This window comes from Rhipicephalus microplus, chromosome 1 (assembly GCF_043290135.1).
Source record: "Rhipicephalus microplus isolate Deutch F79 chromosome 1, USDA_Rmic, whole genome shotgun sequence".
Lineage (NCBI taxonomy): Eukaryota > Metazoa > Arthropoda > Arachnida > Ixodida > Ixodidae > Rhipicephalus > Rhipicephalus microplus.
Window position 1 is genome coordinate 148,282,330 of NC_134700.1, and position 144,179 is coordinate 148,426,508.

The window sequence follows — 144,179 nt, forward strand, 5'->3', positions numbered from 1 at the left end:
ACGGCTGAAGAAAAATAATCGCGTAAGGTGTGTTGAATAAATTATTTTATGTATAAAGAACATACCAAATTTGGGCGTATAATTATTATTTTGTAAAAACAATTTTGTTGCATTGATTATAACTGTTTTTTTTGCGCTTACGCTCTCTGACGTTTGGTGAGAGCACTAGTTTGTTACGTAGTCGTGACGCACTTCCTGAGGCCAGGTTTCGCGGAGTGTCCGCTCTTGTCTTCTTCTTTCTCTATGATAAGGCTGTACATGATCCAAATAAAGCAAGAATTTGATTGCGCATCGCCCCCTGTCACCTTCGCTTTTCATGCCTTGAACACACTACAAGCGTGAATGCTAACACATATAGCGATATTTTCAGATACGGCGGTTTGAGCTATTTTCCTTATGGGGGAGTAATTGCGCTCGACAAACGCTGGTCATGTGACAGAAGGAAGAGACCGCAAGTGGCCTAATTGGCAAACAAATAGCAATAGAGCTCATCCTTTGAGGAGCTATGTTGCTCGCGAAGACGATTGTTGAGATATTGCTCAGTTTGCATCTCATATAGCTGACTGCATGACATCGTAACAGAACAGACAACATTGCTTTTGCAAGAGACAAACTGCGTGTGGTGCTTGAGTCTCTACAATATTTTAAAACGACATACTCGCGACCCGAGCAAATTCTTTGATCTATGGCACGGAGCTTATCTTTAGCGGGAACGTAAACGTAGCAATTAGCGTCTCAGACGTCGCTGAAGACCTTGTAGAATTAAAAAATGTTCATTCCTAACCCACGTTTCCGTGCCTGCGTGACGATCTTTTCGTTGGGAAGTTATATTGGCTGAAGAATACTGGAAAGAGCATGAAGAGCCCCTAGCCAACATGGCCCAAAATAAAGTTCCGGGGACACCTGCTACCTGTAATAAAATATAAAAAAATTGTAGCAACAGGAGATTGTTTCAGGCTACTCGGCTGAATAAATGAAAAAAAGCCAGGATCAAAAATATGCCAATATTTACCGTAACGTGTGAATCAAACAGCTTCTTAGCAGTGATGAATGTGGTACTTGAGGAAATTGTTATTCAACGTGTTTTTCTGTTGATCGCTACAGAAGTGGTGCAGCGTGGGTGAGTAGCGGCAGGTGTTGCGGGAGACAGGACGAGGCGATAGCTGCGGGTGCTGCGGCAAGCGCATGGCAGGCGAGGTGCATAGCAGAGGCGTGAGTCACTTGGCACTGTGCTAACACCTTCGTCAAGGGAAACTGGCTGTGGTGCGTTCGTACGGATGCACGTACGTACGGCATTACACACGTGAGTCAAAGAGCTGCTTCACATCTACGATAAATGAATAGTTGTTGTGCAAACTGTGGCGAGGTTTCTACTTTGCTTCACATGCTCTAGGAGAGTAAGTCGTGTGGCCCTATACGTTCAGCATGAAACAGTGGGACACGATCCTGTTAAGTCCCTTCTCCAAAGACCTAATTCTGCTGGTCGAGAACGATCGTTATCGGACAGCAGTCTAGAGAAGTCGGTACAGTTGTTGGATTATCCGAGTGCACGTTTTATCACGTTACGCTGTACCTAAGAAAAGATTATTCGCTCACTCATGTGATCAGTACATGTGGATGGTTTCCCCGACGCGGTGTTCTTGGAGGCACTTTTCAGCTGCAATGCCAATTGTCACGTGAACATGGAGGAAGGTAATCAGCTCTGGGTTACTTGCTGCGTAGTCGCTACTACGATTAGTATGTGACAGTGCATGCCGTAATTTAAAAATATTGAATAGGGCTTTAACTGTGAATGACTAAAATTATTTGCTCACAGCCTTTTATTGTCCGTCATTTCATCCTTCCGTCTTTCTTTTAATCTTGGGATGTATTGCTTGCACATATTCTGTGTGATTTTGCACTTTCGCTTCTTCAGTCCTTTTTAAATGCGAAGCATTTCTTGGCGAACTTCGGCGACATTGGGCGTATCTATCTATCTATCTATCTATCTATCTATCTATCTATCTATCTATCTATCTATCTATCTATCTATCTATCTATCTATCTATCTATCTATCCATCTATCTATCTATGTATCTAGCCGCTTACGACTTGTCGCTCTCCTGGCCATTTGGGTAATGGTATCAATACCAAACTTGGTATGGCACAACATGACTGTATGACGAGCATATTCGCCTAGTCATAACATGAAATTCATGACATGTATGTCACGAATGTCGAGATTTGCATTTCATGGTCTTGCTCTTGTGGTGGTCTTGTTCACATGACAAGTTGCGAAACTGGTATGGTATGACATAACTTCTTGGCCAACACAAGCTGCAGACTCTAACAAGAAATCAAGATTAACGTGTCATGTAACAACATGACTACTTGCCACGCTCAAGATGCTCTCACGGCGATTTTGCTGGCGTCACTTATACAAAATTTGGTATTACGGTAAGTGAATGGATGACGAAGGTATGTGACTGCTGTAAACATAATAATCATGAGATGCGTGTTATGTAACCAAACGACTAAACGCCACGTTCCCTATGCTCTGGCGGCCGTTTCGCTAGCTTCACTTATACCAAACTTGGTATTACGGGAGGTGAATGGATGACGAAGGTATAAGACTGGTGCAAACATGATAAACATGATATGCGTGTCATGTAACAACATGACTACATGCTACGCAGGTAATGCATGCGCAGCCGTTTCCCTAGCTTCACATGTACCAAATCGGTATTACGTGACGCGAACGGACGACATAGGTCAACGACGCATCGAAACATGATAATCCCGACATGCGTATTACGTAATGACATGACTGCATGCCACACTCATGATTCGCTCGCGGCCGTTTCGCTAGCTTCACATAAGCCAAATTTGGTATTGAGTGACGTCAATGGATGACGAAGGTGTGTGACTGGTGCAAACTTGATATTTATGAGATGCGTATCATGTGAAAACTACACTACAAGCGACAGACAAGATGTCAATATACTTCGACGTGACACGGTGCGCGTGCGGGCCGGCGTTCGTTTTGTCACATCACGTTGGCGTTGCCAGGCCAGGCGCCGGTCTTGCCTTATACTCGCAGGGCGCCGCGCTGCGTTGCTTTGACGCATGCGCGTTTCAGCGCGTCCGGCTTTCCTCCGTCCCGAAAAGAGGCAGACGCAGTGCTGTCTGGGTAACGCATCAGTGCGAAATGCAGCATGTCGCATTTCGCGGCGGTTGCAATCGGGCCGCGCCGATGGATGCTGGTCCTGCCGGTCACGCCTGGCGTGAGACTATAGAGTTTTCGCCTTTTGCTAACGTATAGTAACTCTGTCTCCAGGGAGCGTGCGCGTCAACGTCACGTTGAAGTTTATTGAGCCCTTCATGATGCACTCGCGGCCGTTTCGCTAGCTCCACATATACCGAATTTGGTGTTACGTGACGTCAATGAATGACAAAGGTATATCAGTGCAAAACATGATAATCATGACACGCGTGTCATGCAAGAACGACAACATACCACGATCATTGCGTGCTCGTGGCTGTTTCGCTAGCTTCACATATACCGAATTTGACAATACGTGACGTGAATAGATGACGAAGATAAACGACACATCCAAACATCATAATTGTGACACGGAAGTAGTGTATGGCATAATTTACCTTCACCTCGTAACGTTGTGCTGATTTTAAAGTGACATATCAACTTTCCTCATTTGTGCTTCGCATATCATCGATTCCCACTGTACGTGGAATCCGCCCATTTTTTTATTTTTGTATGTAGCATTGGTAGAACTCATTGCAAGTATTCATCATTTCCACGCTAGTCGTTTATAGAACACAAGTCAAAGTGGTGTGAAGCAAGTGTGTTACTGAACTCGTTTGTCCAGTTAGAATTACCGAAGTTCACATCAGTCATAATGCAACGCAGTCTTAGAGCTTCCATTAAAGACGGCGACAAAATGATAACATGTCATTAAGTCACTATTTTCATGGCAGCATAATACCACAGAACACATTTGCATTCTTACGTTATCCTCGTTGTGCCCTTTAAAAATCAGTTGGTAAATATCATTTTACGGGGAGCTAACAACCCTTTTGCCTTTTTTTGAACTGCTAAACTATGTTAAGAAGTTGCGAAGCGAACTAAGCAAACAAAGAAAATAAATGCCGGTATGGCCGCAAGGTTTGCGAAACTGCTTCATCCGTCATATTTAAATTATCTGCGAAATTGTTCCAGTTTACCGTAAATAAATATGCATACAGTAAGACTGCTTGAGCATTTTTGTAGTTTTTCACCCGGTATAAGGAGATGCAGTGCTCCTACTTATTGGCAAGAGCGATGATATACATCTTGCTGCTCAAGATCAGTATTCTACTGAGTGATGTTTTTATGCTGCACGATGGGAGGTAATGACTGTAGTAATGTCGCAAGGCTAGCTAGTTGGTATGAGTACATCGTAACTTGTTTTAGCCCACGCTTTTTAGCACTGGGCTTGTTTCCTCTCTTTGTCCGTTTGTCACTGTGCGCTAAATATATGTTACGAAGGAGGTAAAGGCTGACGCGGTCAATAATAAAGTTAAAGCAATAGATCTCACTACAAGTAAAATTTTCTAATAGCGAAACAAAATAATGCATTGGTGTGGAGGTTATACTCAAACCCATACGGCGTCATACGTTGTCATCCGTGAAGTTATGTCATGTTTTTTATTCTTAACTAAGTAGCCACACAAACTGCAATTCTGATCGCGATTCTCTTAAATTTTCACTAAAACGCTATATACGGCTAGGAAAAAGAATGTTGGCAACGAGAAATGCTGAGTTTATACATTGGCTGCTCCGTCGGGTATGTCGTTCTCTACGTCGCACCCAAGCTCACGCGTCATTGGGTGTGCCGCCACAACCATTGTCGATCTATTCTCGGTCACGCATCCGAACACGCGCGCACTGAAGTTTCAAAGAAATAGCTTTGAAAGAGAAAAATGAAAAAAAAAGAGATCGCAGCATATACACGGAGTTAATGATGATGAGTGGGGATAAGTGTCCGTATGTCCATCCGCACGTTCATCCGTCCATTTGTCCTTGCATCCATTCGTCTTTTCATGCGTCCGTCCGTCCATCTGTCTGTCTCTGTGCGTCTGTCTGTCTGCCTGTGTGTGTGTGTGCGTCCTTCCAGGCATCCACATGTCTGTCTGTCTGTCCGTCCGTCCATCCATCCATCCATCCATCCATCCATCCATCCATCCATCCGTCCGTCCATCCATCCATCCATCCATCCATCCATCCATCCATCCATCCATCCATCCATCCATCCATCCATCTATCCATTCATGCATGCGTTCATGCGTCCGATCGCGTTTCAGAATGCAGACGTTGCGTGGGTAACACCGATGAGACGCGAGCCAAGGAAGCCGAGCGCTAGCGTCTTCAACGCGCCCGCCACTCTGCTTTTTTGATGCCTCATCAATGATCTACCACGTACAGCGACCATCCAGATACTGAGAGAGGTACTCGTTCCCTTTGCACTCAGGCAAAATGGGCGCAGCTACCAATAGGAGAGTAGCGGCAGAGTTATGCCATCTGCCGGTCACGTGTGACTGGATATACTGCCGGTTACGTGCGACGAGGGACAAAGTTAGACAAGAGGAACTTCACCCCTACAATGTGCGGTGGCGTCTCGCAGTGGGTGTCACCTCAAGAGCGTTGCAGAAAGATGGGCAGCTGGAGAGAAAGGAATGTAAGCGAGAAGAGAAATAGAGTATACGGAAAAGGAGGTAATTCGTACCCACTCTCTCGGCACGTGCGCGGGTCACGGCGTCGCCTCTTAGCTAGAGCGTACTAGAAAATATTTTAATTCATCATATCTGAGCCAAGGAAAGACGTCAAACAGGTCGACAGGCAAAGAATGGATGCGAACATCACGTCACGGGTTCAGGGGTGCGTAAATAGCTTGGCGGCGCATAACCGTTCATCTTAAAAATTCCACATGAAGAGAGCACGGATCATGCGAATGCCCCAACAACCCACAACTTTCTAAGAACATTGCCGACAGCCAATGCGCGAGGGAATTCATCTTCGAGGCGAAAACAACTCGTACGGATGAACACAGAACAAGGGAACACAGACACAGGTGCTGTCTCCAGCACTGGCTCTCTTCACTCAGATGAAACACGCAAAAGCTATGCTGTGTTAGGAAAAAATTGCCAAAGCGTGAGTCGGTTTACCTGCCTGGCATCTGGCTCACTCGCAGATGAAATGCGCTTACGATACGCTAGCATATGCATTATAACAGCCTTTTTGCATGAACGTGTTCGCTTAGTGAATGCATTGCTTCTCGTAGGTTCCTAAAGCATTAAGTTCGATACGTTTTTTAACGTTTTTTTAGAGATAGCTGATGTATAGGCTTCTCACGTGAACTCGCACACAGCGCACTCTCTTGTTAAAGAAAACCCGCTGAGCTAGACAGCCGCTAAAAGAATGGATACTAAGTTACTACGACCAATCATTAAGCAAGCGCGATTCTATTTTAGAGAAAGTACGTGAGGATCTTGTATTCATTAAATAGCGGGGCGTAGCTGCACAAGGAGCAATGGGCTGACATGGTGCTGCTTGTTGAAGTCTTGAGAATATTTGGATTCTCTCTCAGGCAGTCGTTCAAACAGCGACCAGTGTGTTTAGTGTGTTTATTCTTTTTCCGTCCCTTTTTTTTTGCGCTGTTCCCCTCAGTGTCATTTACCAACTGGCACTCCTAAAGCGACACGTCCGGGATTCAGAACCCTCACCGAAACGCATTGTTTGGACTCCGAGTGACCAGACCCTTAGAGGGAACGAGGCTGCGAATGTGGCCGCCCACGCGCTTAACCACCGAGCACGTCACCCAGGCTTTTCCGGCTGAGATACTAGCCAACCGCTTCTACGATTTAGAGAAATTCCGGTGTACGATTGCGAACAACACAGGCTTTTTTCAGTGCCTGCTAAAGGCCTGAGAAAAGCCATGAATGAACCTTACAGCGCCTGTAGACCAACACCTTGTTGTGTTCTGCCGTATAGTAAAGCAATTTGATCTGAAAGTCGATGGGTGGTGCCAACACTGTGGGTAACTCTCCAATAACTTTCACATGGTGAGTGTATGTCAGATAAGCCCTTCCCTTTACCCTATTTCTGCCCCTGCTAGAGAGACCTAGGAGGCAGCCCTATATTCCATTGCTCAGGGATGGAGACCCAAAGAACTGTAGTCCAATGAGCACGGGTAGCGGCGTTGTTTAGCAGGGTCCTGGAATAAGGACTCTTCCTTTATAAAGGGCCCTCAGGGGCCTGCAAACTCTCTATGAATAAGTGTTCTCACACACACGCTCACAACTGGCACTTCACGAAACCCTTCTGTAAAGTTACTGTTGGTGACTCTTTTAGGCTAGCTATGATTCGAACACCGCACAACACAGGAGACGCAGAAGGTTGACACCATCGGATGAATGTTCAACAAGGAGGCGCTGGCATAACAGAGCATCACTTGCAGAACGGCTATCAAGTACGAAGAACTAACAACTGTGACAGTTCTTGAGTTGGTCCTGTGTAGACCTCTCCAATCTTCCAGAGCATCCTCCTTTCTCTTTGAGCAGCGCGCTGCGAGAGCGTGCTGCGAGAGCGTGCTGCGAGAGCGTGCTGCGGGATTCGACTGCTGTTAGTCGTCCTTTGTGTGTTCTTTTTGTGCGTCTTTCACACTTTGGCGACGCTCCGCGAGTATTATGTTACTTCCCGCTCATCGCGTTACATTCTATTTTTTTTTGCTATTGCATTCATTGCTTCGCACTTGCTTTGAAACTGTGGCTAATATTTTATCCAATAGACCACGGTAACGCCAGCATCAAATTTTCTGTGACTAACTGTCCGTAATGCTCTGTAGGTCGCACTTGCTCTCAATGATTTGATACACACTCTGGTACATGTGGCAGATAGTTCATGTGTGGAAATAATTTAATCAATTATGCACCACGCAAGTCACGTTATTGGTGTTATTTTTAGGGGACCTCGTTGGCCATACGCCCACGTTCTAAAACAGTATTGGTTTATAGTAAGCAGAAGGCACAAGAACAGCAGCGGCCACAAAGTTCCCAATCAGAGATTTTCATGCTGCCTAAATGACTAAAGGACCCCCAAATTCACATGCGCAATTCATAAAAGCGAATACTTCGTAATTTATCTCTTCTTTTTTTCGAAACTTTTATATTAATTGACCAACGCCACTAAAGTGTCATTGCGGTTTATCTAACTAGTTGGTCTGAAGAATTGTCGCTAAAAACTATAGCTTTGAGAATGGTAGTTACAGTGGTTGCGAAAACACTGGAGAGTCTCTAGTTGTCAGAATATTGCCATCAATGTTTCCTCCTTTTCGCCAGAAGTGTCCAAGCTTGGTAGAGTACAACTGTCGTAAACGTTTCTCTTTCTCTGTGACCATCATCTTTCATTTTTTTCTATTTGTTGTTGTAGTGTTCTAGTCAAGAAAATAGACGCAACTGCTTCTGTCAAAATGCGGAAGAAATAGAGCAAGAAACCATTATGTTGTGGGGTTCCTGACTCGAAAACTTATAACTGACCGTACAGTTATAAAAATCAATTATCACAGCCACCGCTACGACTTTGCTTTAAAGAAGCAGGACTAAGGGTGCTAACTAAAGTATTGCACTTGCCGTAACGAGCGGCTGGTAATTTCATGTATGAATCTTTAAAACGTTCTCACTCGTCTCATGGCCTCATGGCGTACGCGATGCGCTGTTGCGCAGGCCTAACTAATTCATGTACGAATACGCGAGTTATACTTCTTCTGTGTGGCAAAAAGCAGCGGTCTTGAACGACTCGCAGGAGGATTCAACTTTCTTGTTTTCTTCTTCCTCTTCCTTTTTTTTTTTGTTCGTGCCTAACCCACACTTTTTTTTTACTCTTCACTAACTCACTCCCCTCCTCCTTTGTATGCGCACTACTGCTGCCATTTAAAGGACGCTTTAGAGCAGTGGGCCACACTTTTTTCTGGTTTTCGCGAAGCTCTGCGTTTCATTAACGCGAGTCTTGGTCATAGAGCGTTGGAAACTTGAGTTTTGGGTTAAATATGGGATGGTTGCCGAGGCACGTTTATTGTTGCATTGAATTGATGCGCTGGCCAAGCCTTTTTGTTAGTTATATACAAGCATGCTGGTTTCTTCTATGTTAGACAGTCCACGTTTAACTCAGTGCAGAGCGTCAAAAACAACAGAATTAGCATGTCGTGCCCTTTGATATCACGCTTGGCCAGAGTTTATATTGGCTAAAAAGTTGGCTGTTGAGATTGAGGACACAGGTTCATTCCCTGATGATTAAATCACATATACATGATTGACAGATGCTAAACCTTGCCCTTATTTACATATAAGTTTATTTTAGTGAACCAATTGCAGTAAAAAACTAGAAGATCCGCAGAAGATGCCCAAGTAAACGTAGCCATCAGCGGGAAGTCCATTCACTTACTCACTCACTAGCTCCCTCAATGAATGAATGAATTCATCAATTATTTTATCAATCAATCTATCTATATATCTATCTATCTATCTATCTATCTATCTATCTATCTATCTATCTATCTATCTATCTATCTATCGTTGTTTCATTTTAGCTTGAATGACAGTACCACCCAGAAACATAGGGGGGGGGGGGGGGGAGGGCTTCGAGTGGGCTTGTGGGCGACAAAATACATGTCGGGGTTTGCAGCGTGACTCCGCCTTCGGATGCACGACCCAGCATCTGAACTTGATACAACAGTGGGAAAGGTGCGATAAAGAGAAATCACACCTGATCAGTGAGTTGGACTGAATAATGACACAGAAAGGAAAAGTGTGCTGTTCTCGGTACAAGTGTTCTTGTATAACTGTAGTGAGAGATCTCTCAGCATTTTATACAGCTCAATGAGACTGTTTTAATGTGCGAAGTGATATTCCGATTATCCTTTTTTTATTACAGCAAAAGCTGTTATTAGATCAGTAAGCAGGTAACCTGCAGCGCTGTAGTTGTGCGCCGCTGCCGGTGTTTGCAACCAATACTGCAAGGAATAGGAAAGGAAGCTCAGCATATATATATAAAACACTAAGGCCACAATGAGATTCAAACCCGTATCCGCTGCGTGCCAGCCCAGCATTCTACAACAGGAGAACAATGTTGGCGCAACAAACTCACGTCAAAACTGGCTTGAGCATCGAAGGACCAACGATGCATCACACAATGCGAATTGCGTAACATGTGGGTCATCTAGTGATTAAAGCCATCACAAAAGCTCGTTCTTGTTCACCCATTAACTCCGGCGCATACCTGCTTCAGGCATAATTCCTCATCGTCGTCAGTACCGGCATAAAAAAATTGCACAATGATCGTAGAAAGTGTCTAGTGGACACCACACTTCTCTGAAGAATAATGGAGAGCATGAACGCCAGTCTACTACACAAAAATTATGATAAATAAAGCGATAGCCTTAAAGAGCTCATTTTGCGAAAATTCCGGCGTCAGTGGTTGTGAGCAAAAAATTATCTTTTTCATGACCGAAAAAGTAAAACAATGCAAACAAATGAAGTAAAAAAACCCTGAAGCAGAGTGGGGGCCGAACCAGGGCTGTTTGGGTCCAAGTGGGGATCGAAACCGCGCCTTTGCGTGGCGAGCAGATGTTCTACCACACGGCCACGCCTCTGCTTGTGACATAAGTTGAAAGAACCTCTTTTGCTTGGAAATGCAATGAAAGTAGCTTTCATGCTTCACAAACACATGTGTCCTATATACGTGCTTCACAAAGCAACATGAAATATGGCAGTAACAAGGCGTGGTACAAGCATTCATTGCCGAAGGGCGTCAGAATATGTTATTACCATAATTGCTCCGTGGTTGAATGCCGGTACCCCACTACAAAAGGCAAACACGCAACTACCACTATTCCTCTAAGGTTACGTAATAAGGGCGTAGGAAATTCGAGAAGGTTTCATGCATGAACTGCTCAAGGCGAATGTCGAGGGTCCCTTATTTTTTATGGCGTAGTGGGCACCTAGCAAGTGTGCTTGTACCAGTTACTCAAACAGAGTTAGGAAAAGGCTCTGAAAGGCCACTATTTGAGATTTCGCTGTGACAGTGCTGTGCGCTGGCCTGGCATTTTTCGCGATTCGTAATAGGTTTAACTGTTTTTGAAATTCATAATAAATTTTCCACGTGAACGAAAAGTCAGCGAATGCCTGCCAACTTTTGGGCATGTTGGAACTCTGAAAGTTTATGAACCATTTCCGTGGAGTAATTGTCATTGGTTGCTGTACTGCCTATGACACACGTATTTGATGAGGGCGTTTCCTATTGTAAACGACACTGCAGTTTTACGACTTATTTTTATATCTTTCGCAGTTGACTGTTAAGCTCATTAGACCTATGGGGCGAAACAGCCAATGAGGAGGTGGCGGACGATAACGGCTGGCAGTCGCTTGAAGACATTGAAGTAAAGAGTAAAACTATCTTTTCAAGAAAGGCTCAGAAATATGAAGGCACAATGGGACCATTATTTTATGTATCCTAAATCATGCTCCTAAGACACTTCCAACCACAGTTTCATTGTCTTCAATGGTGGAATTGCAAGCGGCGGTATAGTTCATGAGCTATCATGACGCATAACAAGACATTCACTGTACCATGCAAAATTATTTCTGCTCAAATCTCAGCTTGTATCTAAATTCAAAACCATGTGACGTTTTATGTTCACGGAGGTGCTTTCCCTCATGTGCTGGTGATGTCTGTATTAGGTGGAGTATACTTTGAGACCACTAACCTGCGTGTGTACTTTCAGCACTGTCCCTGTGGGACCACAGATTTCAATTAGGCTCCTGACTTGCAGCCTTACTATGAATAAATAACGAGGCACTTTAAATGAATAATGTCAATATAACAAAAAGCGGTAGGTTGGCAAGCCTCCTTAGTCACTAATGGAAAGACCCGTTAGGACGCAGACATGCCGCATTTCCGCTGTTAGTGGGACGGCAAAACTCTGGCTTGACTTACGCGCATTTGTTTGACTCTGGCTACTGCCCCGCTGTCACACCGCGTTCTATGGAGCCAATGCTGAAATATGATCTAGAAGACAATATACAGATCACTCTTTAGGCCGTTATAAAGTAATATTAAAGCAAGGTAATCTTGATTGCAAACATAAAGGACGGGTGGCTTCCACAACTAGCTTCACATCACACTTAACTCTATGGTGACTGCACGAAATGATGAGAACAGAGCATCTCAGAAACCTTGCCATTTCTTAAGCCTGAATAGTTGAAAAAAAACACGGTAAGAGAAACGTCAATTTAAAACAAGTGCTTTTACTCATCAGACGTTAGGCTTTTAGTTGTTGATAAGAGGCGACTGCTTGTAAAGTTGCCGTGACATGTAAATATATGTACATGTCACGGCCACACAAATTGTAGCTAGCCTCTAGCGCGTTGCCCGTAGTCGAATACTTTCATTTCGAAAGACCTAAGCTACCCTGGTGAGCTGCAATAGAAAAGTTAGGGCAGGATATTTTTTCTGCTTCCCGACTACCTTGTTATCTCGCAGGATCATAGTGGGGCAGCCATGCGTGTAATGTTAGCGTTCACGGGGCTCTGCTCTAAAAGGTTATCGTCCTACATCACCTGCTTCCTGCTGACAAGAAATTCTCGGAAGGGATAACTAACAACGCCATTCACCTTTATTAAGGAATGCCGAAGGGATTGCCTTGTGCTGGAACTACTGCTTCAGAATGGTTTTAAAATGTAAACTTGCTACAGATTCAGGAAATAAGCCCTAAATGTACAAGGTGTGTAGGTCAAAAGTAAAATGCTTTCTCAGTGAAACAAATCAAAATGTAATTTTGGATTCAAACAAACTGAAGAAGTTTTATTGATTTTAACTAAACTGAAGCAACGAATGTGGCTTGTCTCCTCAATCAGAAGTTTGAGGCTTGAATAGATTCGAAGATGAAAATGCATCAAACAGCTGTTGTGCAGGCACCACAGACCCAGATGAGTCTGAACTACATTGCCACGAAATAAAGTGACGCCTCCTATCTGCTCCTCAGTTCAACTTGCAACCTTTTATTCCTTCTGTAAGCAAGATAACCTAATTGCGTTTAGTTCGAGTAATGTCATCAACATTAGATGTACTGTGAACGACCGAACACGCCGTGAAACATGTACTTCAGGAAACTGAACGTTGAGCGATTTCGTTGATGTCAGAAATGTAATCGAAAAGCCCTTGCACTAAATGTGTGGAACCAAGAAATTAAATTCGGGTGGATGACATCGCGAACTTACCTTATTTGTCATCTAACCTTGTACATGTAGTAGAACATGCCTTATTCAGGAGAGTCTGATTTGTTTCTTTAATTTTTCAAACTGCCGGGATATATCCAAGCTTGGAGCGGTAGTTCCGGGAGTGTTTCTGTTGAATAATGATAATAGTCACATAGATATGAGCCTTTGTTCAATTTTCTGCAAGAATTATCAAGTCGAAGGTGATTATAGCTTACAAACTCTAGATGGGCAAGCGTTCCTAAGCCCTCCATGGCACGTTGCTATTCTTCGCTTTACAAACATGCCACACTACAACAATGACGTACAAAAACTGTACGTGACATGCCCGCTCGCTTACCTGCAGTGATAACAGTGCTTCCTGTAGCGTTTCCCATACAAACTATGTGAATCCCTCGTGGTGGTTCATGACACGAAGAAGCATGTTATTGTTTTGTCGCGGCATACAACAGGTGCAGCATTGACAGCACAGCGGCATTTTCGCGCACCTGTTGCCTTTTAAGCGGCCGGTGGCGGGACCGAATGCTATTTGCTTGTTGGCGGAACGTCAGAATGCAATACGATTATGGCACGTATGTGGGCATGTTGAATGGTGCGTGTTTCTTTTTTTATTTCGCAGGCATTTGCAGCAAAGCCCCAACAGATAAAAGAGCCCTCTAATATATATTTTTGAAGAATCTGTCAGATAGAAGGAGAGTTACATGAATCCGTCACACTCTGCGATTGCTCGCTTTTTTTTTTCTCGTCCCAACAAACGAGCAGGACGCTAAGCAGGGTGGCATGACCCGGGAGAAAGAGTTTGCGGGTAATTTGTGTTTTTTCGAACGCATGGCATACTTTCAGTGTGATTGCGAGCGTGCTCATGCATGTGGCGACCTCCCGCGGCTGCCATGGTGGCCATGATACTCACGAGGCTCTAATCAGCCAATGGCTTTGAATTGTGATATGTCGCCCAGTCACCAATTTATACAGCATCACCTGCAAAATTAAGATAGAACCAACCATTTCTCGATTACTTCGAGAGTTATTCCTAGTCTTCAGGCCGTGGAATGTGCTGTTATCCGGATAGCGTCTACTCGGATGCTATCTATTGTCATTATTTTCTGCCCATGTTAAAAAAAATATTGTTGGGGCCGTTTATTAGAATGTCATGAACGGTCTAATCAGGCACATTTCTCATACCAACGTAAAACGTCCCTAGTAGTTATTTGTCGCCAACCATCGTGGCTTTAATGTTAGTCCGCTATTCAGGTCATATTAGGCAATATTACAAACACCCAAAATTGTGGTTTGCTCTATTCAAAAGTCAGCGGCATCTATTTCGTAGCGACACCATAAGACGCATCAGCGTATTTTGAAACGCCGTTTTATTTCGCCTAGACATGAGCTTTCTTACTGATGATAGGTCTGTGACAAAGTGATGTAAGTCAATTCTTGATAGACCCCGGCAATGACCACTTTAGTTCACAAAGTGTTTTCAATAGAATTATAGTATCGCACCAAACACGTTTTGTATCACAGTATTTTGTATATTTGTTTCTAAGGACACCAGTGCCACTTCTCTAAAGTTGTTATGTTGCTGTCAGTTGAGGCAAGGGCATGAGTATAGATTTGCCGTGGGTAAATATTTCACATGGTATGTCACGCTTAATAAAATTCGAACCGAATACCTTAAAATTCGTGGTCTTGTAGGATGCTTCATCGCGTATCCTTCAACATGGCTGCTTCAACGTGCGCGATTACGATAAATAATGATATATCGAGTTGTAGCCTTCAGTTTCTGCAAAGAATTTCAAATTGAGGCCCTGATGAGGCTGTCCATCTCTCTCGCAGTACACAGGGTACTTTGCAATGAGGTAAGCAAACTACAATATTCTTAAGGAGCGTGCTCAGCAAGTGAAAATGCCTCGTGCTAATATGCTCTAAATGAATCACGGCGCCAATTATCTCTCGGGGCGTACCCATATTTAACATTCCTGAGGTCATGCCCTAATGGAATCTGTAATGGACTAAAAGTTTTGACGACTTGGCATCGTGCAGCTATCTTTTTTTTTTCGCACGCGTGTTTTCGTACATGGGCAGCTCATTAAAAACCTCCCTCTATCCCGTGCCTCTGTTCTCAATCTTCTCTTTGATGTTTTTATAACGATATTCTAAACGAGATTTCGGTCGTGTCAATGGTGACGGAACTCATTCCCTGCACATATATTTGTAAATGGTGCAAAAAGTGCATCCGTGGACGTTGATAATGAGAGGGATATATAAAGACGTCATTTTTTGGTGGCTGTGCTCGTACAAGCACATCATTAGCCGCACTACACACAACCCAGGCTTCTACATCTGTCAAACCAAGACGTGACCTTTCATTTACTGCGGTCATTTTTCATCGTTCCTCGAGCTTTTCTCCTCTCCCGTTCCTAATGTAAAGCATGAGATTTCATTTTGATATGCAAACTCTCAGCATATCGCCACGCTAGGACACAGCGAGTGGGAGGACGTACATAGGCCGAGACTCTCGGAGCCAGCATCGGTAATGGTGTCCACACGATGTCAATTACATGTAAAAGCGATGCACGTAGACACTAAGAAATGAAGCGATGAAGAAAGTTATAGGTAGATAGGCTTAAACTTTAACGCATAATCACGATGATGATGATGATGATGGTGATGATGATGATGAAGATGATGACGACTCGAGAGCATTTAGTTAAAAGGAAATTTTGCAGCGTTATTTGTGGGGACGTTTGTACATTGACTGACGCGACGGGCACGCGCCGACGTTTCTCAGTCTTTTACATCCGACGAAAGAATTCGAGGTTTTTCCCCCCTACAGGACACTGGGCTATAGAAGTCTAGAAGTCTTGCATGTTGAAATTTTCCCCGATAACGACAACGCATCGCACCGTTGTTTGTATTCCTCTTCATTGATTGTTCTTAGCCAGGGAGCTAACCAATACTGCTGACGATGAACTTTGTGATAATGACGCACAAGTGTACAATGAATGGCAGCTAATAATTGCGCTCAGTATGGTGGCAATGCACTCACAAAAACATAATACATTTTGTCACATTTTTCTTATAAAATAGCTGAGAGTGTTGCGCACAGATGCGATGATAAGCAGTCTAATGGACAAAGATGGCAAAATACCGACAAATGTAGGAATGCACTAGAAGATTATTTCACCCTGTTGCCATGCTTAAGGGAAACTTGAGTCATCTGAAATATAGGTAGGTACTCCCCGTCTGAGTTTCCTTTTGTCTGACTCTTGTTTATGTGATATATAATTTTTATTAGTCGAACAATATGCAGAAACTATTTGTTTCCGAAGAAAACTGATGGCTGAATGCGATTTACAGCCTTATAACCGCTTTTATTTGTTGCCCTCTCGCGCTACGTTTATGGGCGACGTCAGTTATGAACCTGGTGTGTAAAGATCTCACCTATTCTAATTTGAAGTTTGTGCAGCTGTTTAGAAACGTAACCGCTATATGGGGGGGGGGGGATGCATGCCATTCGTTCTGCGAGCTGGACATTTAATTCCACCTTTCTTCAAAGTCTTACTTCATTATTGTCCACCCAGTCAAAACAAGAAGTTCAACTCGTACGTGCTAGATGCACCCTATGCGATGCAATGCGTGTGTCACTTATAAAAAACATCAATTTGCAATTCCCGGTTAACTTTTCTCCAAGTTACAGTATCTGAACTCATACGTGGCTTGTCGGAAGCGTATTTATTTAGGCTGACTCTTACAATGCACAGATAACACAAACTCCGTCATTAGGCAAAATAAATCTTCCTAACACAATTTCTTGACCTTTTTTTTTCATTGGGAAAAGTTCAAGGTTGAGCTTAGGTGCAATGATTTCGGTAAACTGGTCAGTCTTATTTTCGATGCTGAGTGAAAAATGTTACTTCAATGCATGCAACGAAGAAGAAGAGTGAAGCAATTATTCATATCTAGTCTAAAAGAGTTCGCGTGAGTCACAGCTGCGTTTTAAGCGCCGAAGAACTAAATTCACCATATAAAAATAAAAAGGCTCGATTATCTGCATTCTGGACCACCAAACCGAATGACAGCGTTCACCAAACGGAAGGGTAGCGTTAGACTTATGAGTAATACAAGGACTCAACGCTACTCAAAATATACTTAACTGGCAACATTTTTGACATCGTGTAGTGGGTGCAATAGGCAAAAAATCATACTTAAAAACTTTTGCAACCACACTGAGCGATTCTTACTACAATAGCACCAAGCAAGTCATAGTGCCAAATGAGTATACTGCAGTTGACGGGGAACACGAACACTTAAGAACAATCAGAAGACGAGCAGAATGGTCTTACTGTCGCTGCGGGAAACTCAAGGCCTACAAGATTGCACAAAAAAACTCACGCGAAATGACACCGTCGTTACAAAAATCAGGTAGCAGGTGATGGCGACAATACTGCTCGTCGTTCAGTTATTTCTCTCTTGTGCCTAGAATATGGGCGACCGTCCGATCCTTCAATGGTCCTGTCACCCAGAGCCACCAATTTCGAACTCTTGCCATAGCCCTTGCCTCTCCATCAACAAGTGTTTCTGACGAATTCTGTTGGCTAATAACCTCACCAAGAATCACAATTACATGCCCACAATTTGCAAGTTTCACAGAACTTGCCACTCAAAAGGTGCGAGCGTGTTTTATGTGCGGAAATCCTCTACTTGGTTGCGAGTTTAGCCTAGTTGAACTTAAGTGTGCCCTTGAGTTTTGTCGTACAAAACAGCTGCGGGACCACATGGCGTTACGTACATGATGCTGAAGAACCTTACACCAGCAGGTAGAATGAAACTGATAGGGCTATTTAATGATATCTGGATATCAGGGACGTTTCCTGAATCATGGAAATTAGGTGAAATAGTTCCAGTCCTATAACCAGGAAATACAGTTGTCGATCGAAATAATAATATCTAAAAAGGACATGTTCGTGACAGTTGCGCAGAAGCTGGCACTATTTCAGATTTATTCCCCATATCCGCAGTATGTTCACGCGTATACAGACGATTCTTGCAATGCAAACTTCTCCTTTTCAGCTTTTGTCATTCCATACTTGGCAACAGAGCAGACATTTAAATTATGCCGGGTTACATCTTCTATAGTTTCAGATAAGTTTGCAATTTTATCTGCGCTACGCTTCATAACACCCAAAAAATAGGCACAAAAATGGGTCATTTTTAGCGATTCGCAGGCCGCTCTAGCGTCGCTGCACAGTGACAAAGAATTCCTTCAGGACGCTTATCTGTTATTTGAGACCTTAAAATAACACACAAAAGCAGAAAAAAATTAACGACGTAATTGAGTTTTAATGAATTTTGGGTCACTGCAGCATTGTAAGAAACACTGCAGCAGACGCCGTGGCAATTAGGGCCAACAATAACGAAGGCAGATGTGCTAATTACACACAGAGAAATGCGTCTACTCCTCAGGCAGATAACCTGTAGCGTCATCAAAGACAAATGGTTCAACGAAAAATCAAAAAGTTCAGACTTTATTAGACCCTTCAATAAAACTAAGCATCACATCACAGTTAAAAGAAAACAGAAGATTTGAAATATTGGTCCACCGCTTACGGCTTGGTACAACATTTACGTGACACTTCCTACACAGAATAAAGCGTGCGCTTTGTAGAGAGTGCTCCTGTGACCTCCCTGACGAAGTTGTACGTCCCCTGCTTCCAGACTGCTTGAAATATAAAACACAAACCCAATTATTACGAGGACGTTTGCAACATTTAAAAAGGAGGCCTTTCACAGTGACGAAATACTAGGTCCATGGCCAACTGCAGGTCTTCAGAAAAGAGCACTTGTTGCCTTCGAGAAGTTTCTTAAGGAATCAAATGTTTCATGGAAGTATTGACCTACCATCTGCGATGTCGTCTTCATGCAAAAAGAAATATGTAGTATTTAAATAGCGTGTTTAATATGCGTAAACATCTATTTCAGTGTGAACTGATATTGTTTTTGAAAATTGTGTACTTATGTATCTATTGTGAACTAGCCTTGTATGTGGAAATTTTGTTCCTATGTATCTATTAGGCGAATATAAACTGTCATGTGAGGTGAACTGACCTTGTGTGTGGAACATATGAACTTATTAGCTATATGTGAGCTGACTTGTGAAGTTTGGTTAATGTGTACGTTCACGTCGTATGTTGTACAGTCTCCCATTTTGTGCCGTTATTGTTGATCTTACGGCATATCTTGCCAGCTAAAAAAAAAAGAGTAGCCAGTGCCACCATAATGGTACCAACATCTCCTATTTCATCATTTCAATAAAAAAGGGGTGTTTGTGAACTGGCCTCCTGCTATCGCTATGTGCACCACTTGCATAATCCAACGGCAAGTTTTCTTGTTGGAACAATCAGAAAAAGTTCGAGCTTCAGGCACACTTGGAAAAGCTTCTAGTAAGTGTTTGGTTATCAGGATAACCGCTGGTCGTTAAAGGTAACTAACTGGATTCCCAGAGAAGGCAAGCGGGTCAGGGGGAGACAGAAGGTTAGGTGGGCAGATGAGATTAGAAAGTTTGCGGGTATAAATTGGCAGCAGCAAGCACAGGATCGGGTTAACTGGCGGAACATGGGAGAGGCCTTTGTCCTACAGTGGGCGTAGTCAGGCTGATCATGATGATGAAGTGTTTGGTTAAGCTTGGTCTGATCGCTGCTGTGCCTCTAGGCGGTTCTTCACGCTGCCACGCCGCTGATAACTGTAAGTTACTTGAACAACCAATAAACCTCTTCACTGTTGCAGATACACCACGCTTACACGGCGCTTTGCATAAACTAAAAAAATCAGCTGACAAACGGGAGTGTCACTGGCGTTTTTCGCAACAAATAAGCTCTCTCAGTTATGTGTACCAATCATACCCATTTTAGCCCCGCGAGCCATTTTGAAATTAACCACCGTAAGAGGTTTGCTGACTGTGCAATTAGATTTCCTTACAATATGCATTTTTTGTGTGGACAAAAGCTGGGCAGATGGCCAGGAGGTGCCTTAACGTAAGGTTACGGTTTCACTCGGGGGGTAAAAAAAATTGTACCATCTCCCGCAAAGGGAACCATGGTCGGATGTGAAGCAGTGGGGAGAGTGTTTGCTTGAGTGCTCGATGATGTTATTTATTCTGAGGACGAATTAGAATGTATTGAGAATGTGTAGAAGAATAGCGATACATTTTGTACATGGCGGTGCCGCACATGTATGAAGCCTTCCTCACGAGTCTTTGTTTGGTGCACACGTCGATGGCGGCATCGTCGGAAGCGTTTCTTAGGAAGCATTGCGTGAGTTCTTGCACTTGTATGCACGACTTGGTTCTTCATCCCATATGGCCCGTTGCTGTGCCTGAAGCGTCAAATACTCGTGAACAGCATATGCGGTGCGATGAGCTGTTCTTTGACTGCATTTAGCTCGGGCAGATGCTCCTGTTTCGCCAAGTGGCGGTAGCCGGTGGCCATGCTTATCACGATCACTCTCCCCGAGGTTAACGTCTCCTTGCAAGTCGAGCACGTTGCCGTCGTTGTTACTCTCCGGTCTGAACTCATGTCGCAGCACGCCGACGAACGCCTTGCGGTGTCGTTAGTTCTGAATGCTTTCATGTTTCTTTCGAATCAAAGCCGGTCGCACAGACTGCAGTTGTGGCCGAAGCTCTGGTCGAGGAATTCTCTCTTCATGAAACCCCGCGTTCGTGTCATCGGTCCTGTGTCGCAACCGTTGCTTCAAGCGTTTCGTTGCCTTCGCCGGCGACTAGCGTTGTCTCCACGCTTCGGGATCCGCCGCTCGACATTTGCGTTTCGTCTCGGGTTCACGTCGGCGCGCCGCCTTCAGATCATAGAAAAGAGAGGGGGAGCTTACGAGAGAAGAGAGAGATAGGGAGGTACGAAACGCTAATGCGCTGTGCTGGTTTGGACGCCACGAAGGGATGGAAAAAGCCCCCTCCTTAACCTGCTTTGCGTCTGAAAAACAAATGGGGGACATTTTTAATTTAAACATAGAGGAAGGAATGAACGGAGGAGCATGCTGAGGAGAGGCCTTTACGTCACATTTTATGAAGCCGGAAGTAGGAAAGAGTAGACGACTTCTCCTCACAATTGTGGGCGTGCTACCATAGCTAGCGCATGCGCAACGGGCGCCACTGAGAGGGAGATAAGCCGCACGAGCGCGGTATATCGGAGGCGCTACGCGGCACCCCCACCGCCATTTGATGGACGAGCTGGAAAAGCAAAACTTTTGTGCTCATTACAAACAAACGCGCTGCGATACTCTCCTGTATAGCACCTGTGCGCCATTCGCAGCCTCATTACCGTTCATATTCTGAATCTACAATACACATGAATCTTTGCACTTCGTGTTCATTCCGTTGAATCGAAGAGAGCAACGGCGCGGATAATCGCAACGACAGGTTGTTTTCTTCTATAGATACGGTATATTCAGGGTACAGAACATAGCGTAAATGTGAAATGTTATTTAATTTGTTTTGCTATTTGTTTTGCGCAATTCGTGACTCAGTAAGTTCCCATGAGAACATTAGGCCACGTACTGCTTTCCCATAGCTTTGACCGTCGTACACGAAAACGGCTCACCACTACCTCTCGCAGTAAGAAGCGAAGACGCGGCCGTTTTTGTCTAAGAAGTCTAGGCTGTCTTGGCTGAGGCAGCACAGGGCAGAAGGAAAACAACGAAGCTGTGGAGCCAACCATATTTAGAGAAGTAGTCGTGAGCTTTGTAAACGACAGCTTTCGACCTCAAGCGATATGAACCGAACTCACAACCATAAAGACCAACGGGCACTGTAGCCTTATAGCACATTCCATCGTCTTTGAAGGACAACAGCTGCATAAAAATGCAGATTGAGAACTCCAGCCGGCTATCAACAACGTGGTCATACGAGTGGTGATGCAGACGACACGAGACGCCGGCGTGCCAATCTTGTCCCACAACCCCCCTGCAAAAGCATTGACGCCCGCCACACTTTTTGCTCTGCAGCTTGCATTGCGAGAGCCTCTCCGTAGTTTTCCTTCCTACATAGATGCAAAGCACGGAGGAAGGAAAGATAAGAAAGGGCATGCTCAGCCGATGCGCTACGTGAAAAGTGTGGAGGAAATGACATCATTGCGGCCATATTCACTGGGCACTATGGCGTTGTTGCTATGGTTACTTTTTGCGCAGTGTAGCTGGTCTAGCAGTGAGTGTGCCTCTGCAGGTCTCTTGCTGAGCCGTGGTGGACAATATCCGTGTTCTGCGCCACGGTATTGGTTACGCATTATTCTTCTGGCACTTACTGTCCTCTTAGCAACGTTTACAAAACCTTTCGTTTACCACGGGGCCTTAACAGTGCGTAGAACGAGCGCATATGCATGTGTTTTGTGCGGGATGATGTGGATGAAGCATTTGAAGTGTTCAGCAAATTTGCATTGGGCACCCTTACGAAGCGTAACAACGACGAACGCCTTGCAGGTCAGTGACGGTTGGGCAGGGCTCCTGTTTGTGGCAACGGACGAAACTGTTGTGCCCAGCGAGACGCAATAACGACCATGTGCACATATGTAGCTTCGTGTTCAGTATGCGTACAGTAACGACTTGTATGTGCGTGATAAACACCTTTTTTGTCCCGCTTGTTATACTCGCCCCCAGCATTGTAATCTCAACGTTAGAGCAACCACGTTCAAGTTTCACTTGAACCGTGCTCAAAGTCACCATGGTCGCCAATTCATGACGCCGGTGAGTTTCACGTGGAACACGGGCGCGGTGGCTGGGCGCTCCGCCAGCCTCGTGTCGGATTGCAACTGTAGAAGCACGACCTATCATGATGTCTGTAGAGTGCGTGAATTAATGACGTGAAAAAACTCGCCGTTGTCATTGAATCTAGAGCGCGTTCTCTTCTACTTGCTTTGTTGTCGGCGAGCTGTTACTCGCTGTTATTACTCGGACGAAACCATTTCGCCGAAGATGTTGCGCTGGCCCAGACTGTTTAGCGCCATTCTATTAGTTACGGGTCATCACGACACGTGCGCTGTGCAGCCCACGTGCTTTCCGAGCCGGAAAGAAAGTCGTGCTTTCTGTTTTACATTCGGATGTAAACAATAGAGAAGAATTTTCCAAGTCAATATGGCCAACTTCCGGCTCCACCATGGCTTCACAACGAGTGACGTCAGGACCTCTCCTTGTTTTTCCTTCTTTCATGATGCAAAGCGTCTTATGAGGTAAGTAGATGTGATGGCACCCCGATCCACTGCGCATGCGCGTCCTTTCCCCTCCTTCTTTGTTTACGCTCCCCTTCTCTCACCTCGCAACAGCGACACAGGCAGCGTATGCTGGTGGGTTTCTTTCACGACCTCCTCCTATTGAATAAATTGAGTGCTGGCACTGCGCAACCGTTCACCGACCACCCAGTATGTGTAGACCCTTTCAGTCATTACAAACACCGACCTCTGATGACATCCGGTTTCATCCGCCAATGTGTTTTAATCATAGAAAAACACAGTAAACATAAAGAGTGGTCAATGGCTGCCTGTCGCGGCCCAAGGCCGTAGGGTTCCTGCCGTCTGTTAGGTGGCACACACAAAAAACTGAACGTGTACCAATCGATCATTACGTTGCTAGTAAATAACATACGCTATAAAAGTAATACGAAATAATTAAGGGGTACAATAGTTGTTCGGAAATTAAAAAAGATGGTTGCCTTTGGTACGGCGAATTCGCATGCATCGCTGCTAGGCCTGACCATACCTGGACGTCCTGTTGCCCCTGCATCACCACAGCGCCGTTCTCTCCCGACGGCTACAGCGATACACAGGTTTTACGCAATGAACAAAAAATGTAAGCAAATGTAAATAATTTACATTCTATTATTCTACTGCAGTTGGTCCCAAGGTCACAAATGCGTGATGAAAAGAGTTTTTTTCAAGCGCTTTCCTGTATCCTCGAGTAAGTCTTCCAGCGCGTATGACAGCGTTGCTGCTACATGTCTAACAATCCAAAAAATCGACAACTTTGGAACCAAGGAATCAGATTTTATTGTGCAATAACGCATAAAACATACCAACAACTACTGTTTCGAATAGAAACTGGTCAAAACTACCACCTATATACTAACTAGAAATAATCAAGCTACAACTGAAACGCGTTTCCCCTGACTAGCTCTAATAGTGACTAGCCATAACATGATATGGTAAATCAGCCAGTGCTTTTTAATCCAGGAAAAAAGCTCCCCTTCAATTCATCAATGTCTCCTTGCTTTCTTCCGTGAGCATTTTGTGCTTACTTGCAATGCATATTTACCCAGGTGAGCGTGTGAAGTGAAAACATGATCCGCGTACTACTTACAGCTAACTCAGTCACCCTTGCTAGCACGCTTCCTTTCGGATTGTGTAATCCACCGGGAATCTGAATAACTTTCAATTTCCAAATCGTAACGTAATCATTATAGAAGTTGTTAAAGTGTACTTTTATTTATGCTTAACATGAATCCCGCATTCGGAACTAGAACTCATTAAAAATTATTATTCCACAATAGAAGTGCAGTTAGAGCTAATTCATTGCAAGACAGGTAAAGTTGAGAACAGAATCAATAAGCAGTTTTAAGATATTGTATTAAGAAGGGTAGAGCTAACATACCGTGGTACACCGGTATGACCTCTGTTTTTTCCAACGTGAACAAACTAACTGAAAGACACCCTTTGCATCTTTTTCAATCTTGCATGGATGCACGTGAGGTTGGTGAGCGTGGCACAAGTTTTTCTTTACACCACGGCGACTCCACCCCCACAAGGACAGATGGTATTAAAACGCCGCAGTACCAAGTCTACTTTTCCCAAGACAAGCATTACATACTGCTGGGAGAACGGGACATAGTAAAGTTGGAAAACTGTGATAGCTAAAATAACCGGACTTTTTCTTTGTCCCTCTTTCAGAGCAAATGCTACTTTCCGCGAGAACACCCCATTCCGATCCCTTCCTTAAGAATGGGAAAAATACACTTGTAGCACGGGAGTGGGGAAATACGATCTGCCCGGACTATTTTTCGCCATAACACCCGCATAAGTGAAACCAAAAAAAAACACGCATCGTGATAAAAAAAGTTGGTAGAATTTTGCAAAATTGAATGTTTGCCACAGATCGCCTATCTGAATCAGCCCCTGTAGTAGCCATCAAGCTGGAATACTCACAAATTGGCCTCCACGCTTGTATAATCAACGGCACAGAACATGCATTCTTATCACACAAGGCACCTAATATCCCGAGTACTGCGTTCCTCTTTCTTGATTCATAGAGCCAATATAAATTCCAAGTAGGTCCATAATATTCACTGCAGGTGGCATCACCACTCCTTCAGTGGCCGAAAAGAAACGCCCGAACACAGGCACGGAACTTTCAACACGAATGACACTGCAGCAGCTGTACGATAGCGCGCATTCAGTTCCAAATACACCATGCACACACTATAAACGGACGCGGGCAGCAGCGCAACAATGCATGCCACCCGGTACTCTTGCGGAAGCAAGATTGTGAAAATGGCGACACACGGCTTGAAGTAGCCACCATGTTAGCCGTTTTCTTCTCGTAACTTTGCGACCACTGGAGACACAAAAACATCTCATGCCTCAAGCCGGGTGCCTGGTTTGCCGGCTCAGACGAGTTCCCAACGAGCTCCCAACGGTCTCGGCTTATGTTGTCATTGGCTGCAGGTGAGGGCGATTTCGTGGCGTGATTCGTAATAGCCATTAGAGTGACATGGTGACCTCCTCCTCCTATTGGCTGCTGAGGTCAGTCGAGCCTTGGTCTAGGGGTGCCATCCACCTGCTTCTAACCTTTATTTCATTTTACTAGTAATATAGTGCCTGCAATATTCGAGGCACTACACAAGTATATGGCCATGAACTAGAGGCTGTTAAAGCTGGAAAGTAGACACTATGCGCACACCGTAAAAAAGTGCGCGAGTGCCACCTCTTCTTTAGTCCTTGGGAATGTCCGCTGTTTGGCGGTACTTCCATATGCTGAATATATGACGAAATGATGCAAGATGACGTGGTATTTGGAGTGTTCAAAAGATGTACGGATGGACGCACGGATGGACGGATGCATGGACGGATGCACGGATGGGTGGAAGAAAACAAACGAACGGACACTTCGCCGCACTCATCACCATGTGCTCCGCGGGTGTGCTGTGAATATTTTCTCTGTAATGCACGTTTTTCTTCGTTTCATTCCACTACCACTAAGCATCGATTGGCATGTTTAAGTAGGAAACACCGTTGCATGACCGCGTGCTTTGCGCCTCTCCAGGTTTCTCTCCTTCGCAACGCTGCTATGAGGGCCAGCGTCAATGCCGTCGTCAGTGTAAGCGTTAGCGGTCGCTGCTTCGCACCTAAAAATGTTTTTTTAGCGGGAAATGATGTATTGTTTCGACCTCTGATTGTTCAAAATTTACATGCCGGTTATTGTCTCAGAAACGTAAGTTCTTTTGGCTCATCGTAATGAGGGCATTAAGATCATAATTGAGACCATGACAACAGCTCAAGGAAGTTGCAAGAGTAAACCTTTCTTATTCTTATCGCAAGGAAATGGGGCAGATTTCACGTAACTTGGCAATCGATGTTAAGTGTAGCTTTTTCCTGAGTGGTGACGCATTTTATTTCGCTCTTCCTTCTTCTGTTTGAATTTTAAAGAAGATAGTCTATTTTGGGGACCTTCGACGCAAAAACTTTGGTATGTCTGTCTGTACGTTTGTCTGTTTGTCCACCGTTATTGCGAATTTTTCATTTTTAACAGCACCAGCCAATACCCCGAACGGCCAACCCTAGCCGCAGCGCCCACCAATGTTGCTCAAGCATCAGTGTTCATACGTGAGCGATTGTCAATCAAAAAGCAATTATTTCACATATCTGAGGCACCATAACAACACGTATATATTCTGCATGTTCATCTTTTACTAGAAAAGGCATACATAAGTAATTCTAAGGACCGTAGAGCTTATCGCGCTGTGCTGACCATGCAACGTTTGCACGAAGAGGCAAGTGTTTCCTACGCTTTGCTAAGACTACACGGTGGTGGCACCTACCCATCGCCTTGCGTTCTACACCTTATCACCTCTGAGACGGACGCGCACGCCTGTCTCAGGGCCAGGCGCTTTGTTTTCCAAATAAAACTGCCTGATGGCGCTCATGTCTCACGTGTGACATGACATGATGCGCTCGTTCGCCTCCACTGCACGCTCGAGGCACTGTAACGAGCGCCTCCAGAATACTATTCACCGATTTTCTTGCGCAGAACATCAAATAAATGTTTTGTTCACTCTCTCCCCACGCAAGACAATTGTCTTTCGACGACATTTTCAGAACATGCAGATACGGGGTGAATTTTTTTGTTTTTTTGTGTTTTGTTGTTTGAAAAACCACGTGGCCTAATCTTTCTCTCTCTCTCTCTCTCTCTCTCTCTCTCTCTCTATATATATATATATATATATATATATATATATATATATATATATATATATATATATATATATATATATATATGTCTGTTTTGTTATAAAACTTCGTTAGAACTCTGCGCTGTCCTTGTGAATTCGATGAGTACGGTGTCTACTTTTTCTTCGCTGGGAAATTTAATATTAGAATGAACACCAGCCCAATCCAAAATGTTACTGCGGTGTTTAGGCAATTCAAGTCGCCTTAAAACACGCTGTTTGGATTTTGCTGTTGTTTCCTCGGTCGATTTGACGCGCCTTTACGTCATTGGTCAGAAGGTACTCAAATAGTTCAACCGGAATATTGTGCAATCAAATAATTCTTGTGCTGCGTAGTCAGAGTGCCCGTCAGTGGGTGCCACGACACCGTCACACCGATATATATATATATATATATATATATATATATATATTGCAACGAAGTCCTTTACACGCCTTTATTAGGCCTGAAGATGTGGCCAAAACAGTCACCTCCGAGGCACAGAACTGACTCAAGGGTCATCCCCACTAACGATGAAAATGAAGGACACCAGATGATGATGGTTTTCTACAGGTGATGAAGAAGCGTGCTTTAAATGCCCACACTGATTCCCCGCGCATTAGAGCGGCCATCCTGGCCGCAACTTATAGATGCGGAGAACGCCTTGCGAAATGCTTCATACGCGAGACATGCACTATCTCGGTACCGCGACAGCGCCGGTCACTTGCAGCATTCACAGGTTCAACACGATAGTTAACGGGTGAGGTCTGCTCTAAGACTGTGTATGGGCTGAGGAACCGAAACTGAAATTTGTCGCACAATCCAGGAGTGCGAAGTGGTGTCCAAAGTAGCACCTGTCGCCGGGGTGGAAGTTCACAGTGGCGTGAGATGCGTCATGCAGATTTTTACGGGCTTGTTGTGTCTTCTCAGTGTTGAGTCTGGCGAGCTGGTGACAGTGATGGAGGCGGGACACATATTGTTCTCAGGATGATGCAGGTGGTGTAACCGGGACTGTCAACAATGAGACGTTCAGGAAGGAAGATGGCGATCGGCCATAGACAAGGAAGAATGGCGAGTAGTCAGTTGTGCGTTGTACGGCGGTAATATAGGCGAACGTTACGAACAGCACAATCGCATCCCAGTTGGTGTGGTATGGCTCAATGTACATATCTATCATGTCGGACAGAGTTCGATGAAAACGCTCAGTGAGCCCGTTGGTTTGGGGCCGATAGCTGGAGGTTGTTTTGTGACTGGTGCCGGAGGCTTTTAGCAAGTCTTCCACAATTTGCGAAAGGAAAGCTTTCCACGGTCACTCAGGATGACACGAGGAGCACCGTGACGCAAGATCAAGGTTTCCAGCATAAATGTAGCCACGTTAGAAGCGGAGGCCGAATTCACGTATGTAGTTTCAGCGTAACGTATCAAGTGGTCGACAGCTGTCACTATCCATCGATGGCCACTTGGAGTCGTGAGAAGAGGACCATATAGATCGATGCCAACGACTTCAAATGGTGCCGACGGACATGGAAGTGGCTGTAGCTCTCCGCATTGAGGGGATGTCGGAAGCTTTCGGCGCTGACAAAGGTTGCAAGAGGCGACGTACTTTGCTACGCTGGCGGACATCCCTGGCCAGTAGAAATGACCTTTAATGCGATCGTACGTTTTCTGGAAACCGAAGTGACCAGCAGTCAGGTCATCGTGATAGGCTTTAAGAATATCGGCTCGAAGAGAACGAGGCAGAACGGGCCCCCTGCGTTGACCATTCGGGTGATAGATTTGATGGTAAAGAACGCGGTTATCGAGCTTGAAATGCCTGAGTTGTCACAGAAGGCGGGAATTAGGTGGTCGCGATTTCCCCTAAAGGCGATCTATGATGCGTCTACAGTAAGCGTCAGCGAGTTGATGCGTTATGATGGAGTCGTGGTCGTCAGGTGGGATCTTGTCAATGACGGCTACAGACGAAACAGATGTGGAAGGACTATCCAAGCGTTCATCGCTGAAGTAAGTAGCGGAAGCAGTGGACGGCGCCGTAGGAAGTGGGCAGTGAGAAAGCGCATCTGCGTCCCGGCGTTTTTTACCGCACTTTTAGGTAATTGTGAAGTCGTATTCTCGACGTATAATCCATCGACCAAGGCGTCCTGACAAATTCTTGAGTGTGGAAAGCCAACATAGGGCATGATGGTCTGTAACTATGGTAAAATGATGGCCATGTAGATAAGGTCAAAATTTCTGCACTGACCATACGACAGCTAAACCCTCCTGTTCAGTATTGGTGTAATTCTTCTCGGCGTTTGTCTGGACGCGGCTTGCATACACAACGACCCTTTCACGTGACGATTCATCGCGCTGCATTAGAATACCTCCGATTCCGTGACCGCTAGCGTCAGTAAGCAGGAGTGTGGGTGCTGTTTCATCGAAATGGCGAAGTACTGGTTCAGATGTGAGGGCATTTTTTAGATGGCTAAACGCTGATTCGCAGGCAGGATACCACTTAACATGAACACCAGAACCGAGTATTATGTGCAAAGGTGCTGTTATCGAGACAAAGTCTCGTATGAATCGGCGGAAGTATGAAGCCAGGCCGAGAGAACTGCGCAAGTCCTTGGTCCTTTCAGGATGAGGAAAATGAAGAACGGCCGATATTTTATCGGGATTGGGACGAATGCTATCCTTACTCACAATGTGGCCTAATCGTTAATTGTCTTGCTGGCAAAACGGCACTTTTTTGTGTTCAGCTGAAGACCAGCCGAACCCAGGCACATGAGGACTTTATCTGAACGGTGTAAGTGTTGAGAGAAAGTTGACGAGAAAACAATGATGTCGTCCAAATAGCAAAGGCAAGTTTTCCACTTCAGGCCACGCAAAATGGTGTCAATCATGCGTTAGAATGTTGCGGCTGCGTTGCAGAGGCCGAAGGGCATTACATTGAACTCGTAAAGTTCGTCTGGCGTCGAAAATGGTCTTTTCTTTATCGTCTTTATGCATCGGTATCTGCCAGTACCCCGAACGTAGATCGAGAATCAAAAAGTATTGAGCTTCCTGTAGGGAATCCAAGGCGTCATCTATACGTAGCATATGGTATACATGCTTGCGCGTGATCTCGTTTAACGCCCGGTAATCTACGCAGAAGCGCACAGAACCGTCTTTTTTTCGAACTAAGACGACAGCTGATGACCAAGGGCTAGCAGAGGGGCGTATTATGTTCTGTCTCCACATGTCGTCAACGTTTTCTTCAATAACCTTCCACTCAGCTACTGATACGCGATATGGCCAACGACGAACAATTGACGTACCCTCAGTCTCGATGCGATGCGTGGTGACGCACGTCTTAGCCAGTACGGGTGAATTGACGTCCAACAAAGCTTCGTGTTTAGTCAGTAAGGCAAACAGATGTTGAGTCTGCGAAGGGGTCAGGTCAGAGCTGATGGTAGTTTTGAGGGAGGAGGTGGATGGGGAACGTGTAACAGGGAGATCTTCAGAAGACGCGTCTTGAAAAGTTACCACAGAGAAAGGCTCCGGTATAGTGACGCAAGCCAACGTTAAGCCCTTCAGAACCAGAATATTTTCGGGCGTCGGGTTTGTTGCGCAAACGAGTGCGAAGCCATCGCCGAAACGTAACAGACCTGATGCGAAGGCTTTTCCTCTGGTGACACAGCGTACGGAGGGTTGTACGAGCACATCGCCGCAGTCAATGACGTCAGACAGAAATGTAACAATTCGCTGACTGTGCGGAGGCAGCTCAGCGTCTTCTGCAGCATAAAAAAAAATGGCAGCATATTCACGGAGTGAATGATGGGGAGTGGGGCGAAGCATTCGTCCGTCCATTCATTCTTGCTTCCGTCCGTTCCTGCGTACGTCTGTGTAACCGTCCATGCGTCCATCCACTCGTCCGTGCGTGCGTCTGTTCGTGCGTCCGTCCCTGCATTCGTCCATACATCCGCGCCTGCGTCTGTTCATGCGTCCATCCATGCATGTCTGTGTGTCCGTCCGTCCATCTATTCAGCACTCCAAGTACCACCATCTCGCATCTTTTCATCATATATCATTCATATAGAAGCACCGCCATCCAGCGGACATTTCAAGGACTAAACGGGAGGTGGCACATGCACACTTTTTTACGGCTTGCGCTTCGGGTTTACTTCCCACCTTTAACAACCTCGAGTTCATGGTATACACTAGTTCACTGTATTCATGGCTATGCGGCCCAACGCTCGCTAAACCTTCCTAAAACCAAGGAGGTTACACCCAGCGAGTATAACGTAGCAACCCTTTCTTGTTAGATCGTGCTCAATGTACATGCTAATAGCTGCTAATGGGGATCGCAGCATGCGCGTTACCTAAAGGCCGAATGCTCCTGTCTCTCATTCCCCATTAGCAGCCATTAACATGTGCATTGAGCACTATCTTTTATTGTTCAACAACGTACAGAAGAAATCTCTCACCGGAACCACCTTGGAGGTCAAAATCGTAAGGACCGCTATTTCGGGTATGTGCCACTGGTGGTTACGTACTACGAGGGATGCACAAGCCACGCCATGGATAAGGAGCTTCTTCCCTAAAAAGAAGTGATGCGTCATCTGCGTGAAGCGAATAGGCGGTATCGCACATGTATAGGACGCGTTGCCGGCAGCAGATGGACGCGGACGCCGTTGAAAGAATGGCCCGTCCTAATATTAGCTGTTAAGTTCACGAACTAAGCACTTCAAATTGCACATAATGGTTAAGTCCATCAATGTAGACACGAACAGTGCACATGGCGGAAAGTCGGATAACGTGCCCTTGACCAGCGAGCAACGTAGGTCCATCTTAGGGCGTAGTAACTTTGCGGAGACGCGCCCACAAATCTCTGTGAATGACTGAGAAACTAGCACCAGTGTCTATTAATGCTTCCACTTTTATGCCTTTCACCGAAACAGACATCATATTGTCACGTTACACCGTAACTGTAACCTGTAGATAATGGCACACAAGGACATCAAACTGATTCGAACAACGGCAGTACGACTATTGTTTTTCTCTGCACGCGCATCTTTGTCCTCTTCTGAACAGCGGCACATACAAGCATGCCAGCATCTGTGGAAATAATACTTTCAGAACTTGTACTAGTGGCATTACCCCCCTTCCCAAAGAACATCGTCCCGATGTCATAACATAATTACCAGATGAAAAGAAAGCACGTACGATAAGCAGTACACAAGGGGGTGTCCGCGATCACTGTAAGTCTACTCAAGGGAGTGTGATGAATACTCAGCGTTGGTAAAATGGTTTCATCCTCGAAACATGGACGACGTGTGGCTGTTGTGAACGGCGGGATTGACGAGTCATGTCTTCGTCAAGAACCTCGTAGTTTACTTCGCTGAGACGACGTAGAACTCTATAGGGACCAAAATAGCGGCGTAACAACTTTTCCGACCGGCCCCGTTGTCGAATGGGAGTCCACAACCATACTCCTTCTCCAGGTTGGTGAGAGACATCGCGACGACGAGCATTGTACCGCAGTGAGTCGATGCATTGTTGCTTATGGATTCGTTCGACTGCAAGCTTACGAGCCGCGTCTGCCAGTCTGATAAATTCGTTCATCTAGACACTAATCTGTTGTCTGTCTGGAAGAAGCATGGCATCCAGCATTGTAGTGACCTCCCTGCCGTGAAGCAACCGGAATGGTGTGAATCGAGTTGTTTCTTGCACAGCGGTGTTGTAAGCGAACGTGACGTAAGGGAGGATGTCATACCAGTTTTTGTGGTCTTCGTCAACGTACATGGATAGCATGTCGGCGATAGTCTTGTTTAGTCGCTCTGTAAGGCCGTTGCTTTGTGAGTGGTATGCAGTAGTTTTTCGATGTACTGTGCCGCTAAGCTGCATGACGTCTTGTATCATACGGGCGGTAAAAGCTTTGCCACGATCAGTTATGACAACTGCTGGTGCTCCATGTCAGAGGACGATGTTTTTCATGAAAAAGTGGGCAGTCTCAATGGCGATGCCACGTTGTAATGCCTTCGTTTCGCAGTAGCGCGTCATGTAATCAGTAGCGACTACAATCCAGCGGTTGCCGTCACGAGACTTGGGAAAAGGTCCGAGTATATCCATGCCAATTTGTTGGAATGGTTGTGTCGGAGGAGCGACGGGCTTCAAAAAGCCGGCTGGGCGCTAATGTGGTGCTTTACGGCACTGGAACTCGTGACACGCCTTCACGTAATGCTTCACGTCTCGACTGAGCTTCGGCCAGTAGTAGTGTTGGCGAGGCCGGGCCAAGATACGTGTGAATACCAAGTGGCCTGAGGAAGGCTCATCGTGACAGGCGGACAAGACATCGGCTCGTAACGCTGGCGGGACAACGAGCAGGTACTCAGTCGCGTAAGGTTCGAAGTTTCTTTTATAAGGATATTGCTGGGGACGCAGAACGATGATGACGAGCGGGCGAATGCTGGTGGTGGATGCGGCGTACGGCCTTCGAGATATTCGATGAATTGTTGAAGCTCAGAATCGTTCTTCTGCTGATCAGCCAAGTCGGATACACTAACGGCGCAGAGAAAATGGCCGTCGGGATCTTGATCACCTGACGCTGTCTTAAGAGGAGCTCGGGAAAGGCAGTCCGCGTCAGTATGCTTCCGGACAGACTTGTACACGACTGTCAAATCGAACTCCTGAAGGCGTAAGCTCCACCTGGCCAGACGTCTGGAAGGGTCTTTAAGGTTCGCCAACCAGCAGAGCGCATGATGATCGGTAAAAACCCTGAACGGGCGACTATACAGGTACGGTCTGAATTTAGCTATTGCCCAGGCAACAGCTAGGCACTCCTTTTCAGTTGTTCTGTAATTCGCCTCCGCAGATGATAAAATCCGGCTCACATAAGCAATAGGGCGTTCGACGCCGCCTTGCCACTGGACGAGGACTGCACCAAGGCCGATGTTACTGGCGTCTGTGTGTAGTTCAGTGTCGGCATATTCGTCGTAGTGTCCGAGTAAGGGCTCAGACTGGAGACGCTCCTGGAGCTCGGAGAAAGCGCGCGTTTGCTCAAGGCCCCACACGAAGGGAACGTCGTCTTTTGTCAGACGAGTGAGGGGTTCGGCAATGTGTGCGAAATTTTCCACAAAGCATCTGTAGTATGCGCAGAGGCCTAAAAATTGACGCACATCACGTTTGTTGGTAGGTGGTAAAAAATCTGCGACAGCCAATGTTTTGTCTGGGTCCGGCCGAATACAATCAGGGCTAACAAGGTGACCGAGGAACTTTAATTCGTTGTAACCAAAACAACATTTTTCTGGTTTCAGTGATAGGCCTGCCGTGCGAATTGCAGCAAACACAGATCTAAGTCGCTGCAAATGCTGCTCAAACGTTTGGGAGAAGACAACGACGTCGTCTAAGTAAACAAGGCATGCTTCTCACTTGAGACCGGAGAGCACTGTATCCATCATCCTCTGGAATGTCGCAGGGGCAGAACACAGACCGAAGGGCAGCACCTTGAATTCGTACAGACCATCAGGCGTTATGAATGCTGTTTTCTCTCGGTCGCGTTCATCAACTTCGATCTGCTAGTAGCCAGTGCGTAAATTGATAGAGGAGAAGTATCGGGTGCGTCGGAAACGGTCTAGTGCGTCGTCGATGCGTGGAAGCGGATAAACGTCTTTCTTTGTTACTTTGTTGAGTTTGTGGTAATCGACGCAAAATCAGAGAGTGCCGTCCTTCTTTTTTACTTGTACGACAGGGGACGACCATGGACTGTTCGAGGGTTGGATTACGCCATCTTCGAGCATCTGCTTCACTTGAGAACGTATAGCCTCCTGTTCCTTTTCTGATACTCGGTAGGTGTGCTGGCGTATGGGTCGCTCAGCATGATCAGTGACAATGCGGTGCTTTACGGTTGGCTTTTGTTTTATCTTGGATGTAGACGGGAAACAGTCGCTAAACATGCGGAGGATACAGCGGATTCGCTCTTTCTGCGCACATGACAGCTTCGGATTGACATCGACTGCATCGGCTACCGCGGTGTCACTTTCAATGGCTGCAGAAATTGGGGCTATGGTCGTACACGCTTCATCGTCAATGGATTCGAAATGAGCGATAGTTGTTCGCTTGGCCAAATGTTGGTATGCTCCACTAAAATTGGTGACCAACAACTCAGTCATCCCACGTTTAAATTGAATTATGCCGCGGGCAACGCAGATTTGCTGAGACTAGAGCACTGAAAGGTTGGCTTCAGCGATACCACTACTGTCATGGTCTATGTCGCCCTGTACAGTAACGAACATACTGGTGCGTGGCGGAAGTGTGACGGTGTCGTCGACAATGCGAAGCGCAGTCTTCTGCGGATTGGTATCTCTAGGCTTCGAGCCATAGTCGTCAGCAAACGTTACGAGGCAGTCTGGAAGATTTATAACAGCGCCGTGCTCACGAAGGAAATCCATGCCAAGGATAACTTTCCGGGAGCATTCGGGGAGCACAACGAAAGAAGCAATGAACGTCGACTCACAGATTTGCAGCCTTGCGGTGCATCTCCCGATTGGTGTCAAGAGATGACCACCGGCTGTCCGAAGGTTTGGTCCATGCCCCCAAGGAGTCGTGACTTTCCTGAGTTTAGCCACAAGTTCAGCTCTGATAACTGAGTAGTCGGCGCCGGTGTCGACCAGAGCAGTCACTGGATGGTTGTCGACACGAACGGCAATGTCAGCAGAAACGGGTTCGTCAGTGATGTAAGGTGTCGGCTGAAAGGAATCGTCGAAGGTCAGCGGATGGGTCGGAGGAGGCTATTTTGACGATAGCTTAACAGCGGTCCCACCCCCGGAGGCCGCTGATTCTAGTTTCCCCGGCGTTGACTTGCGGACCTAGTGGATCGTCCCGCAACATTGGCGAAAGCGGAGTATTGATTCGCGGACGTAGAGCGTCGAGGAGACGGAGAGCGTGATTGTCGTCGCTGAAGATTCGGAGACGGTAGACTTGCCAAGTATTCTGCGATGGCGCGGGGTCGTTCGCCGTCCCTGGGCCGATGAGCGTCTGGCCGAAATCCAGGTAGGCCCATCTGTCTGTACGAGCACTCCCGGTACAAGTGACCTGGCTCACCACAGTGGTAGCATAGAGGCCGATTGTCGGAAGCGCGCCACACGCTAGATTTCCGCAAATTATGTCGCGGATTATCATAGTGTGGTGGGCCCGAGAAGTACTGCGGCATCTGCAGGCAAGTCGGTCGTTGGTTTTCGTAGTGCGGCAGGCCCGAGAAGTGCTGCGGCGTCGGCAGGCTGGTCGGTCGTTGGTTTTCATAGCGTGGCCCGCCCGAGAAGTGCTGTGGCGTCTGCAGGCTAGTCGGTCGGGGGAAATAGCTGGCTGCAGTGCAGGAGTACGTACAGCTTCCGCATACGTTAGCAGAGGAGCCTCGGTATGAGGTGGCGCTAATGGTCGTACCAGCTGCCGCACCTCTTCACGGACGACGTCTGTCAGAGCAGCCACTTGAGGCTGTGAAGGCACTGCGTGAAGCTTTTGCAGCTCGTCGCGTACGAACTAGCTCAGCAAGGTCTCTCACGCTCGTGACATTGGGTGTTACCAAGGGTGCCGACAGACATGCAAGGTTGTCGGACCGCTCATACTGCGAAGACCACTGTCTCAGCATTCGCTCCATGGTCGTCGCTTCACGGAGGAATTCCGCTACGGTAGCTGGTGGGTTTCGTACAAGTCCTGCGAACAGCTGCTCCTTGACACCCCGCTTAAGAATGCGTACCTTTTTGTCTTTTGTCATTGCAGAATCCGCTCGACGAAACAGACGAGACATCTCCTCAACGAACATAGCCACGCTTTCGTTTGGTCTTTGATTGCGAGAATTGAGGAGACGTTCAGCTTGTTCTTTCCGGTCGGCGTTACCATACGTGTTCCGCAGCTGAGTGCAAAACACCGGCCAGGTTGTCAGGGTGGCCTCGTGGTTCTCGAACCAAATACGCGCCAAATCCTCCAGGTAGAAATAGACATATCGCAGTTTCCGGTGCTCGTCCCACTCGTTGGCGACGGCGACTCGATCGTATTGGTCCAGCCAGTCTTCAACGTCTTCGTAGGGCTCCCCATGGAAGGGCTTTGGGGTTCGAGGGGCTGGTGGCCATTGAGCTGGCGGAGTCGCGGTCTGTTCAGTCTGGCTTGCAGTTGTCGCACTTGCCATGGTTATGGAGCGTTCCGGAAGAGGGACGAATTGGGGTGGTAGGCTTAGTTGCCACTGACTGCGTCGAAGGTTGGCTGTTTCTACCAAGGCGTCGATGTTGGCGCCGAGATCTTCCTCGTGGTAACAGTGCATAGACTATTACCCAGCGCCTCCACCAGTGTCACGTTACACCGTAACTGTAACCTGTAGATAATGGCACACAAGGGCGTCAAACTGATTCGAACAACGGCAGTACGACTATTGTTTTTCTCTGCACGCGCATCTTTGTCCTCTTCTGAACAGCGGCACATACAAGCATGCCAGCATCTGTGGAAATAATACTTTCAGAACTTGTACTAGTGGCAATATTATGAGGATGTTCTGGAGGATTTTTTTCTACTTCGATAAATGCAGCTTTTCCCCCAGAAGCTGCGTAATTCAGTTTTCCGGGCGATGGTCAGCAAACTGAGAGGCTGGTCGAAGTGGTGACGCAGAGCGACGGAGAGGGGACGGTGAGCGATGCTTGGCACCACGGTAGCGAGGCGCCATTTCAGGAGTTACTGATGGCGAGGAAGAGCGACCGTGAGGCGTAGCGTAAGGATGGTGCTGGAAAGCGGTTCCTATGTCATAGTCATCCCGTTCGTAAGTGTCGAACCCACGGCGCTCGTCTCGATGACACTTGCGACAGACACGTGCGATTTGTCCACGATGTCCGATATTGTAGCATCTAGGTCTCGTCGGGTGCCATGATTGATAGTAGGGCTGGTTGTTTGGGCTGGGGACTATGTAATTCAAGTGTGCGGGCGCCCGTCGTGCACAATAAGGCTAGTTTTGCGTGGTGGGCGTCAGGGACGCCAGATGGGCTGTCGTTGTCGTCGGTGGTATCGGTGGAACGAAGACTGGAGTAACGGCGGCGACTTGCGCGTAAGTCAGTGGGGCTTTGGAGACGTGAGGGTCTGTGTAGAAATTACCAGTCATAGCCGCCAACTCCTCTTTGACGACGTCCCGTAAACTTGTACTTGGAGTGTCAGAAGGAAACTAACGTACTGGAAATCCGAGCGACTGCAGTTCCTCTCATATCATGTTGCGGATCATGGCGCGTAACGAGGGGTCGGCAGTAGGGTTGTCAGGGAGGGCTGCAGGAGAGTTGTCCAGCTGCAGCCGTGCTAATTGGAGCTCGTCCAGGCGTTGGCACATAGCTACAATGTCAGCAACGGTACTTGGGTCCTTTACGGCCAAAGCATTGAAGGCAACAGGCCCTATGCCTTTGAGCAGATGGCGCACTTTGTCTGTCTCGGTCATGGAGGCGTTGATGCGTCGACAGAGAGAGAGAACACCCTCGATATACGAGGTATGAGACTCGCCTAGTTGTTGTTTTTGACCATCAAGTGTTCTCTTCGCCAGACTGGCTCGAACTGCCGGAGTAGCGAAGACTTGTCGCAGACGTTCTTTGAAGACGTTCCAGTTTGGAAAGTAGATCTGGTGGTTAAAAAACCAAGTCTTCGCCACGCCAGTAAGATAGAAGGAGACGTGGCTGAGCTTGTGCGGATCGCCCCAACGCTTGGCTGCACTCACTATGTCATATTGGTGTAGCCAGTCGTCCACGGGCTCGTTTCGGAGTCCAGCGAATAGAGGGGGCTCGCGAGGGGGTCCGCTGACGATCCAAGAGTGAGTAGCTGCGGCAGTCGTAGCCGGAGGGTTAAAAGGAGAAGCACCCGAGGGTTCGTCTTGCGGCATGCTGGTGGACACGTAGCCCAGACGGCGACCTGAGCGAAGCTCCAGGAAGTAAAGCGGGCGAGCTGGAACGGCGAATCGAGGAGCAACCTTCACCATTTGCGACGAAGTCCTTTACACGCCTTTATTAGGCCTGGAAGATGTGGCCAAAACAGTCACCTCCTAGGCACAGAACCGACTCAAGGGTCATCCCCACTAACGATGAAGATGAAGGACACTACTAGATGATGATGGTTTTGTACAGGTGATGAAGAAGCGTGCTTTAAATGCCCACTATATATATATATATATATATATATATATATATATATATATATATATATATATATATATTGGTTTTAGCTATATATACGTATAGCTAAAATCACACATAGACACGCCAGCACACTGTAATCATGCCGGAAGTTAGCTGATGTTGATGATGAAGATGATGATGTAGATATGTGGGGTTTAGCGTCCCAAAACCACCATATGATTATGAGAGACGCCGTAGTGGAGGGCTCCGGAAATTTCGACCACCTGGGGTTCTTTAACGATGCCGGAAGTTAGCGAACGTGTTTAGATATAGTGGCGTTGGTGGTACAATCTAGGCCGAAAAAGTTCATCTGAATCATGACTCTATCAAAAGGACGAGCCGAGGATAGCTAAGATACTTTACTGTTCTAATTATACCACACATTCGGTGTGTTGTGGTGTGTTGTGTTGAGTCGCGGTGTGTTGACCGAGACCTATTTACCTGGTTGAAACAATGTGATTCTCGGCAAATTTGTCGCTGAAATGGAATGAACCCTCTTGTTTTGGTCCAGGCCGTAGGCTACATACACAATATGTCATGGTGGTTTACAATATTGGGGTGTGTAACTTGCAGATCTGAACACGCGACTTCCGCATGCCTTAGGAGCGCTCTAGCAGGCATTGAATGGTAACAAAGAGTCACGAAATGTAGTTGCAGAGCTCAGGAAGCAAGTTGAGGGTACAAGTGAAAAAAATAAGGCAGAATCCGTCTTATTTACCTGCATTGTGATTGTCGCTGACTTGTCCAAGTGGCGACTTTATGTTTACGACATTGAAGAATGTAACGCAATTACGCCTGGAACCTAGCAAAATGGGTCACCACGCCAATCTGCTCGATCGAACCACCAGCGCTTAGTTCTGATTTGCATGAATGGTAGACCTCGTTTTTTTTAAAATATATTTATTGCATCATCTCATCCTGACTTCTGCTTTTGCTAAGTGCTCTTTTTTATTCTCTTGCTATAAATGACCCAGTGCTGACTATGCGTACATCTCCTTCAATGCAAAAGACTGCTGGCTTTCGCGTTCATGCTATATGATATACATATTCTTCTTTGCGCTCACTATTCATGCTGGGACAGTGGATTACACTAAATTGCGGAAAAAGAAGTCGACTGATGGTCGCGATAAACGAGTCCATTAGAGCCATTCGTCACCGTCTTGCTAGCGGGGAACATGCTTAGCGCAGCGCGGTGGCTGGATCAGTGAATTAGAGCGAACACGAATGTACCCAGCAGTGCCTCTATAACCAACCGGTCGCAGCGGCCTAGTACAAGCACAATCCAGAAAGCATAATGCGTTAATTACTAAGACGGCAAGAACGTTTTTTTTTTGTGAGTGTGAGAGGTAGTGCGATTCTCATGATTAAGAGGCGACATAACACAGAATGTTTGGGCGAAACAGCTTTCACTACAGAATGCAGATAAAACAATAGAAAAAGACGAAAAGTAAAACAAAGGTTAAAACTACACACAACGCAAAATGTGATTTGTCTGCATTACGTAATGGACCGGTCCTGCCAACTCACATGGGTAGAGCTTCCGTGGTAAGAAATAAACCGGATTTTTTTCGTGTTGTATTTATAAAGCAGCACTGCAAGCTACAGAGCGTTTCTGTCTGAGACAGCTTTGAAGCAATTGTGCCACGGAGATTCTTGTCCTATAGGCTTGCACGGCGCTAAAGCTAGGGTATTCTTTGCGGTGAACAATGGAGTGTTAGTGTCGCTTAATGGAGGCCGAAAGTGGAACAAGGAAAATGCGCTAAAAATAGAGATGAATAGCAATGTGTTATGAACCTCCCGGAATCAAAAATGCACACAACTAAACAAATGAAAATAAGCAACGAATGGTCAGCTCCCATTCGTAGCACTAAATGGGGCTTGCGGTAGGACACCAATTCCCCAAGACGAAGTTTTTTTGTGTTTTCGGTTCTTAATGCTGCGAAGAGCCGAAGGTTTGTCTCAGCGAGGTATTATAGCGTCCATTTTTATAGTAAACTACATTTATCTTCATAGTCTAGGGTAATTTATGTCCCTGTTACCGGAAGTATTGACTTATTGAAGGTGCATGATAGGTGGGACACTAGCGAAGTGGAGTTTTTCGATCGAATCCAGAAATGGCAGTTGATATTATTGTGTTATGCCACGTTACCGAACCACATACTGAATGAAGGCTCGTCTAAACTAGCCATTTTCACACTGTGCGAACATACAGGGAAAATATGCTGCAGGGTAGAAAAGTGTACTGAATTTTGACTGAGTTTATTTGAAGCGTATCGGAGCTCAGGCTAGTGACGGCCGCTTCAACCTTTCTAGCTGCGTCACAAGTTGTCAGAAGAGTCTGCTACCATACCATCCAGGTAGCAGATATCTATAATGCGCTCAAATAATCGAAGTGCGAGGCAGAGCCTGAATCGCGTCCTCATAAATTCGTATGAGCTGTTATGTCCAACGAAGGCTGGCTTGGACATTTCAAGTTCAGCGATAAAGGCTATCACTATATAGGTACAACTAATAGGGAAAAAATCGCAGCATGTCCACAGAGTAAATTAGTGGGCGAAACTCCTCGTGATTATTCGGGTAACCGGGATTCCTCATGCATTGTACACTGTAACATGGAAAATAATGAAAACACGTTTGAAAAGTACATTCAAGGTATTCTTTCATTGGTCATATATGCTACTGAGATTCGGACTTCGTTTTGGACTTAGAACAGACCAAGTACTCACTGTGATCGTAATCGTCCACAATCTTTTGCTGCAGCACAGCAATTGCGCTGGTCAGACAGTTTTCGTTCTAACTGTCCCTCGCCGTTCCCAATAATACCATCAAAGAAACTGCGCTTAAACCAGGCATCGGCCCCCACCAACCTCGGGTACTGAACGCTTTCGGCAATTCGCCACCGCTTCCCACGTTCTCGCTGCCTGTGGGTCCAAGAGGCAGCGAGAACGCTGGCGAGCGGACCACTTGCTTACGTCGCCGTGCCACGGCAGATTCACCGCATCTCAGCTTCACGTTTAATGATGATGATGATAAGCCTTTAGCTTTGCTTGCACTGGCCCACAAAGGAGGATCGGCCAAGAACTGGGCGGCAGGATCATCAAGTGAGTTTAGTATGAGTCAGGCATTCAGGTAGTCTCGTAGCAGGAAATAATAACAATAGTAGACTAACAAGGTAATCTTTTTGTTGCCATTATGTACGCACATACGGCAGAGTAAACCTCCCTGTGGCTATAACCTAACGTAATTCCTCCGAAGGATAAAATTACAGCCACGTTTATTTTTAAACCTAGCTTCTCAATTGGTTCGACCAGGTACGTTTTTCTTTGATAAGAATAACGTTGACAGGATAAAAAGAAATAATCTATTGATTCTCATTTCTTGCAAAACAGACATAACGGAGGTGGCGTGAGTCTAGCTTTATGTAGGCAATAATTCAGGTGCGAAATTCTGCATCGTAATCTGGTGTTTGTAATTTCCAATTGCCGAGATACACACCACTGTTTGTTCCAGCAAAATCTTAAGATGTACGAAGTCTCTGAATTGATCCAATGATAATTTTTCTATTTCCTTGTGCAAACAAGCATTTCTATCTCTGAGTGCTGTTACATTGGTGAAACCAGGTAAAATAGGTAAGAGCGGTCCGCTTAAAGACGCTTTGGCTAACGAGTCTGCCATCTCATTTGGATAAATCCAGCAGTGGACAGGTACTCATAGCAAGTGAAATTTTTTCAAGTTTGCTGGTAATAAACTGCTAATCATACTCAATAATTTCAAATTTTTCGCTTTAGATTGTGCAGTGCATACTGAGATAGAATCAGTAAGTATGACTGCTTCACTTTTAGTTTAGCCGCCACTCGCTGATTTTCATGATGATGCCCCAACCATATCTCATGCGCACTGAACGGGATTAGCGAAGAATCGGTTATATGAATTTCTAGGTGTTTCAAGTACAAATATTCCTAATAAAAAAAGGAAATAACGTCCTCAAAAAAAGAAAGGGTGCAATATTTTTTTACCATACCGACCAGACAGTTTAGTCTTTATCTTGGATACATATTAGAGTAAACGTGAACAGATTGAAGTTTTCTGCGTCGAATGTGTTCATTATTGCTACAACGTCACATATACGAATAGGAGATTAAATGCGCATTTGTTTTGTTACATGAAGATACCTGCAAACGGCATAAAAGGCATTCGTGTGGCTGAAGCCCATAGTCGGAGCGCTATAGGTAAGTATACTATCCGTTTTGAGGGTCAGTTTCAGCTTAGGTAATTAAATAAGAAGGACTCGTTTTCTTACAATCTGTAGTGAAGACATCACAAAACTATTGCTACATTGATTCCATTTTTGAACAAAAGCTACATAGGGAAGATATCACCAGACCAGCCCTGTGTGAATGTAGAATAAACGGAGGCACACGACATCGTAAGCTAGTTAGCATCACTTCCATTTGTCTAGTATGACAGTACTCGGTTTTCTATTGAAGTTTTATATACATGAATTCTGTGAATGATGTTACTGATTTTATCACAGTCGAACGAAGCGAAAACTTCCTATATCGTATTGAATTTATAATGGCCACTACCGGACCGACGGAAAGTATTCGCCCGTTCAGAGCCACTCGCGCTAATGACTCTGCAATTTCATTTAACTGTAGTCCACAATGGCCCCATAGTTACCCATAGTAACTTTATGAGCTATAGCTGTGGAGGCACTAGCGTGAGGAACGTCCTTAAGGCATCTGATTTTGCTGACGCTGTAAGTGACGTACATACTCACAGGGAGTCCGTATTTATTATAGCAGTATGGATGATGAAAGTTAGTTAGCGTAGTACTAGAATATTTACCAAGAGTTTAGTTACAAGAACAGGTGCGAATCCTAGTAGCTTTAGTGAATACGACCAGCCAAATGAAGGGGAGTAAATGCCTTCTCCTTGCTTTTCTTCTAATACCGGAGCATCTGTGGCAACGACATTACTTGTGTCCACGCGTGCAGGATGATCTTGCGAACGGTTATTTGGGATGGTATAATCGAAATCAGGGCCTAGAGGAGAAAATCTTGTCATTATCTGCGTTAAGATTTATATTTCACACAGTACCAGCTGATAAATCTCGAATTTTCATGTTTGTTCGTTCGCAACTTCCTTTCTTGGAACCCTAGAGCACCGCTGCGCCCCTAGCGAACTCCGATCAAACTGTGGCGATGACGAAACATCGCTTTACCTTACGGAGATTCTCGATCCTCTTTTTCTTTCGGTTCATTTATTTCTCCTTCCTCCGTATTTCTATCTTGTCCCCACCTTCTTTATCTGTTTCTTTCTATCTGTTTATTTTTTCTCTCCCCTTCTCTGTGTGTCTGTCTTTCTCTCAGCTTTTTTTAATGTCTTTCTGTGTCTTCTTCTATGTCTTCTTGTCGAATATTTGTTTTTGTTTTCAATTTACTTACATCTCTCTCATCCTTTCTTTATCTTTATATCTCTCTCTGTAGTTCTGATCTCATCCTTCCTAGGTATTTCAATCGGCACACGTGTGCTTCACTCTTCCTAGGTATTTCAAACAGCCCACTATTTCAATCGGCACACGTGTATGAGAAAATAGCAGAAAATGAAGGCAAAGAAGCTAGCGCACGCCTGGCGAGAATTTCATTGCGTTCGTGATGATGACATTCCTTGTACAGGATCGACGGTGTTGCTCGGAGCTTAAGCAGTAGCACTGCTAGCACTTCGCTTGTTCTGAAATTATTGAGAGGGGCTTGCTGAGGGCAGTTGGCACTGAAAGTTTCCACTGAGCGCTTACAGCCAAACCTCGCCGGCGTTATCTTTCGAAGCCAGCAAGCATGGGGTGTACGTTATATAACGGCTCTATAGCTCCTGAACTATTGCTTTCAATTGGGAACAATTTTCACTGTGGTCGTCGAGCCAATGCACCCCTCTGAACTGAAAATGAATTCCTGTTAGATAGTGCGTAATGCAAGGGATATCAATTTGCTGTTACTCTTGTGAAGTTCTCCCAGCATATGAAGGAAGTCAAACAGTGTTTGAAGCGAGAAACTGAAAAAAAGAACTGAGAATATTTTAGCTTCACCTTGAAGAGCAGATGGCGATAGCATAATGGGGCCTCATGGGCTTCTGAACTGCTAACCTAGTTATGTTCTCTGTGCATGCCTACACCATTCCGTAAAAAAACGAGCGACTGTGCGCGTAACACTGGTCGTTTCAAAGTATCGCTGTATTCCTACTGCAAGCACAGTTGTTTGGTACTTATTGTGCCATTATTATTCCTCTTACGATTCAGCTGCGGGCACACTTAACGTCCGTAGGGCAACACACGAACCAGCACAGCTGTTTGTTTTTTATGGATGGGCACCTGCTCATAATTAAACATGTCTGAGTGCTTTGCAATGTGTGGTCCGTTAAATGAGCCACTCGTTACTCTATTTTTATGTTTTCACGCCTGGCGTATTTCTAGGTTCTGCTACGCAGTATATGATGCGGTAAAAAGACTCCTTCGTCTACATAACACTCGTATAGCGTTTTTTTTTCCAAAGCAGTTCCAAAGCTGCTTGCCGGGCAGGTGACCGAGTTTTCATCCCCACGCCGACAAAACAATTTTTTTATTTTAATCTTATCTCTCTGTATTTGGTGATGAGAATATTTTACTCACAGCCAACGGCGCTGACGCCGAAATTTTATCCAAAACTAGCTCTTTGACGACATCGCGTTGAATTGCGAAGATATCCTATTGCAAGCACGATAAAAGGTACAAGCATGGAAAATGAAGAAAAACAGTCTTCAGGAAAAAAAAGAAAAAGAACACTTCATAGAACAAGTCGCTTTTTAGAAAGGCATTTTGGGTGTGTATCCCTCACCACCACAACGCAGCACTCTTTTCACTTTGAAATCTTCAGCATGGTGGCAGAGAGCCGTAGAGATTCTGACTGAAAGCCAGCATGCGTTGTCAACTAAGTCTAATTTATTGAAGATCCTGCCGAAGCGAGGCGCCAAGTCGCTTTGGCGCGAAGTTGCCATCAGTGCTTTGAGGATTACCTACGGAGACGTAATAGATAAAAAAGATCGTGAGGTAAAAATGGTAGCATAAGGAAGGATACTGCATGTTAAAAGCAAGAACACACGAAAAGTTTGGAACATAAATACTGTGTTGCGCATTTTTTATTTTTATTGATAACTTCCTGCAAACCACTCAGACGTGCATTTCTTCATTGCGTAGCTTTTTCCGAGGGACTTGTGTGAAGAGTACACCTTTTTGGTTGCACACCCAGAAAACAAAAGTACAAAGTTGACCTACTATTGTTCATACTGCGCTGGATTATTGCTTCCTAGAGGAAGAGTAATCGAGCGCACTGTACTGAAAACACAAAGTGTACGCAATAGAGAGACAGTCGAAATTGCAACAGTGGAGCAAAGTTTCGAGCGCATCAGTTCAGTGTCTCAACTTTGAAGCAGCCTGTTGGTGTTCTTACAGCTTTCTGGAGTGCCTTACACTTTTTATATGCTTTTTGGGGAGTGAAAAGAAGGTATACGGAGGGCGGGGAGGATATCTTATGCAGTCGAGTTTAGAGTTTTTCTTTGAACGCTCAACACAATCTCCTTCGCCTAGGAGATTAGATGAGCAGGATATAGGGACGTTGACGAAGCAAGACATAAGCACCGCTGGAAAGTACGCTACTCTATAATTTGCTTTTTTCGTTTTTTTCCCCGTTGCACATATCACAATTTAGGGAAGGCAGAATTTTGCGATCTCAAGCAATAAAATACAGTAGTAGAGAGCATGTAACGTGGAGATCCCGGATAAGCAAAAATTGTTATACAACCTTGCCTGTGCGCAGTGAACTGCAAAGAATCGGCTTGAGCTACGTTTGACGGCTCAGCAAATATTGAAAATATTACGCTCTCTTTCTTCTTGACTGATGTGCCCTCCTATTTGGACGGACAATTTTGTGCAGTTTATATTATTCCGGTATATATAGAAGCTGCGCTAACGTTTTAAAAGTGAATTTAATAGACTTTGCTGGATATTTTCTTTCAATATTTTTACAAAGAGCTTCCCCGTGTTTACAATACAATTTGAACTTCTGCTGGCTTGTGCATCGGGCTTTTTTTACTAAAGTATGTAAAATGAATGTAATAATGAATGAACTAACGACCTCTGAAAAGCCAGAAAATTGCTGATTTCAACAATTCATTTTACGTTTTTCTACATAAAAGAAATACATACCCATGCGTGAAGCCTAAGCGCCAACGAAGGCGTGAATGGTTGTAGTGACGGCTGCGTACGTCTTTCATGCCTTGAAGCTCCTGTCTTAACCACGTCTTCTCGTAACTCAAAGGCATACTACTTTCTTCTTATGACGAATCGCTGACGTACTTCGAAGAGAGCTTGAAATGTTGTGGTACCTTTGGGACAGATGTACGCAAAAATAAGTTCTGCGTACTTCGACGTGACTTCTACGGCAGATTTTACAGTTTTCGGATGCGTTCCCAGAGTATGGAACCACTATTTTATATTTTCAGTTGTTATGACATCATTCGACGACATGTTTACCTCCAAAGCATCATATCTAGTTGAGACCAAAGAAGATCAAGATCCACACATGATATCACGAGGCTTCTCACCCCTGCTGCAGCTTCCTAAGCGACCTTATGCTTCAGTCCATCTTGTTCCTTCCTTACAAATTTTGTCATAGCCAAACAGCATCATCGGTTTCCCTGTAGTGATGCTACTCTTAGGTAGCTTCTTCTCATTAATCAGGTTCTGTCTGCCACACTTTCAGAAAACCCGGGTTCTGCACACTTGCAACAAGCACACACCACGTAAAGTGTATGAGACATTGACGATGAGGTGTAGAGATGAAGCATGTGTTTCAGCGCCCTCGAGAAAAGTAACAAAAAAGTGGTGTAGCGATCTCGGTGACTAACCTCTCATGACTAAAAAATAATGTGCCACTAGACGGAGACGCGGTCAGAAAATTTGTGATGGTCCCCGTCTCCAAGTTTCCCGTTTAAACGCACTTTTACGCAAGTTTCAATAAATCAAGCAGTCGGCAGTCAGCGCTGGCCCTGGGTTCTTTCTGGTCCGTGTCTACTTTGCACTGTTTTCTTACTATGAATACGTAACGAGTGGCTCACATTCACGGTCTTTTAAATGCCTTTTCATATTTTTCTTGAAGCTTGCTTCAATCCCCCTAAATGTCGAAAGGTTCCGAGTTTGTTCCCATTCTACACTAACCCTATTGAGGCTCACCTTGTGTCCTGCGCACTTTATTACCTGCCAACTTGTATAGCCGTAAGAAAGAAAAGCTTGACGTCTCTGAAACGAAATGCTATCAGTGAAACAACCGCAGCGAAAGAGAAGCCAAAGCGAAATGCATGCCTAGCATAACACCTCCAGGTGGCAGATAAAAAAAGCGAATAAACGCACAAGCTTTTTGCAGAATACACCACCACGGGAATAGAACGCAATCGAAGGCGTTGTTGCAGACAAGCAGCATTCTGCTGATTATTACTCAAACTTGCAACCATTTACTGCTTTTTCGTTTTTTCGCGCAAAGTATACACATACTGTCCCAGAAACCGGCGCAGAGCCGTTCAGCCGGTTCATCCGGTTCAGGCGCAGATGTCAGCCGGGCACTCGTGTATTCACCCATGATGCCCATAAGGAATAGCGCGATCGCATCAAAAATTTATTCACTCATCTGAGGGAGCACGTGACGCCACGTGTCAGCTGAGGAGCATAAGACGGACAGCCACCGGAGAGCAAACAATCACCTTAGCGAAGAAAGCGGCTTGACGAGGTATCAAGTACGAAAACAATCTAGACTAAGCCCGTCGGAGCGTTGTAGCAAAGATAAACTTCAAAATAAACGAAAAACTCTCCAAATAATACTACATATTCTCCACGAAAAAGATTTTACCCTTACCAATTGCGTGGCCACGCGTGAACACATGCATGTGTAGCTTGCTAGGGCTGGAAGCAACTGGTAGTCTCTCTTTCTTTTACGTCTCTTCATAAAGGTCACGGGGAGTGAGTGAATTTCTTTGTGCTTTGTTCAAAACAATCTGAGTGGATGGAACCATTCCGCTGTGACCTGGGCACATGTTGCCACACGCGCGATCGGGAAATTTGTGATCTGCCACTTTCTTTGTTTTGTCTTTATACTTCGTTGTAGGGACTTTCTCACCTTGCCGAATTTCTTCCATTCTGTTGTATTGTATGAGAGGAGTATTTTCCCCCCTCATTTCTTCGCGATTGTTTTATAATAACCGCTACCCATAGAACCACATTTTTACTGAATTGTTTCTTCAAACTTTCTTTCTCTCATCTTGTTTCAGTGGCTGGTGGCGCAGTCTTGCTGACACCTCAGCAGTAATGATCACTAGATGCTTGGACGTTTTCAGTCACCCTCCGCTTGTCTTCCTTATACATAATGTGCGAGATGTTCCATTGTGGTGCCATATATAATCGCAACTTATATGCCATTCTGACGCTATAAGTACTCTATTCCAGCTGTCAGAGTAATGTTGTTTATGTTTTGTCTGTGGCACACAAACATCGAGGTATATTCATGGGGAGTGACACAGATTAAGTAAAAGCATCCTGAAAGCTGCTTCGCACAGCGGCTTTGTGTCTAAGCCCATTTTCGCTATTCGGCTCAGGTCAGTGCTGCTGACTAAGCGTCAGAAAAAAAGATAATACGTAACGACGAAGTAGAACGGAACCATGAACTTCTGTGCTTTGTGAAGTATCACTGCTTGTCTGAAAATTTCCTAGCCGATGTATGTGGCACATTGATATTACACTGAGTATTTTTAAGATCATTGTGAGAATGTGGAGGGGCTCAATCAAACGTACCCCTATTGCCAACCGCAATGATGCAAAAAAAAGCAGGCCATGCCCTAAGAAAAGGCTGTTTGCTAATGTTTCTTAACTTCAATATGGTAGCTCAGCGGGCTCGTTGGTACTTACACAAGGTTGTTCCAAACAGCACAGAAACGGGACGCAATATAAATTACACAATAGAGGCCCTGACTCCTAACAAATATTTGCAGCATGAACTCGAAAAAAAAAAGCAAGAGAAGACACGTGCTCGTGGGCCGCGGAAAGTTAAGGAGAGGTCCACGCTATCTGTGCACCACAGCTCAAAGTGTGGTGGAAGTCACGTGCTTTTGCAGATAATACAGACATCGCTTGGTCACGCCGTCATCTCGCGTCGTCTTCATTACCACCAATTTGGCCCCAGAGCCGGCTATAGTTCCGAACGTCCATTTTCAAGCAGCCGTAGCTCTTTATAGATGAAGCAGTGTTCAAAGCCTACAGTTGATTGTCGATGCTCACGATCGTGTGTTTCATTCATTTCGGTTGCTGTCAAAAGCAGTGGCTTTCGAAGCCCGCGGCTGTTTCTTCGAACAATAGATGTCACCGCAGCACTGTTATTCTCCTTTGAAGCTGTGATGTTGCTCCCTATGAAAAGTAAGCATTTCTAGACGAGAACGACAGCGCCGATGGCTGTAATTGTGAGAGGTGGTGTGACCCGTTCGCCCGTACATCAGTAATGATTACCTATTTGACAGTAGTATACGGCCTTTTGTTCTCACCGAAACTTGTTCTGGGAAAAATTAAAAATGAGCTTGACCCAATAGTGGTTGACACACTGCAGTATGTCAATTGATGAAGCTGTGCGAATTACCAGCGTACGGTGTTTTCCGCGTCATAACTTTATCCGCGGCCACGTTTTTGCAATATGGTTGCTATCATCCGACGCATGCTGTAGGCGGACACCCGTGCGGCTGCAGCTTGGCTCGACTGACGTGAACGGTATTCGCGCGAACGTATCGTGACACACACAGGCAAGGAATAATTCGGAGGCACGTCAGCTGGCTGAAAGCAAGACCAAATTTGATTATTGTGACATTTTTCTGCGTACCCTGAACTTACCGTATCTGCGAGAACAAAAAAAAAACATTTGATTACGTGACCAAAATTCAACGTTGATCTTTTGAATTCAGCAAATTAAACACGAAGGGCAAGGAAAGGAAGGAAATAGGAGGAAAAGAAAGGCAAGGAATTTAACCAGCCTATAGGCAGCCGATTTGCTACCCTGCGCATGGGAGGGTGATGGTAGAGATGAAAGATAGCGAGCAGAAAGGGAAGAGAGATAAACACAGCACATTCGGCAGCACACGCGCGCACACTCAGTCATGGTCCAGTCTTGTCTTTCACGGTGTGTGATCATGCTTCTTTGGATCACAAAGGGCAAAGTCACGAATTCATTGAATAGGGCACAATATCTACCGTAATGAGGCTCCAAGTGACGCCCAATATAACGATGACAGCGACATTACAGCACGTTTGCTATTATTTGGCAGAAAACTTTCGCTTTGTAAGCTCGTCTGTCAGGTGGTGTTGGCCGGGCCACCCTAGTGCATGCTCTAGGCGCTCGCCTTCATCTTGGTGGCACCAGTTGCGTAAGCACCCGCGAGCTCAATTGCAACCAACCTGGTGAGGAGCCCTAACAATTCCCTTCTTCCGATTTCACAAAATGTGACGTAGCGTACTCGATACTCAGTATTCCTTCCTCCGTGCACGTGATACAGATGATAAAAAAATTACTAGGAGTTACAGGCTTTCGAAGGTGTGAGTCCAGAAGATAAACGATTTCTTTGCCAAGTAAGCGGATAGACTGTGAGCTAACGCAAAGAGGACCCCGCTTGATAATAGTAAGTGTTTCAAAGATATCGCTTGTGCGCTAGTCCAAACAATATCTGATGATGATGAGTTCATTATAATTTTGAATTGGCGCTACATTGCATGAACTTGGCGCTACATTGCATGATCTGAAATGTAACGCCAAGTTTCTGCTTTGCTTTTCCTCGATATTTGTGGCATGGACACTGATGCGATCACTAAGGAAGCGTCCAGTGTGCCCTACGTAGGAGCTGCCGCAGCTTAGAGGGATGTGATATATTGAATGCGATACATTTCTTAGCGCACTGCAAGAACTTTTGACGTGAATATATCAATCAATCAATCAATCAAACAAAGGACTTCATTCCCCCCCCTAAAGTATAAAAAAGAATATTGACGGTGAAAAAAAGTGGCCACGAAAAAAGCAGTTCTCTCCATTCATCGGCGGTGAAACCGAGAGGGTACAGCACTTGATCTCAAAGCAGACAAAAAACAAGGAGGAAAAATATACAATGCAAAATGCAAAACACTTCAAGTATGCGTCACAATTATTGTACAACGCACAAATATATACAAATATGCACACACATACAATATATATATATATATATATATATATATATATATATATATATATATATATATATATATATATATATATATATATATATATATATATATATATGTATATATATTGCAGGGAATAAATTCTTGGACGCCGGTAAATAGTATGAATAAAAAGAAGACACACGTCGAAAAACGGAAAGGTTTCTTTACGTTTCGGCCGTGGCACCGGCCTTCATCAGAAGCATCCTTCATCAGAATTCAGACGAAGGCCGGTCCCATGGCCGAAACGTAAAGAAACTTTTCCGTTTTTCGGCGTGTGTCTTCCTTTTATTCTTATATATATATATATATATATAAGGGGGAGAACTGTATACCTAAGGGCTCGTTTTTCTGTGTTTTGACACAATATTATTGAAATCTAACTGACGGTAATGCCAAGGAATGTACAGAGGAAGTTATTAGAACTAATGGGATGTAAATATGAAGAAAGAAAAGTAAACGAAAAAATAACCAGCCGTGAGCAGGATTTAACCTGCTCGGCAGGGATAACCTGCTCACGGCTGGTTATTTTTTCATCCACTTTTTTTTCTTCCTATTTACTTTCCATTGGTTCGGATAACTTCCCGTGTACATTCCTTGGCATTACTGTCTGTTAGATCTCACATATATATATATATATATATATATATATATATATATATATATATATATATATATATATATATATATATATATATATATATATATATATATATATATATATATATATATATATAAAGAGAGAGAGAGAGAGAGTATATGAATAATGAATGACAAAATAAGACAACTTGCAAAAGACGTGTATTCCCCATTATAAATGCGCTTGAAATGTTACATGAATAGCCCTCTCTTTTTTTGTGGAATAAAGCATGTCTTCTTTGCCTTTCGAAATAGTTTAGTGTTGTTGGGACGATGTGTCGAAGGCGTTGCGTAACACAGTCTAATCTATCTATCTATCTATCTATCTATCTATCTATCTATCTATCTATCTATCTATCTATCTATCTATCTATCTATTTATCTATCTATCTATCTATCTATTTATCTATCTTTCTATCTATCTGGCACATGTCATCCCGTGGCTATATTCCACATGTGCATGGTTGAGAATTCATATCTACCCAAGAACGGTAAAACACACATGGGTAGATTCAATGCGTGCGAGTCAAGAAAAAGCGGACATATCGGCTGCGCTGACCCGAAAAATGTAAAAAAAAGGGGCCCTGTATCTGCATGTTTCATTGCAAATGTCGTCGAAAAACGACAATCTTGTCTGAAAAAAAAAACATTTTTTTGAAATTCTGCGCGAGAAAATCGGTGAATTGTATTCTGGAAGCGCTGCGTTAGTGAGTCTTGATCAGTGCAGCGAAGGCAAACGAGCACATGGAGGCACGTTCGACACGATTGCTATCTGGCAGTTGTCTTCAAAAACAAAGGAAGGAGTGCGCACCCACGGAGAAAGATGCGCGCCTGTCTCGGAGGCGTTAAGGTGTAGAACGCGAAACGACGGGCAGGTGCCACCACCGTTTTAGCAAAACGTTGAAAACACTTGCCTTTTTGAGCATCGCGTTAAACTGTCAGCGCAGCGTAATAAAAGCTACGGTCCTTAGAATGACTCATGTGTGCCTTCTCTAGTATAAAGACACACATACAAAATATTGACGAGTCGTTATGGCACCTCAGATATGCGCAATAATTTATTTTTAATTGACAATCGCCAGAGGGAAAAGGCTGAAACTTCAGCAGTATTGAGGGGGGCTGCGGATGGGGTTGGCTGTTTGAGGTATCCTTCGGTGCCGTTTGAGGTATTGTTAGCGCGGACAAACAGAAAAATGTTAAGACATACAGAAAGGCAGACGGACAGACAGACAAAAATTTTGGCGTCGAAGGTCCCCAAGAAATACTATTGTCTTAAAAAATGTCAGGGTCCCAGAAGTGATCTAACACTAGCATTCGTCGTGGAAATCAAGTATTCCACCAGGGAGCCACGCCAGCTTTCGCAGCTGCTTTTCAAATATGTCGTAATATTCGTGAAGAGTTCATTGGGAATACAGTGATGGGTATATAGTTTTATAAACATTACATATGTACCCCATGTAATACAGCAGTCATTCGGTAAGATCAACTGTATTTAAGCGCAATACGCTAAAAGTGATTGACATTTAGTATCAACAACGGAACGTCGCGAACATGCATTAGTAACTGTAATTTAGAGCGTTTAGAAAAACCAGTGCATCTCCACGAACCGAATGACGACGAATGGGTGAAGCAATAGGTCCTAAGGTGCACAATATCTAAATTGAAGTCACTGAGTAGTGTAAATGACGGACAGGTGGAACCATGCACGGATGGTAGGACGAACAGACAGATGGGTGCCCAGATTAACGGATAGACAGATGCATGGACAAACGGACAGACGGACGAGAGTGATCATATACTGTGTTGTCGTGTAGTTATTTACAGATAAAATTCATTGTTTTCACGTGCGTTTTTTTTCTCTGTGCAGATTTTAAGTATCGCTTTTCATTTTTAGGGGCGGAATGAGCACCGACTAGGTGAGCCCTAAGCATCTTGACCCCTGAAAGATGGCATCGGCAGCGTCAACCAAACGAATGCATTGAATATGTAACATGGTGCCAGCAGCAATCTGCGCGGAAATCAAGTACTCAACCATAGACCCAGGCCAGGTCTCTGTATTGCTTCAAGTAGACTGCAGTGTTCGTGAAACGGCAGCTATGGTTGCACTGCTGGGCACCCTATAAACAGTACATACGTATTCCTATTATGTAGCGGTCACGTCGAGTCAACGACAATTGTGTTGAAGTGGCACCCACTGAAGCCCCTTTATCTAGCAGTGTCTAGGGCCACCATCATCGCTGGCAGAAGTGCTACATATCAGCGTATTGCTTCTAGTGCTGCTGATACCCTTGTTGCAGTTGTTATCGTTACGCAAGAGTAAACAGGCGACTGTTTAACATATATCTATGCGTACAACCTTTATACACATCCTTAGTGCCGATACGTAACATTTCGTTAAATAAATTCAGCACACCCACCTTCCCTAAAAGACAGTCATTAGAAAAGTGACAGGAAGTTCGACATGCACTTATGCCCCCTCGAAACAGTTTAGTGATCATGCGAGAGCTTGAACTTTTTTAGGTATTGGTTGGCTCCATTAAAAAAACAATGTGAATATATCTATATATGAGGGTCTCTTGTCTGAAATTGGAAGCTTGAAGTCACTGAAAGATGACGTGCCCAGGCAATTAGGAAAAGAAGCACGGAGTATGAAAACTTTCCCATCACGACACAAGCAGATGACTTAAAATAATCTATCACATAGCACCAAAGGAAGGCCGAAAAGATATCCGCATTTGCACTGAATGCAAAAGTGATCGCAAGTCAGCAGCAGTGACGCTTGCGTCCACGAGCAGTACGTACTGTTGTTCCAAAGAAGCAGCCTGCTTCGGTTTGTGTGGTGGGAATGGAAACCTTCTTTTGGGGTATAGTGGCATCCACTACTTACCTCCTCACTTTCTTTTTCATGTAACTGGTCCCTTCTCATACTGCGCCAAACGCAGCTATTACGTGTTTTGTGCTCCCGTCCTGATTTTCTTCTTCCTCACAGATCTGCTCATCCTCAACTTACTTTCCTTCTCTTGCACTGTGCACAACTTTGCTGTGCTGTTGTCTGCTCTTCTGTTTCGTATCATCACGGCCCTCGCATTACTCCTCCCCATAATCACTTTCATTTTCCTCCATTTGGTACACTGTACTACGCATCACAAGGCAATGCCTGGCTGTGCTATGCCTGTTTTTCCTGCATGGCATCACACAAACTTATGTTTTGGTTTACCCGATTCCCTCCTCTTTTCTTTCCTTTTTACGCACATATTATTCCTTCTCAATCTCAATTTCACTTTACACCTTTTTTCAATACTATTTGGCACTTGAATAAGTCGTACATGGCTGTGCCTATGCACGGTTTTCTAATCACCCCATAATCACTTTCATTTTTCTCCATTTGGTACACTGTACTACGCATCACAAGGCAATGCCTGGCTGTGCTATGCCTGTTTTTCCTGAATGACATCACACAGTTATGTTTTGGTTTACCCAATTCACTCCTCTTTTCTTTCCTCTTTACGCAAATATTATTCCTTCTCACTCTCAATTTCAATTTACACCTTTTTTCAACACTATTTGGCACTTGACTAAGTTGTACATGGCTGTGCCTATGCACGGTTTTCTGTTCGTGACCCCAAGATACTTTGGCGAACAGCAGCATACGAAGGCACCTGGAGGAAGGCCTCAAGAGTGCTCTGCCCTTAACATAATGGTTAGGCGTTTTGTATTTCTTTAAACAAAAAATACACCCTTTTACTTATTGTTGTGAAAAGAGAGAGCTTCTATCGCGTTCTTTGTTTTCATTGGGTTCAGCACCATTTACCTAAAATTATTTGCCGTAGTTCTCAGAGAGCGCCCATTGGGTGTCTCGGTGAAACGCTGGAAGCTACGTTATTAGGAGCGCATCACACTAACCTCGCACCACTTCAGTGAAGTGCTAGGTCGAGGGGACACGAACGTGGCCTCAAGTGCTCGATACGTTTTTTTAATCCTAATATAAACAAAGAACCTTGTTGGGATAATCGACAAATTTTAAGACTCGGAAGTTTGATCCACGCACAATATTACACTGGAAAGCATAAACCTGAAGAACATTCTTATTTCTTGCACAATATGATGTACAAAAAAATGACTCAGAATTTGTGCTTTTCAGGGGTGGCTCTCGACTAGTATCGTGGAGAATGAATGTTCGATTATTCTAGCTTTGCCATAGGAAAGACAAAAACCACAAAACAATTACAAAAAACTGATAAAAATACTTCATTCTAAGCCCTCAAGCATTAATAGTATATCCAGAAAATTTCTGTCTCAAAGCTCAGTCAACTATCCTTCTCCATAAATATTTATCCTGTAAAAAACAGGCATTAGTTTATTATCCCGTAATTAAAGACGCGGGGCGCACATGTTGACTTTTTCGTCTACAGTAAGCTTATTCAATTCATTAAACCACAAAGTCTTTTGATATGTATAAAGGCACAAAGATGATGTCCAATAAATATACCTGGTCAGGCGTTACCATTATTTTCTTCAGTGAGAAAGATGGATCTTGCAATGGTTATCTATATTATATAGAAAGCTAAACGCTCTTAGGATATGCTGCTACAACCAAGCTCTTGGGGTCTAAGAAGGCCGAATCGTTTTCGGGTGCTGATTTTGTTATAACCTGTGGAATTTGTCGTACTTAAGTTTCTGAAAAATTCTCCTCACTTGGAGCTGTAGCAAATCAATTTGAAAAGCAATATTGCCACGTTCCATTTCCCAAGTTTTTGTTATCGTCCCAAAACACCACACGATTCTCAGCGCAAACCGCGCCTGCAGTTTTCGAGAAGGTTCCGGACTGTAGTAGATCATTTCGATAAGATCACGCCCACTGTGCGAGCGGTACAGATTGTTCTGGAACCTACGCTCCCGCCAGCGATAACGCTAGAACATTCGACGGCAAGAGTAAAAATATCGACGCACTTCGCCGCCTGTCAGTAGTTGATCGAAGGCCGACGCTCCGTTCGCCGCTATCAGTCCGAGACTGCTATCTGTGCGAGACTGCTGCTGTAATTGGACTTTCCGTTTACCGGGCACAGGTTCGCTCAAATAAACAGTTAAATCCCAACACGAAGTCTCCTGTCTTCGGCCGCGTCACGACCCCGTGACATCTGGTGGAGGTGCTGCTTCGTTCGTGTACCGGACGGCCCCGTCAAGCCGTGAACCCAGCCCACGTCACGAAGAAGACACCGACGCCAACCAGGAGCAGCGAACAAGCCGCTGACAGCAAGGGCTACCACCGGAGTACGGGCTTCTACAAGACAAGGCGCGGAAGACCAAGGCCATGACCGCGACTGCAGCGACAATGAAAACCACAGCGTCCCAGCCCACGATGGTCATACATCAACCCAGGGAACCACCAATTTCCCATGGGTCATCGTTCGAAGACCCGGAGTCCTGGCTAGAAACATACGACCGTGTGGCCGCCCTCAACCACTGGGACCATGACGAAAAGCTGCGTCGTGTGTTCTTCTGTTTGGAAGACACCACAAGGACCTGGCTCGAAAATCGAGAGTCCACGCTCCGAACGTGGGATGTTTTCTGCGGCGCATTCCTGCAAACGTTCGCGAGCGTCGCTCGCAAAGAGAGGGCCGCTGCTTTATTAGAGACCTGGGTTCAGCTACCAAATGAAAATGTCGCCATTTTCACAGAAGAAATGACCCGACTATTCCGTCACGCTGACCCAGACATGCCTGAGGAGAAAAAAGTACGTTTCCTCATGCGAGGGGTCAAACAGGAGCTCTTTGCGGGACTGATGAGAAACCCACCGAAAACCGTCCAAGAATTTGTAGCCGAAGCGACCACTATCAAAAAGACTCTGGACATGCGCGCCAGACAGCATAATCGTCGCCTGTCTGCAGACTGCGCTGCTGCTCAAGCCAGTAACTCCGGAGACCTGCGTGAAACGATCCGAGCGATCGTGCGGGAAGAGCTGCGCAAGCTGTTGCCTTCGGCACAGTCTCAAGTGGATTCAATCGCCGACATTCTGCGAGAAGAAGTTCCGCAATCGTTTCAAATACCCCACGCACCGCTGCCCGAGCCGGAAGCTATGAGCTACGCCGCTGCACTGCGCCACAACGCTCCTCCCCGTCCACGCCAAAACGCCGCCCCATCGCACTTCCGTCGACAGACGCCACCACCCCCACCGACGTCACATCGTTCACCAGCGGCCCAGCGCAGTGCACCGAGGAAGACTGACGTCTGGCGCACCCCTAACTATCGCCCGCTCTGCTACCACTGCGGCGAAGCCGGACACACATACCGCCGTTGCCAGTACCGACAGATGGGACTGCGTGGCTTCGCCGTCAATGCACCGCGTCCACAGCCAGGAGAACGACCACGTGACATCGCCGACTACCTGACAGGAACTCGGTGGACACCACGAAGCCCTTCGCGTTCGCCGTCGCCCAGCCGCCGCATGTCACCGCACCACCGGCAGTACTCTGGCCCAACGCGGGGCCGGTCTCCTAGCCCGTATCCGGGAAACTAAGGGCAGCAACCAGTGGAGGTGCGGTTGCTGTGCGACGAACTACCGAAGATTCTCTGACGACGACGACGCCGCGACGGAGCTTTCCGAACACAACGCCAAACAGGCAAAGCCCTGACGGCGAAAGCTCCCTTACCGAAGGTGGCCTGACGACGCAACATTGAAGCAGCGGAACAAGCCGACGCAGCCGTGACCCGACGCCACGCCCTAACTGTATTGCGAGACGGCGAACTAGCGACCTCGACGTTCTTATCGACGGCCACAGTGTGACCGCTCTCGTTGATACTGGAGCCGACTATTCTGTCATCAGTGGATCGTTCGCCGCTAAGTTAAAGAAAGTTAGGACAGCTTGGAAAGACCCTGAAATCCGCACAGCCGGAGGTCATCTCGTAACGCCTGCAGAAATCTGCACAGCGAGAGTCACCATTAATGGCCGTATTTATCCTACAGACTTCGTAGTCCTACAGCGTTGCTCGAGAGATGTCATCCTTGGCATGGACTTCTTATGCCTCCATGGTACTGTCATCAACCTAAAAACAAAGTCGATAACGTTATCCACAGAAGAAGCACTACCGCCGCGCACGCCGTCAGGACCCCATGCCTTGAATGTGCTGGAAGAACAAGTCACCATTGCACCTCGCTCAAGCGTCATTATTTCAGTCAGCGCTCCTAAATCACCTGACTTGGAAGGCGTCGTTGAAGGTAGTCAGCATCGGTTGGTCACCCGAAATATTTGCGTCGCAAGAGAAATTGCAGAGTTGCGGGTAGGCAAAGCAACGGTTATGCTCACGAATTTCAGCAATGAGTACAAACATGTGAACAAAGGAACAACGGTCGCATACATCGAAGAAATTGTCGAAGCCACCAGTGCTTTCGCCCTCGCCGACTCTGCGGAACCTGCTCAGAGGAACCAAGCCCCTCCCATAGCTTTCGACGTCAATCCCAAACTTCCGAACGATAAGCAAGAACAGCTCAAGGCCCTGCTCCTGCAATACGAAGATTGCTTTTCGTCGTCATCGAAAATTCGGCAGACCCCAATCACGAAACATCGCATCATAACCGAAGAAAATGCCAGACCACTCCGTCAGAGTCCGTACAGGGTTTCGACGCGAAAACGTGAGGCCGTGAAGAGACAAGTTGATGAAATGCTGCGGGATAACATTATCCAGCCGTCGAAGAGTCCATGGGCATCCCCCGTGGTGTTAGTGAAGAAAAAGGATGGGACCCTACGTTTCTGCGTGGATTATCGCCGCCTAAACAAAATCACAAGAAAGGACGTGTATCCTCTCCCACGAATAGACGACGCACTTGATCGGCTCCATAACGCCAAGTACTTTTTGTCAATGGACCTCAAGACTGGCTATTGGCAAATCGAAGTCGACGAAAGAGACCGAGAGAAGACGGCGTTTATAACACCGGACGGCCTCTTCGAGTTTAAGGTGATGCCCTTCGGCCTTTGCTTTGCTCAGCGCCTGCAACTTTTCAACGCGTTATGGATACAGTACTGGCAGGATTGAAGTGGCAGAGTTGCCTTGTGTACTCGGACGACGTCGTCGTGTTTTCCTCGAGTTTCGACGAGCATCTTCGGCGCCTTGAGGCTGTACTTCAAGCCATCAAGACTTCCGGACTCACACTGAAGCCAGAAAAGTGCAGATTTGCGTATAGGGAGCTCTTGTTTCTGGGGCACGTTATCAGAAAGTCTGGAGTTCGTCCCGACCCACGGAAAACAGCCGCCATCGCCGACTTCCCGCCGCCCACTGACACGAAAGCCGTGCGCCGATTTCTGGGCCTGTGTGCCTATTATAGGCGGTTCATGAAAGCTTCGCCCGCATCGCCGATCCTCTCACTAACCTTACCAAGGCCGACGTGGAGTTTAAGTGGAAAACGCCGCAGGAACACGCTTTCCAGGAGCTTAAACATCTCCTCCAGACTTCTCCATTACTTGCCCATTTCGACGAATTCGCTGAGACAGAAATACATACTGACGCAAGCAGCGTAGGTCTTGGCGCCGTTCTTGTGCAGAGGGCTGACGGACTTGAAAGGGTTATTAGTTACGCCAGCCGATCGCTATCCAAAGCAGAAGCAAATTATTCCACAACAGAAAAGGAGTGCCTCGCCATCATCTGGGCTACGTCGAAATTTCGCCCCTACCTCAACGGCAGGCCCTTCAAAGTTGTGAGCGACCACCACGCATTGTGTTGGCTAGCCACCTTGAAGGACCCTTCTCGCCTCGCACGATGGAGCCTGAGACTTCAAGAATATGACATTACTGTCATTTACAAGTCCGGCAAAAAACACTCCGACGCCGACTGTCTCTCTCGTGCGCCTGTCGACCAACCGCTACCCGACGACCCGGATGACGACTACTTCTTAGGAACGATAACTACCGACGACTTCGCTGAACGACAGAGGGCCGACCCGGAACTCAAGGCCCTAATAGAATACCTCGAAGGCAGGACCGCCGAAGTCCCGAAGGTATTCAAGCGCGCACTTGCGTCGTTCTTTCTACGAAATGGTCTTCTACAAAAGAAAAACTTTTCACGCTTCGAGCTAAGTACCTCCTTCTGGTGCCTTCAGCTCTGCGACCAGAACTCCTGCAGGCCCTGCACGACGATCCGACGGCAGGGCACCTCGGTGTTTCTCGCACGCTCGCGAGGATACAAGAAAGGTACTACTGGCCACGTCTTACCACCGAAGTCACTCGTTATGTGAGAACATGCCGGGACTGTCAGCGACGCAAGACACCGCCGACAAGGCCAGTGGGACTTCTGCAGCCAATTGATCTACCTTGCCGACCTTTCCAGCAGATTGGTATGGACCTACTGGGGCCGTTCCCGACGTCGGCTTTCGGAAACAAGTGGATTGTGGTAGCTACCGACTACCTCACCCGCTACGTCGAGACAAAAGCCCTGCCAAAAGGCAGTGCATCCGAGGTAGCTAAGTTGTTCGTCGAAAATATCGTCCTAGGTCACGGCGCCCCGGAGGTCCTTATCACCGACAGAGGAACGGCATTAACTGCCGACTTAACTCAATCGATCTTGGCATACAGCCAAACAAACCACCGCCGGACGACAGCGTACCACCCACAGACCAACGGCCTCACCGAGTGGCTTAACAAGATGATCGCCGACATGCTGTCAATGTACGTCGATGTCGAGCACAAGACGTGGGACGCCATTCTTCCGTATGTGACCTTCGCATACAACACGGCGGTGCAGGAGACGACGCAGATATCTCCATACAAATTGGTCTACGGAAGGAGCCCGGCAACGACGCTCGATGCCATGTTACCCAACGTCACCGACGAAGAAAACCTCGATGTGAGCGAGTACCTTCAACGCGCCGAAGAAGCCCGACAGCTTGCGCGTCTCCGTATCAAGATTGATTGATTTGTGGGGTTTAACGTCCCAAAACCACCATTTGATTATGAGAGACGCCGTAGTGGAGGGCTCCGGAAATTTTGACCACCTGGGGTTCTTTAACGTGCACCCAAATCTGAGTACACGGGCCTACAGCATTTCCGCCTCCATCGGAAATGCAGCCGCCGCAGCCGGGAATCGAACCCGCGACCTGCGGGTCAGCAGCCGAGTACCTTAGCCACTAGACCACCGCGGCGGGGCACGTCTCCGTATCAAGAATCAACAGATGACCGATAGCCTCCGTTACAACCTTCGACGACGCTTCGTGGAATACCAGCCCGGTGAACGTGTTTGGGTGTGGACGCCGATACGCCGACGTGGACTAAGTGAAAAGCTTCTGCGACGGTACTTCGGACCGTACAGGGTGGTTCGACGTCTCGGCCCACTTGATTACGAGGTTGTCTCCGACGGCATCACGAACTCTCAACGACGCCGATCGCGACCTGAAGTCGCCCATGTCACGCGCCTCAAGCCGTTTCATGCGCGTTAACAAACTGAACCAGCGTTTTTTGTAGTATCATTGTATCATAATTTATTCATTGTACTTTCTTTCATTATTATTGTACTTTCATCTTTAGTTAAAGCATCGGGACGATGCCTTTTTTCAGAGGGGGGCAATGCCACGTTCCATTTCCCAAGTTTTTGTTATCGTCCCAAAACACCACACGATTCTCAGCGCAAACCGCGCCTGCAGTTTTCGAGAAGGTTCCGGACTGTAGTAGATCATTTCGATAAGATCACGCCCACTGTGCGAACGGTACAGATTGTTCTGGAACCTACGCTACAGCCAGCGATAACGCTAGAACATTCGACGGCAAGAGTATAAATGCCGACGTACTTCGCCGCTTGTCAGTAGTTTATCGAAGGCCGACGCTCCGTTCGCCGCTATCAGTCCGAGACTGCTATCTGTGCGAGACTACTGCTGTAATTGGACTTTCCGTTTACCGGGCACAGGTTCGCCCAAATAAACAATTAAATCCCAACACGAAGTCTCCTGTCTTCGGCCACGTCACGACCCCGTGACAATATAATAAAATCACCTTTCTTTTCAGAGCTGGCGTATGAATCTTTGTCGCCCGGTCCACAAGCCTTGAACACAAATCACGCGCCCATACATCCCGAATGCGGTTCAAAACAACTGGGAACATAATCTACTAGCGATGGTCACTTCAATAAAATTGTTCGCAACAGCGGACTAGTGAAATCAGCTGATGAACTCGTATGGTTAATATCAGGAATCGCACATGGCGAGAAAACTGTGACGACGTGGAAAACTGAATTCCTAAGCATTGTTTTTATATTCACGTAAACAGCGTTCTGAGTAAAGCCACTGCTTTTGAAGAAAGAAACAAAAAATAAATAAATAATCAAAAGAAGAAAGAAAGAAAAAAGCAGTTCATCTGGCGGGGCCAGGGGAACCTTCTATCATTAGCTGAGATGACCTTAGCTGAGCAACAAAGTGTGTGTAGTTTCAAAGAAAAGAGTGGTATTAATACAACCGATTACGTCACCAGCATTATGTACTACCTGAATTAAGGGGAACCACGTTTCCCGAGGCCGTCTTCATTGGATCATTTGATAACGTCGGTCCATTGCCTGCTAATAACGTGGCCAACCTTTACAAATAACCTAAATTTACATAAACGCTATAAGGTGGATTGGAACTAAATCTTTCTGGAACTAAATGGAACATATGCAGTAAATGTCAAATTATAGGCTACCAACGATTACATAGACCAGTGTAATAGGTTTGTATGAATGCATTCAATTTTCATTTTTCAGGTTTGACACTGATTTGATTCACTGTTAAACTAGTTACAACGAAAAAGAAAAAAAGACGCTGAAGTTGAAAGATTCACATTATTATGGGCTTGTGCGAAATGTTAATATAAGTAGTCGAAAACATTGTTCATATTCATAACACTTCCCTACAAATCTTTTCAATTTTAACAATCGTTTATAAACGTAGCCTTATTTCACTGATGACACTGTTTTATGTAATGTGGCTTCACCTGGAAAAAAATTTTCGCATAATATCTTCCTGTTTATAATCTATCTTATTGATGTTCAAAAACCTTGCAATATTATGTGTTATAAGGTATTGGGCAGCTTGGTGTTCATCCCGTTTTTTGGTATAATATCTTACACGCACTGTCTGTTGCTTTCATTCTAAGGGTGCTACCACCTCGTCGAGCTCCTCACTGCAGCAGATTTTTGTGACATATACCGTCTTTCTTTAAAAAAAACAGATAAACATTCAATAGAAAAAAATTGGTAGATCCCACATACCGTCGGAATCTACGATATGTGAGGGATCTGCCTTTTTTTTTGTCGAACAGTCGAAATCAATGATATGCGTGAGGAACGACGACGAAGTGATTCTGGCGTAGAACACTGCTGTCAGTATCTGTAATTATTAAAGTTTTTCTGTGATTTTGTGGAAGACACCGTTCCAGTGACTGTGGCGATGAACTTTGATTCGCCTGGGCTTCCACCGAAACCATCGACGTCGGCTGCAGCTACCACGAGAAAGCGTACGGGCCGCCCGAGTGATGCCGAGAGCGAGGACACACTGATTTACTCTACGGCCAGCGACGAAAGCTCCGACGAAGGCGGCGACTTCGTGCCTTTGACAAGGTGGCAACCAAATATAAGACTAATGATGCCGTCTCCATCAACAAGTAAGAATGCTACGAAGAGGCGAAAGCCTGCAATATGCACAATACTGTTTGTGCTGGTCGATGCGGCTCGTAGTCTCAACCGGCTGAATCGTCAAGCTACGTCTAGGCCTCTTTACGAACTCGCCTAGGGACAGATTGTGGACGTACAATCAATGGCCGTAAGAATATCCTCGCCATAGAGGCCACTCAACGAAGCACAATGGAAGTGTTGAGCAACGCCAAGATGTTGGATAACATCAGTGTTCGCTCATACATACCTGATGGCCGCGACTCTACTGCAGGTGTCATTTACGATGTTGACATTTTCATTAGCGAAAGTGACTTTGCTGCTCTCATCAAAACGGTGTCTGCAGAACTTAACATACTACAAGCCCGTTGCCTTGGCGAATCTCGCTGCATGAAGCTCTTGTTCCAGGAAGACAGCCTTCGATCGCAAGTCAAGGTTGGCCATTTTCGACACACAGTGTGACCCTTCGTACCGAAGCCCCTTCAATGCCAAAAATGTTATAGATTGGGACATGTCAGTGCTGTTTGTACAAACCTGGCTGTGTGCTCGTTATGCTCAGAATCACATGGCGCAGACGCTTGCCAGGCAGAACATCTAAAATATCGAAACTGTCATGGCCCTCACGAAGCGTCGTCGAAAGATTGCCCAAGCAAGAAAAAGGAAATGCAAGTGTTGAGGCAAATGGTCCGGGACGGCTCAACCCACAGGGAGGCCGGTGCCAAAGTACGACGCCGGTGGTCTCGTCACCGGAGGCCCCTGAGGAGGCCCAGTGCCGAAGCAAGGACTACACCTCACCAAATGATGGCCGGCATATCACCTCAAGCGTCCAGACACGCCAACGACAAATCATCCAAGCATGACAAGAGCATCACCGGCACGCCTGAAGCATGCCCAGCGCTGCCAACGATAGAAACGCCGTTTGAGCCACCGCATCACTCGTCTACAATCACTTCGGAACGAGATTGCGCTTTTAGTCGCGATAAGGAAATCGTAGCAATGGTAAAGGTCCTCATGAATACCATTCGTATGCTCCTCACTAGCATCGACAGTCCGGCTGCTAAGAGCGCACTTCAGATAGTGGATGCTCTGGAGCCGGTGCTATCAAGTCTGGAAAGGCACTATGGGTCCTCCTCTGCAATCCTTTTGTAAAGAAGTCAAAGAAGCTTCGATTTTTCAGTGGAATACCCGAGGCCTCAAGCCCCGTATTTCTGATATTCGACAATTCGTGTTTAAAAACCAGTTTCCAATTATTGTTATCTTTAAGCCACGGCTACACAATGCAATACGACAATTCAGGTACGAAGCCTTCAAGTCCACTACCTGCATCGAACAAAGTAAAGTCATTGTATATATCAGATGCGGTCTCACCTATATCGAGCACTGTGTAGCACCTCATGATGACAACTAGTATGTCTGCTTGACAGTTAAACATACAGACCTCAATTTCACGCTAGTGGGCACATATACATCACCTTCAAGTCATTTCGAACCTGAAAGACTAGGAGCACTGTTAACAACCACACCTTGATCATGGATCGCCGGAGCCACCCACTATGGGCAAGTCACAAGATAGACCGTCGCGGGAGGCAAGTATTCTCTTTTGCTCTGGAGCAGCAGCTTCTTTGTGTAAACGACGGAAGCCCAACAATTCTACGGGGAACGACATACAGCAGCTGCCTTCACTTGACATTCGTGTGACGAAGCCTAAATGGGAAGGTTAAGTGGTTCGTAGACTATGAAACTCATGGAAGCGACCACATATCAACATATTTAAAAATCAAGGGCCTTGAAAAATCGCAAAACTACGACACTTCTACTCGCATCGGCTGGACAAAGCTCAGGACACTGACGGAAGAGAAGTGTCAAGAAAATGCAGCGCCTCCTTTTTAAACCCTCGAGGATATGATTAGAGGGGCTGCTCAAGAAGCGACTTGTCATATTGAACCTACTTGTCAACATATTGTCATTATTAGGTGGAATACTCAACAAAAAATATTGTCATCATGAAGTGGAATTGGAACGGCTGAGAGCGATCCGTCGTCGTGTAGAACGAAGATATAGGCGCACTAAGTCCGTTCGCGACTTAAGGGGGCAAGGCGCCTACAGAAAAAGGTTCAGCGGCGAATCGATTCACTTCAGTCCTCTCGGTTGAAATCTCTGTGCGAATCGTTGGATCCACACAAGCCTTTGTCAAAGACATGAAGATTGTTCGTGGCCTGCGGACATCGCCACATCAACATCGCCCCTTCAAGTGTCTGTCTCTCCACCAAGGTCACACCAAAATTAAAGTAAAGATTTCTGCATGAAAGTGTCCGATCAGGCGTCCGCGTGCACCACGCGTCCCCTAGAAAACGCCCCAGACTCTAGAGATTCAAAAATTGACACCTTTTGCTCTCTAGAGGAACTTCAAGCGGCCTTGACGGCATGCAAACGATCTTCATCGCCTGGACTGGATGGGATCACGTACATGGCTCTTTGAAACATCGGTAAAGCAGCTCGACGGGCCCTTCTATCCGTGTACAAGGACTCGTGGAGCGGCGGATTTGCCCCAGATTCCTGGAAATCCAGTCGCCTCGTCCTTGTGCTTAAACCGGGTAAATATCCTCTGGATTTGACCTCTTATCGCTCCATCGCGCTTACCAGCTGTTTTGGTAGAGTGATGGAGATGATGATTTTGACACGCCTGGAGTAGTACCTGGAGCACCACGAGGTATACCCTGATGCTATGATGGGCTTTCGGCGCGGGTGGTCGGCCATTGATAACGTTATTGACTTGGTCTCGTCTGTGCAGCATCAATCTAGCGCTCCTCGGCCTGGTTGACGCGCTTCCAGAATCAGTTATTCTATCAATACATGCAGATGACATCTGCATCTGGGTTTCAGGTGTAACACGCCTTCATTTGCGTGCCCGGCTTCAGAGAGCGTCTACACTAGCGACAAAGTACCTGGAAGAAGGGGGACAAGAGCTATCAGAGAAGTGCTCGCTTATAGCATTAACGCATAAGGCGATGAGTCCATATGGTAATAAAAGCAACGGACACACGATCAACTACGTGAAGACCCACCGATTCCTCGGAGTCATAGTTGATCGCGACCTCTTCTGGAGCCCTCACATCGCCCACATGAGAACAAAACTCACCAGGATCACCCACGTGCTTAGGTTTCTTGCTGGAAAAACGTGGAGTGCATCGGTACGAGCAATGCTTCAACTTTACACTGTTCTGTTCCTCGGTTATATGCGCTACAGCTTACCCGTGCTTTGCGGGATCCGAACAACAAACTTGCGCGTCATCTAGTCGATCAAAGCCCAAGCACTGCGACTATGCCTTGGTCTCCCGAGATGTGCGTCTACAGCAGCGACAGTCATCATTGCGCGTGATTATCAAGTCAACGCATGCATCCACGTAGACGCTTTGAGAGTGCAACTAAGACATTTGGCTCGGCTTCCATCACATCACCTCGCCTCACTTCGAAGTTCTAGGCTCCTCTCAGTGTTCAGCGCAACTGCAGCTCAGAATTGTGCCGTTATTCCATTGCACTTCACGCATGCAGCATGGCCATCGTTACCATTGTGGTGCCTATACCCACTCAAAGCGCTTCTTACAATTCCTGGCATCCGGAATAAGAAAATGTCGTCGCACCTAGCCCTGAAACAGACCACATTACTATTCCTGCAAGAAAAGCACAACGGACACCTTCACATTTACACGGATGGCTCTGTGTCTTCAGTAAGCTCAGCAGGGGCGGGGAATATTCCCGCGAGGCACATCACAAATAAATTCATGACATCGCATATGACGTCATCAACAGCTGCAGAACTCGCCGCCATATGTGCAGCTCTGGAGTTTATAGTTGAAGAACCTTCGGGAACTTGATCTATCTTCTCGGACTCAAAGGCAGCTCTTTAATGTCTTATATCATCCTTTCGCCATCAACCTAATGAACAGTTAGTAGCTGAAATAAAGCTCCTTCATCACCAGGCCATCGAGAAACAGCACAGCATAGTGTATCAGTGGTTGTCAGGTCATTACATTCCATTCTCAAGAACCGACACAGCGACAAGACTTCGTTCGCTCGCACTCGATCTCACACTGGTACAGTGGAACTGGAAAGAATTCTCAAACGCGCGCCTGCATAACTTGGATCCCGATCTGCAGCTTCAACTTCCCTCAGAAATAACTCGAGCTGAGGAGACTCTTCTGTGCCACCTGTGGCTTGGAGTGGCCTTCATAAACGTATACTCCCATCTCATTGGAATGGCCAGCTCTTCTACATGCACGTATTGCAGCTGCGACGAAATAATCGCGCACCTTCTATGTCAGTGCATCCATTTTAACGCACCAAGCCAAAACCTGACTGAAACTCTGGATAGACTGGATGATCGGCGTTTGGTGGAACAAATGATTCTCGGTCATTGGCCAAGCCCATCTTCAGCCCAGAAGGCTTTAAAAGCTTTGCTACGCTTTTTGCGGACAACTGGCCTCAGAGAGGCGATGGCGTAGTGGTTAGAGCATCCGCCTCGCATGCAAGAGGTCCGTGGTTCAAATCCCGGTACCGAGCAGTTCCCAACCAGAAAAAAAAAATGCGCGTGTTGATGGAACTGCATTCAGAGGCCTGGGGTGCGGCCTTACCGGCAAACACCGCCGAGCAGGCACTCCCTCACCAGAGAAGGATTGACCACCCTGGTGCAGTATCTGGCCAATACCTCCCACATGCTTATGTCAAATAACTCACGGCCCTAAGTCCCCAGCAGCTGCGAAGCAACTGACCACGGCGGCGGTCAGATCTGCAACGCAGCAGAGGGAGCTAAGAATCTCCGGATAAGGACAGGCCGCCATTGGAACCTGAACTTGGCAAAGTTTAACGCTAGACCTTATCTAGTGAGGGAAGTCTAGCTGTACTATTCGAGGAGCTAGAGGGTGAGCTAGAGGGGGGATATAAGAGGGCTCAGTGAGGTTAGGAGGACAGATGAGGCCTATACGGTGCTACAGAACGGGCACGTCCTTTGCTACAGGGGCTTGGCAGACAGAAGAGAACTGGGAATGGGGTTCCTAATTCACAGAAACATAGCTGGCAACATAGAGGAATACTATAGCATTAATGAAAGGGTGGTAGGTATCGTAATTAAAGTGAATAAAAGATACAAAATGAAGGTAGTACAGGCTTACGCGCCTACATCCAGCCATGATGACGCTTCAGTTGAAAGCTTTTATGAAGACGTGGAATCGGCAATGAGTAAGGTAAAAACACAGTATACTATAGTGATGGGCGACTTTAATGCAAAGGTAGGGAAGAAGGCTGGAGACCAGGCAGTAGGAGATTATGGCATCGGCACTAGAAACGCCAGAGGAGAGCTACTAGTAGAATTCGCAGAACGCAATAATTTACGGATTTTGAATACCTTCTACCGAAAACGAGAAAACAGCAAGTAGACATGGAGGAGCCCTAATGGCGAAAATAAGAACGAAATAGAATTTCTAATGAGTGCACACTCTGGAATCGTGCAGGATGTGGAAGTGGTTGGCAAGGTACGATGCAGTGACCATAGAATGGTACGGTCTCGAATTCGCCTAGACTTGAAGAAGGAACGACAGAAACTGATACGCAAGAAGCCAATCAATCAGCTAGCACTGAGAGAAAAAGTACAGGAATTCAGAGTGTCGCTGCAGAACAGGTACTCGGCTCTTAGTGAGCAAACCAACCTTAGTGTAGATACAATGAATGATAATCTGACGAGTATCTTTACGGAGTGTGCAGTAGAAGTTGGAGGCAAGGTAGTTAGACAGGACACTGGCAAGCTTTCCCAGGAAACGAAGAACCTAATTAAGAAGCATCAAATCATAAAAGTGTCAAGTACAACAGACAAAATAGAACTGGCAGAGCTTTCGAAGTTGATTAATAGACGTAAGGTATGCGATGTAAGAAGGTATAACATGGAGAGAATTGAACACGCTCTGAAAAACGGAGGAAGTGTCAAAGCATTGAAGAGGAAACTTGGGATAGGCAAAAGTCGGATGTATGCGCTAAGGGACAAAGAAGGCAAAATAACTACCAATATGGAGAGGATAGTTAAAATAGCGGAGGAGTTTTACAGAGATCTGTACAGTAGCCGAGACAACCACGACCCTAATACTATAAGAACTAGCAGTAACCTAGATTACACCCCACCAGGTATGATAGAAGAAGTCAGAAAAGCTTTGGAGAGCATGCAAAGGGGCAAAGCTGCTGGTGAGGATCAGGTAACATCAGATCTGCTGAAAGATGGAGGACAGATTGTGTTAGAAAAACTAGCCACCCTGTTTACGAGGTGTCTCCTGACGGGAAGAGTACCAGAGTCTTGGAAGAACGCTAACATCATCTTAATACATAAGAAAGGAGATGACAAGGACTTGAAGAATTACAGGCCGATAAGCTTGCTCTCTGTAGTATACAAGCTATTTACAAAGGTAATTGCTAACAGAGTATAGAAAACATTAGAATTCAATCAACCAAAGGAACAAGCAGGATTTCGAACAGGCTACTCAACAATTGACCACATTCATACTTTCAATCAGGTAATAGAGAAATGCTCAGAGTATAACCAACCACTATACATAGCCTTCCTAGATTACGAGAAGGCGTTTGATTCAGTAGAAATATCATCCGTCATACAAACACTGCGGAATCAGGGCGTAGAAGAAGTATATATAAATATCCCGGAAGAAATCTACAGGGGATCAACTGCTACCATAGTGCTTCATAAAGAAAGCCACAGAATACCAATCAAGAAGGGTGTAAGGCAGGGGGACACAATTTCCCCAATGCTATTTACCGCGTGCTTACAGGAGGTTTTCAGAAGCCTAGAATGAGAACAGTTAGGGATAGGAGTCAATGGAGAATACCTTAGTAACCTGCGCTTCGCCGATGACATTGCTTTGCTGAGTAACTCGGTGGGCGAATAGCAACTGATGATTACGGAGTTAGACAAGGAGAGCAGAAAGGTGGGTCCTAAAATTAATCTGCAGAAAACCAAAGTAATATACAACAACCACGGCAAGGAGCAGCGCTTCAAGATAGGTAATAGTGCACTTGAAGTTGTAAAAGACTATGTCTACTTAGGGCAGGTAATAACCGCAGAGCCGAACCACGAGATTGAAGTAACTAGAAGAATAAGAATGGGGTGGAGCACATTCGGCAAGCACTCTCAAATTATGACAGGTAGATTGCCACTATCCCTCAAGAGGAAGGTATATAACAGCTGTATCTTGCCGGTACTGAGCTACGGAGCAGAAACCTGGGGACTTACAAAGAGGGTTCAGCTTAAATTGAAGACGACACAGCGAGCAATGGAAAGAAAAATGGTAGGTGTAACCTTAAGAGACAAGAAGGGAGCAGAGTGGATTAGAGAACAAACGGGGGTTAAGGATATCATAGCTGAAATCAAGAAGAAGAAATGGACATGGGCAGGGCATGTAGCGCGTAGACAGGATAACCGCTGGTCATTAAGGGTAACTGACTGGATTCCCAGAGAAGAAAAGCGGGTTAGGGGGAGACAGAAGGTTAGGTGGGCAGATGAGATTAAGAAGTTTGCGCGTATAAATTGGCAGCAGCAAGCACAGGGCCGGGTTAACTGGCGGAACATGGGAGAGGCCTTTGTCCTGCAGTGGACGTAGTCAGGCTGATGATGATGATGATGATGTTGATGGCCTCAGAGACAGACTTTACTGTCTTATACTCTTCGACGTTGCCTTTCCTCTGTCCCTATTTTTTTTGTAATTTCTCTCTCTCTCTTTATCCGCAACTTTTCTTTTTATATTCTTTTATTCCCCTCACCCATTTCCCCAGCACAAGGTAGCCAGCCGGTCTAAAATCTGGCTAACCTCCCTGTCCTTCCGCTTAAACATTTCCCCTCTTCCTATGATATGCGAAGCACGAATGAGAAAGGTTCATAATTCACTCTAAAATCAGCGCAACGTTACGAGATGGAGACAATTGATACCGTATATGACTTCTGCGTCTTTGATTGATTTGTGGGGTTTAACGTCCCAAAACCACCATATGATTATGAGAGACGCCTTAGTGGAGCGCTCCGGAAATTTAGACCACCTGGGGTTCTTTAACGTGCACCCAAATCTGAGTACACGGGCCTACAATATTTCCGCCTTCATCGGAAATGCAGCCGTCACAGCCGGGATTTGATCCCGCGACCTGGGGGTTAGCAGCCGAGTGCCTTAGCCACTAGACCACTGTGGCGGGGTACTTCTGCGTCATGATTATCATGTTTGGATGTGTTGTTTACTTTGTCAACTATTCACGTCCAGTGTGACGAAGTTTAGTATATGTGGAGCGAGCCTGCTCTGCGCGTGGTATGTTGTCACATTCTTACATGACACGCGTGTCAGGATGATCATGTTTGCACCAGTCATATATTTTGTCATCCATTGACGTCACGTAACACCAAATTTGGTATAGGTGGAGTCAGCGAAACGGCCACGAGCACTATATAAAGGGCCCAATATACTCCAATGAAGCGTTGACGCACGCGCACGCTGGGCACAGAGACGTTACGTTAGCAAAACGCGAGCACTCTATAGTCTGACGCCAGGCGCGAATAGCACGACCAGCCTCGGTTGGCGCAGCCCGACGGCAACCAGCGCGAGATGCGACATACTGCATTTCACGCCGATGCGTTACCCCGACAACTCTGCGTCTCTCTCTTTTCGTGACGGAAGAACGCCAGACGCACTGAAACGCGCATGCGTCAAAGCAACGCAGCGCGGCGTGTGCCTGTGAGTATATATATAGCAGGACTGGCGCCTGGCGTGGCAATGCCGGCGTGATGCGACGAAATGAAAGCCGGTGAGCATGCGCACCGCGTCACATCGAAATGTATTGGCACCTTGACTGTGGCATGTAGTCATGTTCTCGCAGAACACGCAACTTATGATTATCAAGTTCGCCCCAATGACATACCTTCGTCATCCATGAGGTCACGTAATACCAAATTTGGCATATGTGAAACTAGCGAAATGGCCTCGAGCGCATCATTAGTGTGGCATGTGTCATGTTGTTACATGACAAGCATGTCGTGATTATCATGCTTGGATGTGTCATTAACATATGGTGTCCATTCGCGTTGCGTAATACTGAGTTTGGTACATGTGAAACTAGCGAAAGGGCCGCGAGCGCATCATGAGCGTAGCATGTAGTCATGCTTTTACATGACACACATCTCATGTTGATCATGTTCGCACTAATAGTATACCTGCGTCATTCATTACCGTTCCGTAATACCAAATTTTGTATGAGTGAAGCTAGTGAAACGAGCGCCAGCGCATCATGAGCGTGGCATGTAGTCATGTTGTTACATGGCGCGCATCTCTTGATTATCATGTTGGCACCAGTCAAATACCTTCGTCATCCATTCAAAGTACCGTAATATGAAATTTTGTATATGGGATGCTAGCGAAACAGCTGCGAGCGCATCATGAGCGTGGCATGTTGTCATGTTGTTACATGACACGCATGCCATAATATTCATGTTAGGGTCTGTCACTTGTGTTCGCCATGCAATCATGTCATACCACACCAGTTTTGCAACATGACATTTAAACTAAATCACCGCAAGAGCAGCAAGCCATGCAATGTAAATCATGACATTCAAGACATACATATCATGATATTCATGATTTGACTAGTCAAATATGCTAGTCTTACCAGCATGTTATGCCATACGAAGTTTGGAATCGGTACCATTATTTAAACGGCCAGGAGAGCTAAGAGTCCTAGGCGGAAAGATAGATAGATAGATAGATAGATAGATAGATAGATAGATAGATAGATAGATAGATAGATAGATAGATAGATAGATAGATAGATAGATAGATAGATAGATAGATAGATAGATAGATAGATAGATAGATAGATAGATACGCTGAAAGTCGTCGAATTTCGCTAAGAAATGCTTCGCATTTATAATGGTGTCGGTGCGCGTGCTCAGATATGGGTGCAAGGTAAAGAAGCCAAGGTTGTCGCACTTCCCTGAGCCCTCCAATACAGCGTTTCGATAATCATATAGTGATTTTGGAGCGTTATCTATCATGTGCTTACGGTATACGAGTCTGAATGTGAGCTCACTGCACCGCTGCAATATTCAAACCTTGTAGGCACCTCTTCTTTCTTTCTGAAAGCCGTAAGGATGTCCCGTTCATCAAGCATGCTAATGAAAACCGAGTGGCCGATACTTTCAAGAGTCGTCGCATTTTACGCTCACTGGGATTGAGCATCAGATCACGATAGTCATAAGATTGCAACATTGTTCTCTGATCTCCTATATGTTGCTCAATCCTTGCTTCTTTCTGTCACGTTAGGTCCACGTGAATGCAGGTATCCGTTCAGGAACCAGTGCTTCATTATTGAACGAATGCCTATGCTTGCAGTGAGCCGCGGTAGAAGACCTTAAAAAGTGTGCCGCATAAACTGTTATGCGAGACTTAAATGGTGGTTGCTGTAGTGTTAGCAGGAAAGAAATTGACGGCAGATCCACGACGTGAATGATGATGAGATTGGGCGAAGGTCCTTGAAGTAATACCGGGAAATTTGTTTCTGTTAAATTGCCCGATAAAACCATTGCTTTAGAAAACACCTGGCATCTTTCATTAAGCAGCTGGCGTCTTTTTTTTTTTTTGCTTTCAGAAAACATCTGGCGTATTTCGTTGGTTTATTTCACCAATCAACGGCGTTTTCAGCAAAAAAATTTTATTGTTTAATCCCGCAGCGGAGAAATCTCTCCAGGCACTACTTTGGAGGTAAACAATGGCTGCTACTGGTAATAAGAAACAGCAGAAGTCGGCTTTTAACACTTTTACTTCTACTAACGTTTCCTACTGGATTATGCCGATGGCTGCTAATGGGGAGTGAGAGACAGGAGCATTGGGCTATTAGTTAACGCGGACGCCGCGAACTTTTTATTGTTCAACAAAGCACAGGAAAAATTTCCCACCAGCACCACCTTGCAGGTCAAAATGTAACACTTGTTACACACTACGACTACGAGGGACGAACGGCTGCCACTTTAAGAAGCTTCGCCCCTAAAATGTACAATAATGTTGTGATCACCAGCAGGCCGCTTCTTGGGCACGTATTTATTGTTCAACTTACACGTCGTTCGGCTTTTTTTCGTTTGGTAGACGTTTGCCCAGCAGTCTGTCGTATTGAAGACGGTAGATTACCATCTTTGATATCGTGTTATTTTTAATATGACATGATGGTGCATCACTGAAAGACATGTACTCATGCAATTTTCAACGGAATATTTGTCAGTGATAACGCTGTTTGAGTATATCCACCTTTATACAGACCATGAGTTCTTTTTTGTTTTCTTTTTTATTCTAGTTATGTCATCCCCCTTATGTGCACCACACTTTCGCACATCAGTCGAACAAGGTAGGATGTGTTGAAAACCAAGATGCAGTGAAGGAGTGGCGGCTTCAAAGGAGGTAGTGCATTCCTGTAGGGCTTCGCAACATGAACAGATGAAGATGTCTCTACGCCGTGTTTTCAGCACAAAACGAAAAAGCAAAAAAATCTCTCTATAGTCACTTAATGTAAAGAATTCTCTAGGTATCTTATGCGACTGACTTGCAAGTTTTAATACTATTTCTTGCCGCAGAAGCACGTTGACTATTGCGTGAATAGCGCTGTTATGCGAAATATTCTTTGCATATTAGTGTCCAGAAACTCGTGATGATGAACAACATAGCTAACAAATGTAACCTATGATAACTAAGCATGTATTTATTAACATAAATACTTTAGGGCAACAATTTGCTTCGAGTTGCACAAGTGAAGAATCTCGCTCAGATGTGACGGTACCAGCACCGTTGTGTTGCACTCCTCGTGTACATTTCTTCAGCTGCAATATATATTATTCGCTTCCGATTGATCGCGTCCAAACATGTCAGCGATGGTTACGCAGTTGCTATGTTTGCTTAAGTCACCTAAATAGTGATAAAATAATTCACGAGAGAAAGTATTGCGTAGAAAGAGCGTGGCTATACCGGAGACTCTCAAAAGTGATGGGAACTCCTCTTACAAACAATGTGGCTGCTTAGAACCTGCAGCCCCGGCGGGATACTTGGGTGCCGTGGCCGATTTTGAGTTAATTCACGGTCATGTAGGGCTGGCTGATGACTGCTGGACTGTTTTATTTATTTTGTTGCTATGAGGGTCACGCGTTTTTTTTCCTTTGTACAAAATAACAGCATTGACAGTCAGAGTCATTGAATTAGCTTGGAGTCGCAGTGAATAAAGAATTATATTGGGGGTCAAAAGTGTAAATTTATCCATGCAAATATTTGCGGTTGAATTAAAACCAATGTGCTACGTGAACAGTCGAGGAATTCGAGCGCGGTGAGGTATATGGTGAGCTTTATTTGTTAGGTTGTGTTGCGTCCCACATCATCCAATTAAAAGTACAACTCGTGATGCTTGCCACATCAGGGTAAATCACCACCAAAGAAGATCATCATCTACACGCTTTCAAAAATAAAAGCGAGCGAAACTTTTCGGTTAGCCGTTCATGAAGCCTATTCTCTGGTTGCACTTTCGTATACATAAATTGGCGACAGCTGTCGCAATGCGTCTAATTATTCAAGGCAGACAACCAGACAAGCTCTGCCCGTTTATGTCCTTGCGAATCTGTAGGAATGTTTCACAAACAGCAGAGCTCTGCTACGTCAAACTATAACTTACCATGGACTGTTGCATGCGCTTGTTTTTCAGTCGTTGCGATAGGCAAGCATTGATTTTGGAATTGAGGTTTGACGAAAAGAATTGTGTTTGTTGCCTCGGTTACCAGCGTAACTTTTGAGCGATCTATGCTTTTAGAGTTACTGCTGGGAGATTTAAAACAGGAAATTTGCTGAAAGTTGCTGTTTAGACTCTGCCGACAAGGTAATAATAGAGCCATCACTGTAGTAAAATGGCGTAATTGTTACCTTGGCCGGATGTTGCTTCAAAAGTTTGTAGTCCTGCATACTTACGATTTAATATCAACGTCGACTAGTGTTCAAGAATGAATATATGGTCCAAACGAAGCGGAAAATAAAGTCGCGAAGAATGTCTACGCATTCTCGCCCCTCGTTAAAGAAGTGAAAGTCCAGTGCGAAAAATTATCGTTCATTGCTGCATTTAAAAGATATCAACATAAATTTATAGGCTGACAGCATCGTTTTGTTTGCTTTTGAAAAGGACGAGACCAATGGTTTCGCGAGATTCAAGTTTGGTGCATATCTTGGTTTATACAAAGACCATGAGAAGTCTACGACCTTCGACTACACGCCGAGATAAGTGAGGCAACGTATTGTGGTAAGAGACAACCCAGTGACACTGCTTTGCGCAAGCAGAATAATCTACTTGAATGCAACCAGTATCTCGAGCGGTCGAAACTTAGGGCTCTTCGCTTGCATTAGCATAAGCAGTCGGTAATACTTCTAACTTTTTAAATAAATGTTTGGATGTCGTCATCATCATCATCATCATCAGCCTGACTACGTCCACTGCAGGACAAAGGCCTCTCCCATGTTCCGCCAGTTAACCCGGTCCTGTGCTTGCTGCTGCCAATTTATACCCGCAAACTTCTTAATCTCATCTGCCCACCTAACCTTCTGTCTCCCCCTAACCCGCTTCCCTTCTCTGGGAATCCAGTCAGTTATCCTTAATGACCAGCGGTTATCCTGTCTACGCGCTACATGCCCTGCCCATGTCCATTTCTTCATCTTGATTTCAGCTATGATATCCTTAACCCCCGTTTGTTCCCTAATCCACTCTGCTCTCTTCTTGTCTCTTAAGGTTACACCTACCATTTTTCTTTCCATTGCTCGCTGCGTCGTCCTCAATTTAAGCTGAACCCTCTTTGTAAGTCTCCAGGTTTCTGCTCCGTAGCTAAGTACCGGCAAGATACAGCTGTTATATACCTTCCTCTTGAGGGATAGTGGCAATCTACCTGTCATAATTTGAGAGTGCTTGCCGAATGTGCTCCACCCCATTCTTATTCTTCTAGTTACTTCAATCTCGTGGTTCGGCTCTGCGGTTATTACCTGCCCTATGTAGACATAGTCTTTTACAACTTCAAGTGCACTATTACATATCTCGAAGCGGTGCTCCTTGCCGAGGTTGTTGTACATTACTTTCGTTTTCTGCAGATTAATTTTAAGACCCACCTTTCTGCTCTCCTTGTCTAACTTCGTAATGATGAGTTGCAATTCGTCCCCCGAGTTACTCAGCAATGCAATGTCATCGGCGAAGCGCAGGTTACTAAGGTATTCTCCATTGACTCTTATCCCTAACTGCTCCCATTCTAGGCTTCTGAAAACCTCCTGTAAGCACGCGGTAAATAGCATTGGGGAAATTGTGTCCCCCTGCCTTACACCCTTCTTGATTGGTATTCTGTTGCTTTCTTTATGAAGCACTATGGTAGCAGTTGATCCCCTGTAGATTTCTTCCAGAATGTTTACATATACTTCATCTACGCCCTGATTCCGCAGTGTTTGCATGACGGCTGATATTTCTACTGAATCAAACGCCTTCTCGTAATCTATGAAGGCTATGTATAGTGGTTGGTTATACACTGAGCATTTCTCTATTACCTGATTGATAGTATGAATGTGGTCAATTGTTGAGTAGCCTGTTCGAAATCCTGCTTGTTCCTTTGGTTGATTGAGTTCTAATGTTTTCTTTACTCTGTTAGCAATTACCTTTGTAAATAGCTTGTATACTACAGAGAGCAAGCTGATCGGCCTGTGATTCTTCAAGTCCTTGTCGTCTCCTTTCTTATGTATTAAGATGATGTTAGCGTTCTTCCAAGACTCTGGTACTCTTCCCGTCAGGAGACACCTCGTAAACAGGGTGGCTAGTTTTTCTAACACAATCTGTCCTGCATCTTTCAGCAAATCTGATGTTACCTGATCCTCACCAGCAGCTTTGCCCCTTTGCGTGCCCTCCAAAGCTTTTCTGACTTCTTCTATCATTACTGGTGGGGTGTAATCTGGGTTACTGCTAGTTCTTATAGTATTAAGGTCGTGGTTGTCTCGGCTACTGTACAGATCTCTGTAAAACTCCTACGCTATTTTAACTATCCTATCCATATTGGTAGTTATTTTGCCTTCTTTGTCCCTTAGCGCATACATCCGACTTTTGCCTATCCCAAGTTTCCTCTTCAATCCTTTGACACTTCCTCCGTTTTCGAGAGCGTGTTCAATTCTCTCCATGTTATACCTTCTTACATCGCATACCTTACGTCTATTAATCAACTTCGAAAGCTCTGCCAGTTCTATTTTGTCTGTTGTACTTGACACTTTCATGATTTGACGCTTCTTAAGTAGGTTCTTCGTTTCTGGGGAAAGCTTGCCAGTGTCCTGTCTAACTAACCGGCCTCCAACTTCCACTGCACACTCCGTAATGATACTCGTCAGATTATCATTCATTGTATCTACGCTAAGGTTGGTTTCCTCACTAAGAGCCGAGTACCTGTTCTGCAGCGACACTCTGAATTCCTGTACTTTCCCTCTCAGTGCTAGCTGATTGATTGGCTTCTTGCGTATCAGTTTCTGTCGTTCGTTCTTCAAGTCCAGGTGAATTCGAGACCGTACCATTCTATGGTCACTGCATCGTACCTTGCCGATCACTTCCACATCCTTAACGATTCCAGGGTGTGCACTCAATATAAAGTCTATTTCGTTCTTATTTTCGCCATTAGGGCTCCTCCATGTCCACTTGCGGTTTTCTCGTTTTCGGTAGAAGGTATTCAAAATCCGTAAATTATTGCGTTCTGCGAATTCTACTAGTAGCTATCCTCTGGCGTTTCTAGTACCGATGCCATAATCTCCTACTGCCTTGTCTCCAGCCTGCTTCTTCCCTACCTTTGCATTAAAGTCGCCCATCACTATAGTATACTGTGTTTTTACTGTACTCATTGCCGATTCCACGTCTTCATAGAAGCTTTCAACTGAAGCGTCATCATGGCTGGATGTAGGCGCGTAAGCCTGTACTACCTTTCATTTTGTATCTTTTATTCAGTTTAATTACGATACCTGCCACCCTTTCATTAATGCTATAGTATTCCTATATGTTACCAGCTATGTTTCTGTGAATTAGGAACCCCACTCCCAGTTCTCTTCTGTCTGCCAAGCCCCTGTAGCAAAGGACGTGCCCATTCTGTAGCACCGTATAGGCCTCATCTGTCCTCCTAACCTCACTGAGCCCTATTATATCCCATTTAACACCCTCTAGCTCCTCGAATAGTACAGCTAGACTTCCCTCCCTAGATCAGGTTCTAGCGTTAAACGTTGCCAAGTTCAGGTTCCAATGGCGGCCTGTCCGGATCCAGAGATTCTTAGCACCCTCTGCTGCGTTGCAGATCTGACCGCCGCCATGGTCAGTTGCTTCGCAGCTGCTGGGGACTGAGGGCCGTGAGTTGTTTTACGTAAGCATGTGGGAGGTAGTGGCCAGATACTGCACCAGGGTGGCCAATCCTTCTCTGGTGAGGGAGTGCGTTCTCGGCGGTGTTTGCCGGTGAGGCCGCACCCCAGGCCTCCTAATGCAGTTCCATCAACACGCGGATTTTTAATCCGGTTGGGAACTGCGCGGTACCGGGATTGGAACCACGGACCTCTTGCATGCGAGGCGGATGCTCTAACCACTACGCCATCGCTGCTCTACTAAATGTTTGGATGTAAACAGATAGAAATGTGGATTTTGGGACACACTGTACATAAGGTAATGTTTAGTTTCTTTAAACATCAGGTGCATTTTAATTTTTTACTTTCTTTTGCTACTTCCATGTCCACAATGACAATATGTTGGTAAGGCGGTGGTGACATTAAGAATAAAACAGTGCGTTCGCAAATCGTGTTTCGTTCTTTATCATTAGTAAGAAGGCGAACTCATGTGCCATATTTCTGCGCAACCCTTCTTTGTGGTGAGCTCCGTCAAAAATCCCTTACATTCTACTGCAAATAATACATACCATGTTCTTTAATACCTGGCAAAGCTGCGATGGACATTTTTCTGCAGCTTCTTCGCCTCTCTGCCCTAAAGCACCAATGTGTCGAAGCCGTTTTGGCACATCATTCCCTTTCATGAATAACTGCTGTGCGTCTATCTTGTTTGCTATATTTTAGTGGTAGCCCTTCTCCTTCGCACGAACACACGTATTGCGTACTTTGGAGACCCATTCCCACTAAGTGATTTGCAACGCTACATTGACGCATCATTAACCTGCCTAATCGCGTTAGGAGCTTCGCTTCACTCTGCTGCCGCCATTACTGCGGTGGATCCTGATGGCGCGGCGCCCATGAACTAGGCTGTCAGCGGTGGCGTACGTGTGCCGTATCGCTTATTGCAGGCTATGAGGTGTCTGCAATTACAACGACCTCACATGGGCTCTTTAGCACTCACGCAGAAAAGGAAAAAAATTGACAGCATATCCACGGAGTGAATGATGGAGAGTGGGGCGAAGCATTCGTCCGTCCATTCGTTCTTGTTTTCGTCAGTCCATGCGTCCGTCTGTGTGACCGTCCATCGGCCCGTCCGTACGTGCTTCTGTTCGTGCGTTTGTTGCTGCATTTGTCCATGCATCCGCCCCTGCGTCCGTTCATGAGTCCATCCATGCACCTCTCTGTGTGTCCGTTCGTCCATCTATTCAACACTCCAAGTACCACCATCTCGCATCTTTTTATCATATATTCCCCATATAGAAGCACCGCCATCCAGCGGACATTCAAATGACTAAACGAGAGGTGGCACATGCACACTTTCTTACGGCTTGCACTTCGGGTCTACTTCCCACCGTTAACCACTTCGAGTTCATGGTATATACTAGGTCACTGTATTCATGGCACTGCGGCCCAACGCTCGGTAAACCTTTCTAAAACCAAGGAGGTTACGCCCAGCGAGTATAACGTATCAACCTTTTCCTGTCAGATAGTGCTCAATGTACATGCCAACGGTTGCTAATGGGAAATGAGAGACAGAAGAATTCGGTTTTTACTTTCTTATGGCTTGCGCTTCGGGTCTACTTCCCACCTTTAACCACCTCGAATTGATGGTATATACTAGTTCACTGTATTCATCGCACTGTGGCCCAACGCTCGCTAAACCTTGCTAAAACCAAGGAGGTTACACCCAGCGAGTATGACGTAGCAATCTTTTCCTGTCAGTTAGTGCTCAATGTGCATGCCAATGGCTGCTAATGTGGAATGAGAGACAGGAGCATTCGGCGTTTAGTTAACGCACACGCCGCGAACTCTTTGTTGTTCAACAAAGCACAGGAGAAGTCTCCCACCATCACCATCTTGCAGGTCCAAATGTAACACTTCTTACGCACTACCACTACGACTACGAGAGACGAACGGGTGCCGCTGCAAGGAGCTTCGCCCCTAAAACATGGGTTATCCCTCTGATATAAGAATTGATTCAACAAACGGATATGAAATGTGTCGTCAGACAAGTATTGTTGAATGTTTATTGCACATCGATAGATAATGTATGCGAGGTGTTTAGTGGCTACTCCTAGATATTGACGCACTTATGTTGACGCTTCATCCCACTTCTTCTCTATCACTACAGGAAACAACTCATGATCGTGATATATTTTTCGCAGGTACTATACTGCACGCAATGGTGCATCCCACAAATCGGACATGAAACATAGGCATGCTCAAACAATGGAAGAGAAAAAGAAGGGCTTTTCACTAATTGGTTTTATGAAATCCTGGTCCGCTACGGCAAAGGCTTCATAATTTACGGGTCGGCGACCACCCTATTATTGTGCTTCGCACGTGGCGTCGTTCTGGCAAGCAGCGTCCTAAACGTTCGTCGCATCGGCGAAGTTATAATCATTTCAGTCCCACTTCGGTGCAGGTATCGCAGCCAGTTGGGTCGCGATGCGCTCAACTTTGGCAACGGGATAGGCAGAGCTCTCAGCTTGAGCCGCGAACGTTCGAAGTCTTCCTGCTCCTCCCTGGTGTGTCGGCCGCTGCACCAGACTCAATTTCGCGACATTAGGCCGTCGACGCTGCATTCTTTCGGCGGTGGTTAATGCAGCAGTCCTCATAGGAGGTGTCTCCACGCTCGTGTGAATAGGCGGCGATAGGGAACTATAGGAAACTAGAACCGACTGCTGCTATGGTGAACTAGAACCAACATCTTGGTACCAGTTCACTATAACTGCTGCACGTGCTAGCACAACGTGAAAGACAATAAACAATGTATCGGGCCAGTAGGTATGAATCCATCTTGGTAGGAAGCGCAGCAACTATTACACGGAACACACAACACAAGACAAAGCACGTAACTGAGTCGTCACTGAGTCAAATTGCTCGTGGTCCCCGACGTTAGGTTACTGAAACGTTGTCAAAGCTAAGTCTGGAGGCCGGAGGCCATGTCCCCCTGAGCAGAATATACGACCAGTGCCACTAAAGCGGCCTCGGTTAGAGACGTTGACGCCTGCGTCCATTAGTATCGTGACCCGCGGTCTGTACTAATTCTGGCATCAAGGCACCATACCATAGTGCTGAGTAAAGTGCGTCGATGCGCTCGTTCACCTCCGCTCCGTTCAGAGTGGAGACAAGCGCGTCTTCTGCTACAGCAGTCGCCATTACTTGGCCCGTAGGGTTTCCTAAAACTAACTAGAGAGGACTCTGTCACTGCGATTGTTCAGCGACCATGGGAATGATGGGTAGTGCACACGTTTTCTTGGTCTTCGTATTTTCGGACGCGGAATCGTACTTGCGGCTTCGTTTATTGCTGTGTTTCGTTTTTTTTTTTTTGAAAGAAAGAATCAGCCCCTTTGAACTTCGTGACCCGATTTGGAAAGGTAAGTCTAAAAGAATAAGATGGTGAAGCGCAATCGCTGAACATTTGCTAATATTTGTTTCGTGAGAAAACAGCTCCAAGCCACACAAACATGCACGGAGCCAAAAGCAGGCCAGAAGTACGAGTATTAGACCAATGTGTGTACTACCCATCGTTCCCATGCTCGCTGAGCGCCGTGCGTTGCAGCTCCCTTAGACACTAGCGCCAGTGTTCCTTCTAGTGTATATTAGGAAGCTCTATGTCTTGGCCCACTCCTCAATGCGCGCGCCGCCAACACGTGGCTTCGTGGCATTTTGTTATCGAGTAAAGGCACCTAGTGCTAGAATTGCTTTCACAAACGCGATTATAAATGTTGCTATTTAGGAGTTTGTAGGCGCGCATCTCAACAAGTAAACGAATCTTTCATGACTGAAAGTGTTGCAGAACGTATAGATCATGACTGGTGGCGCGGTAAATCGGCTGCTGCGGCTGTGGCTGAGTGGCGCACAGCTGCAAATATCAATATTCAGTTTTAGAGGCGAAGCTTCTTGTGGCGTGACTTGTGAGTCCTCGGTTGTCGTAGTGTGTAACCTGTGGCAAATAACTGCATAACAGTGGCACATATATACCCGCCCTCGGGCGCATATCCGCACCTCCCCATGTTACGAAAAACGTAGCACGGCGTGGTTATCACACTCTCGGTGTTAACACAGCGTAATGTGGTACGTACTTTCGTTCAGTCCTTGAATTGTCTGTTGGACTTGTAGTACTTGCATATAATGAATATATGATAAAAAGAAGCGAGATGGTGGTACTTGAAGTGGTCACTAGATGAATGGACAGACGCATGGACGTAAGCATGGGCTGATTGACGGACGCTTCATCCCACTCATCATTATTAATTCCGTGAATATGCTGTGATATTTTTATACTTTGTGGGTGGAGAAGTTCTTGGTTTTGTTTTGAAGGAATGACAGGTTACCTTTATTAAGGCAAGTTAGAGATGCGGAACACTGTGTGTTAGGAAACGGTACGGATTCCCTGGACTGTCAAAACGATAGCGGTTCGGTAATACACGCCCCATTAAGGCACACAATATAAGCTTTTACGTACGTCTGATGTTATTCTACTCTAATTCTCAAATTTGACGCACATAATTTAGGGGCACATAATTTAAAGGCAATATTCACGCTACATACACAAGAAGCTTTCGCCAGCTGGCACTTGTCACTCTTTATTTTCACTGTCAATAAATGTCTTCTTTTGGGGTCGTTTGAGAAAGAAAACACCTTCCATTCATTTCTAAAATGATTTGTGCCCTGTGTGGCACGCAGCATGCAATCATTTTGCGGGACTTGTGATAATTCAGACGAGTGACAAGGCGGCAGGCGCCGCGCACGCGTTTAAACAAGCACGGCGTAGGCCAAAAACACGTCAGACGAGCGCGGCAAGGGACCATTTCAAAAAATGACCCCACTCTGAACGGGGGAGCACACATCGAAGCACTCTAGTGCTGAGGCTGCCTAAGTGCCTTCTATCGGTGCGGTTTAGTGTCACAGCGCAGCACTTCTCTCCTCCGCTTATAGGCAGCGGTACTGCCCCGAGAAATTAAGAGCGATGTACAGAGGAAAGATTGAAAGATATGTAAAGCACGTGTGAAGTACTCTTCCCGTATATAGATGGGGCGTACTAGTTAAGCGCTTGGTATCTTTCCCTGCAGTACGAGAAGTCGTGGGTTGGACCCCGCATCTAGCAAAACTTTAAAATCTTTGTTTTTCTTGATCATAACCCTGTGTTCTGTTCAAGTAAATCTTAAGAATGTCATATTCGTGACGGAAGCCTGTCATTCAAGTAGTGGTGGGCCCCGGCATAAAACACTATCGCGTTTAAAAAGATATGAGAACGCCACAACCCGAAAAGCTGCTTGCGCTTCACAATGACGCATGAAAAGTAAATGTAAAATATCTGAGCAGTGCAGCGATGGCATAGTGGTTAGAGCATCTGCCTCGCATGCAAAAGGTCCGTGGTTCAAATCCCAGTGCCGCGCAGTTCCCAACTGGATAAAAAAAAATGCGCGTGGTGATTGAACTGCATTAGGAGGCCTGGGGTGCGGCCTCACCGGTAACCACCATCGGGAACACACTCCCTCACCAAAGAAGAATTGGCCACCCTGGTGCATAATCTGGCCACTACCTCCCACATGCATACGTCAATTAACTCACGGCCCTCAGTCCCCAGCAGATGCGAAGCAACTGACCACAGCGGCGGTCAGATCTGCAACGCAGCAGAGGGTGCTAAGAATCTCTGGATCCGGACAGGCCGCCATTGGACCCTGAACCTGACAACGTTTAACGCTAGAACCTTATCTAAGTGAGCGAAGTCTAGCTGTACTATACGAGAACCTAGAGGGTGTTAAATGGGATATAATAGGGCTCAATGAGGTTAGGAGGACAGATGAGGCTTATACGGTGCTACAGAATGGGCACGTCCTTTTCTATGGGAGCTTGGCTGACAGAAGAGAACTGGGAGGGGGGTTTCTAATTCACAGAAACATAGCTGGTAACATATAGGAATACTATAGCATTAATGAAAGGGTGGTAGGTATCGTAATTAATATAAATAAAAGATGCAAGATGATGGTGGTACAGGCTTACGCGCCTACATCCAGCCATGATGACGCATCAGTTGGAGGCTTCCATGAAGACATGACATCGGCGATGGGTAAGGTAAAAACACAGTATACTATACTGATGGGAGACTTTAACGCAAAGGTAGGGAAGAAGCAGGCTGGAGACCAGGCAGTAGGAAACCGTGGCATCGGCACTAGAAACGACAGAGGAGAGCTACTAGTAGAATTCACAGAACGCGATAATTTACGGATTTTGAATACCTTCTACCGAAAACGAGGAAACCGCAAGTGGACATGGAGGAGCCCTAATGATGAAAATAAGAACGAAATATACTTTATAATGAGTTCACACCCAAGCATCGTGCAGGATGTGGAAGTGGTTGGCAAGGTACGATGCAGTGACTGTAGAATGGTACGGTCTCGAATTCGCCTAGACTTGAAGAAGGAACGACAGAAACTGATACGCAAGAAGCCAATCAATGAACTAGCACTGAGAGGGAAAGTACAGGAATTCAGAGTCTCGCTTCAGAACAGGTACTCGGCTCTTAGTGAGGAAACGAACCTTAGCGTAGATACAATGAATGATAATCTGACGAGTATCATTACGGAGTGTGCAGTGAAAGTTGGAGGCAGGGTAGTTAGACAGGACACTGGCAAGCTTTCCCAGGAAACGAAGACTCTTATTAAGAAGCGTCAAATCATGAAAGTCTCAAGTACAACAGACAAAATAGAACTGGCAGAGCTTTCAAAATTGATTATTAGGCGTAAGGTATGCGATGTGAGAAAGTATACCATAGAGACAATTGAACACCATCTGAAAAACGGAGGAAGCGTCAAAGCAGTGAAGAGGAAACTTGGGATAGGCAAAAATCGGATGTATGCACTAAGAAACAAAGTAGGCAAAATAACTACCAATACGAATAGGATAGTTAAAATAGCGGTGCAGTTTTACAGAGATCTGTACAGTAGCCGGTATAACCACGACTTTATTACTAAGAACTAGCAGTAACCCGGATGACACCCCACCAATAATGATAGAAGAAGTCAGAAAAGCTTTGAAGAGCATGCACAGAGGCAAAGCTGCTGGTGAGGATCAGGTAGCCGGTATTACCACGACTTTATTACTAAGAACTAGCAGTAACCCAGATGACACCGCACCGATAATGATAGAAGAAGTCAGAAAAGCTTTGGAGAGCATGCAAAGAGGCAAAGCTGCTGGTGAGGATCAGGTAACATCAGATCTGCTGAAAGATGGAGGACAGATTGTGTTAGAAATACTAGCCACCCTGTTTACGAGATGTCTCCTGACAGGAAGAGTACCAGAGTCTTGGAAGAACGCTAACATCGTCCTAATACATAAGAAAGGAGATAACAAGGACTTCAAGAATTACAGGCTGATCAGCTGGCTCTTTGTAGTATACAAGCTATTAACAAAGGTAATTGCTAATAGAGTAAAGAAAACATTAGAAATAAATCAACCAAAGGAACAAGCAGGCTTTTGAACAGGCTACTCAACAATCGACCACATTCATACTATCAATCAGGTAATAGAGAAATGCTCAAAAGATAACCAACCACTTTACATAGCCTTCATAGATTACGAGAAGTTGCTTGATTCAGAAACTTATCAGCCGTGATGCAGACACTGCGGAATCAGGGCGTCGATGAAGTATATATATAAACATTTTGGAAGAAATCTACAGGGGATCAACTGCTACAATAGTGCTTCATAAAAGAGGAACAGAATACCAATCAAGAAGGGTGTAAAGCAGGAGGACACAATCTCCCCAATGCTATTTACCGCGTGCTTACAGGAGGTTTTCAGAAGCCTAGAATGGGAACAAGTGGGGATAAGAGTTAATGAAGAGTACCTTAGTAACCTGCGCTTTGCCGATGACATTGCATTGCTGAGTAACTCAAGGGACGAATTGCAACTCATGATTACGGAGTTAGACAAGGAGAGCAGAAAGGTGGGTATCAAAATTAATCTGCAGAAAACGAAAGTAATGTACAACAACCTCGGAAAAAAGCGGCAATTCGGAATAGGTAACAGTGCCGTTCAAGTTGTAAAAGACTATGTCTACTTAGGGCAGGTAATAACCGCGGAGCCAAACCACGAGATTGAAGTAACTAGAAGAATAAGAATGGGGTGGAGCACATTCGGCAAGCACTCTCAAATTATGACAGGTAGATTGCCACTATCCCTCAAGAGTAAGGTATATAACAGCTGTATCTTGCCGGTACTTAGCTACGGAGCAGAAACCTGGAGACTTACAAAGAGGGTTCAGCTTAAATTGAGGACGACGCAGCGAGCAATTGAAAGAAAAATGGTAGGTGTAACCTTAAGAGACAAGAAGAGAGCAGAGTGGATTAGGGAACAAACGGGGGTTAAGGATATCATAGCTGAAATCAAGATGAAGAAATGGACATGGGCCGGGCATGTTGCGCGTAGACAGAATAACCGCTGGTCATTAGGGGAACTGACTGGATTCCCAGAGAAGGCAAGCGGGTTAGGGGGAGACAGAAGGTTAGGTGGGCAGACGAGATTAAAAAGTTTGCGGGTATAAATTGGCAGCAGCAAGCACAGGACCGGGTTAACTGGCGTAACATGGGTGAGGCGTTTGTCCTGCTGGGGATGTAGTCAGGCTGACGATGATGATGGTGATGATCCGAACAGTTCTAAGAAACGTTCTATCCGAAGGCATAAAATATTTAGGAAAGGGAATCCGTCTTCAAAAAAATTATTTTATTGAATTATTATATAAGCATGCTTTATCACTGCTATATTTGTGTATGCCCTGAATGACGAATAAATGTTTTTCTTTGTTGTTGATTATAGTCATACCTACCGCATATGTTGGCGAGAGCACTCTTGTTATTGATTACGTATAAATGATGTTTCCACTCTTGCTAGAGCTCCAGTAGTGCCTGCAGTATTTCTGAATAGAAAAAAGAGCTCACCATAAATCTCATTATTGCACCTATACGTCAACAAACCATCATGTTTCTTTGAATCTGTCTCAAGAGATGAGCAAAGCGATTGGCGTTATGAGTTGCTGATATATTATTGATAATTATATATTTGCATTATTATGATATTGTGAATTCACTACCGTTCGCCTACATACCATCATGTCTAGCACGTGTCAGGTTAAGGAGCTGTTTGATATTTTACTTGCGGCAATCACAGTGTGGCGTAGGAAACTCGGTGATTGGCCGTATTATTTGAACGAAGAAATAGATGTCCTCTGCTTGCAGTAAAGCTGTATTTTGTGAAATGCGTTCAAACCTGTTACGCAATTCGAAAATGAAAGATCACCATTCTCTTGTGGTCTTTCTGTCACCGTATTCGTCCAGCTACTTTGCAAGGTTAGCAAAAGCTGACGATGAAATAGTGGCAAATTCAAGGAATAGATGTTTCGTATGTTTCTTTCACGTTTTTTGAATTATTTGCATCTAACATGGGCTGCATCGATGCGACCTGATTTGTACGAAGTAGTTCTGTAAGCATGACAGAAGTGAAGAGACCATGTATGCAAAAAGGCTTTTCTTCACGTTTCAGTCGAACGTATGGGCATGCTTCAAAAGAAGCATGGTCTGGGCTCGAGAAATCCACAATGCCGATCTAAGAAAACATCGGTTACCAGGGATTTCCAATGTCTCTTCTGTACACACATATTCGCACGTGGTATCTTTTATGAAACGCGTCCTCAAAATGGTGTTGCATGAGATTTTTATTGCGCACTCGTGTTTAAAAATGCATGGGGATAAGGAAGTACATAGACACAATTACATAGCATTTTTTGTGATTTTCTGCTACAGAGAAATTAATTAGTTTTTCTTTCTTCAAGGTGCCTCTAATGGTATATTCTGCGTCAAAATACTATACCTATATTACTATATACGGCCACTTTTGGTTCTTCATATGTTCTTGAGTTCGAAATATAGTTACTTATGACTGCACCATCCAATTTTCCAAAGATTCGCAGATATTGCTGCCCTTGGTATTCTATCATCCACAGTGCACAGAGTTGTATCCGTTCCCTTTGATCACAAATACTTATACCAAAAAAATTGTTCATAGGAGCAAAGTCAAACTGACATTAGACGAGAATAGTATGCGAAATCAGATACGAACAATATTCGTTAGTGAGCCCCAATAGATGAACAAAGAGATGATTTTTCGGCCATTCTCAACACAATTTTGTAACTTATAATTGGCAGAAAACAAGAAAACTATTTTCACATATTGGCTATTTGTGTGAGCACTAAGCAGGACTGCAAGCCAGTGATAATTTGATACTCAATCATACGCAGATTGTTGAATTTCACTCTAGCCTGAACCATGCATGCAGCCTTGTCTTCACATTAACCTGAAGGAACGTCACGATTACTTTCAGTCACGGGGTTTCAGAAACGCCATCCGCGATCATTTCATGGTGGTTAACGTTTCAAACCTTACAGGTTAGCGTGAAACTTGACTTAAAATTCAAAGAGGGTGTAGGAGATAGCGACGACATAGATCATGACTTGTAATTAGTAATAGTATCAGCATTGTTTATCTAGAAGAAGCAATGTATCACCTTGGATGGTTGCAAACGGGCAAAATGTGCGACTATGAAGAAATACTAATTCTACAGTCGACGTATCACAGGCTGCGTCTGTGGGCACCAACGTTGAAATGTCAAGGTTTCTTTCGATTTGCATAACCTGGTAGAAGCGTAGATGATTAAAATGAGAAAAATTGTGAAAGGTCACTGCAGCAATTACTGACCTCAGTTTCGAAAGTGCTTTTTTCGAAATTGGTTGCGAGAGCTTGAAGGGAACATGCGAAAGTGTTTCGAAAGTAAAGCCCTGTTTGACAGCGAAAGCTGTTATGAGATCACAACTCGGCTCGCGAACTCCACATATGCCAAATTTGGTATTACGTGACGTGGATGAGTGACGAAGCAAATGAAAGGTGCAAACATTATAACTGTGACATGTGTCTCTTGTAGAACATCACTATGTGCCAAGCTCATAGCGCGCTCCGGCCGTTTCCATAGCTTCACATATATATTTGATATTACGTGATGCCACTGTATGACGAAAGTATATGACTGGAAAAAACGTGATAATCATGACATGCTTGCCACGTAAAAACATGACTACATACCACGCTCACGATGAAATTGCCGCCGTTTCACTAGCTCCATATATATCGAATTTGACATGACGAGACGTGAATACATGGATGACAAAGATAAATCAAACGTCCAGAAATTATAATCATATATGCGTGTTATGTAAAACATGACTAAGTGCGACATACGTAGTGCACCCGCAGCCATTTGGCTAGCTTCACATATACTAAATTTCGTAGTACGTGACGTGAATTAATGGCGAAGGTAAACAACACCGGCAAACACAATAATCATGGCATGCGTGTCATGTAACAACATGAGTACATGCAACGCTTGTCGCATAACTCATGGCGCGCTCGCAGCCGCTTCGCTAGTTTCACATATAGCCAATTTGGTATTACGTGGCGTAATGAATAGCGATGATAATTGATGTGCGGAAACCTGATAATCATCACATGCATGTCACGTAAAACTTGACAACATACTGTGCTCATAGTGCGCCCTCAGCTATTACGCTAACTTTACATATAGCAAACTTGCCCCACCACGTTGGTCTAGTGGGTTAGGTACTCGCCAGCTGATCCGCGGATCGCGGGATCGAATCCCGGCTGCGGCCGCTGCATTTCTGATGGAGGCGGAAATGTCGTAGGCCCGTGCGCTCAGATTTGGGTGCACTATAAAGAACCACAGGTGGTAGAAATTTCCGGAGTCCTCCACTACGGCGTCTCTCATAATCATATAGTGCTTTTGGTACGTTACACCGTACATATCAATCATATACTAAATTAGATGTTACGCGACGTGAATGAACGACGAACGCAAGTGCCAGGCGTAACTTTGACATGAAAGTCAAGTACGGCATAATTTACGTCTGCCGCATTACGCTGTGCTGATTTCAAAGTGATATATCAACTTTCCTCATTCGTGATTCGCAAATCATCGATTCCCACTGTACGTAGGATCTGCCAATTTTTTACTGGGCGCGCAGCATAGCCAAATTTGTAAAAAGGGCGAGATCGTTTTTGTATTTTCCGCGGTTTAGTCATGTAACCTGACAGTGTGTAACCCTTTTCTTGAAGAAGGGTTCCACAATAGACCTCTCTCTGTTTGTAAACAGTGTGACGTCACTGCGGGCACCCCGCCCACCATACTCTCTCTCGGAGCAGGTGCTGGTTGGCAAAATTGTTCCGCCGGCGGCATCTTTCTGCATAGCAGAGCTGCGTGTCTGCAATCCTTCGACAGAAACTTCTGCATTGCTATGTTCTAAAGCCACAGATTTTTAAAGGAGGGAGTCGCAGAATAGTCACTTCTTATAGTGTGGAAATTTGCTCGTCGTAGATGTATGAATGGAGAAACTTTATTTAGAGTACCCGAGGAAACGACTAGCACGCAGTGGGCTTCGCCCTCGTAGATGGCAGCCACAAGAAAATCTGATCTTCTTTTAAAGCAAACGTTTTGAATGTATACAGTGATTGGCACTTTGAGAAATATTTGCATCGCATGAATGTAAACCTATTCAATTTCCATCGTGGCATGTTCTATACAGTTCAACACGAGGTAAAGCTTTGGCGGCAGCTTGGTTTTGAGCTACTTTGCGCGACGTCACGGATAACATTCTCACTCATTGCCCAAAGTCTGATTGGAGATGAATTGAAAAGAAACAAAATTACTTATTGCCTGCGTTAGCCTGAGGTTAACATATCCTCCTGAAAATTGAAGTGAAATTCTGCAGCTACGTTTCTCAATAACCCAGTGAAATTATTGTGATGTAAAGCCCGACATCTTTAAATTGTATAATATTATCTGCCACAGTTACCTTGCTGCATTTGACACCTATAACATGTTCGTGTATTTATATTGCTCCTTTAGGCTTGATGCACAAACTTCTAATGCGCATTGTCACTTCATAGGAATCAAGCCGGAAAAGTACAAAGTAGATAAGAAATGAAAATCTCCACTGTTGCCATTAACACGTATCAGGTATCTGATAATGTGAGCTATAGCCGTGGTGAAGCGTATATGCAGACTCGTCAACGCCACAACGTTGCTTATAGCTCATGCGTAGTCGTACATATCACCCAAAGATCATGCACATTTATTTTTCTGCACGCCGCGCATACGCTGTAATGTACCCACTTGCAGACGATCGCATCAAATGCATTTTTATTTTCATTAAATTGTCACATCGTAAAGTTACATCGACAACCGTTTACTGCAACCGTCCCACATTGAATACCAGCGTTTTCGCAAACATGACGCACGGCGTTATTCGCACTGCACACACCCACGCACAATATTCACAGTTTCACCGTCCGTATAAAGGTGAACCAATATTGTAGGTGCCTTTCAACGCACACTACACAACACAGTCAACACTGCACATTTTTGAAGACGATGCCGCTGTTCCTCGCACAGGCCACCACGTGTGTTCAATTCTCCGAGATAAACAGCCAACCAACGTGGCAAATATTTCATCACGCACTGCACCACACACCTAGATGTTCTCTGACACATACCACGGCTAATGTCGCCACTGTGAGATAAAGCTTAAGGTTTCAAAAGATAAAAAAAAACTTGCAAGCCCCGAGCAACTGCACCCCACTCGGCCACTGGCGGGAGTGTTTTGCCAAACAGCGCCTTGCATGTGCACAGGTGACGTCACGCTTTGACGTACCCCGGTAGAGGTCTATTCGCTCAGTGTTTGAACCAAAGTGGTTTCCGGCGTATGGTTTTAAGGGGAAGAGAAGGCGCGCGCGCATGCGTCTCTTGCTGCTTGTTTCTTCGTTGCGCCGGAAATAAAGTTGTTTCTCTCTCTCTTCGTTGCTCTGGCTCTTATCGCGTCTGGTCGGCCCCCGGTGTTGTCGCAGCCGTTATAAACTGAAGGCGCGTGTGCTCTCGAACGCTGGTATGTGAAAGTGAGCAAAGTGTATGAGATGAAGGAATGTGTGAGATGGCCGTCTGGTGTCTCTGTTAAGCTTCTTGGAAAGCGTCATTACAGCGAGCACTTCGTCACTTCTTTTAAAACCACCAACGGACGCTCGCGTGCTGCCCTCCGTGCCTTTCATGTATCGAGAACATCTGGCATGACGTCAACTGACGCTGCGTACCGGAGACGCTGTCATTGGTTGAAAGAAAGCCTCTTTTCTGCTAGCACATGCACATACTTGTTGCATTTCAACCTCGGACGCTGATAGGAGAGGTGGTCAATCGAGCTAACGAATGCACCCTAGCAAAGGAAAGAGCGAAATGAGAAAAGACGTGGAATTCCACCATTGTTCACTGCAGGCTCGTACACAACTGCAACGCCAAATCTACATTTCTGCCTGTGGGTGGTTTACGGGCCCTTTATGTTTGTCCCAGCAGGTTGCTCTTGACGTACTCAGCAGGATTAAGGAACAAGAAACACACGAAAGTTGACTCGCTTTTTCAGTTCTATATACGGCTGAGACGACTTGGTGCCCCGCGTCTTTGTAGTTTAAAAAGAATTCTACTTACGCTAGAATCCGTGCCCTCCTCTGGCGCTGTGCCACGACCCACTCACCGTGCTTTTAAAATGCCTGAGAACGTTTCGATCATAGATCAGCGCTCAGAGAGAGAAGAAAAAGGAAAAGGGATGTAGTCAGAGTGGTGCTGCGAGCTTCTAACGTTAGCTTGAGTCTTATGTTTTGTATGAAAGGTTTTTTTTTCTTTTTTGTCGGAACGCTTTTCACGGCCACGCTGCCATGGTTTCTCTACATGCTCCTTCAGTTTTTGCTACATAGCGTATTCATCTTTTTAGCTAAGCGCGTTTTGCGAAAGTGGCAGCAAATCGATGTTTCACATTGAGAGAATGGCACCCTGCGTTTTCGATTCACGTACTTCATTGGTACTTTCGCCAGTGGTTGTTGTTTGAAGTTTTCTCAAGCGCAGCACATTTTGGCGGGCCAGGCTGTCCTATGTTGCCCTGGACGTTTGGCATAATGCATGCGAGGCCACTTACCCGGCTGTACCTCGAGTGCTCAATGACGACATTAACACAGGCCAAAGTATGTATAGCATATCCAATTCTGCCGTGCTGAGGGCACGCTCGCGCCATATGCATAGCGTTGTGCTCTTGTTATTCGGCGTCTCTCATAATTATATGGTGGTTTTGGGATGTTAAACCCCACATATCATCATCATCATATCTTGTTATACGGCGTCTTGATTGTGATATAAAATGCGAACTTTAATACTGTGGTTACCGAAACACAACATAAACCACGTACCAAAAATGAAAGGGAAAGCGAGCGACCACATGAGAGAGAGACAAAAGGAATAATAAATAAAAAATAGGGAGAAAATTAGAAGTAACGAAGGACCCAACAAAACGCGGAAAATACAACAGTAAAAAAAGAGAGGGGAAAAGCAGAAAAAACACTGAGGTTTCACGAAAGAGTCTGTGCCACATGTCAAGTATTAGAATGACGTCCTTTATGCGTTTCCGCCCCCGCTATTTTAGAACCAAATATTAATGTACATTGTGTGACGCACCCAAAGATGCACCTTTCCTATACACTGAACATCGATCACTGCTTTTCGGCATTATCAGGCATAATATTTTTGATTGGAATATCTGGACAAGCGGATGAAGTAGTATATAAAAACAAGAGATTGAAGTAAAAACGCGGTTTCTCTGCCATCACCTGTGGCAAACAAGCCTGCTTCCGTATCTCTGGCCTATATTTTATTCAATAGACTAAGCTTATTTTCTTGCAAAGCCACCGAGATAGATTCAAGATGCACACTTAGCAGATTGAATCAGGCCGCCAATTTTAAAGCAATAGTCGTTTGAAGCCGCGACATGATCAGAAATTCTCCGAGAAGTGTCTGCAGTTACCTTCGGGTAAGTAGATTAATGAAAACGACGGAATAAAGGGTGATTTTCTTTTATGTGGGGCATCCATCTGCATGGCAAAGCCCTTTGCCCACGCACAGACAAACCACGTCTTGAGGCCCTTGTCCTTTTTTCTCCCTCGTCGATTTTTTTCGCTCCCTCAAGTTTCTGCAGCACATGAGGTTCGTGATAGCAGCTGATGCCTCTCGGTTGCCTCCCGTCGAACCAAGTATACTCAATGTTACCATAAAACTGCATTTTATCATTGCCGCTGCTTGGTGGCTGCTCCAACTCTTTCTGGTTTCGGGGGACACTGGGAAAATCACTACATTTTCTAACATTATACCATTCACCTCCTTTCTTCCTTGTAACTCCTCCTTTTCCCTCTAGCAACGCAACCGCTTATACGCATGCAATGGACAAGGTCACATGTATCCACACGTTGCCCTTCACTTCTCTCTTCCTTCTTTTTTAATCCCCTCACCACTACCCCCAATGCATGGTAGCAAACCGGACGTGCGTCTGCTTGACATCCACGCCTTTCATTTATTCCCTTTCCTCCTCCACCTCCTCCTTTTTCCCGCTACTCCCTTTTCGCAAATTACCTAAGAATGCTTGTTCAAAAGGAGCTAGACGTCAGTAACCTGTGTCCCACCTCTAAATGCAGCTGTCGCTTGCGAAAACGCCTAAAAGGGGCCTGATACTGCCACTGCCGAGTGTCATGAAGAGTGACAAGACTGCGTTTGCTGATCCCGACAAAGAGAATTTTCTTCTGACATCTTCCTTACCTCAATATCATGCACTACGGTACGGAGTCCGTGCGGTCGGTTGCTGGATGGGCCGTCGCCGAACACTATTTAGTATCTGAAGTATTGTGTGGCCTGTATTGCTGTCAATAAAGTTGTCTTTGTTGCGTGTTCAAGTCCCCGAGTGCTTTGCCATTTTATTAATGAATCATTAGCCAAAACTAAGCGCGTTTTCATCACAACTAGTTTCAATGTTCAGTGAAAAGAGCACTATATTTCACTGCGTATTAAATGAACGAACGAAATGTTATCATTGTTGTGAAGTTCTTAGTGGTAGTTAGGATACCTGCCCGAAGACAAAGGCACGCTAGCTATTAGGAAAGCGATAGTCTGCGTGCGCTTGTGTGTGTATGTGAGCGCATGTGTTTCGTGTGTGTGTGTGTGTATGGACGCGCGCAGATATCGCTGCCGCGTTCTGTTTCTTTAGCAAAATGAACGAAAAACTTCGTCAGAAAACTTTCAAGTAATATGTTACGATATTACACACGTTCTATTAGAAACTTATATCGACAAGGTATACCCTTGCCAGTCTTGCTGATAGTGTCACGCCGATGACTCCATTTCAGCCTCTGGAACTGTAAGCAGCATGGTATGTTGGGAAAAACTTGATTGGGTCCCAAAGGTCGACCCTGGGTCAACCCATACCACACCCTTGTCGGGCCAGTGCCATAAGTTTTACTTTGCGCTGTTTTATTAGCCACGTGGCCACGTGGACGTCAACTTGATCAAGTGTCTATCAGACTGAAGGCGAGCGCACTACCTTAAGCAGTAAATTTTGTGCAGCTCTTCGCTTACGCTGCCGACGCGGAACACCGGCAATCATATTTCGCGTTTGATTAGGCATCTAAGGCTGTCTAAGGCCTTCACCCTAACAAACGGTGCTGTGTAGTGAGTACCGTGTTCGGAAGTGTTCCTGCCATGTTGCAAGACGGGGATGATTAAGCGCTAGAAACATCCAAAAACTAGAAAATCTGGTCTGATGACGCCAAGCATGGCGAACTAATTAAAATCACGTGAATATAACGTGAATATAGTGAATATAAAAAAACACGGCTGCATCACAAAAGTAGTATCCTTTATGATTGCTTTTCAGCATATAATTTTTCCTGATCAAAACAGGCATAGATGAGGCTGCTAAAAATGGCATCTGACTTTAAAACAAGTAATTACTATTCCGTTGCGATGAGTAACTGACAGCAGCGCAGGGGCTAACACTATCAGTGTCGTGTTGAGAAGCATGCTCCTCTTCACGCGGAGGAGGCCCATCACGGCTGAAGTCCAAGCGCTGCCTTTTGCATGCGTGCCTATTCATTCATGATCACCATGTTGTGTCTCATCGCACAAAAAACTTTGCGTACTTTCAGCGGTCGTATCAGGCACTTCACATGCAGTTGAACCGTTTGTCTCCGGTGACTTCCAAGAAGTCGGCAATAGAGCCAGTCGTTTTCGCAGACCTTTGCTGCTTTTTTGATGCACGATCAGACATTTCGGGCAGCCCCGGTAAAACAGCAGGCACAGCATCGGATGTGAGCACAGGTTTCTTTCGTGTATTGCAACTGGTTGTTTCTATTGTATTCTGCATGATATGTGGCAGAGTAGGTCCCAAGACATTGTCAGCTATCGGAACCGCTCGTCGCCACTTATCCGAGCGCTCTGGTTCACACGGAGCCTTGAGAAGTGACACACGCTCTGTACAAGCTTCCGATACCCCGACTTGCGATTCAGGACAAAACACCAATGGCCCATTTCGAGGCACGATCAGCTACAGGGCCGCTAACGTGTACTCGGAGCGTCAAAGTATGCGCGCGTCGAAGTATGTGCGCAGAAATCAGAAATTGCGAATCAGAAAAAGAAATGAAATGCTAATGCTCACACGCACAGAGCAAAATGTTTCTAATTCACAAAATGCCATGCCCACAAAGCTTTCAGGAAGATGTTCGTTCGCGTGCGAATTTCGGAATGAGCGCCGCTCCAATAGTTGGCACGCCTCTGAAGGAGTGCCATCTCCACTCGCGCGATGGAAACTACTCGTGGCTCAAGGTCATTGGCGAATGCACTCTGCCCGCGCCCTCCCCTTACGCGGAGCGGTGAGTGTCAGCACCTAAGTTATTCTAACACCGTGGTCGACACTAACGTCGCATCTTCAAGGGGCACGTGCGTAAGTCGACCACAAGGCCAAGGAGAATATGACGTAAACTATGCAGCTTCCGCAGTAGCTGCATTCACATACTCCGCGTGTTGGTCAGAGATGTTTACTTCTTAAATTTCAACTAATACTGCATAATTTTCACTTTTTCCCATACTCATCGCACTAATATCCCGACAATTCCATCTTTTCTGAGTCACACGATAAAAATAGCGTGATGTGCATCAATGTGATAGCTTCTGAATTGTTTAGTGAAAATATTTATTTAAATGCGTGCGTCATTCACCCCGAATGACGCTCTCGCGTGTCAATGAGAATCGCAGCTCGAAAAGCAGGCCATCTATATTGAAAAATTCACCATATCTCGTTAAGCATGTATGTTCCCGTACGCATAAGTGTTAAGTGTAAAAAAATGTGTATTTTAATTGTGTAATTGAAAAAAAAATAGTTTTTTCAGGTGCCTTGTAAAGCGCATAATAAAAAAAAAGTTTCCACTTTGCTTGTGAGCGTCGTTCCGTAATGGATTTTTAATGAACACGAAGCTCAATTTCTTAGGAAGTATGCTGTAAGCGTTTGCATGAACGTGGGTGCTTTTGAATGAGCGAGCAGCGAGAATTTTGCTCCTACGGCTGCACATAATCACCACAGTGCGCGTCAAGCGGTTAGGGACTCTGTTCAAAAGCATTCGAAAATGGCTCGAGGCATTTTTTTATTTGACTCAAGGGAATAATATTGAAAAGCAAATTGATAAAATTTCGAGAGTTACTTCTTCTATAAATGTTTTTTCCTCTTTGTGTAAAGGAAGAAAAAATCATTGGTTGTCCGTGAGCTCGTTTGCGGTACCGGCTTTTAAAATAAGTTCACTGTGCATCACAGCGATGAACTAACCAGGCAGAGGAGCAATTTTCATCATCATACAACCACGCAAACACGCAATTTTCAGTTTGAAATTTAAGACCAAACAGGACGAACCTAGCAAGCAGCAGTACACATCATCCTCCCTACTATTAACCTTTACGTGCGTCAATATATGACTGCACTTTCCCAGTTTTAGTGCTAATAGTGTTATCTCAGAACGCATATTGCGTAAAACCAACTGATGTTTTGAGAAACATAGTGCTTTGTGGTCAGAATTGATGTAGTGCTTGTCTTCATGTTATTATGTGAGTGAAGGTGTATGAATTCTGTCTAGCTGTTCCTTTGTTCATATAATTTTTGTTGCAGTGCTTTTGACATCCGTGACAAAGACGGGCCGGTGTTTACTAAAGTGGCAACATCTCGTAATGAGGTTCTAACATGTCTCATAACATCAGATGTGAGGCAATTCCTTGTATCACAAACGCATCTATTCTTCAGATCTGGAAACGGAGGTGCCGGATAATAATTCTTCACACTTTAGTGTTCGGCTCTACGGCCGCATTGATATCGGGCTGGCAGAACCTTGGGGTCCGTAAGATATAAGCTTCTGCAAGCCCCATAGGCAACATGGATCAGTTACTCCTCTGCTCATATGTTGCAAAAAAGAAGGCAGCGTCACCCTTAGATAAACAAAAAACGCGGGAATGGCAAACTGTATGGACAGTGAGGGCTTCACTTGGGGTAAGAAAACATGCCTAAAGAAATATCCCGAAAGGTGCAAACAATGTAAAGAATGAATGAATGCGAAGAATTAGTGGCTTGTTGTAAACAAGAAAGAAATGGTACGTTAAGTGAGAAAAAAAAGGCTGTAAAGACACTGGTGCTTTTTTTTTCTTCAGGTCCTTGAGAAAATGATATGTGCGCCTATTTTCATTTGGAAAATGTGTTGCTAAAATTTTACGTTCTTCTGGGGCCGGTATGTATAGATCAGGAGTCAGGAAAATCGGAACACAGACGAACATGCCACAAGCGGAGTTCTATCAGACGCAAGCGTACAGCATGTTCTTATTCGGCAGAACAACATCCGCATCGTAGAACTCCAATAACAACTTTTTATTTGATTAGCATGCAACACTTATACGACCTTTGGAAGAAAGGTATTTTTAATAAACAGTTGCCTCAGTGTTCTTAGTTTTATTATCACTTCTTAGAAAAACTTTCAGCACCACTGTGGCGCTCAAGATGCTGCAAAGAACCCGCCTCCATTTAATTGGTGGCGCGCTGGTGGTAGTGTCTGCGAAAAATGGCGGCGCGTGCCGCACGTACGGCGAACGGGTGAGAAGAATCGAGAAGGAAACGCCCGCGCGAAGGAGAGTGTCGTTACTTTTCCAAAATCAATGGGTTCTTACGCTGCGTCAGACATGAGTGCAACCTGGTAGGAATCTTGTAAAACGAAAGGATAGCCTCCGATATAGCGAACGCCGGGTGTGCGCACGCTATCTCGGAGGCCGTAATTTATAGAATGCAAGGTAGGTGGAAGCGCCACATCGTTTTAGCAAAACGTAGAAAACACTTGGCTTTTCGTGCATAGCGTGGTATGGTCAGCGCAGCGTAATAAACGCTGTGGTCCTTAGAATCAGTTATGTATGTCATCTTTAGTATAAGACCTGCCGCGGTGGTCTAATGGCTAAGATATTTGGCTGCTGACCCACAGGTTGTGGGATTGAATCATGGCGGCGGTGACTGCAAACTCTGTGGAGGTGTAAATTCTGTAGACACCTGTGCGTTTGCGTGCACGTTAAAGAAGCCCAGTTGGTTGAAAGTTCCAGAATCCTCCGCTACGGCGTCTCTAATAATCATATGATGGTTTTGGGACGTTGAAATCCGCTTCCTATTGCTATTTTAGTATAAATAAACAGACCGCAGAATTATGATGTGTCCACCTTGTGCCTATTTATGCGCAATATTTGATTTTTAATCGACGATCACACAAGTACGAACATAGAAACCCGGTCAAGATTGGTGGGCGTTAAGGAGGCGGTTGACTTTAGCCGTTACAAATGACAGAAAGACAGGCAGAGGGGCAGACAGACAGACAGACAGACAGACAGACAGACAGACAGACAGACAGACAGACAGACAGACAGACAGACAATCAGACAGACAGACAGACAGACAGACATACAGACACACAGACAGACAGACAGACAGACAGACAGACAGACAGACAGACAGAGAGATATATTTGTGCTGAATAGTCGCAAGACAGAGTGTCGTCTTTAAAAGTGAATATGGAACTTCCATACCTTAGACGCAAATTTTCATCAGATGAATAAAGGACAGGCGTCAGCAAGCGCAGTTCCGTCACTCTGCTTAGCAATGCTCCGAACCAGTAGTGTTATCAACGATATTTGCACACGCGAGAAGGTACCCTGGAGGCACGACTCGCGTCAGCCGCGTCTGGGTCCTTTTTTCAAGCATGCATTCAGAGGAAGTGTGTAAGAAAGGAGCGACGGAAGGAGTGGAGGCGGCAAGGGAGGAAGCGTGTCGATAAAGAGAAAGATTGTGCCTTTCTCCACGCGTCCAGAAACCACAAAGCGTCGGAGAAGCAGCCAACCAGAGGCGTTCATAGAACGCAGATTTATGGTAAGTGTGCCTATCCGGCGAGAAGAGGGGCAGCTGAGAGGCACCAGCCCCGTACCTCTCTCTTTTATAATAAATGTTTTTCACCATTATCATCATGTCGCTTGCTTCCTCCGCTACAGTACGGCGGAGCACTGCGTTGAGGGAGTGAAAGGGACGAGGGCTTTAAGGGGTATGAGTCGGCACATGGCGACCAGTTTTGCAATGCAGATGAAGGGCACAGAAATAAAATATGAGCTACCGTTTCTACTGTTGCTATCATTAGTGCGCCGATGCAAAACAGACTGCCGACTCTCCTTGAAACACTGCTCATCTGTCACCCATTCCCATGTCTATGTATTAACAATGATCGCAATCTGCTTAGCTAGCACATTGAATCTCTGAAGGTGTCTTTCTAAAAGCATATTCTATTATTGGGAGAAAGAATAAAATAGAATAACAATTAAAATAAAAGAATGACCGAAGATATCTACGCTTGTTTACTTTCAATAAGGAATTGCAAAGCTGTCATATGTTTCGTTCCCGTGTCTCTAAATTTATTTATTTGCTTGTCCTTTCAAGAAATAAGTAGTAGCGCTGCACATGACCCTTTTTGCTGTTTTACGTCACCGGACTATTGCACCTGCAGATTACGCCTTACACAAACGACGTGAGATCACCTCAGAGCCTTACTATTTCTTCGTCGTGATAACGTGCACATATGTTCTCTTCGTGAGCTGAAGGTACGTGTGCGTTCGTACTACATAATTTTAAATAGATCCAATAGCATCATCACAAATATGTTTCGTTCATGCTTTAAAATAAAAATACTGCACGCTTGTGACTTGTTGGCGTAAGCCATGACACCGAAGCAATGAACGTGCGTGGCAGTACTTTTTCAGAACAGGTTTTTTTTTTTCAGAGTCTGCAAACAATTCTCTATTTTCCAATAGCACCACGGACGAGCTTCTATTTCTCAACTAATCTAATTGGTTGAGAAACAGGAATGAGTGCTCATGCGCTGCTTAGTGCATTAGTTTTTAGCATAGCGTTTTCTCACCGGTGTTCTAAGCACTACTTTGTGGTATTATATATTTTCGCCACCCTGGCCAGCACAATAGTTCAATATGTTTCTTGAAATATATACCGGTGTGACTTCAGCCTATTTTATATGCCCTTAGACACATACGGTAAAGCGCTTTAATTAACAGTTTTCAGTTTCATTAGCTCCAGTTTAAGCCGAATCGTTTAAGATTCACAACCAAATAAATGTACTGATTCAAGAATTGGCGAGACAGTAAAAGCTCTCATGAAGTCTACGTGGTTTACGTTTGACGCAGTGGCTAAGAGTTTACACAATGCCCCAAGATATATGAAAGATTACGCACCAGTGCGAGAGGGGCCAGATCAAAAGAAGGAAACGCCGCCTTTTGTGTGTGTCACAAGAAGGTTTTCTTGAAAGATTCCGATGTGCATTCCAATGGTCATCTCCCTGACATTGCCCTGAATCACATACTTATGGTAGCAGCGAACACTGCCTTCAGCTACCTACGTATGTTAGAAGACAGGTGATTTAAAGGGTACAACTTCGGTAATTGAACGAAGAAAAGTCCAGGAATTCAGCATATGAGTAGGAACAGTTTCAGCACATCTTCTAGATAATGTGTGTGTATACGCGAGCGTGTGTAAACGTGTGAGTGCGTCTGAATGAATAATAAAAAAGGAATAAGTTTACCCTAATTATTTTGTAACATCGTTGGGCCACCAAATTTGCTTTTATAACTCAACCACGTGTTTGACGGCGCACAATTTTCTTACTTTATTTTGAAAGAAATGCCTTACAGATAAACCACCAGACACTTTAAAACGTAATATAATACTTAAACTAATGCCTTTGCAGGCGCAAAAAAGGCGGAATAAACCTGTCACGCGGGTAAAACTCCCCACCAATGCTTTTAACGAGAGACAATAGTGCCGATATGTTCAGACTCCCGTAAGCGCGCTAGCTGGGTCATAAATTAACGTCACAGATGCAGTTTGCAGGCCAGAAACTATTTTTCTAGATGGCATAGAGTTCAAAGCTCAATCAAGAGCACACGCGTCAAACTGTTCGGCAAACGAGTGACATCAAAAATCGTCACACCTTTCTTGGTAAATCTTCCTGATCGAGTGTTTTTCAGAGCAAAACAGTTTGGCAGGCCCCATCTACAAAGGGAATCGATGATATGCGAAGCACGAATGAAAGATATTGATATGTCACGTCAAAATTAGCTCGATGTTACGAGGCGGACGTAAATTATGCCATACATGACTTTCATGTCATGATTATCATAATTTCACGCGCCATTTCACGTCACCTAATACCAAATTTGGTATATGTGCAGCAAGCTAAACGGCCGCTAGGACGCTAAGAGCGTAGCATGTAGTAATGCTTTACAAGACACGTATATCATGATTGTCCTGTTTGGACCTGTCATTTACTTTTGTCGTCCATTTACGTCATGTAATACCAAACTTGGTATATGTGACACACATCTAACGGCTGCGAGCACGCTATAAGAAGAGCATGTAGCCATGCTTTCAATGACGAGCATATCACGATTATCACGTTTGGACGTGTCATTTACGTTCATCGTCTCTTGACGTCACGTCATACCAAATTTAATATATGTGTATTTAGCGAAACAGCCGCGAGGGAATCATGAGCGCGGTATTTTCTCTTTTTATTGCATGGAACGCGTGTCATGATTATCATGCTTGCACCAACTATATACCTTCGTCATCCATGAACATCTCGTGACGTAACACCAAATTTGGTATACGTGGAGCTAGCCTAACGACCACGAGCGTATCATGAAGGGCTCAACATACTCAGAAGTAACGCTGACGCGCGTGCACGCTGGGTGCAGCGACGCTACGCTTGCAAAACGCAAGCACTCTATAGTCTTACGCCAGGTCCAACCGATGCGACCAGCGTCCCTCGGCGTTGCCCGGCGGATATCGGCACGAGATGCAACATGCTGCATTTCACGCCCACTACTCAGACAGCACTGCGTCTGCCTCTCGTCGTATTGAAGGGCAGCTGGGAGAGCTCAAACGCGCATACGTCAAAGCGACGCAGCGCGGCATGCACCTACGAGTTTATTATTGCAGGCAGATTGGCGCCTGGCGTGGCATCACCGGCGCGACGCGATGAAATGAACGCCGGCGAGCACGCGCACCGCGTCTCGTCGAAAGGTATTTACGCCTTGACTGTGGCATGTAGTTATGTTCTCACATGACAAGCATCTCATGATTGTCATGTTTGCACCAGTCACATACGTTTGTCAGCCATTGGCGTCACGTAATACCATATTTGGCATATTTGAAGATAGCGAAACGGCCGCGAGTGTATTATCAGTATGGAATGTAGTCATGTCGTTACATGACAGGCTTCTGAAAAGAGTCATGTTTGCAGCAGTCATATACATCCCTCATCCATTCACGTCCTGTAATAAGAAATGTGGTATATGCGAAGCTAGCAAAACAGCCGCGAGTTCATCAAAAGTGTGACATGTAGTCATGTTGTTACATGACACGCATGTCATGACTTTCATGTTAGGGTCTGTCACTTGTGTTCACCATGTAGTCATGTCTTACCATACCAGTTTTGCAACGTGTCAGGTGAACGAATCCACCACAAGAGCAGCAAGACCACAAACTGTGAATTATGACTTTCATGACATGCAAGTGAAGATTTTCATGTTTAACTAGTCACTTATGCTCGTCATGCAGTCATGTTATGACATACCAAGTTTCGTATTGATAGCATTATTGAAACGGCTAGGAGAGCTAAAAGCCGTAAGCGGATAGATAGATAGATAGATAGATAGATAGATAGATAGATAGATAGATAGATAGATAGATAGATAGATAGATAGATAGATAGATAGATAGATAGATAGATAGATAGATAGATAGATAGATAGATAGATAGATAGATAGATTCAAAGTCGCCGAAGTTGACTAAGAAATGCTTCGCATCTAAAAACTGAACGTGAAATAGGCAAGCACCCTGTCTAGTAATAACGCATTATCATCCCTAAGCAGGCATGTCTTTATTGAAAGAGGGATCTTATCTTAAAAGAAACCGCTGCAGCCACAATTCATTACTGCCAACACAAATTGTATGCGCTGTTCCTTTCATGGGACCCAGTATACGAACTGTATTTTACATTTAACACCATGTTTTATGTTAGATGATTACACAAGCGAATGCTTCGAGGCGATTTGTAAATCAGTTTCAATACATCGTACTAATTTTGCCATAAAGTCAGCGCAGCTTTTTATTGCTAAAGCTTGAAAATAAAGCTTTTCGTATAACAAACATGTTCATACAAACGCACTGTAGTTCATTCGAAGTAAGATATGTAGCATGATATCTCTAATGTGATATTTGAAGCAAATCAGTTTCGGTTTGCAGGTTGTGCTCAATGAAGCTCGATTGAATAAGGCGTCTAAAGCAAGTAGGTTGAACTGTATAGAACTCACAAGCGCAGTATTGGAGTAATAATGCGTTCGCAACAACGTCGTCAGGTTATCGCAGCACATAAATATCCCAATGTCTATGTGCCTACTAATTATAAAATGTCATTTTTTATGTTGTACAGAGTGTAAATATATCTTTTCTAAAGAGCAACTAAAAGCACGACAAATCAAGCTCTTGCTTTCTCTACCCATGCCGTTGTATAGAAAGACAGCCGTAGCAAATCCTTCTTATGCAAACAGCAAGCACTCCCATTGGACCTTTCGACCGAGCAACTGCCTCGCTGCAATCATCTTGAGGGGCTGGGCTGGCCCCACCGGTAATATTTTGCATGCCGAAATTGCGTGTTCCTGGTGTATCTCGGTTTTTATAGCGAAGCATATTTTAGCGAACTTCGGTGACTTTGAGCATATCTATCTATCTATCTATCTATCTATCTATCTATCTATCTATCTATCTATCTATCTATCTATCTATCTATCTATCTATCTATCTATCTATCTATCTATCTATCTATCTATCTGTCTATCTATCTATCTATCTATCTATCTATCTATCTATCTATCTATCTATCTATCTATCTATCTATCTATCTATCTATCTATCTATCTATCTGTCTGTCTGTCTGTCTGTCTGTCTGTCTGTCTGTGTCTGTCTGTCTGTCTGTCTAGCCACCTAAGACTTTTAGCTCTCCTGTCCATTTCGATAAAGGTATCAATACCAAATTTGGTACGGCATAACATGACTGTATTAAGAACATATTTGACAAGTCATAACTTGAAAACCATGATATGTATGTCATGAATGTCATGATTTACATGTCATGGTCTTGCTGCTCCAGCGGTAGTTTGATTCACATGATATGTTGCAAAACTGGTATGGTATGACATGACTGCATGGCGAACACAAGCGGCGGCGCTAGCATCAATATCATGATATGCGTGTCGCGTAACAACATGACTACATGCCACACGCATGATGTGCTAGCGGCTGTTTCGCTAGCTCTATATATACCGAATTTGGTATTACGGGACATGAATGGATGAAGAAGGTATGCGACTGGTGCAAACATGATAATAATGAGACGCATGTCATGTAACAACAAGACTGCATGTCACGCTCATCATGCGCTCACGGCCGTTTTGCTAGTTTCACATGTACCAAACTCGGTATTACGCGACACGAACGGATTACAAAGTTATGTGACGGATGCAGACATAACCATGAGATGCGTGTCATGTGAGAACATGACTACATGCAACAGTCAAGACGCAAATACATTTCGACGTGACGCGATGCGCGTGCTCGTCGACGTTCATTTCGTCGCGTCACGCCGGCGTTGCCACGCCAGGCGCCTGTCTTTCCATATACTCGCAGGCTCGCGCTGCGCAGCGTTCCTTTGACGCATCCGCGATTCAGTGCATCTGGCGTCCCTCCATCACAAAAGGATGGAGACGCAATGTTGTGTAATGCATCAGCGCGAAATGCAGCAAGTCGCATTCCGCATCGGCTGCCATCGGGCCGCGCCGACGGACGCTGGTAGCGCCTAGCGTCAGACTATAGAGCGCTCGCTTTTTGCTAACGTAGCGTCGATGTGCCCAGCGTGCGCCCGCGTCAATGCTACATTGCAGTTTATAGGGCCATTTATGATGCGCTCATCATTTATGATGCGCCGTTTTGCTAGCTCCACATATACCAAATTTCGTGTTACGTAACGTCAACGGATGACGAAATATATGACTGCTGCAAACATGATAATCCTGACGCGTGTGTCAGGTAAGAACATGACAACACACTACGCTTATGGCGTGCTCGCGGTCATTTCGCTAGCTCCACATATAATAAATTTGGTATCACGTGACGTGAATAGATGAAGAAGGTAAACGACACCTCCAAACATGATAATCATGACACGGAAGTCATGTACGGATCATTTAACTCCACCTCGTAACGTTGTGCTGATTTTAAAGTGACATATCAACATTTCTCATTCGTGCTTCGCATATCATCGATTCCCACTGTACGTGGAATTCGCTAATGTTTTTGTTTGGTTTTGACAGGTCAATTACAATTTTTTTAATCTGTGGCTCTCTAAATATTCATCTGGGTAATCTTAAATTGAGCACAAGAACTATCTTTTTTTTTATTAGTCGACCATAAGCACATAACGAACTCTGGAATCTCATTTTTTTACTGAAGAGACCACCTAGAATTTCAATGAGCCAACACTACACTTATAAGGATTGGAAGAAGTAACGCTGCTTGAAGCTCTATAGATAGCAAGTATTTTACTGTATTCATATAGCTTTTACCGATCAAATAAAAAAGGAAGTGGCAGCTATATAATAAATTGATTGTATTTTATTGGTTACATTCAGAATTGGCATTATATCTACTGTATAGCGCAGTATAAAATACGCACCAACTCTGCGAATGTCCTCATTTGCGACTCAGAAGGTCACCTTATAAGGCAGGCATTGTGCATCATCGCCATGCAGCGGATTTTCTTGCGGCCTTTGGCTGAGGGGTGAGGACAGAGCCCTTGAGTGCCCCCCTTCTATTTTACTTCCATAGTGAGACGATCCCAGTCCCAAAAGAGCGACACCGAGAGGGCATGTGCACTAAATTGCAGAAGGAATCTTCGATAACCGGAAACCTCGCCTATAATGAGTCTTGATGCCTGCTGAGTCTCGATAGCGTAGAAAAGGACCAAATCTGCAGTACGCGAAGGGTGGAAGACAAATGCCTGAACAGCTTGCCATAGGACAGAAGATACACCCTCACAAAAAGCAACATAAAGCTGTAGTAACGTTCGGGACTCCACGTAAAAAAAGAAAATCCGCAAACGCGCTGCATATTTCAGTTGAGAACATGAGCCGCGGGAGCCACACAAAATTAGTTAAAGAGAAGAAGAAAAAAAATGGCACCGTGAGAGATGCACCCACTACGCGGCCTTAAGGGAAGAGGCGCAGTAGCTGTGTGCCTTTTGTAGGCGGGTGCCGGCTTTCAACCACGGAGCCATTTTAATACTTACATATTTATACGACCGTTGGCAATTAACGCTTGTACGACAGAATATTGCTGCAATCTTTCATGTTGCATTGTGAAGCATGTACACGGGACGTGTGTGTTTGTGAAGCATTAAAGCTACTTTCATTGCATTTCCAGCAGAGAAAGTTATTTTCACTGTTTTTTAAAGCAGAGGCATGCCCGTGTCGTAGAACATCCGCTTGTGACGCAAACGACCCGAGTTCGATCACCACTGGACCCAAACAACCCTGTTTCGGTTCCCATTCTTCTCCAGGGTTTTTTTCCATTTATTTTGTTTGCATCGCTCTCGATTTTTCGGCCATGCATAAGATGATGATTTTTTGCTGACAAACAACGACACCAACGCCGAAATTTCTGCCAAACGAGCTCTTTAACGATCTTGCATTAATATACGCCTATCCTACAAGATCAACTGTGGCCTACTGTAGTCCACGATGAGAACTCATTGGTACCGAGGGGGGGGGGGGGGGGGTTCAACACTCTTGTGTAAATATTGGATGCGCGAAGAATCTCGCTACTCGAACGCATGTCTCTTACAGCCACAGGCCAGTACATCCGGGAGGAACTTCACCTAATTTACACTGTCAGAAACAGGCGATTCCACACCACATCAGCAACACGCTGATCATTGCCTCTATTTCTCGTATTATGCTCCCCGAACATAACATGGCTCAAAGCCAGGGACTGCGCGCTTTGTGGAAGCAGCATAATACACGCAGATCCACCGGTTTATGGCAGTAGATGTATGTGCTAAGTTCTGGGCTATACACGTGTGTAGTATTACCGCGAAATACTCACACACAGCGGAAGAGGTTTCGAATGTGCTTTCACTTACCGACTCATTCTATTAGGCATTGCTTAGCGACATCAAAGCTACAGTTCATAGCCACACACCAGAGTGCATTTCCTCCTAAGCTATCAAGATTCAAAGGAAGTCCGGTTCAATTGCACCTCTTTTTGTGATTACCAGGAAACGTCACGACCCCCACCGCTTCCTAGATGAGGGCCCACTTGGATGAGGTGGCCCGTCGCTATGCGCGAAAAATGACTCACAGAGCGAAATTCAAAGGCTTCCTCGTCGAGTTCAATTCTCCTGGTTCAAAATATGCATCAATGCTTAGTCGCGTAAAGATCACCCAGGCAAGCGGATACTGCGCCCACTTCATCCGAAGCAGAATCGATGCCAGGCAGTCGTCCATCGACAACTGACCTCACACCTTTTTAGTCCAGTTCTTCACGGATTATCAGAATGCTACTTGTTAAATATGTCAAGCAACTAGAGCGATGCTCTCCAGATTTTGTGAGTTTACTCTGTTACAGCGGCTAAAACGGCACTAGCTCTGGGTGTCTTGAGCCGAAGTGGACAGCTGTTCTGTGTATCCCCAACTTCAAGACTCAAGAGTGGGCAGTCCAGTGGGCCCGAGAGGTGGCGATGAGGCAAGGCAATGAAGTCTCCTATTTAGAGACCACAGCGCGGGTTGTTAACCATCGCGGGACCTTGAATAATGTTGTTAGCGTACATCCCTGGTGATAATTTAAGACACCAGGACTAATTGTAAACCTCCTTGGTCACCGGGACATACTGGCATGGATGTGGAAAATACAACCACTCATTTCGTGACCGTTGTAGCGGCTGGGTGTCGTTACATATACAGTACCACACAACCCTGTTTCTCGGCACTCCCGGCAGACCAATATCCTTATCGGGCCAGACGGCTATGCTTTCAGGGCACTGAAGCACTGCATTTGCACTATTATGAAACCAGACCGCAAAAGTGGACTATTGGAAGCTACACCATTCCGCATGCTATATTACCAGTGTGACTTCTTGTTAGCAAGAATTTTTTTTAAGAAACCTCTGCCCTACTCCATATTCACCCTTAAAAGTCAGATAATCTGGAGGAGGCTAATCGTCCTTCAAATTAATGAGCGTCTTTGCGAACGACACACCGTCAGACGTTGCGCCCATTCGATTTAAAAACCTAGGTTGAACATGCACAGCTTTCTGAAAATGCCGATGGCACATTGAAGATGTGATGCACGCTGCACTTACACCGGGACCTAGTAACCTAGTTATAGTCTGACCACCAAGTAGAGGGAGCTCTCGCAATATATGGTCCTCAAAGGGGGTGGATTTAAGTGGTGTAGGCGAAGTCGACAGACTTGTGTGAAGGCGTTGTAGGAAAATTTGTCAGCAACCTTTATTGGCGCTCAGTGCAATCCCGACCTCAACCAGTTGTACAGCATCTGCCCCACTACTCTTCTTCTTCGTCTGTTCTGTCCGCGCCGCGCACAATTTTCTACATCCTTCGCCCCGACTAACTTCACTAACGTTCCTCTGACGCGGACACCCTTTAACTGTCGATATCGTCCTTACACAAACCTTCACCCCTACAAATTACGCTCAGCTACAATTTCGACGTGTCGTACAGGCATTAAAAAGCCGTAAAATAATGTTTCAACCCTATTGCAAAAACAGCGCGATGCCAGTACGTTTTTTTGGCACTGGTACACGCTGGAGACGCTGGTACACGCTTGTAATCACTGGCCCTTCGCTGTGCGCACTGGGAAAAAGCTGTATCGCACTAGTAGGGGCGCTGGCTCAACCGCTGTGATGCTGGCGCGCACTGCGAAGCGCTGGAAGCGCAGGAGTTTTCACTGGCAAGCGCTGGTGAATACTGGAGCACGCACTGTTTCTACCAGCACAGCTGCAGCGTGCATGTTATTGTAGCGAGTGCCGTGGTTTGTTTTGGTGTCGTTGAATATAAAACGGTTGATTCGACGGCAGGAAGAGATGCTGCCCTAAGAGATACCAAGCATACGTAGTTTTTTAACAGATATCGAGCATACGTAAGCGGTCTCAGCCAGTGTTCTGCCCAATGAGCATTAAACCTGTCATGCCAGCCGCGTTGGTATATATGTTACCGGCGCTTCTTGCTTCGTGTGCAAACAACTCTAAAGTGTGAAAATAACTGTAAAGTAAAGTTTAGACATTCATGAACCTAAATAAACCATTTTGTTTTATTTCGATGTTCGCACAAGGAGCGCTGACGATCGAACGTCGCGCTTTCAGCTACGCAGGCTGTCACCGAAAGCTGCCGGCCGCACTTAGCCGGTACTTCTCCGACTGATATGTAACAACACGCAAATTTCAGGTGGTAATTTAGTACGCCTTCGTGAACTGACTCCCTGTCATACGTTTTCAGCAGATTGTATTGGTATTTCTATGGGCTTTTTTTAATTGTCGTTATTGATGTAACTGCATATATCTGTACACTGACACGCCCGCTGTTTACTGCCAGCGGAGGCCAGAAAAACGGCTGTCGCTCGCCATCGCCACTCCGTAAATGCATATCTGGCATTGATTAACCTTCCACTTACTTCAGGTACAGTTTAGATGACAGTTAGAAATATTGAGAAGCTGAAATGCAGAAACTTCAAGCATCGCAACTCAGCTGCATCGAAAGCAGCCTTACCCAGTGCTCCGTCTCAGCGAGGCCTATCGTGGCGCCCGCGTCGGTGTACATGCTGCCGGCGCTTTTTACTTTAGGTAGGCACAATTCTAAAGGGTATGAATGACTGTAAAGTACAGTTTAGACATCCCTGAGCCTAAATCGACCATTTATCTGCATGTGTGGTGCCCGCACAAGGAGTGGCGACGATCGATGTGTCGTGCTTTCAACAACGCAGTCTGTCACCGAAAGCTTCCTTCTGAGCGCAGGAGCCAGTACTTCTCTAACTCGTACGTAAGAACACGCAATTTTGAGTTGGCAATTTGGTACGCGTTAGTGAACTAACATACAGGCATACTTTTTCTGCGGATTGCATTAGTCAATTCTTCGGCGGTTTCTTAGTTGCAGGTATCAATATAACTGCAAATATGTAATCTGGCACGCCGGATGTGTACTGCTACATTGTCGCTTGCGCGAAAGAAAAAACAATCAATATACACTCGTGTGCGTGGATATTTACCAAACAAGACATGTAAATCATCTGCACTTTTTGACCAGTAGCAAGTGCTAGAAACGACTATTAACAGAAAAATGACTATCGGCAGCAACAGCGGACATACTCTGGCTGCTCCTCCAGTCAATTCGAGATTTTTCAAAGTTAAGATTTAGATGCTTCAAAAACCTTTGCACTCTTGCTAATATCTACACGTCATTCGGTGCCCGGAAGCCCTTCGTCACTGTAGAATAAAGACGCAATTGTTATTTGGAAAGGAATATCGTGTCAGTCTTGACTATGCGACTTGTAAAAATGAAGTTTAACAGTGCGTTCTTCGGATAAATAGCTGTTTTACAACTATACCAGCCCATTCTGGCGTGGCGTAGTGGTTAGCGTTCTCGGTTAGAGACCGGGAGATAGCAAGTTGAAATCCCGTCATGCGGTCATTATTTTTTTATTTTATTTTTATTGTGAATGCGCGTTTTTTTACTTGTATATTTATTTACTTATGGCGAATGGGCGCCCCCCATTTTATTCCTGGGAAGCGATTTTACGCAGAGTACTGGGACGCTGCTGCTCCAGCATCCCAGTACCTGCGCTGGGAGGCACTGGTACCAGCGCCATACTGGGCCCATAATCAGCATGGCGCTGGAGGCTGATTCCCAGTGGCGCTGGTTTTTGCAATAGGGAAAGCCTGTACTTCCGTTTACGACTATATGTATTGAAGGTTACTGCCTTATCCGAATATTAAAATCTGCACTATAAAATGACTGAAAGCCTTCGGGGATGTGTTATACCCCCATAACACGTGGCAACTTAAGTGCAGAGCAAGCGTACTTACGCTCACGAAGTGTCATTTTAGCGGTTCGCTGCTACACGATAAACTGAAGTGTACTTTGGAAGTGATGGCAGTGGCGATTGACGGATTTGTAGCACAACGTATATTTGTTATTTTTGCGCCTGTGTCTCATCTTTGAACCAGGTTGTCTTTGTGAAAGTAGCACCTGTGACACATGCCATAATTACTGAGTAGAGAACAACTCACCTCCACATTTTTTTGCTTTATTGCCTGTTTATAGGCGCGTACGCAAAACCACAAGCAGAATAAAAACAAGCAGTAACAGTCCGACAGAAATTAAAATTCCCCAAGTGCTGCCAAGGGCTCCACCCTCGACAACCACTCAGGTAAAATCTCCTGAGTTTTCTACAGTCAACAAACTTAGCCATACATTCACGGAAATACATTCGTGCAGGCCGTGCATCCTGATCGCGATAGAAACTCGCCATATGGGCCCGCCATAAACAGTGAAGACCACATAGCATAATCAAATCAAAAGGCATTCCCTCTTCGTTCACTATTGGCGGAAATCTTATACCATATGAATTTAGCGACAATTCTTTCTGTGTAAGTACATCCCAAAAATGTACTCCCTCCCAACAATGTTAGAAAACATGCTCAATTGTTTCCGGTTTTTTACAGATAAAGCAAATTGTCCCCCAAGGTAAGTAAAAACCACGGTCTGCTTGAAATGACCTGACTGATAATGTACCTGTGTGCAGCTCGAAAAAGAAAGACTTCGCGGAAGGAGCCACTTGCATTCTCTCCACTCGTTTAAGCACATCTTTCCCTTCACCTCCAGCGTACATGGAACGGTACAGCGGTTCAGGTAAAACAACATCGCTACATCTTTGTACAACTTCTTTCGAGTCACTGAAAACAAATATTCATTGGAAAATCTAACAGATAAAACCGTACACTTAGAATACACTCTTTAAGATGCCCACGCACAGCACCGGACTTGTCATTCGTGCTAACTACATATCCAGGTAAAGCCCGCATCAGTTTAATCTAGCACACTGTACGTAAGAAAGGGTCCCTTGTGTAGCGAAAAAAAAAGAACCTATTTACAACTTGGCGTATAAAAAGATGTGTTAAACAAAGCCCTCCGTGTTTCACTTTTCGAAACAGATTAGTTCGACTGCATCTCTCCCAGTTCGAAGCCCACACGAACACTGCGAAGATGCGGCAAAGAAAAGATTACAGACAGTCGCCCTAGCTAACACTGACAGATGATTACTGTTCCATCTATTAGCGTTCGTCCGTATTTCTTTCGCTTGTTCTTGCCAGTAGTTCTCATCATCTTTATAAAATTCCAGTTGCACCCCCAGGTACTTGACAGGTGTGGTCACCCACTTAACATTGGCAAAATAGTCTGGTTTTGACGACCACTCTCTATGCAGATACCACGACACTTTCCCCAGTTTTCTAGACTGCAAGTTGCATTGCCGAACCTTTTAAACCACACTGATGGTAGTGGTAACACTATCTTGATTGATAAAACAAACAGCCACATCGTCGGCATATGCCAAAATTTTTACTTCGGATTCTTGCAATCTAAAGCCACGAATGCAACTGTTGTGAGTTATTGCTAAGCACAACGATTCTATATGCAAACTGAAAAGTAGGGGACTCAGCGGAGAGCCCTGACGGACAGAACGATTTCTGTTAATTGTATCTGCTAGCGTCTTATTGATTACCAGTCGGGTCGTGCAGTTCCGGTATGCCATAGATACTCCATCTCTGATTACAAAACCAACGTTGACATGGTCAAGAATGGCAAATTGATTCTTGTTCAGCAATTTCATCAATTACTTTATCGGTGGTCTTTTCTTCAAGCTCCATTTTCTCGCCTTGCCAGATAATTTTGTCATAAGGTTCAGCTGCTTCCTTCTGAGAAACAGCAGCTTCGAGATTATTAGCCATGGTACATACACTGTGCTAATTTCCAATATATCGCAATTTCACCGCGACTGTTGAAGAAGCTTTATTCTTCGCTGAACCTTTTTAGGATGACGTCTTGCTTTGAGCTTTTGTCTTCAAAAATGTCAATGGTATAAGAGCAAACCTCATAAGCGCGAAAATGCACGCGACAGCGACGAGCGATGCTATGAGCGGCGAAATAGGGCGTTCGCACAACGTGTCGCGTGCTCGTTTTCACGCGATCGCTCGGTTCCCAGATTTGGAAACCGTCGCTCATCGCTCAGTGCTGGGCCCAAGCAGCCAATAGTGAAAAACCGGAAAATACAAAGACTACATAGGTGCACGTGACCCTTCCCGAGTCACGTATGCGCAACAAGAAATAACGCAATGTTTATGCATGTGCATATAAAAAAGTGCTGCAAGGCAATCATAAACACTTTCCGTTCCAATACACAACAATATATCTTATTTTTAAATTGCATACCGCTCACTACGCGGTTTTTTTGGTGCGAGTAGAAGGCCTCATGCCAGCAACAGTGGAGTTCGCTCGCCGAAGCCGTCGCGTGAATGAGGTTTGCCTGCGCTAGCGACTGATCGCGCGAAGACGATCTACGTCGCATCGCTCGTCGCTGTCGCGTGCATTTTCGCGATTATGAGGTTTGGCCCTTAAGCTTCGGAAACCGTTGGAGTAGCACAAGGCTTCCTCCTCGTGCATAACAGTTCGTAGGACGCAGGTATTAGCGCTGATTACTGACCTCGTTGTCTCTCGGTGGATGTTCGTCTTTGGAGTGTCAACCCTATTGAGGTGTTATTGGCAATTAACCCTCTGTTCCCGTCGCTCTGCCGGGGCATGAGCTTCCACAACTGGTCGGTGCCAATGACGAGACTTATTCCTGGTTCGCACGTCACACCTGAAAAAATAACAGCACTTGCCGATCTTTTTCCTTTTTCAAAGATGACCGCCAGGTTTGTTCCTTTTCAGAGCTTCAATTAGGCCATGGCAGATGAAAGGAATGCTGACTGCTTCTAACTCTACTGCAGTGTTGTCATGTTGGCTCCGAAGCGTAACGCTGAAACTCTTGGCGCGATAACTATATCCATCTCTGGAATCAGAGACAGCCAAAGTTTCTTGCAAACGCCTTCTCTCAGGAACGTTGTTTGACTGCTGCTATTCAGAACTCTCTGAACGTAGCAGAACTCTGTTGGCGTACTCAGCCAGGCGTGGAAGATCTGAAGCAGAACATTGGTGGCGAGTCTAGTAGCCGTGCTATTCATAGCTACATGCATAGCAGCGTCAAAAGTTCTTATGATCCATATATCAGCACCTTCCGTAGTTATTGAGATGCGTATTGCTGATGCATGCCACCGTTGACATAACTTGAACTGCACTTTCCGTCAGCAATATCGCACTAGCTGTTCTTTCGTTGTACATTTGAAGAATCGACCTTGTGCTGAGACGACACTCTATTTATCTGCAGTGCTTAGGTGGCTTACGCATTCTTCGGCCTTGTGCTTCGTTGAAAGGCAGAAAGCGCGTGAACTGAAGATGATTCCTGCCTTGCTACAAGTACACTGGCTGATGGAACACTCTAAGCCGAAATTCGGCAAAGTTGGACTAACTGCAGTCGTTAAACGAATGGACGAACGGTTCGTCCAACAGGGACTAAATGTGTGACATTGCGTGTCTTGCGCAAACGCCCGGCAATGAAGGGACCAACGGGGAGGGCAACTGCGCCGCGATCGCCTCCTGTCGATGCTGCACTGCAATGCTCGGCGTGGTCGGCGATCATGAAAACAAGCTAAATAGGCTATACGCCACTGTGAAAGTGAAGCACTATGAAACGAATACAAGATGTTATGAGAGGAAAGTAGTACAACACGCAGTCAGTGCACACAGCAAGCGCCCTCGCGTTTCCACCATGCCGGCACGGGCGGGCCGAAACCAAGTGAAAATCGCCGAACACGGGCAATGCGGATAACTCGCTTCAACGTGCTGAATAAGTTCGAACTACGATGAACACTGACAATCCTAATAAAGGTAAGCTGTTCATCAGCGGTCGTGTACCCACACAGTGACCACAAGTTCAAAGCGATATATAGGAAAAGTAGGCTTCGTACGTCATCGGTATCAAGCGGGCTGCCGGCGTGAGTGCATTGCCGGCACAAGCGAAGGAAACGTCGCGTACAAGTTCACAAAAATAGTAGCTCAGACAAACTTATGTCTTTTTATCCATGCGACAATCGTTATCAAAAATGCAACGTGTAGGCGATCGCGGATACGACTAATCGTGCGGCCAGAAGTACACAGGTTGTGCCTTACCAGCACGATAAAAGAACCGTACCTGCGAACGGTCTCGTCGCTGTAAGTATACAGATATCTACATACCCCGGTAAGACACAGCGAACATGGGGAACTTACCTATTGTTCATTTGTGACTACAAAATAACAACGACGAAAATTCCACGCGAGCCGCATGTTGCGATCGCCGGCGGTCGTTTAGCCGTACTCGTCGTAAGCCTAGCGACGCCGTCGGCAAGCCGACACGGTATGGCATCGGCGGGGCGCCTGCGGCTGCTTCGCCGGCTTTCCCGCACAAGCGCCGCTGCTATGTTTGTGTTTGCGGACTCGTGCGCCAGCACTGCGAACGCTGATTCGGCCGACATGATCGAATACCAGCTGATAATTCGTATTCTCGGGCTGGAGGCATGTTGAAGATTAGATGGATCCATATTAAAAGATCGATGCGCATCAGTGCTACAAATAAGCCCATGTAAATTTTCACGTTACGGTGTCAATATTTATTGTTTTCTTAAGCCGAGTAAAAGTCGCCCACTGGCACTAGATGGGAGGTCAAAATACTGTGCTATATATACCCGAGAGTCTGTTCTCTGTAGTACAGCGCGGGCAGTCAGTGTTTGCGCGGGCAGTCAGTGTTTTACTTTGAAATAATAGTGCGTATGTATGTGTGTGTATGTGTTGCAAGAATAACATACTATGATCTTCAGTGCTGATTAAATTGGAATAAACATAAAATATACTGCACAAACGCAGTGTCGCTATTTTTTTTTTGCCTTTGGTCCAGACGGTTCAACTGTTAGTCCCACTGGAGCATTCTACTGGGGCCAACATTTAAACCAAATGGAGTAAGTGCTTGGGGTAACAGTTAAGCCCTTGCAGTTACTCCCGCGGTTAGTCCAAAATTGGTTCAAAATCTGTGGCAGCGCATTTAGACCCCTAAAGGTCCAATGGCATACCCCACTTTAGTCTTTTTCGGCTTAGAGTGAAGTGACACAATTTTCCGGGAGCTCTGGTTACCTGGGATTCAAGTCTACACACCATTGATTAATCTTTTGTTGACATCTTTCTCGGCATTTTACTTCGATTCAAAGGAACTTGAGCAAACACAGCATTTCCTGTTCCGGAGACTCAAGACTACAGACCGCAGTCCAAAGTGAACCTGGCTCCATGCTCTCTCACCAATACTAATCGGCTGCGATGTCTGTAGGACATCGCAGCACTACTTCACCCAGCATGGCTTCATACGGTATAGCCACAACTGCAAGGTGTAGGGGGTGAAAAGATGCAGTCCTTCAACGTAAACAATTTTCCGGGGAACAGTGGCTTAACCGAAAATAACGATTATCGATCCGGTGAGTCCCATTTGCGAAGCATCTAGCACAATTTTGTTAGGTTGTGCTTCATCCAGGTGCTTCTTTCCAGAAGACACTCGTCATAACACCCCTGACCGAACCATCGGGAAGTACCATGTATGCCTTCATGGCATACTCATGTATTCATAGGTGATTTGGTGAAGCTGCACAAGCTAGAGCGTGTTCTCTTCATGGACAGAAGACACTGTGCAAGTGTTATTGACTGGGTGAATCCGAATGGTTAGCGTAGATTGGTCGGTCAGCGCAGTGGCTTGCATGAGAGCGGGGAGGAGATGGCGTCACTGCAGCGTCGGAAGGTCAAGGCCTCCCGAGAGCAGAATACGACTTCATATTCTTAAAGTGTAAGGGGTAAGTTGGCTCGATCTTTTGTGCAGTTTATGGAGAACGGCGCAGTTGCGTCGAAGAGCTCTGAAGCACGGGAGTTGCGGAGGGCTTTGGCGTCTCACGCGACTGACTTGGCGTCTTAGTCTTACCCTTAGTCGGGCTATGTCAGGCGTCTATCGGGATTCATCCTCCACCCTCTCCCATAGCAACAGCTGTGGACGCATGTGTCCCTAGCAACCAGAGCTTCAACCATGTCACGCTTCAGCGTAGGCAACTGTCATCAACAGCTGCGAGCGCTTGCGCTTATCCACGCTCCTAGTTTCCGCAGCCGCCCCTCCTTGAATTGAACGTGACTTGCTACCGCCTCAACGCAGTGCGTTTGAAAATCGTTTGTAGCGTTTGTGCTGCCAACGCTTGTGTAGTGTTTTTTTCAATCGTGCACGCTACCTGCTAGAGTTGGAAAAGCATACCACGTTTCTCGCGACAGAAAAACGCCATTTGCGGCAAAAGGCACTATCAGCTGCACGGTGTACAAAAAAAACGAAAACAATCTTCTAATGCATTGTTATCACGTGCCAAACGCCTATATGAATGCTCCGCAATGCATTCGCATGTCCTCACAATACCCTTTAGGGAAGTCGGGGCATTTAATTTAGAGTGTGCTAGCACCGGCTTATCTAATGAAACTGCCGCAGTAAACATTGCAGCAAACCAATTATGTCTACGGGCAAATGTGGTACCTTAGTGAAGCGAAACTGAGGCCAGCAGAACACGGAACGACGGCGCATGTTCGCGGTTAAAGCTACGAACAACTGCGTGCCGCGTCGCTGATGTGCGAGTACTGCAACGCGGGCGCAGATGTTAGAAGCTTTAGCCGAACATCTGCATCCAGCAGGTTTGAGAGGCGCCAACAGTGTTGTTCTTCCTATAACTGACCATCTTTGAAGACACGCATATTGGGCAGTGGTGTTAGTGTGTCCACGGCCAAGCTGGAGGAGTGGCGCACATTCACTCTTTTACGGCCTGTGCACCCAAAGCTCGTTGCTTGAGGGGGCACTTCGAGCCACCCGCTACCCTCTTCATTCTCTCTCGACTAAATCAAAACCTTGCTTCTCACCAGTGACACGTGTTTGGATTTGAATCGAGTAGGAAACCCTTGCACATTTTTATAAATTAAAAGATAGTTGTTTGTGTTAGAATAGTTACAGAGACGAGATTCGGTAACTTAATCCCCAATAAAAGTAGCCTTGAATTTGAGGCCTAATAAAGAAACTAGTAACAGAAGAACCCCCTTTCAGCATTATCTGGCCATAAAAGGTTGTCACGTAAAGCTCACTAGGCGTGCGAGGAAAGCGCTCCTTCTCGAATCACCAAACGCCAACAGGTCATCATGCCTCAAAAAAGAAGACTGCCGCAGGCGCCATCATACGGTGGGTACGGCTTCACTCGTGGGCGATAATTTTCACTCCAGCAATTTTTTTGAGTCTTCTTGTTTTTAGCAAGATTTAGTGAGGGTTGGACCACTGTGTCATGAACTAGCGGCGTAAAATCTGGGAACTGGACTCGAAACGCAGCCCGTAAGACAGTGCGCCCATGCCGCTGCTCTTCCCGGTGGTGTTGCGTCCTTGTTGATACCATCGTTGTGTGCGAATAAAGATACGCTGCGTTCAGGTATGCGTTAAAATATTCAGAGCATATCCATAGAGTGAATGATGATGAGTGGGGCGAAGCGTTCATCAGTTCGTCCGCGCATCCGTACGTCTGTTCACTCTTGCTTCCGTTCTACCATGAGTCTTTAGTCAATGAGTACGTCCATCCGTGCATCCATCAATGCCCGCGATTGTTCACGCGTCTGGCGATCTGTACGTCCGTGCGCTTGTCCATGCGTCCGTCAGCGCGTTCATCCCCATGTTTCAAATGGGAACCATTTCTTAGCGGACTTCAGCGACTTTGAGCGTATCTATCTATCTATCTATCTATCTATCTATCTATCTATCTATCTATCTATCTATCTATCTATCTATCTATCTATCTAGCCACCTAAGATTTTTTGCTCACTTGGCCGTTTCGTTATTGATATCGATACCAAATTTGGTATAATACAATATTACTGCATTGTGAGCATACTAGATTAGTCATAACATGACTATCATGATATGTATGTCATGAATGTCTTGATTTACATTCATAGTCTTGCTGCTCCTGCAGTGGTTTTGTTCACATGACATGTTGCAAAACTACTATGGTATCACATCACGGCATGGCGAACACAATAACAGACCCTAACGTTGAAATCACGACATGGATGCCATCTAAGTCATGAGTCATGACTACACGCCACGCTCATCATGCACTGGCGGTAGTTTCGCTAGCTTCACATATACCAAATTTGGTATTCCGTGACGCGCATGAATGACGAATATAAATGACACGTCGAAACATGATAATCATAACATTCGTGTCATTACCAACTTGACTACATGCCACAGTTATGATGCGCTCGTGGCTGGTTCGCTATCTTCACATCCACCAAACTTTGTATTAAGGGATGTGAATGGATGACGAATGTATGCGACTGGTTCTGGCATGATAATCTTGACATGCGTGTCATGTAACAGCATGACTACATGCCACGCTCATGATGTTTTGGTGACCGTTTCCAAGCTTCACATATACCAAATTAGATATGTCGTAACGTGAATGGAATACGAAGGTAAATTAAACGTCCAACATGATAATTAGGACATGCGTTTCATGCAAGACATGACTACTTGCTCCGTTCGTAGCGCGCCTGCGGTCTTTTTGCTAGACCACATATACCAAATTTTGTGTCACGTGACGTGAATAGACGACGAAGGTTAATGGCACGTGCAAACGTGATAATCATGACAAGTAAGTCATGTACGGAGTTATTTATGTTCACCTCGTAATCTTGTGGTGATTTTTGTTCAAGTGACATATCGACCCTCCTCATTTGTGCTTCGCATATCATCAAGGCCCTTTGTACGTGAGATCTGCGAATTTTAGGGTCAAAGCTCCTTAAAGTGGCAGCCGTTCGTCCCTCGTAGTAGTCGTAGTCGTAGTGTGTAACCAGTCTTACGTTTTGACCTGCAAAATGGTGCCGGTGGGAAATTTCTCGTGTGCGTTGTTGAACAGTAAAAAAGTGGCAACGAGTCCACGGAGTAAATGATGGATAGTGGGGCGAAGCTTCCGTCCGTCCATTCGTTCTTGCTTCCGTCCATCCATGCATGCGTCTGCGTGGCCGCCCGTGCGTCCATCCGCTCGTCCGTGCGTGCGTCTGTTTGTGTGTTCTTCCCTGCTTTCGTCCAAGCATCCGCTCCTGCGTCCATCCATGCGTCCATCCGTCCATGCAACCATCCGTGCATCCGTCCATGCATCTGTCTGTGTGTCCGTTCGTCCACCTATTGAACACTCCAAGTACCACCATCTCGCATCTTTTCATCATATATTCCTCATATAGAAGCAGCGCCATCCAGCGGACATTCCAAGGATTGAATGAGAGGAGGCACACGCACACTTTCTTACGGCTTGCGCTTCGTGTCTACTTTCCACCTTTAACCACCTCGAGTTCATGGTATATACTAGTTGACTGTGTTCATGGCACTGCGACCCAACGCTCGCTAGACCTTTCTAAAACCCAGGAGGTTACGCCCAGCGATTATAGCGTAGTAACCCTTTCTTGTCTTCTGTGCGTTGTTGAACAATAAAAAAATTCGCAGGGCGCGCGTTATAAAAAAGCCGAATTTTCTTGTCTCTCATTCCTCCTTAGCAGCAATTGGTATGTACATTTAGCACTATCTTTTATTGTTCAACAACGCACAGACGAAATCTCTAACCTCCGCCACCTTGGAGGTCGAAATATTATACTTGTTACACAGTACTACAACGGCAACGAGGGACAAACGGGTGCCACTATAAGGAGCTTGGCCCCTAAATTTCGCAGTGTGCGCGCTAACTAAAATCCGAATTCTCCTGTCCTTTATTCCCCGTTAGCAGCCATTGGCATGTACATTGAGCACTATCTGACAAGAAACGATGCTACGTTATACTCGCTGGGTGTGACCTCTTTGGTTTTAGAAAGGTTTAGCGAGCATTGGGCTGCAGTGCCATGAATACAGTGAACTAGCACATACCACGAACTCGAGGTGGTTAAAGGTGGAAAGTAGACACGAAGTGCAAGCCGTAAGAAAGTGTGCGTGTGCCACCTCTCCTTAAGTCCTTTGAATGTCCACTGGATGGCGGTGCTTCTATGTGGGGAATATATGATGAAAAGATGCGAGATGGTGGTACTTTGAGTGTTGAATAGATGGACGAACGGACACACAGACAGATGCATGGACGGACGCATGGACGGCTGCACGGATGAATGCTTGCATAGACGAAAGCGGGCGTGGATGCATGGAAGAACGCATGAACGGACTCACAGATGGACGTGCGGAAGCACGAACATACGCACGCACGAACGGGCGGCCGGACGCACGAGCGGTCACACGGACGGACGCATGAATGGACGGAAGCAAGAACGAATGGACGGACGGATGCTTCGCCCCACTGTCCATCATACACTTCGTGGATATGCTGCCATTTCTTTTCAGTGCATTGTTTAACATGCCGTTTCGTTTAAAGAATAGGAAGTAACCAAAAGCGAATCCCTACATCTTTGTGGGCTATAGTTATGCAATGTTAGTCAAATACAATGAGAAATTATCAAGGATTTACTCGTACTAGAATGATGGCTCATCAAAAATACATTCTATGCAGAGACGTAACTGCGCGCAGATTCGGATAAGTTCGGCGTCTACATTGCGTGTATTGATATCGCTATAAGTAGCTTCGCCCCTGTTGCAAGTGCTAAGGACATCCCTAATCGTTCTACGTCAGGGGCGTCCGTCAGTAGAGTCATGGTTGTCGCGTCTTGAACGCCTTCGAAGGCGCTTGTTTTCGACGTTGTTGTCCCTACGGGGACTAGTGCCGAGACCGTCGTTGATGCGATGGCCTCAATAGTCGGCCTCTCAGAGGTATACTGCGTGCAGCATCAGGGAGCTCGAAACTTCCAAGTCACCGTTAAGAGCATGGCCTCCATGTCTCTAATCGTCAATGCTGGCTGCCTGGTGATTGGCGGCGAGCGTGTTCAAGTCGTTTTCGTTGGCACACAAGTGACCAACGTCGCCTGCCTGTTCCTGCCATCGTTCGTCTCAAACGAAGCTCTCGTCCAAGCGTTATCCCCATACGGCAAGGTGCTCACTATCACCAGTGGTTTGATGAGCGGGCGACGCGGCCTACTCACCTGAACGCGGTATGTTCGAATGGAGATGAACGCCGCTAATCCTGTGCCGAACTACTTGCGCATCTCCGGTCACCGTGCTACGTTTGACTACCGTGGTCTCCAGCGTGTATGTCGAAGATGCGGCTCAGGGGACCATCTACGAGCCCAGTGCACAACACCGTATTGTGGTCGCTGCGGTGTGCACGGTCACGTTAGTGAAGGATGTGACCGCCCATGTCGACGCTGTGGGGAAGGCCACCCAACTGTGGTTTGCCCTGTCCGCCGCTCTTACTCAGACGCTGCCGCTGGTGCCTTTCCACCACTGACACCGGCAACGGAACCAACTACTGACTCGGGGGACACAGAGGAGGTCACCGACGCTGTGCTGGCCTCACCCCTACAAGTTCCTTCAAACGAAGCGCACAACGAAAGCGCGATTGTCGATGCGACGCTTAGCGCGTCGGCCTCCCCGCTGGTGCAGGAACCGTGCGCTTCGAAAGACGCAACGCACTGCCCTGAAAACGGCGTCGGCGTCTCTTCTTTGACGCCACTTGATGTTCAGTGCACAAATGACCCCAGTTATCAGGCTGCTGCTGTTGGAGTTGGCCCTACGACCCCTGTTATTTCGGAAAACAGTGGCGAAAACACCACAGCCTCTTCTGTTGCGGCCGCTCCGACCATTTCGACATCGCGTCGTACACGTAAAAAATCGCCCACACAAACGGTGCCTACACCGGCCTGCTGAGACGCGGACAGTGCTGCCAGCATCAAGAATGTGGATCCAAGCTTGCCGGCGGCTCAGTCGCTACCTCCTCGGGACACGTCTTCGGAAGACGGCTTCAGCCTGGGACTGGATAGTAGCATCGGACTGTCTAGCCTTGCCGATTTTGACGTCGAAATGGGTGGTGGTAAAAAACATTTATTTCAGAAAATGTCTACTAGAGAGTGTCGAAATGGGAGCTCCACGTGAAACAAAGCGAGGGCACACTTCCAGCTCTTGCTCCGATGAACGCAGTGATGGCCGTGGTAAATCCCAACGGTCCAAAAAACCTCGACCCTCTTCTGTAGGGTCGAACAGTGCGTTGTAATTTAGTCGAGCAAGTGTCCCCTGGACACTTTCCAGGACACCGTCTAGAACTATGCGTCCAGGTTAGTCTTTACTTTTTATTATGGCTACTACACTGCATATTATTTTATTGAACGTTCAGGGTTTTCGCAGTCCGGCAAAGCAGGCTGAAGTGATTAGTGTCGCCCGCGCTGCAAATTGTGATGTTTTGTGCCTCCAGGAAACAAATTTTTTCTCGCTATCCGACGTGCGTGCTTTTAAACGAAAGTTCAACCTAGATTGTTATTTCTCTTTTGCTACATCTCGTTTTACGGGAGTAGGTATCATTATTTTTAACCGAGCTCTATTAAGGGATCATCATGCTTTTTACGATGGCGTGGGCAGGGTTTTGGCTTTAGACTGTAGCTACTTTTCTTTCAGATTAAAGATACTGTGTGTGTATGGGCCAGCGCAAGCTAGACAGTCTAATGACTTTTTTAGAGACCTGGATGTGTTTTTTCTTGACGGTCGTGATGTCATTTTGATTGGCGACTTCAACTGCGTTCTAAATACGCGAACCGATGTACAAGGTCCTGGCTGGGGCCGGTCTGCTTGGAATTCACGCGAGCTTCGTCGCCTTGTCCACAACTTTTCAATACTAGACGCGCACAATGTAGTGCACGGAAATACCTTTGTTTGGACATGGCGACGTGGACGATCCTCCAGCAGGCTCGACCGGGCTTATATCCCACGAGCGTTAGAGGCGTTTGTCTCTGATTTATGCGTTCCGTCCTTCCCACCTTCTCCTTTGTACGTATCTCATCATCGGCCTATTGTCTTGAAGCTCGAAGTTCCACTTTCTTTTTTAGAAAAGCCATGGCGTCTTGATGTTCGCGTCCTGCAGGACGCGCGCTCAAGATTAGATTTGTCACGCGCAATACGTGTGTCGCTCACTGCGCCTAGTCCTGAAGATTGGGATGCGCTTAAAACACAGTGGCGCCTGCGCTGCGCAGTAGAGGGGCGTTCACTTCGTCGACGCGTTTCCGAAGAGCTTGCTGATACCGCGATGAAGTTACGCATTGCTTTGCGCGCTGAGACGCCTTCTCCTCTGATGCGAGCGTGGCAGCGTGAACTGCGTGAATGCTTTCAGCGCTTGACTGCTGCTTCGTCCCTGGCGGCAGCAGCATGGCGCTGTAGACACAACCCATGTGCACATCCCGAGGTGCTGCGCTACGCGAGACATTCCTTTTTTGGGCAATAAGAGCCACCTGTCTCTATGACAGCACAAATACCATCTGCGCAGCGGCTTCCTACGCGTGATCGATCTGTTTTCTTGGCGCATTTTGAAGGAATGTCGTGTTCGGCCATGCGGACTAACTGTGATAAAACACCGCCAATGCTTAGAAGTTGGCCCCGTATTCCTCAAGAAGCTGCGGATTGCCTGCACATCCCTCCGTCAGCTGAAGAGGTAAAGGCGGCACTGAAATCTATGAAACGTGGAACGGCCCCAGGGCCAGACGGTTTTCCTGTTGAGTTTTACTTGACACTTTGGGATGAGATTGGTTCTACCTTTACCGCAGTAATCCGGCGATGCTACGAGGACGGTGTCTTTCCATGAAGTTTTCGAGATGGACGCATTGTGCTTATTCCAAAAGGTGATGCTTCCTCTGTGAATCCTGAAGATTGGAGACCTATCACGCTCCTCAACGTTGACTATAAGATATTCGCGGCGGTAGCCGTTCAATGTTAGAGGGGTCTGTTGAACACCCTAGTAGGTCATCACCAGACTTCATCAGTGCTTGCACGAGAAATACACAGCTTGTCACATACCACACGCGATATCATAGCTTATACTTTGTCGCGATCTGCGCGTGGTATCCTTTTGTCTTTGGACCAGGAAAAAGCGTTTGACCGACTAGAGCACGCGTATACCTTTAATGTGCTCACAGCCTCCGTCTTTTCTCATTCGTTTGTGGAAATGATTAAAAATACGTACACTGGTCTGAAAAGCACACTAGTTCCGGATGGTTGGGAAAGTGCCGCCTTTTCCATAACACGTGGGGTTCGTCAGGGATGTCCATTGTCTCCTGTGCTATTTGTCCTCAGCCTTGAGCCATACTTGCGTGCTCTTGACGCGGATTCACGTGCCCGGGGTCTTGCCCTTCCTGGTAGCGGTGTCGTGAAAGTCACAGCTTTCGCTGATGATATAACCTTGTACTTTTCAGATGAAGATAGCCTTTCACGCAGCCTGCATGTATTTTTCCAGTATGGCGACATTTCAGGTGCAGCGTTGAACATCTCCAAATCCCGGTATTTCTTCATTGGCTCTCCAAACTCCAGGCTTAGCACCGGTGTTCCCATTCAGCCGGCCGCGTTCCTTCGTATTTTAGGTATTTTATACAACCACTACGGCATTTGCGAATCTGTTTGGTTAAACGCTCTCCAGGAAGTAAGACTGAAAATTCAGGATGCACGGGATTTTGACTTCCCACTTCTTGAGCGGAGGTACCACGCGCAGCCTGTATTTTGCGGTCGCATTTGGTACCTTTCTCACGTCGTGCAACCATCTTTACGCACCGTGCGATCACTGCAGTCTGCTTTGTGTTCCTTTTTTTGGTCAGGCGGCACTGAGTTGGTCTCTCGCGCGGCACTGGGACAGCAGCGTGCTCAAGGAGGCTTTGCTTTCCCTTCAGTGTCCATACGCTGTCGGCTGCTGGCACTGCGTTTCTTTTGCGCCTAGTGCAAGGGGAGGAATCTCCCGCACGAACGCTTGCATATTACTTTCTGGGTACTCACCTTCGCCATTTGATGCCTAATGTGCAACTTAACAGGGGGCCACAGTCAATAACACTTACTGCGTTTTATGCAACAACTGATGCATTTTTTCGCCATGTCAAGTCGAGCTGTCCTGGAATAGATGTTTTGAACAACCATATAGTTGAGACAACTGCTGCTTTGTTGCTTCCGTTGGTCCCGCCAGCCCGCCGTGCTCGCTCTAGACGGGTGTCTTGGAGATCCTTAACGGCTTCTTTTCTGCCTGGACACCTTCGGGACTTCATGTGGCGCCTGGGATGGGGTGTACTTCCCACTCTCGACCGCCTCGAAAGGTGGAGAATAGTCCAGTCAGCAACATGTCCGAACTGCTCCCTTCGGGAAACAAATCAGCATTTTCTGAGGCATTGTATCATTGCTCGCGTTTTTTGGAGAGCCGAACATGCCGGATTTCACTGCCTCAGAGTAAATCGCTTCGTTTCTTCTGGGCGTTGTTCGTGAAGCCCCTTCGCCTGTCTTCACATTGTTGACGGCGCTTTCTGCCTCTGGCGCAACCGCTGCGAGGCGGTTGCAGCGGGCCGCCGCCGCCGCGCGCTCTACCCGATCCTAGAACGATTGTACTCGGAGCTGCTGTCTGTTTTGTCGGAGGAGCTCTTCTTCCTCGGTGAAGAGGAATTCCTTCAGCACTTGTCTCGCCCTTTTGTGTCGGTCTATGACGAACGAGTGAAACTTGTCTTTCGGCCGGCCTGGTATTAGTAGGCTGATCTGTCGATGCGCTGGCAGAAATGGCATGCCAACATGTAAATATGCAAAATGTACATATTTATGTTTTATTTGTCTCTTGTTCAGCTTGAAGTATTTTGTGGTTGTGTTTGTGTGAACCATTGAATGTACATGTTCTTTCAACGTCATCTCATATCCATGTTCATTTAAATGACGTCTGTCTTGTCATCATCGTTAGAGTATGTCTAAGACGGAAATGTTCTGTTGAGTGTTATTGACGTTTGCGGCAATAAATTTTTCTAAACAATAAGAACGGCTTTCAGCTCTCCCGTGGTAGCGTTCCGAGTACTCTAAATGGTTAACCACCCTTTCTTTACATCTGTGAGTCATTTCTCTGCGAATTTCAGTGACATTGACCCTACCTATCTATCTATCTATCTATCTATCTATCTATCTATCTATCTATCTATCTATCTATCTATCTATCTATCTATCTATCTATCTATCTATCTATCTATCTATCTATCTATCTATCTATCTGGCCCTCTACTACATTTAGCTCTCTTGGCCCTTTCAATAATAGTATCGACACCAAACTTGGTATGGCATAACATGACTGTATGAAGAACATACTTGACTAGTCAAAACAAGAAAATCATGATATACATTTTATGGTCCTTCAGTGCTTGCGGTGGTTTCGTTCACATGACCTGTTGCAAAATTGGTATGATTTGACATGATTTCATGGCAAACACAAGCGAACAACCCTAACACGAAAATCATGACACGATTGTCATGTAACAACATGACTACATGCCACGCTCATGATGCGCTCGCGGCCATTTCGCTAGCATCACATATATCAAATTTGGTGTTACGATACGTGAATAAATAATGAGGGTGTGTGACTGGTGCAAACATGATAATCATGAGATACCTTGTCATGTAACAACATGACTTTATGCCACGCTCATGATGCGCTGGCAGCCGTTTCGCTAGCTTCACATGTACTAAACTCGGTATTGAGTGACGCCGATGGAGGAGGAAGGTATGTGACTGGTGAAAATATGATACTTATGAGATGCGTGTCATGTGAGGACATGACTACATGCCACAGTTAAGGCGCCAACACATTTCGACGTGATGCAGTGCACGTGCTCGCCGGCGCTCAGTCCGTCGCGTCCCGCCAGCGTTACCACGCCAGGCGCCGGTCCTTCCGTAGACATGCCGGCGCGCGCTGCCCTGCCTTGCTTTGACGCAGGCGCGCTTCAGCACGTCGAGTGTTCCTTTGTCTCGAAAAGAGGGATACGCCGTGTTGTCTTGGTAACGCATCGGCGCGAAATGCAGCCTGTTGCGATTCGCACCGGTTGCCGTCGCGCCGCGTCAACGGACGCTGGTGGAGCCTGGCGTCAAACTATAGAGTGTTCGGATTTTACTAACGTAGCGTTGCTGTGCTCAGCGTGCGCGCGCGTCAACGCTACATTGGTGTATATTGGGCCTTTTATGATGCGCTCGTGGCTGTTTTGCTAGCTCATATATACCTATTTGGTGTTACGTAACGTCAATTGATGACTAATTATATGACTGGTGAAAACATGATAATCCTCACACGCGTGTCATGTAACAACATGACAACATTCTGCGCTCATAGCGTGCTACTGGCCATTTTGCTAGCTCCACATATCCTAAATTTGAAATCACGTGACGTGAATAAATGGCGAAGGTAAACGACACATTCAAACATGATAATCATGACACTGAAGCCATGTACGGCATTATTTACCTCCACCTCGCAACATTTTGATGATTTTAAAGTAACATATTAACATTTCTTATTCATGCTTCGCATATCATCGATTCCCGTTGTACGTGGGATCTGCCAATTTTTTTAGTGAGCTTAATAAATGCGAAGCATTTCTTAATGAACTTCGGTGACTTTGAGCATATCTATCTATCTATCTATCTATCTATCCGCCTAAGACTTTTAGTTCTCTTGGGCGGTTGGATAATGGCATCGATACCAAATTTCGTATGATATAACATGACGGCATGACGAACATAGCTGACTCGTCATAACAAGAAAATTATATATGTTTCTCACAAATGTCATGATTTACATTTCATGGTCTTGCTGCCTTTGCAGTGGTTTCATTCACAAGATATGTTGCAAAACCAGTATGGTATGACTGCATGGCGAACACAAGCGGCAGACCCCAACATGAAAATCATGACATCCTGAACCCAACATGAAAACATGATAGCCATGAGATGCCGTGTCATGTAACATGACTACATGCCACACTCATGATGTTCTCACGGCAGTTTCGCTAACTTCACATATGCCACAGTTTAGTATTACATCACGTGAATGGATGACGAAGGTATGTGACTGATGCAAAGGTGATAATCGTCAGATTCGTGTCGTGTAAGAACAATAATACAAGCCACACTCAAGGCACCATTACACTTCGACGTGAGCAGGCGCGCGTGTGCGCCGGCGTTCGTTTTATCGCGTCACGCGGGTAATGCCCCGCAAGGCGACGATATCCCCCTAGTAGAGATCAGTGGGTCTGCCCACTGACCTCCATTGTGGATCTGCATGCCATATACTCGTAGGCGTGGGCCGAGCTGCGTTTTTTTTTTGACGCATACGCATTTGAGCGTACACGGCGTCCCTCCACTACGAAAAAAGGCAGACGCGGTGCTATGTAACGTCGTCGGCGCGAAATGCAGCATGTCGCATTTCGCCCCGGTTGCCACCAGGTCGCACCGACGGACGCTGGTCGCGCCGGTCACGCCTGGCGTCACACTAAAGAGTGCTCGCGTTTTGCTAGCTGGCGTCGCTGCGCCCTGCCTGCGCGCGTCAACGTTGTGTCGGAGTATATTGGGCCTTTCGTGAAGCATTCGCCGGTGTTGCGCTAGCTTCACATGAACCTAATTTGGTATCACAGGAAGTGAATTGACGGCAAAGGTAAATGACAGGTGAAACCTGGTGATCATAATATGCGTTTCATGTAAAACACTAGTACATGCTACGTTCATAGCGTTCTCGCGGCCGTTTCACTAGATCCCCATATCCCAAATTTGGTATTACGGGACTTCAATGAACAATGAATGTAAATGACATGTGCAAATATGATAATCATGATATAGATTTTGTGTAAAACATGATTACGTGGTACGCTCATCGCACGCTCGCGGCCGTTTCGCCAGCTTCATACATACCAAATTCGTATCAAGTGACGTTAATAGATAACTAAGGCAAATGAAACATCCAATCACGATAATCATGACATGGAAGCCATGTATGGAATATATTACCTATGCCTCTTAATGTTGTCCTGATTTCAATGTGATTTGTCACCCTTCGTCATTCGTATCTCGCATATCATCGATATCCACTGTACGCGGGGTCTGCCAATTTTATTGTCGTTCGAGATGCTCTTGACAGCAGCCACGACAATGGGGTTCGCAAAGACGTGCCTACGCAAGTGAAGTGAAATGAACTTTATTTGGTAATATAGAACTGGTCAGACACCCCGCTAAGAGAGGTGCGCCGCAGTTGCTGGCCACGTCCACGCCGGGACTGGAAGACCAAAGCCCTTCGCCTCTTTGTAGGCTTCCTGGACTGCCGAGTACTGGACTGAGAGCTCGGAGATTTTAAGAGCCCTTTCCCAGACTTCTTCTGTGATGAACTTTGCGCCATGTAACGCCGGGAACTTCCAGGGCATGTGAGTAAGCGTACAGTTATCTGCCTCACAACTAGGGCATGCTGGAGCTATGCAATGAGCAAAGTGGCCGAATGTGCTACGAAATGGGAATGAACCTGCCTGTAGCATCCGAAGACCCAACGACTGTGGCCGAGTGAGCTTAGAATGCGGAAGCGGGTACATCCGCCTAGACAACTGATAATGGGACGTAACTTCGATAAAGGTATCAAAACGATTTTTAAATTTATCCCTGAACTTACCTCCATGTCCACCCGTACCACCTGGACACGTGATTTTTCGCTCAAGGTAATGGTCAAGTTCAATGGGGTTGGGGAGAGTCGGATGCATCTCCGAGCCCATGTGGGTAGGAAACCAGGTGATTGTGTGGCAGCCTACTACACCCCTGGAATTTAAAATAGTGGCGGCCTTTCTGGAGATTACCCCCGAGGCAAAGGCCCGGGTCGCAGCCCTGGAGTCAGTAAATGTGCCTGGATGCAAAAAGTTTGTCTTTGCCAGGGCTATCGGTAGCTGCTCTGCTACGGGGGCAGATACCTTGCCTCGCGGAAGCTGAGTTGAGTACGCGACCGGGATGATTAACAACAGCCGCAAAACGATAGGGCGGCCATACTGTGCCACATCGACGAAAGCTACACTGCCCGTGGACCTAGCCACGAAATCAAGGAGAGATTTGGCCCGTGCCTTCCGCCGGCCAACATTGTATTGTGAATGGACGTTACGCGGGAAGGGTGCTACCTCGTACGTGCTTTTCATTCTTTCTGATAAGATCTTCTGTTCCTCCCCTGCCGTATCGTGATATCCCGGCTACTGCAGGAGACGCTACCCAGCTTTTGTGGAGGACAGCTGGGACACCTGAGCTAGTGTTTGTGCCTCGGTCACCTCCGACAGGGTGCTGTGCATGCCCAGCCTCTTGAACCTGTCCGTACCAGTGCTTATGGGGAGGCCTAGTACCCTTTCAATGATTTCATACGCATTAAAGTGCCGAGTTTATTCTCCTCTCAGTTACACCAATTTAGTGTGGATGCCACGTAATTAACATGGCTCATTAGGAATGCGTGGAAGAGCCGAAGGAGATTGCTCTCCCTCAACCCTCCCTACCGGGTTGGAACCCTCGATACTAGTCTGAGCATGATCTCAGTTTTGAAGGTAATGCGAGCTCACTCCTGCGAATTTCTGCCGTTGAATTCAAGAAGGAAGCCTTGCACTCTTGGAATCGACTGCCCATCGCGTGTGGTTATTGTAACTGCCCCTGATCAAGCAGTGACTCCTGTCACCTTCCGGGTCGAACTGTTCGTCATAGAAGTACCTATGATTTAGAGGACGAGAGCTGAAGCCCTGTAACCTGCAGTACAGTTTCTGTGATAAAGGCCATTTCAGCACCTCCTCTACCTCAGCATCCGAACCGCTCATGCACCAGCCTACAAATCATCGGCATGTAGGGCGTGGTTGGTATTGGCTGCAGTGAAGACGCGCTCCTTGAGGCCTTTAATGGTTATGTTGAACAAGAAGGGCGAAATTTCCGCTCCCTGCGGCGTGCCCCTCGCACCCAGAGCGAAGGTCTCCTATTTCATTTCGCCAATATTTGGGTGGATTTGCGGTCCCTGAGGAAGGAGCGTACATAGGCGTGGAACTTGGGACTTAAGCCCGTGCGCTATACCTCCTTCACTATGAACTGATGTGAAATAGTATCAAAGGCATTGGCGAGATGAAAAGCCAATATTCCTGGAACATCTCGGGTGTGACGGTCGATCATTTGCCTCTCAACCAGCAGCATCACATCTTGAGTAGAGAAACTAGGCCGGAAGCCTACCATGTTGTACGGAAAGAGCTCTATATCTTCAATATACTGGAATACTCTGTTGTGTACCACATGCTCCATTACCTTCTCTACGCAAAGTGTGAGGGAAATGGGACGTAGGTTCTCCATGGCGAGTACCTTGCTCGGCTTGAGAACGAGCACTTCCTAGGTGGTCCGCCAGGCCTCAGGCACGCAACCTTCTGGCCAGAGGGTGTTGACCTTCCGGTTAGCTTATCAATTGACCTATGAACGAGAGTGTGGAGCAACCTGTTTGTAACGCCATTTGGACCAGCGGCTGAGCGGCTGTTAAACGCATGATGCACCTCTTCGATCTCAAGGTTCGTAAAGCGCGGGTCGATTTTCTGAAGCGGCATTCCTTTGTAGGAAGCATTGGGAACTGAGGGTCTGTGACCAGCTCCAAAGAACAGTCCGCCATACCTTTAATTAGGTTCTTCCCATAACCGTTGCGTTTGGATAACCTCAGGCTGCGTGAGGTGCTCTAAAGTCACCGATAGCCCCGAGCGGTGACTTGCCTGCAAGAGTAACCGTCTTGCCTTTACAACCAGCGAGGAGAACGCCTGCTTGTGCTTGCGAGGGCTGCTGTAATCATTCAGTACAAATATGCTGCACTTAAGCCAATTATTTTGAATAATTCCAGCCAGCTGATCCTCCAAAGTAGAGTTGCCGAGCGCAAGCGTGTGCTCTAAAAACGCACATTTGTTCGAAACCAAGACTGCCATACCTCGTTGCCTCTCCTCCCTAAACGTTATAGATAAATAGCTGGGCAAGGCAACCGCCGTGTGCATGGTTTCTTGTAAAGTAATCACATGCGTCTGATTCGCCAATGAAGCGCTGTACTGCTGGAGGGAGGCCTTACACTTCCTGAACCCCGCGCAGTTTCACTGCTATGTGACGAACTCAGTTGCGTTGGGGCCATGGCTGCTTTTACTGGTTTGCCGACTTAAGGGCACGTCCATATCTCTTCTGTACGTAAGCCTGATTCATTGGCGTACCGGGGCGCGCCGAGGAAACAAGTGAGACAGGCGTCACCGGGACGAAAAGTTCACGTCTGGAGCGAGTCTGCTCTCGATCGTGGAAAAAATATACATGCTACGAGGTGAAAGCGTTCCGCCTACCATGCTACCGCCTTCTGTAAATATTTGATAGCTCCCGAGACGTTCAAGTCGGAAGCCGCCACTACCTAACTTTCCGTACCTGTCCTTCTTTTAGCCGGCCACGGCTCTACTGACGAAGACCACGCTGTGGCCTGTGCTGTATTGTTGAGAGTTTACACTTGACCCTCATCTTCTGAAGCTGCGCTTTTAAGCTAGCATTCTCTTGAAGTAAGAACGCAATTCTAGGGTCTTTCTTTTGCTCTCACAGTGCCACGTGCATTATCAGTGCTGGCTGCTGTGGCGGGATTGGCTTGACACGATCTGCCCAGGTCTTGGGAGCCTCTTGAAAGCGTTGCCTAGAGTAGGAGCACCCCTTGAAGTGGGAGCGTCCCTTGAAGTGGGAGCCCCCCTTGGAGTGGGTGCACCTCTTTGAGTGAGAGCGTTCTCTTGAACGGCTGCGATTCTTCTCAACAGCTGAAGAGGGAAAGCACATCCTCGATGTTGGTACCACGCTTGAATCCCGTGACGTCAGACCCTCTTGGCGCTGCCTGCGTTTCCTGACGCCCTTTCTACGCCGTCTTCGTTACCTTACCAAGTAGGGGACTTGGATTTGATGCTGAAAGGTTTTGTCGGTCATTAGATGCGCAATTAGATGGTCGAACTATAACTCGAATATGGCTCCTCGGAAATCGGGGAAGCCTCGATGCGGCTGCAAGGTGCCGAGCGACGCCATGCGCACTGGCCGTGCGATGGCCAGCCATTGCTTACGCTTGTCCTTGCCTAAAGCGGTCTGCCACCCAGGCGTGTTAATGTCTTCCTGGGAAATAGCTTCCCCATTCACCACTCTCACCTATGGCAGGATGCTGTTCCGTCGGCACGGGCGGGTGCCACGCTGAAAAAAAAAATTGGCAGCATATCCACAGAGTGAATGATCGAGAGTGGGGTGAAGCATTCGTCCGTCTATTCTTTCTGGCTTCCGTCCGTCTATGTGACCGTCTATGCGTCCATCCGCCCATCCCTCCATGCATCCACCCCTGCGTCCGTTCATGCGTACATCCATGCATCTGTATGTGTGTCCGTTCGCCCATCTATTCAACACACCAAGTACCACCATCTCGCATCTCTTCATTATATATTCCCGATATAGAAGCACCGCAATCCAGTGGGCAATCAAAGGACTAAACGAGAGGTGGCACACGCACAATTTATTACGGCTTACGCTTCGGGTCTACTTCCCACCTTTAACCACCTCGAGTTCATGGTATATACTAGTTCACTGTATTCATGGCACTGCGACCCAACACTCGCTAAACCTTTCTAAAACCAAGGAGGTTACGCCCAGCGAGTATAACGTAGCAAGCTTTTCCTGTCAGATAGGGCTAAATGTACATTCCAATGACTGCTAATGGGAAATGAGAGACAGGAAGATTCGGCTTTTACTTTCTTATGGCTTGCGCTTCGTATCTACTTCCCACCTTTAACCACCTCGAGTTCATGGTATATACTAGTTCATTGTATTTATGGCACTGCGGCTCAACGCTCGCTAAACCTTTCTAAAACTAAGGAGGTTACACCCAGCGAGTATAACGTAGCAACCCTTTCTTGTAAGATAAAGCTCAGTGTACATGCCAATGGCTGCTAATGGGGATCGCAGCGTGCGCGTTATCTAAAAGCCGAATGCTCCTGTCTCTCATTTCCCATAAGCAGCTATTGGCATATATACTTTTTTTTAGAAGACTTCTTCCATTGGCACCACCTTTAATGTCAAAATGTAACAATAGTTACACACTACGACTACGAGGGGCGAACGGGAGCGGTTATAAGGAGCTTCGCCCCTAAAAATCTCTTCAAGACAAGCACAGCAGCTTCTCTTTTTTATGTAGCGAAAATTGCCCGGCCACCTCGACGAGTTTGTCAAGAGTACCAACCGCTTGTGGCTCCTTTTTTTGGGATGGCCATGCGGTAAGCGCTGCCAGAGCACTAGTCCGCCTACCAACAAAAATGGGAGGTTTTAGCATTCCGGACCTTCGGGATGTGTCTTGTGTCGGCCTTGAGAACCACATGGGAACTCATCTCAAATACGACATACCCAGAACGAGAACTCACAAAGTACCGGTTGGGAACTTCCCGTCGTTTATTTGGATTAGCAGACGAGACAGGACCGGCAGCTGGGCGGCCACTGCCCTACTATACGTACGCGGTGAAATCTCTGCACTTTTTGCAAAATAACTTAGTGGACTGTGAACTATGTCACCCACTGCAATATGTGAATGTATTGCTGTAAAAAATTTAAATGATGATCGGCGCAAGAAGTGCCACAAAAGTCGACGCTGGTTCATGAAAACCACCACCTTACCCGGTGAAGTCCGAGACTTCACTTGGTTGAGAGAATGGCAGGCGTTGCCAACGGTCAACCACCTTGAGGCGTGGGATGTGGCACCCTCCGCCTCATGTCCGCAGTGCGGCCGGACGGAAACTCCAAACCGTGTACTTCACGAATGTCCTGTGGCACGTACTTTCTGGCGTTTGGTGACCAGCATGTTTCAAGTCAGCATGCAATGGCACTCACGGCACAGAGACATTTTTGTTGGGTTTTTAATGTGCATTGGTGCTTTTGTATTGTGGAACCGGGGGACTGGCATGCCTGCGGGAACGCCCTCAGAGAGCTATGTTTTCTCTGCTACATTGCTTAAGAACCATATAGCTAAGACATCTTAACGAACAGTTATTCATTCTGGGGGAAGACGCTTTCCTTCAGCGGTGGTCAGTGTGTAGCTACACCATGGACCCAAGCTAACGGGGAGGTTTCGACCCCCTCCCACGCCTAGCCGTGTGTGGCTTTGCCGTGTCCGGGGAAAAGTGGATCCTGGGTGTTGAGCTGACGCCGGGTGATTGGACCTTTAAGGCCCCCCGGAAGAGGCAACACACCTCTTTAGCCCCGGCTTCACGTAGATGGCACCCCTGGGCTGACCCACCCAGGGGAAATTGGTAGTCGCCTTTTCCTGTCTCTCTCTCTCCCCTGATCTTCGTCTTTTATCTCCTGTCATCTTTCCTGTCATCTATCACCTATATTTCCTGTCATCTCCTCCATTCTGTTTACTTCCATCCTCCAGGCGGCAAGGGTTAACCTTGTGTAGTTACCCAACCTTGGGTAGTTATATTCGGTTATAGCGGTGATGCATGGCTGGCGTCTCCAAGTTTTTACTATTCAACCTTGTAGCGTCTCCTTGTTGGGCTCGGTGGTGGGTGGCCACCATCGCCGCCGAACTTTAAACTATCTGTATGGCTAACTTTTTCCCCCCTCTCCCTAATGGCCGCCCGAAAAGGTGGCGAACCGAAGACCCGTTACTCCTTTCAAAACCAAAGCAGTCTTTCCCTAAGTTTCAAGTCATACAAAGCCAGAATGAAAACAAAACAGTCCGAGCAATCTCACCCTTTCTTGTCTCAAAAACACTCATAGAAGCAATCGGCCCAGGATATCGTGTAACCAAGTTGGCAAGCGGCGACCTCCTTTTGGAGCATCGCGACAAGCTGCAAAATGACAATTTACCTAAACTGGTAGTATTTGGGGATGTCCCAGTTTCCGTGGGCCCCCACAGGTCCTTGAACACAGTCCGCGGTGTCATCTCTGATGACGACCTTTTTGGATTATCAGAGAGTGAATTATTGGAAGCCTGGCAAGACCAGAATGTAGTGAAGGTTTAAAGAATAGTAATTCGACGAGACAAAAAAGAAACACCAACGAAACATATATATAATCACCTTTGGTACTACCAATTTACCCGATTCAATCGACTCCAGCTACAGCAAGCTTCGAGTCAGGCCCTACATACCAAATCCTCGTAGGTGTTTCAAATGCCAGTGCTTTGGACACTGTTCGCAAAACTGTAGAGGGCGCCATTTAACCATATGGTGTAGTAGAGCAAATTCACGGGGACGAAGAGGACAAGAAAACACGACACTCGCTGCACTCGCAACTAATTTTTATTTCAGAAGCAGCACTTCATATACAACCCATAACCCTAGCGACACAGAAAAGAACTACGAACACTGAATCATTGCCA

At 45.8% G+C, this 144,179-nt stretch overlaps 1 protein-coding gene and 1 long non-coding RNA gene across 2 annotated transcripts in view; both read right to left on the bottom strand.

The window, feature by feature from the left end:
• Positions 1-5,133, bottom strand: part of LOC142799968 (uncharacterized) — an 11,315-nt gene extending 6,182 nt beyond the window's left edge. The window contains exon 1 of the mRNA XM_075887460.1: positions 1-5,133. This exon is cut by the window's left edge and continues 114 nt beyond it. The gene's annotated coding sequence lies outside the window, so the exon portion shown is untranslated.
• Positions 5,134-40,033: 34,900 nt separating this feature from the next.
• On the bottom strand, positions 40,034-105,237 carry LOC142799984 (uncharacterized). The gene is made up of 3 exons (XR_012893920.1): positions 105,051-105,237; positions 48,162-48,340; positions 40,034-46,972 (listed from the first exon to the last, which is right to left on the bottom strand). It is a non-coding gene; the product is annotated as an uncharacterized LOC142799984 (long non-coding RNA).
• Positions 105,238-144,179: the final 38,942 nt, after the last annotated feature.